Source organism: Sus scrofa, chromosome 1 (genome assembly GCF_000003025.6).
Source record: "Sus scrofa isolate TJ Tabasco breed Duroc chromosome 1, Sscrofa11.1, whole genome shotgun sequence".
In the NCBI taxonomy this organism is placed as follows: Eukaryota; Metazoa; Chordata; class Mammalia; order Artiodactyla; family Suidae; genus Sus; species Sus scrofa.
In genome coordinates this window covers 149,798,444-149,942,622 of record NC_010443.5, presented here as the reverse complement: position 1 = coordinate 149,942,622, position 144,179 = coordinate 149,798,444, and the positions used below count along the sequence as shown (strand labels likewise).

At 42.9% G+C, this 144,179-nt stretch overlaps 2 protein-coding genes across 6 annotated transcripts; one reads left to right on the top strand and one right to left on the bottom strand.

Annotated features, from left to right (window-relative positions):
• On the bottom strand, window positions 43,794-86,591 carry FBXO15 (F-box protein 15). 5 transcript variants are annotated; one of them, XM_005659828.3, is made up of 10 exons: window positions 85,955-86,591; window positions 79,573-79,683; window positions 75,886-75,990; window positions 71,361-71,603; window positions 70,606-70,815; window positions 68,840-68,966; window positions 67,592-67,674; window positions 66,490-66,632; window positions 48,128-48,252; window positions 43,794-44,312 (listed from the first exon to the last, which is right to left on the bottom strand). In XM_005659828.3, exons 1-10 carry the CDS (start codon window positions 86,080-86,082, stop codon window positions 44,298-44,300), a joined length of 1,290 nt encoding a protein of 429 aa, XP_005659885.1. In that variant the 5' UTR covers window positions 86,083-86,591; the 3' UTR covers window positions 43,794-44,297. The 5 variants fall into 5 exon arrangements, with proteins under 5 accessions (XP_005659885.1, XP_020954840.1, XP_020954846.1 ...); XM_021099181.1 differs by lacking the exon at window positions 43,794-44,312 and adding an exon at window positions 45,314-46,481; XM_021099187.1 differs by lacking the exons at window positions 43,794-44,312; window positions 85,955-86,591 and adding exons at window positions 45,314-46,481; window positions 85,609-85,931.
• TIMM21 (translocase of inner mitochondrial membrane 21) lies at window positions 86,720-97,434 on the top strand. Its single transcript, XM_003353442.5, has 6 exons — window positions 86,720-87,350; window positions 93,898-93,960; window positions 94,060-94,157; window positions 96,580-96,653; window positions 96,743-96,848; window positions 96,944-97,434. The coding sequence occupies exons 1-6, from the start codon at window positions 87,053-87,055 to the stop codon at window positions 97,034-97,036; spliced, it is 732 nt and encodes a 243-aa protein (XP_003353490.2). The 5' UTR covers window positions 86,720-87,052; the 3' UTR covers window positions 97,037-97,434.

Genomic DNA, 144,179 nt, shown 5'->3' with positions numbered 1-144,179 from the left:
TCAGTGAAAACTAAGGTATGTCTTGATGAAAGAGCGAAAGTACCTGAAAATACTGAAAGGAATCATCTTGATAATATTTTTTAATGTGCTTATTCAAAATTTTATCAGAGAAAACTAAACTTTCTGTTGCAAAAATATTATTTGAGGTTTTCCCATTGTGGTTCGTTACTAGTGGTAATGAGCCCAACTAGTATCCATGAGGATGTAAGTTGGATCCCTGGCCTTGCTCAGCAGGTTAAGGATCCAATGATGCTGTGGCTGTGGCAGAGGTGGCAGCTGCAGCTCAGACTGGACTCCTAGCCTGGGAACTTCCATATGCCACAGGTCTGGTCCCAAAAAGCAAAAAACAAAAATAAAAATTACTTGAAACTCTCATAAGAAGAAATTACAAACATAGGATAGGCACTTTAACAGAAATTAGTGGCATGGAAATCTGGACTTTATGAGAAAATTACTATGATAATTAATGAATTACGCTAAAGATAAAGAAAAGATTTGTCAACAAAAATGCCTCTCTAGGTCAGAAAATGATGTATGTCCATCCATGTGACCTGGCAAAACTGAACCTCCTGAAAGATGGGGGACACTACAGGAGCTTTGCTTATTATTTTTCCCATCTTTCCTAAGATTCTATTTCCTTGGTGAGTATACACAAGAATTCTTCCCATTCAAAATAAAAGCCCTTATTTTTTCAAAGTCTAAGATGAGATTCTACAGTGTATAACCAAAAAAATGCTTTTTTTCTTAAAGAAAGGGGGACCGTTTTATATATTTCAAGTAGTACAGACACCAGTGACCTGACTCTGACTTCGAAGTAGGTCAGTGGTGTCTCTGGAGGGTGCCAGGCTGCAGCACCTCCCACCGCCACCCCGCCCTGTCCTCCCACCTGGGGACATTGGCCACCACCATTCATAGGCTGGTCTCTCCCATCCCCGCTTCATTAGTAGCTCACAGTTCAAGCTAAATTCCTCCACAGAACAAGCATCCACAAAACACTATGAGAAGGCTATTTCTGCCCCGGCAGCTTAACAGGTTTGTCAAAGACACCCTAAGATACACAAAGATATTTCATATTTCTCAAAAATTTTCACCAAAAAGTTTCTCTTATTCACGGCCCCTTGGAACTCTGGTACTGGAGACAGGGGCTGAGTGATGAGGGCTGTTATCTTCCTTCAAATCTATTCCAAAACACGGACAGCACTTATGTTTGAGAATTTATGTTATGTACTTTTCCGATACTTCTCAGCTAATAACACTTAGATTTTTTAAAAATGCTGTACCCAGTATAAAAGCTCAAAATATAAAGCCTTTAAAACAGAGAATATCTTTATAACCTTGGGGTAGGCGAAAATTTCTTAGGAAACAAAAGGCACTAAGCATGAAAGAAAAAAATGATTGAGTAATATAATTAAATCTTAAAATTCTGCTCTTCAAAAGGGACCATGCCTTCTTAAGGAAATAAGAAGACAAGATTAAGAATGGAGGAAATGTCTGAAGGACTTATATCTGGAATATACAGAAAACTCCAACACCTCAATAATAAAAAGAGAACCAGGAGTTCCCACTGTGGTACAGCAGGTTAAGAATCCAAATGCAGCAGTTCGGGTCACTGCAGAGGTATGGGTTCAATTCCCTGCCCAACACAGTGGGTTAAAGGATCCAATGGAGATCGCAGCTGTGGCTCAGATTCAATCCCTGGCCCAGGAACTTCCATATGCCATGCAATCAGCTAAATAAATAAATAAGCAACTCAATTTTTCAAAATGGTAAAGACTTAAATAGATATCTTACCAAAATTAAAGATGCAAGATGGCTACATATGAATAGCTGCTCACTCATCATCAAGGAAACAAAAATTAAAACCAGAGTCAGATACCACTGCCAAGCACCACAATGACTAAAATTTAAAAATTGATGTTATCTAGTGCTGACAAGGCTGAGGAGCAACCCTTACTCCCATGTGGTGCTGATGGGAGTGGACAACAGTCCACTGCTTTGGGAAACGATGTCGCAGTTTCTTATGAAGTTAAACATACATTTACAGTATAGCTCCAACAATTCCATTTCTTGGTAATTAATTGAAAGTAAGGCATATGTCCACAAAAAAAGACGTGCATACAAATGTTCATAGTAGTTTTATTTATGATAAAAAAATAAATCTTCAAACTGAAAAACCCAAATGTCCATCAACATGTGAACTGATAAATTCTATCATCATACAGCGGCATACCACTCGGTCAAAAACAAAGGAATATATTACTGATACATGCAACAGAGATGAACTTTAGAGGCCTCGTGAAGCTAAGTCACACACTAGAGAGTACATACCATATGATTCAATTTATATGAAGCTCTAGAATTAGACAAACTAAGCTACTGTGATAAAAACCTAAAAAGCAGTGGGTGGGCTAGAAAGAAACATGAGGAAACTTCTGGGGTAATAGAAATATTTTATATGTTGATAGGGTTGTGTCAAAAATTCCTCAAACTTACACTTAAAAATCTGTGTATTTTATTATGTACAAATTATACTTTTACTGAAAATTTTAAAATTGCTATAGCATTTTTGTTTCCTGAAGGTTTGCTTAATGATTTTTAACTTGCCTACAACTTGACTTAAAATTTTAAAAATCACACAGAGAAAACATTTACAAGCCCCAAATAAAGAGACTTTTTTTTGCTATTTCTAAATTCCTTTCCCATCCTCCTAACTGCATTTTTTTGTTTGTTTTACCCGCTAGTCATAGAAGTAGGAAAATTTATTAATGTCAAGTTTATGGGGAGGCCAAGTCTATATTAATATGGTATATCAATTATTCATGGATCACATATTATATATGATGTGGCTATACAGACTTTCTTCTTATCAAATGATGTTGCTATTAATTCACTGTCAGTCATATATGTCATTTCAATAATAGTGCACATGGTTTCCTTTAATTTATATAAAGTTGTGAGTAGACAATGATGCATGCATAGCAAGTAAGCATGTAAAAAACCAGGTGTGCAAGAAAGGTGATAATACACATATTGACTAGTCCTTCTACCTTGGGGTAATTAGGCACAAGTGAAAATTTACTCTAATGCCTATTTACATCTTTCTCTTACACTTTCAGTTTCTAAGAATGCAGAGTCTACATCAATATTATCAACCATCCCTGACAACACACACCTCTCAATCGCTGCATAAAAGGCAAAGAGAAACTTGCTTCTCATACATGTTGGAGGACCCTGAATCTTGCCCTCATACATGGGCAGTATCCCTGTGACTTGTTAAATGTCAGGAGGTGCTAAATTGTATTATTTTTGTAAATTAGTATTAATGTGCTACATTAGTTCCATGCACTCAGGAGAGTGTATTATTCACTTAATGTGGATTATAAATGCGTTAAAATTTTATTAAGAATTTTTATGTCTTTGCATTCATATTGGGCCTAAGATGTTCCTTTGGTTCAAGTTGGTATTTTTCCAGATGTTTTAGGGTGCGAATTGAAAGAAAAGTGAATTTTACCAAACCCCCTCAGGCCACACATGTAATAAAGTGATGTTATCATTAATATCAAGAATTATCAAAATTTTGGTCCCTACTAACATAATTTCCTCCATCAAAGTCTTTCAATTTTTTCTGGGAGTCCTCAGGAAGTGCTCTTGCTTTCTAAAGAGCAAGTCTGAGTTCCTCACTGACACCTGCTTGCAGAAAAGCCCAAGGAGGATGATCCCCAGCCCCCACCCCACCCCACATCAGGAACACTGCTTCCAGCATGAGAACGCTGCCTCCCAGACCTTTCCCCCAGGACTTCCCACATTGCACGCTGTTCAGGTGCTCCTCAGAGAACTGGGGAGAATGGCCCTTCCCCATCCAGCTGGTGTCCTTTATCATGGCGCCAAGCCACGCCCCTCACAAAGCCTCCCGTTATGGCAACCCCTGCTTCCACAAGGGCCAGACCATGAACAAGACAAAGTGAGCAGGATTCTAGACCTGACACCCACACGTGGCTATAACCACTACAAAAGAGAGAGATTTATTCTTTGTAGAGACTCTGGCTCATGAGAGAGAACAGGAGTAGGATTTCTGAAGCTGGGCATTCCACCAAACTCCCCTGGTCCTTGGAATTCTATGCAAGAAGGTGAGATCAAAACATTTTGGTCACTGTGAGCTCTCGACCAAGAAGGGGGACAGGGATCCAGTTAAAGATCCTTTAAATGGGGATCAAAGTCAGAGAGTCAGAACCTCAGCCTTAGGCACAGTTTATGACCCCTTGGCCAGGGAAGCTGGTACACCCTCCCCCTTATACCCTCATCTAGAGGCTTGGCTGGGAGTCAGCTGGGTAGGTGAGATCTCTCACGCTCCTTGGCCCGACTGCCAACACCGTTCCTACGGAAGAAAAGGAATCTGGCATCATGGGTGTCACACCAGTTCATGACTTGCCAGCTGTCACCAAATGCCCAAGCATCATCAACTTGGGCGAATGTTAACATGCCCTTGAAGAGGGGACCCAGCCACAGAGGGTCATGCATAGAGCAAGAAGCTCTGTGTGCTCAGTGGGGGAGCTGTCTTTCCTGATGTGCCAGGCCTGAGCCGGGTCTCTCAGCTCCTCTGGCCCAGCTGAGCAGCACCGTGGAAACAGAGCCCTGAGTGCTGGCTTCTCAGCTCCAGGGTTTGCTGAGCTCAGCCATGGGTCCTGTAGCTCCATCTCCTCCTTGTCTTCCCAGCCTTGGGTGGCAGTGGCTTCCTGCCACAGCTAATTTCTGGGAAGCTTTAGTGACATCCCTATCCCCCAAGTAACAAATTCATCCATTAAGTCCCTGTGATGTAAAAACTTGAAATGGTATCTTGGTTAGAAAATACATTTCTTTCTTTTTCTTTCTCTCTCCCTCTCTCTCTCTCTCTCTCTTTTTTTTTTTTTCTTTGTGCCTTGCTCATGGCATATGGAAGTTCCTGGGTCAAGGATGAGCCCTATGCCACAGCAGTGACCAGAGCCACAGACAAGACAACAGCAGATCCCTAACCCACTGAGCCACCAGGGAACTCTGGAAAATACATTTATTGAAGTGGTTTCCTGGTTACAACCTTTTCCACTCCTCTTTGGTGAGGTAACAAATGACATGAGCAATTATCAGCTTTTCCAAAATATTTTAGGTGATTGCTTTAATTATAATTAAATATTTAACACCTACAACATGTGATTCTGGACTGGACTGTTTTCTCATAAACAGCATTATTGGGAAAACTGGTGAGACTTGAACAGAGCAGTAATAATATAGGTATTAACTTGCTGATGTTGATGACTGCACAATACAGGAAGTACTTCCTAGCGTATTCATGGGTGATGGCACATCAGGTTGGCAAATAATTCTCAAATACAGGAAAATAAAAAGGTCTTTGTACTGTATTTTTAACTTCATTTTAAGTTTAAGATTGTTCCAAATTTTTTAAATTAAAATAAAAAATGTAAAAAGAATAAACTGTATTGCTCCTCAAAACGTGCCAATTGTTTCTGAAACTTTTTTTTCTGGCTTTTATTATCTACCTTTTCTTCTCTGCCATTATCCCAGAATTGTTTGTGTCTCTTCCTACCAATTGTAAAGCTTTTTTGGGGGGTGGGGGAGGTTTTTTAGGGCCATACCTGCAGCACATGGAAGTTCCTAAGCTAGGAGTGGAATCAGAACTACAGTTGCCGGCTACAGCCACAGCAATGTGGGATCCTAGCTGTGTTTGCAACCTATACCATAGCTCACAGCAATGCCGGATCCCCAATCCACTGAGTGAGGCCAGGGATCGAACCTGCATCCTCACAGATACTAGTCAGATTCGTTTCCGCTGTACCGCAACAGGAACTCCTGTAAAGCATTTTTAAGTTATTCAATCCTTCTGGAAACTCAAGTAAAATTCTTGTCAATCTATAGCCCTCAGCCTAAGAACTCCTGAAGATCATTTTTCTTCCAGACAGAAAGGAGATTCCTATCAAAAAAGAGTTTCTTATTCTCAACACAAAACATTCTGCAGATAATTTGTGTCAAGGTTGCTGAAAAGTTATTTGAAATAGAAATTAGAAACTGTCTTTTTCTTACTCTGCCCTTTCGCTAACCCTTCCTTCATCTGGATGGCAGACATGCATACAATATTTCACTTGTCACTCAGGTTTACAGAAATCCAGAGACACACAGAAAGCAAGGTGTCTAATTGATCACACTGAAGATATATATCATAACATGTCCAGAGTGTCAGGTTTTACTCCATTCATGCTAAAATAAATGACTCTGTTTTATTTCCAGGCATCTAAAAATCATCGGCAATGAAGTTCTATTTACTCAAGCTGCATAAATTATCTAAAATAATTTTAAAAACTAAGGCAGGAAAGACCAGTAAACATACAGTTTTTCATTCCAGGTCCTGTTGTGTTATTCAAAGTGTGATATTCCTGCCTCTTGCTGACTATTGTAGATATGCCCGTGAAATACATCTCACACTTTTAATATTCCACCCAGGCAGATCACACACACACACAGCTCTCTGCCAGATAAAAATGAGACTGTTAGAAAAGCCTCTTAATTAGTGCATCACTCATGTAGCAGGATCAGGGCTGCTGAGCTAATGGCTGGTAAATACTTCCCTCTTGTTTCAGTACTTTCATCTCTCCTTGTTACCCCAGTGTGGTCAGGGACAACCTTTTTTATGGCCACAGAAGTCAATGGTTTTCCCTACACAGGCCTAAGATACACACCCACACACACACCCACACACACCACACACACACACACACACACACACACACACACAAGAAGAGGAATTAAAATACTTTCTCAGTATTGAACACACAAAAAAAAAACCCCAAATAGTAAGCAGTGTCCTTCTGAATATTAAGGTCTTAGAATTAAACTAGTGTTGTCAACTTTGGAAGAAAAATCGACTTATTCTATTTCATTTTCTGCACATTGTAAGAGAAAATATTCTGAATGCTGGGAAGTGGTTACCATTCTCAGATGACCAATGATGCAAAATTACCATTTCCTGCACTGAGTGTTTTGAACATAATTAATATTGTCTGTATGTGTACAAGGTGTATGGAATCCCTACTGTTCCATGCTAGGAACCGTGCTGGGTAGTGGCAAACAAAGACAGATAAAAAAGAATTCTGTCCTAATGACTTCATGAACAGCCTAACAGCCAAGGAGTCTAGGGGTCTGGGCAAACATGCTAAGAACTCTGATGGGTCCGGTGGGGGTGGGAAGCAAGAAGAATCAGCCCTTTGGATGATAAGTACCCGTGGGACCAGGTCTTACAGGAGTTTATTAGGCCAAATGGGAAGGACAAAGAGGGAAGAGCCTGCTGGGTCCGGCACACGGCTGCAGGTGCCTTTGGGAGCATCGGGTGCCTTTGGGAGCATCGGGTGGTTCTGAGTGGCTGAAGGCTGAGAGCGGGGCAGGCACTGGCGCCTGAGACTGTCAGAGAGAAAAAGCCACACCTTCCAGCCCCTCACTTGCCATGTTTAAAGAGCACTGACTTGGGTAGGTACAAAGCTCAGCACACTGCCCTAAATTAGCCACCAAGGGTCCATATAAACCCTGTAACTAGTCACCAAAGGTATGTCATCAATGCAACAATGGTCTGATCTGCTTTGGTCCAAACTGGTTTATTGTTATTCTGTAAGGAACTGACCAGTTTGATGTAATGTTGAAGACTAATCGGCAACTGGACTTAAGATTTAGTTCTTATTGGTTCCTGCGGTCAAAGACAGAGGGCAGAGAACTTAAACAGAAAGTTACCATCATGAAATTTCACTAATTTAGCGAATCTGGGGGAAGCATTTTAATACAGTTGATCCTTCAGCAATGCAGGGGATGGGGTGCCCACTCCCCTCAAGGTCAAAAACTGACTTTACAGCTGACCCTCCATATCCCTGGTTCTGCATCTGTTACCTCATCCAGCCACAGAGCACGCCCTACTGTGGTGGTATTTATTGAAAAAAATCAGGATAGAAGTGGACCTGTGTTGTTCAAGGCTCAACTGCATTGTGGATTATTAGAAGCCCTAAATATTTATTTTTTCATGGCCTCGGGTACATAAGCCAGTCTGGCAGAGTGACACAGAGGATACACTAAGTTATGGTGATGCCTACATGTGGATGTCTTGGGACCAACCCATGGTCCCATCTCTTCCCTCTTCCCTGCCAAGCTTCTCCAAGGACAATGCTGTGTGTGGCCCTGGTTCCCTTCCTGCCACTTAGTCCTCAGGTCAGCTCCCACTGTCCTGAAACTGCTCCAAGCTCACCTCTTAACTCCCACTAGGTCCTCATCCTGTCCACTAGACTGACAGCTCATATTTTAAAAAGACAGCCACAAAATGTCCCCCACCTTATGTTCTCTTCTTACAATATGACTTATGACCTTGTCACAGTCACATCAAGAGGTGGGGTCTATGTCCCCTCCCTGTGATCTGGGGACTGTGAAGACTTTCATCACTATCTTGACTATCAGTACAACAAAGTGGCACTATGTGACTTCTGGGGCAAGGTCACAGAGGGCAAAACAGTTAGCGCTCTCTCTCTCTGTCCCTCCTTCCCTTCCCAGGGCACTCACCATGAGGAAGTCCAGGCCACACCAAGAGGATGACATTGACAGATATGGTTACTACCCTCAGAGGGGTCACTGCTTAGTGAAAGAGTGAGGTCATTTCACTCAATAATGTCTTCATTGTAAACATGTATTGAGTAGGATGATACAAAGATGGCTGTCTGGTATGTGGGGCCACAACCCAAGAATTAAAGAAGAGAGGGGAGTTCCCCTTATGGCTCAGTGGGTTAAGGACCCGAAGTTGTCTCTATGAGGATATGGATTCCATCCCTGGCCTCGCTCAGTGGGTTAAGGATCCAGCACTGATGCAAGCTGAGGCATAGGTTTCAGATGCAGCTTGGATCTGGTGTTGCTGTGGCGGAAGCCAGCAGGTGCAGCTCCAATTCGACGCCTAGCCCAGGAATTCCCATATGCCATGGGTGCAGCAAAAAAAAAAAAAAAAAAAAAAAAAAAAAAAAAAAAAAAAAAAATACAGTGAGTTTGACAAGGTAAGGAATACAAATTTGGGAGAAGGTGAATTTGAGATACCCTTAATCACTTAATTGGAGACTGGCAATTGAAAATAGGGTTCAAGAAAGCACTCCAGGCTAAAGATGGTAGTACAGCCTTGTGGCGGTACAGCATGGTGGTGGTACAGCCTGGTGATGGTGCAGGCTAGTGGTGGTATATAGCATGACAGCAGTATGGCACGGGCCTTAAGCACCCATGGACTGGCATCAGATTGAGCTGAGTTCAAATCCAAGCTCCACCACCTCTTAGCTGTGTGATCTTGGGCAGCGCACTTACCATCTCCCAGCCTCAGTTTCCCCGTCTGTGAAATGGGGGTGAAAGTAGGATCTTCTGCAAAGAGATTCCATGAGGGTAAATACAACAGCACTATCATCTTGGAGGCATGTTGTTCACCATTATGTTCGGAATGACTCAAACTTACGTCTTAGCATTTGGAGAGGAAAAACAATTTGTCTCCCTTAAATTTGGGCATTCTTCCTACTGGCTAAAGATACTTAAATAACATGACCGGTGCCTTTTGGTGTTGCTGCTGGGAGACTGAGTTAAATCCAACAGTCAGCTGTGGTAACCACGTGCAGCACATTAGCACAGAGAGTCTTCAGCTTCCTCTGCTTTCCTTATCACTTTGATTTTCTATTCTAATGGGTTTCCTCAAATATCACTTTATATCAAATTGCCTCAAATCCATTTTTGGAATCAAATGTAATATAAATAGAAATAAATAAAATTCATGGCGGGAAAATAACTTGGTGATACAAAAATACAAAATGTTTCTGCAATGCCTATTTGAAATAATGCAAATTCCTTTCAGTTCCTTATTTTATAAGCAGTCTCTAGCTACACAGCACAAACATACATGACCCCACACCTTCTGATCTGTCCCGTACTTTTTGGCCCGGTGAGACCACCCCCCCTCCCCCCGCCCCACTCCTGGCGTGTTTCCTCCTTTCCTCCTCCCTCTGCCCAGTCTATACTTTTTCCATGGGGATGTCCTATTCTGTGGCTTCAAATACGATTTTCACAATGAGGAGCTCAAATCTGAATGGCCAAGCTTCCTTCCTGAGCTCTGGATTCACACATCCATCTGCATCCTTAATATTTCCACTCAGGACGATAACAACCATTCTAATTCAGCACAGCCAAAACTATGCGTCCCCACCTTAGCACCTTGCCCTCCCACAAGCTGATCACTCCTCTTTATCTCCTTGACCTCCTCCAAGCTGTCATCACCATTCCCCTGGGCGGCTGTGACAGCCTGGCTCCACATGCAGCCAGGGGACCGGGTTAAAATCACGGCACCTCTGGTTAGCACTCCCCCCACTGAGAGACTAATGTCAGAACTTCCAATGGTTCCTGCCACAAACACCGTAAAAGCTAACCCTCCTGCAGGAATTTTCCAGGTCCCACATAATGAGCTCGCCCCTCCATCCCTCTGCTGGTTCCTTTCTGTGTCTGGACTTTCTGGTTGGAAGGTTCACCTCTGGGTTCACTTCATGCCTCCTCTCAGCACTGGGATCTCCGCTCAAATGCTACCCACTTGGGTAGCCCCTCCCCTGACCACCCTAAACCTTCCCCAGTGAAGGTAAGACTTCACTAGACATCTGAGGACCCTTCCTGCTTTGGGGGGAAGTTGAGGGCAGGGGACCAAGCTGTTCCCTCTCCTTCCCCCATCCCCTGAGCTGGAACATTTGCCCATCACCTTAGTAGGGTCTGTGCTGAGGGGTCAGAGGTTGGCAGGGGCCACGTGGAGTTGAATGTCAACAGTGGTAGGAAGTTGGGAGACACGGTGGTAGGAAGTTGGGAGAGACGGCATGTTGCTTCTAGGACAGGGTCTTGACCTGCCTCTCACTCCTGACCATCCTCCAGCAGATTCTGTGAGCAGCCTGTCACTGCTGCTTCCAAAGATCCTTTTCTGTTTCAGCTGACCAATCTGCGTTGTTTATTCCTAAGAACTGGTTCATACATACTGTTATCTAGGATTATGTGATTTTTTTTTTTTTTTTTTTTTTTTGGCCACCCCCGCAGCATGTGCATGTTCCTGGGCCAGGGGAAGAATCTGAGCCATAGCTGCAACCTTTGCCACAGCTGTGGCAATGCTGGATTTTTAACCCACTGCGCTGGGCTGAGGATCAAATCTGAGCCACAGCAGAGACAACACCAGATCCTTAACCTGCTGTATCACAGCAGGAACTCTTATCTAGGACTATCTTATTTATGTATATTTTTATGTGTTTACTATCCCTCTTGCCATCTAAAAGGTAAACTTGTCCTCTCAACGGTATGATCCCAATACATGGCAGGGCCTCAAATCCTTGTCAGCTGCTTGGCTGAGATGAGTCCACAGCACTATGAACAGAAATATGCTGTATTCCATCTGCTCCCTTGTAGCCCTTAAGATACCAATATACAGGAGTTCCCATTGTGGCACAGTGGTTAACGAATCCGACTAGGAACCATGAGGTTGCGGGTTCGATCCCTGGCCTCACTCAGTGGGTTAAGGATCCGGCATTGCCGTGAGCTGTAGTGTGGGTCACAGACGTGGCTCCGATCCCGTGTTGCTGTGGCTCTGGCGAACGCCAGCACCTACAGCTCCGATTCGACCCCTAGCCTGGGAACTTCCATATGCCGCGGCAGCGGCCCAAGAAATGGCAAAAAATACAAAAAAAAAAAAAAGATACCAATATACATTTTAAAAAGGACAAATTTATATTTAAATTCTGGAGATAATAAGCTTTTAAAAAGTTTTTTAAATGATTTTGAGATGGTAAAGAAACTGATGCCAAGACCAAGAACCACAGACCTCTGATTCAGCCACTGGGATCCACACCAGAAGCAGCTAAAATGAACTGCAAATGTGGGAGCTGGGAAGTGATCTCCCATCTTTCAAGTCCAAGCCTTTGGCATTGGTGTCTGGGTGGTAATGCATTGCAGGGCCTCCAGGGAAGGCTCTGCTTGCTACATCCTTCCTTGGGGCAAGTACCAAATTCCATTTCAGCAAGACTCCAGTGTGCTTTTGTCTCTAGTCACCATCACTCCCTGAGAGGCGTCTGGGAAGGTCAGAACCAGGCTGACAGTGAGCACTCCATGCACCCAGTGATTGAAGGTTACCAGGCACCTTGGTTCTATAACCCTTCCTCCAGGCTCTTCCAGAACATTCCACATTGGTGCTCACCCAGAAGCTGTGGGTTTGGAACAACCCCCTTTCCTAAGGATGAAGTACACAGCCTCCAGGAGACAAATGGGAAATGAGAAAGACAGATAAACTACACTCAGGGCTACAGGACTTGGGACAACACTCAGCTCTTTTCCCAGAACCAGGAAGAACCAATTAATGCAGCACAAAGCCCTGGTCCATGTTAGTAAAAGCCACTCGAGAATATGAATGAAAGGACCAGAGCTTATTCAGCTCTCCCTACTTCCAGGCACTTCCTAACAGAAGTCACAGATTCCCTGGAAGGGATATGATGGATGCTACAGACCCTTGCTCCTGGAAAATTCGCAGTGACCACCTTGATGAATATGTCACAGGATATAAGTGCCTTCGTGATGCATCCAAGCAAGTTCTTAGGGTCCCTAGAATCCTCATACCCAGTTTAAAAAACTGAGCCCAGGTTTCACCAACATTAAAAGCATTTTAAGGAAGGAAAAGGGGAGGATGGTGGTAGAGAAAGATCAGTCTTAAGATTTGGGAAATGAAGGTGTGAGAACCAGAGCAGCCTGGGGTCAGGAAATGTCACCTCTGAGCCTCCATGTGCCCCACACATGCAGTGGGAGGGACCTCTCACTTTGTCGAACTCTGTCTTTTTTCATCTGTAAAACAACAGCAGTTGGAATGGCTGATTCCAAGATCCCTTCCAGCTCCCAAATCCAGTGACATGCTACAGTCCCAGCTGAAATTTTCCTCTCTGTCAAGCCATCATCACGTTGACAAAGTTCTCTAGGAACCAAAAAAAAAAAAAAAAAAAAAAAAAAAAAAAAAAGGCGCTAAAGTCTCCTATCCTTTTAGGAAAAAAAAAAATTCCAAAAATAAGGTGTTCCCTTAAATAGATATCTGCCAGTCTCAGTAGGGAGTTGTCACTTGAGAATACATGTAAAAGAATCAAGAAGCTTCATAAATATTCCCAGCTTGTGCCTCCCACCATCTCCATAAAGCTCTGCAAAGCTCTGGTTATGACAGCAAGCACCAGCAGGGTCTCCTTATGTAGAGGAGTAACAGCAGGGCCACCAATCGTCCTGCTTCAAATCAAGTGGTGTCATCAGCTTCAACAACAAATTCTAGCCTAAAAGCATTCCAACTTACCTTAGGAGATTCTTTTAAGTTGAAACTGACCTACTCATGTGATCAAATGAGAGGTGGTTTGGGCCACACCTACTCTCCAGGTCTGAGAAGCTCTGCGCTGAAGCCAGTGGCATGAACTTGGACCTGTGGAACAATTTGCCCAGAGGGGGATGGGGGATGACCTTAGACTTACTTTTCATGGAGGATAAAGCGGCAGAAATTTCCTCACCATAGAAAGGTCTGTGCTGATGGCTTTAGGCAGCAAGGCAGTTCATACAGGCTAAGTGTGTATATACTTCTTAAGAATCTCTCTTTTCATCTGGTACTTTTGAGGGAACAAAGGCTGAAACCCTTTGTCATAAGAGTAAAAAAAAAAAAATCACTGCCAAATATCTTTATGTCATGTGTTTCTTCTTTGCTGGTGGGTGTTACCATCAGACCAAAGGTCTAATGATTTTCTCTCCAAAAGGCTTCCAAGTCCAAGTTTGTGGCACCTGCCCTACCCAGATCTCATCTCAGTGAAGGGCTGACAATGAGGACAGACCTCTTCCCATCGCCTGTTCTATTCCTTAGGCAGAGTCCTGCGGAACTGACTGCTCACAGAAGAACCACTTGTTTCAGGGCTACTGAGGAGTTCCCATTAAAAGAAATGGACTAAGGTGGGCATCAAATTCTAGGATGAAAAGGGGAACTGTCACAAAAGGCAGACACAGTGGAGCTGGTGGGGAGGTGGAGGGCATCTGTCCTCTTGAGGAACTTTGCAGGGAAAACCATTTCTACTCAGGGCCAAGGTCAGGACACCTGGCCTGGGATGCTCTGCATCTCAACCCTATCCAGTCAGTACAAATCAAGCAGTGCCTTTCTGCCTGCTCCCTCCAGCCTCACTCAGTCCCTCCCTCCCTCCCAGGCCATGCAATGCAGCCAAGTGACGAAGTCTTTGGACAACATCAATTTGGTACCCATGGGGTCAGTACAGTGCTGAGCATGGGAGACCCAGAAACAAACTAGACTCAGTCCCTGCTGCATCCCAGAAGAAAAAGATGGATGATGAAGACGTAAACAAATGAGGAACAAGACTGTATCAGCCAACAGCTCAGCAGATAGAGGCACCTTTAGTGTCATGGGGGTGGAGGTGGACACCTCCAGACTGGGCGCCCAGGGGTGCCTCTCCAGAAACTGCTGTTTGTGCCAGGACCTGAGTGGCCACCAGGTTATGCAGCCATGTGGCCTGGACAGGAACCCCACGTGGGTTTGTCCATCTCTCACCTCTACCCCCCCAAAATGCAAACTGACAAACTGTGAGGTTGAGAAAGTGAGACCCCAAACGATGTCACACCCTCCTTGGTAAAAATGATGGTCATAGGTAATGTTAATACTGCCCCCTGAGCTGCACATGGCCCCTGAAATGGACCAGTTTTTGGACTGTAAACTGTACAGTCATCCTAAATACTGTGCCTCTTTCTGGACCTGTCTCTCCCTTCCACCCTCATTAACACCTGCCCTCCAGATAGGACCTCAGAAAGGGTTTGATTCCCCATCGTGGAGACTGAATAATTCTGCAGTGAACGCGGGATACTAGGATCTCTTTAGGATCCTGATTTCAGTTCTTGTGGGTAAATACCCAGAAGGGAGACTGCTGGATCATATGATAGTTCTAGTTTATTTTTTATAGGAAGCATGAATGCACTTATATGAGATTTAAAATAGTCAAATTCAGAGAACCAAAGAGCAGAACAGCAGTTGTCAGGAGCTGGTGGCGGGGGGGTGCCACGAGAGGGGGTGAAGACCAAGAGTTACTAATCAACAGCACAAAGTCTCAGTTAAGCAAGATGAGTAAGTTCTAGAAATTGGCTAAACCACACTGTACCTATGTCTACAATAATGCCTGCACACTTCAAATCTGTTAAGAGGGCAGATCACATGTTGTGTTCTTACCACACTAAAATAAAATTTAGGAGTTCCCGTGTAGCTCAGACAGTTGAGGATACAGTGTTATCACTGCTATATCTTAGGTCACTGCTATGGTGCAGATTTGATCCCTGGCCTGGGAACTTCCACATCCTGTGGGTGCAACCAAAAATAAAAAAATAAATGTTTTTTAAAAGGGGGCAGGGAGACTTAACTAATTTACACAAAGGTGACAGTACTGGTAAAGGCAAAGTGATTCAGCACTTTGATGCATTTGTATTCATATTAAGAAAGGGTTTCAAGCAGGGCCTGTAGTTTTCTGAGGCTCCTCAAAACACCCTATGATAAAATTACTCTTCTGCCAGAAGGCTGTCCCCAGCACAGACACCCATGCAACGACCATGATCCCTACTTACATCAAGACCCAGTCACAGTACTTTCAAAGGGAAATGAACCAAAGCCACTGGCAGACTGAACTTGTGTGTGTGTGTACACGCATATGCACACGTGCCAGGAGGCTGGTCGGCAGTATCCATCGACCACCCACTGGGATTCAAATGTCATCAGCACAACTGTTGACAAGTGGTCCGAATACAGAATCCACCCAAATTCGTGGTCAAAGAGCACAGTGAGATTCCACACAGTGCCTGGGTCCTGGGATGAAACATGTGTTCCTACAATGTAAAACATCTGACTAATTATCTTCTGTCTGAGAGAAATTATGAGGAAGCAAAATAAGGTAGAAGGCAGAGGGCTCAGACCTGGAGGTTGTTTATTCAGACTTCATACTAAGGATAATAAAAGACAGTAAATCCTAAACTAAACGGAGACAGCAGCAGGGAGCTGCTCGAAATTTATTCTATTCTAGATTAGTAATGATTAAATCATACCGTGATTTATCTTAAAATACAGTGATTTTCAGTACTGTATGTGTTCAAAACATTCAGTTTTCTTCTTCAGCCTAAAATAAAGAACACAATCCCTTCATTTTTTTCAACAATAGTTCTTAGATGTTTCCTCTCCACAGCTGAAAAAGAGCTTTCTCGGCTGAAATTCAACTTCTGCATCCATAAAGCAAGTTCATTTATCCTTTATTGCATATAACTATATTGCATGAAAATGTACATGACTTTGCAAAGTAGGAACTTTCCATGAATCTAATGAGAATTTAAAGAGCCATCTGCATAGATTAATTATTGAATGTAGAGCAAATCAGAGAAGTGGGTAGTACTCCACCTCCCAGGCTCCCCCCTTCACCCCTCCACTTCTCCTTGTTCCCAACATCTGTGGGTCATGTCATCCTTCAGGGAAGGCCTAGGAGGAGGAAAGCAGACAGCCTTGGTCCTGACACGCAGTCCTGGATGAGGCAGGACTGGGACGGGCTCTGAGACCAAGGGACAGGGTGTGAGCAGACAGCATGGCACTCCCATTGGCTCTCTCTTCCCCAGCCTTCCCCAAGGATTTGGTCTTCCTCATGATTCTACTGATGCAGAGAGCTTTTTTGCACCCAGCGCAGTTCCAAATGTAGGTTCTCAGTAAGTACAAGTGGAATCAAGTGCATTTCCATCTGACAAATAGGCAATAAAGAGCTGAGAATTTGCCAAAGGTCTTTGTGCTATAAATTAAAACACCGTGTACATGCTGAGGGAAGTTCATGTTGGTCTGTCCATATGAGACATGAGACCTGCGCTTACACCTGATGCCACATGCATGCATTTGGAACATTCAGCTCTCACACACGGGCCTTGGATGCTCCACTGCCTTCTACCTTTTCCAGAGCCACAGGGTCCCCCAGATCCCACCCTCCAAAGCTGTACATTCACTGACCCACCCCCTCTCCTCACCATTTCCTTTAGCCCTTAATGTGTGGCAATTGGGGCAATCACATTATATCAGAGCCCCCTGGAAATCTCCACAGTGTTTTTTGTATATTTAAGTTCAGATATGGCTAAAATTATATAGTTCTTATTTTAGAATGAGTTTAGTCATTCCCAACCAACCTTGGTGTCCTTTTTAAATAAAGTCCCAAAATAAAGAACCATCTCAGCACTGTTCACAGGTAGATGCCTGGACCCAGGGGGTCCCTACCTGCCCGTGATAGTAGAGACTCAGGCCCCAAAGCCAAAACAGCACGTACTGAAGGAGGTCATTCTCCTGGGTCTGCTACTCAGTACAGCTGCAGAGGGCAGCCCAGAGGCAGACCCCTGAGTAGGATGGTGCGGTAGGAAGTGTATTGTCTTAAACATTTCCCACGTCCTAAAGCACACAGCGAGGACAGGTAATATATAACAGACTAGAAAAGATTTTTCATGGAAAGTTGGATAACTATCTATCTGATATGGCTGCAGTACAATCCTTCTTAAAGACGGGAAGGCGACTAGATGATTTAATAAAAAAAAAAATAACTCCCCACAATAATACATATAAACCATTTCAAACAAAAGCATTCTGTTTTTTAAATGCCCTACAAATGAGAAGCTATATGCTTTTCTTATAAGCTTCTGTAGCATTTAACAACCCTTCCTGACTCAAATGTTACTAGTAACACAAGTGGTAACTGTAGTAGAAGTGCTACTTCTAATTTCCAAGTGTTTCTCAACTTTTTTGCAGGTCATAGGTCTTGGTTTGAAAGCCAAGGACACCCTCCTCAGTGTAGTGAACTGATGTATATATGTATTTTGATTAAATAAGTGCAAATAAATATTAAAAGCCTGATTATAAAATATAAAGAATAATTGTTATGCATTGAATAGTATCCTCTCTAAATTCCTATGTTGAAGTCTATCACCGAGGCCCTCAGGAGGTGACCTTGTGAGGAGAGAGGGTCTTTTTTGTGTGTGTGTGTGTGTCTTTTTGCCATTTCTTGGGCCACTCTCACGGCATCTGGAGGTTCCCAGGCTAGGAGTCTAACCGGAGCTGTAGCCATTGGCCTACACCAGAGCCACAGCAACGCGGGACCTGAGTCGCGTCTGCAACCTACACCAAGCTCACGGCAACGTCGTGAGCAACTTAACCCACTGAGCAACTTAACCCACTGAGCAAGGCCAGGGATCGAACCCACAACCTCATGGTTCCTAGTCGGATTTGTTAACCACTGCACCACAACAGGAACTCCTGAGAGAGGGTCTTTAAAGAGGTAAGCAAGTTAAAGTGAGGTCTGGAGTAGGGGTCCTAGCCCAATATGACTGGTGTCCTTACCAAAAAAAGGGGACTTGTACACAAATACAGTCAGAAGGAGGGCCAAGTACAGATGCACTGGCAGGAGACAGTCACCTACAAGCCACAGAGAAAGGCCTAGACCAGATGCCACCCTCATAGCCCTGAGAAGAAACCAACCCTACAAGAACCCTGATTTGGCATTCTGGCCTCCAGAACTAGAGACTATAAATCTCCATGTGGAAACTGCCTGGTCTACAGTATTTTGTTAGGGAGGCTCAGCAAACTGATATAATTTTGTGAGATGCTCCCATGTTGATATGTGTACCTGTAGTTCATTTCCACGGCTGTCTGAACACACTAGAATGTGTCCACTCTGTTGCTGGTGGATAATTTCCAAAGTTTTGCAGTGCTGAAGGAGGCTGCTATGAACATAGTAATGCATGCCTCCCAGTTTATGCACAGAGTTTCTCTAGAAAACCCAGGACTAGGGTTGCTGGGTCAACATGTTTGTGTTTCTTTTATGCAGATTGTTTAGAAAGTGGATGGAGCAATTTTTATACCCACTGCTAGTATATAAAGGATTCCCTCTGCTCCTCAATCTTGCCAAAACTTAGTAACATCAGTTTTTTGCTTTTACCTGGTGTCAACTGTATTTCAATAGATGGATAGAGAGAGAGTTTCATTGACTGATTTACATTTAATATTATTATCAACATTATTTATGACATATATTGATTTCCAACTCATAAAAAATCATATGACTCGATATTACTATCTTATCTCAAAAGCTGTCAGTTTGTGATATGAGCACAGTTCCAAATGAGAGAATTGGTTAGCAGCCTTCTCAACAATGTCCACTCTCAATGACTCCCCAAAATATTTATTTCCACGCAAAATTGTAAGCTCGGGGGGATCGCCACAATTACAAGAAGCAGACCTGAGTTGGAGCACTTGTTGAAAATAAGTGCTATGTTGATGTATTTCTAGGTCAATGAAGTAAGTGTTGATCCACATTCATGGCTATAATTTTTGGTTATTTTATAATTTGGTATAGTGAGGGTTTGGGGGGCTTTTGGTTTTTGTTTTTGATGATGACAAAGTAGAAATTCAGCATAAATTTGAAAGAGACAGAGAGTATACAAAAAAAAATTACATAAGCCAGAGAAAATGACCTTTAAAATTCTGGTGTATGCCGCAGTTGATAATCTCCAAAGGGCCATTATCAATCCTTTTTCACCCTGACATGCATTTCCTCCACTTACCCCTTGAATCTGGCTTTGTGATCCTTCTTGACCAATGGAATGGGCAGAGGCAATGCTGTGCCAGCATTAGGTCTAGTCTTTACAAGATCTGGTGGTTTCTGCCTTTTCTCAAGGGAGAAGCAGCCACCATGTAAAAACCCTAATCACCTCTGACCACCTTGATGTTGAGAAGCCTCAGCTGGCCATGTGGGAGAGGCCATGTGGAGAAGAGTGGAGCCACAGACCTGTGGGTGAAGGCTTCTGGGACCTAGCAGCCAAGTCCAACCCCAGTTGGGTACAGTCATGTGAGGGACCCACCCAACCACCAGTTAAGTCCACTCAAGCTACGGAATCATGAGAAATAAATGTTGTTGTTTTAGGCTACTGCATCTTTGCAGTCGATTGCTACTCAGCAATAGACAGCTAAGGCTTCACCCTCAGACATATTCCCCATATGCAAGACTGCAGGCCTTTGTGAGAGTCGAGAGCCATTTTGTACCCTGCTCATCTCACTAAGAAGCATTTTTCATTTTCTTCTTAGGGCTGTACCTGCATATGGAAGTTCCCACGCTAGGGGTTGAATCAGAGCCACAGCTGCAGGCCTACACCACAGCAACACCAGATCCGAGCTGCGTCTGTGGCCTACACCACAGCTTGAGGCAACGCCGGATCCTTAAGTCACTGAGCGAGGTCAGGGATCGAACCTGCATACTCAGGGACACTGTGTTGGGTTCTTAACCCACTGAGCCACAATGTGAACTCCACATTTTTCATTTTCATCAAATATCCCCATTCTTCTCTAATGAGACATTTTTAGTGGCAATACAGCATCTCCTCATGTGGTCACATCATGGTTCACCAGATTCTCGCATTACTGGGCAGAGAGGTGGCATCCACTGCATGACCATGGCTTCCTTCTGAGGTGAGCATTTCTACACACAAGTCTGTGTACAAACATTTCACCACATCCAGCGGACGACTTCCAGACATGTAATCAGCCTCCAAGGGTTAAACATTTTTGATAGTTCTGGTCAAATTACCTTGAACAAAAGGATACGGATTTGACCTCCACTCCTGGGATCTAACACCACCACGCATCTCTTTTATTACTCTTCCAACTTGGCAGATGAGAAAGGGCCCCTCCTTGTGTTTTTAATTTGCCTTTCATTAGCAGAAGGCTGGCCCTTTCTTCGTGAAGGCGACAAACGCCCCGTGTTCACCACACTCCGCTGCTCCAACCACGTGGTAATGCATACATAAGGTCCTCTCCCAGGCAAGGGCAAATGGACCACACCACGAGGAAAACGGCTTGATGGAGAGAGTGCTTTCAATACAAGGATGATAGGGATGATTTCAGAGCAGGGCCTAAAGAATCATAATCAATTTTTCTGACAGAAGCATTTCACAATCCATTGATTTAAAATCACATGGATGGATGAAGATGTTTCTAGAACATTTGTATCTGCCACTTATGTTTGTTACCTGTGTTTATAGGAAACTGTAAACCACTTCTTGGCAAACCATTAATTGGAAACATACATTTCAACCCAATTAAACTTCTGAAACAATTATTTTATAGTATAAAGTTTTAGTAACAGGAACTAATTCTCAAATTACTAAGATAACTGCACGATTTGAAAGCATCTACACGGCACCCAGCACACGATCATCGTTGGTTTCCGTTCTATTAGACTCTACAACTGGGTAAAGAGAACACAAAATTCTAAAGTTCCACAGTCATTCCAAAAAGTAAGTTGTTGTAAAATCTTCAAAAAGAACAAAGGGGCAGTTTTTGACTCCCATATAACTCGAAACAAGTTGAGAAAAAAAGGAGTAAGCACATTTTTGAAAGCATCAGATATGTTAGAAATGGGAGAAAACACTGTATCCTCTCTAGATCCTAGATTCCAATACAGTTTCTAATTATTCTAATAACTCTCTTTTATGGAGAGACCAAGTTATCATCAAATAAAATGATATCCTGTTAACATCTTATTAATAATAATTACATTCTTCAAAAATTGATGTATAAGACAGAATTCAATTGGTTCAGAAAGATACAACTTCACTGTATCATTTGCCTGGAAGTGTTCTGGCCACAGAATGTCCTTAATTACTGTAATTCTCTTCCTTGTTTGAGGCTGAAATTACACTGCTGATATCCCGTTAGCGACAAAGGCACTTTTAACAGACACAGAATTTTAGCTATGGCTTGTAAGTCTCCTTTGATTGGAAGTTTGTTGAATGCAGCTGCAATATTTCTGAGTTAAGCTATGCTCATATGTTCTCATTTTGGCTGGAACATTTCAGACTTTGTTGTTTTGATTGCAATATTGTCCACCAGGCCAGGCTTATGATTAATTCACGTTATTAAGATGACTAACACTCCTTTCAGATGGCAGTTGAAAACCCACAGCAAGAACAGCCTTGAAAGTGACCTGACTGCAGATGGAAGGAGGTGGAGGTTCCATGCTCGTTCCTTCTGCAATTGAGCAGCACTGAAGTGGGATGCATGCCATGTCCCACAGGCCACTGTGGTTTTCTCCAGGGCCCGAGGGGCTGGAGAAGAGTCATGTTTGCTGGTTTCCAAGGGAGCATGTGGCAAAGATCCGGACACAATCAGTCACTGATGAGATGAGCAAACTGGAGTCCCAGGTAGGAGGAAGCCGGAAGTGTGACTTTGGTAGAAACACCTGGGGTTCCTGCTCAACCCACCCTTCTTTAGAACCCCACCGGCGCCTGCAATAGGGGAGGCTCTTGGAGACACCCTGCACTGTGCCAGAGTGGCCACTGACCCAGGGGACTCACAGCATCACCTTTTAACCTTAAAGGTTTAAATTAAAAGTTTTAAAAAAATCCACCTGGACACAATTGTGCTGGGTACCAAGTCCTTAAATTTAACACAGAGCAGAGCCAGTAAACCACTTGTTTGCCAATGTTACAGGGTGGCGGCGGGGAGTGGGAAGAGCTAGGAAGCCCACAGGGAAACCAGTCAAGAGAAAACATCAAGCAGAAGCACCAAGAAAGGAACTTCTTGGGGGCAGGCTAGCACACTTGCCCAAGTTCTATAATCTGGGGCTGTGGGAATCCACTGTATTGTTATTTCATTTACCTCTAAGTGGGATAACAATAATGCCCCGAGTGCCACAGCCACAGGCCACCCCGCCCATCCTATCACCAGCCCGGGGTTCCACTGATGGGCAGGGGCAGTGGAAGCAAGCTTCTCCTGCTGAGGCTCTAAAGTGACAGGGTTTTGGCAGCTGAGGGTGTAACTGAGCTATGGCTGAATCACAAATCACTTTTTAAATCAAATGTTCTTTCACTACCTTAAAATATAATTCTTTCTTTGAGTTGCTTATCTGGATAATGCAGAAGTATAAAATTTGGAACCAGAAGTCGTGAGTTCAACTGCTGGCTTTACCGTTTCCTGTCTATATGCGATGGGAAATTACTTAATTGCCCTGAATTTCTATTTCCTCCTTTTAAAAAATAGAGATGAGCAAACCATTACATTTAGAATGGATAAGCAATGATGTCCTACTGCACAGCACAGGAAACTTGGGATAGAACATAATGGGGGATGATATGAGAAAAGAATGTGTGTGTATGTGTGTGTGTGTGTGTGTGTGTGTGTGTGTGTGTGTGTGTGTATATATATATATATATATGCATGCCTGGGTCACTTTGCTGTACATCAGATATTGACACAACACTGTAAATCAACTATACTTTAATTAAAAATTCAAAAATAAATAATTAAAAATAGAGATGAGAAGTTCTCACTGTGGCACAGTGGGTTAAGAATCTGGCATTGCTGCAGCAGTGACACAGGTCACAGCTAAGGCTTGGATTCTATCCCTGGCCTGGAAACTTCCATTGCCACTTGAATGTGGCAAAAAAAAAAAAAATAGATGATATTACTATCTATCAACTATTTCTAGTTACCTCCTTTCAAAGCCTTCTCTAATTGTTCAAGATGGAATTAGTTTGAGAGGAACTTGGTTTATTTCTCTATAACAACAATGGACATTGTGATGGCTAATTTTATGTGTCAACTGGCCTGGGACATGGGTACAAAGACCTTTGGACAAATGCGATTCTGCATGTGTTATGATGATGTTCCTGGATGTGACGGACATTTGAATCAGTACATTGAGTAAAGCAGATGCCCCCCACTTCCACCCAGTCACTGGAAGGCCTGTTTAAAACAAAAGACTGACCCTTCACAGACTGCTTTCAATCTGGAGTGTTGGTTTTTCCTCCGCCTTTGGACTTGAACTGAAACATCAGCTTTTCCTGGGTCTGAAGCCTGTGGATGGCAGATCTTGAAACTCCTCAGCCTCCATAATCATGTGAGCCAATCCCTATAATAAATCTCTTTTTATACATGTTCACATCCTATGGTTCTGTTTGTCTGGAGAACCCTGACTAATAGACATGATCTATTATCATTCTCTGTGCTTTCTGGTTTTCTCCATCGAAACTACAAGGGCAGGAATTGTCTCACAACTGTAAGCACACAGCACAGAGCAAGGACTCAATAAATGCTGAATGAATAATGGTGGCTTTTTTGCTTTCAGGTTGGCTTTTTGGCTGTTTGGGAGGTATGCATAAAAGAAAAGATGTGTAAGTACTAGGCAAATGGTGCAGCTCCTCACGAGACTTAGGTCTTTCTCCATATCATTCTCCAAACCCATTCTCCCAGGAGAAAATCAAATCAAACCGAGATTCACTTATTTCTAACCTTTCTCTGTATTTCATTAATCTTGACTCATTCAAATATAATTAGCGACTGCCTCCTGGATGTGTGGCACTGTTCTAGGCACGAGGACAAACAATGTATACAAAGTCCCTCAGCTTCTATACTAGTAAGGTGGGAGGCCTGGGGGGAGCAAAATTAAACAAATAAACACATAATAAAGATGGTCATCGGCCATGGTAAGAACAGGACCGAAACCATGTGGTCATCCTGGGCGCAGGGGCTATGTTTAGTGGCACCATCTTCCCTACTAGGAGAACTCTCTTTTGTGTTTTCCAGTGTCATCTTAGCTGAATCTCAGTTTCTCCCACCTCCTAAAGGAGCTTTAAGCAAACTCTGAACTCATTCAAATTAGTTTTCCTACAACAGAATTCTGATCACATCATTCTCTTGCTTAAAAAGGGTGTGTTGGTTTCCCTTTTCCTACAAAGTAATGACCAAATGACTTACTGGCTTTTCTCTGCAGTTTGGTTTAAAGCTGTCTGCACCCTTCCATCTTGTTAGTCTTTGGTTATGCTGCCACATTCTGTTTCATGAACACCCCAAACCTTAACTCTGTACCTTTGCTCACTCCACACCCCTGAGAAGTCCCTTCTAACTTCCTCTGACCTTCATATTCGGCCATCAACATGGAGTCCATCTTTTCAGATCCAGACAACTGATCTTTGGCACTCATTATCTTCCTGACAAGTATTAGTTACTGCCTTCCATAGGAGAAGAAAACACTTGATCCTCCAAGTCTCATAGCACTTGGTCCAAAAATCCCTTATGGTATTTTTATGACTTTGTCCGATATTATCATTTTTTAGGAACAACTCGTGTCTTCCATCTGGATTATTATTTCCTTGGAAGGACAAATTGTTTTATTCAACTTTGTTTTTCCCATGGTCCAGTACAAAATGTTATTCAATAAATGTTTGCTGAATGCATGAGTTTGGTGAATAAACAAACAGCCCAGCAAGGAAATATGAAGCAGCTCAAACTTTTTCATATTTTTCTACTTCAACTTCTGATGTTGTATTTATAATAAATCTTATATAGATACATTCATCACTCTTTGCAGAGTGTGGTAATAAGCAGTCACCACAGAAGTTCTGAAAGTAAGAATAATTTCTTTTTACCAAGAGTAAGAACTTTGGTGACAGTTCAGAAAATTTTGTGCTGGGTATAATTATGAACCATGCCCAACAAAAACAAAAAAAAAGTAATTTTCAAGTTCTCTTTTATAGAAAATTCTAAGTTTTTGATTCTGGTGATTCTACTCCACAATTATCATAATACTTCTTGGCGAGAAGATATTCAGAACTCTAAAAGTGGCATAAGGGTTTGAACATCCTGCTAGATGCTATGGAATGGAGCCCAGTGGATGGCCAGCATGGCAGTGAGGCTGCCTTTGGCCATTGGACCCAAGGGAGCAATCAGGTGACCGGAGCCCCCAAGAAACCCCAGGCAAGACCAAAAGAGCTGCTCAGCTCTCCACCTGTTGTCCCACAGAATCACAAGCAAGTAAAATCATAAAGGTACAAATATGAGATAATGTATGTGCTGTCTATAAATAAGGAATAAGAAATATGAGGAAATAATTAAAATAAATAGGTACCTAAAAATTAATTTAAAAACTTCTCTAAATACTTAAGGAGAAAATACTCAGTGAGGAGACTAGGCAACTTTTTCAATTTGATATTCTTGTTTTTTCTCGAAACATATATTTTCTTCTCATCGCCAAAGGTGCCCATGTGTTTTCTATTAAACACACAGCTATCCTTACTATTTGTCATAATGTTTTCTCTTTTCCCTCCTTAGCACAGCAGAGGTCTCCATATTTTCACTCTCTTGTCCCCTAAGATAAACAAGAAGTACTATACCGTCAATGAAGCAGACCACTCTAAACATCCCCACATAAACAGAAGTCATAGAACATATTTTAAGACATGTAGTCTCATGGAAATATGCATCCTAAAATTCTCAGGGTGCTCATCACAGAGCTCAGCTAAATTAGGCAATTGTGTGAGTTCACCCCATTGATGTAGCATCAGCCGCATGGTCCCTCAAGACTCAGGCACCAGAGGGAATCCCCCTCTCCCCGTGTTCCCCACAAGCACAGCAGACTGGCTGTCACATCCACGTCACATGGTACAGACAACACCTGCACATCCAGAGCTTCCAGGCAGCTTCTGTCATCATTACTGTGTATAATAAAAACATAATGCCTTGAGCTGCCCCTCTAATTTAACTGAAAAAGCCAAATCTGAGGTTTAAAAGCATGCTCATCCCTGTTCCATCACAGAAACATGTACACACACTCAGCTGAGCATGAAGCCATTGGCCCAACAGTGGAGGGTTGGCAGGTCACAGGAAGGCTTAGCTCCCCTGGGCATCCTTTCTGGCCTCAGAACCATTCAGAGTTCCTAAGTTCCACCTGAAAATGGAAAGGAATGAGGGAGAGCAGCCCTTCACATGTGGGGCAGGTGGGATCCTGGGAGGGCTCTGTGCTGGTCAGGCACTGTTCTACAGACTGGAGAAGCAGGTGATGGCACCCGGATCCCAACCTGGTAACTGACAAGATTAAGATCTGAATCTGATTTGCTGAGGCTCCCAGGAGCTTATGCCTCCCACTTCATACTTCATCCTAACTTCATGGTTTACAGAGTACAGCTTCTCTAAGAAAGGCATACTGTTATGGTGACTCCATTTCCACGTACCCACAGCCAAAATGCAAAGGTGAGGGCAAAGATGCTTTCCTTTGGGGTCTAAGGCTCCTGGGTTTGTCCCCTTGGTGGGACCTGGCCCCTTCCAGGCCACCTAGGGCCCAGCTCAGCTCTCCCTGCACCCAACCCAGCGAGGTCCTGCTGCCACTCTTCTTGCCACCCAGCACCATGCGGGCCTTGGCAGCAAAGCACAAATGATGGTGACTCCCATTGCTCCTGACAAAATATGCCATCAAAACATAAGGCCACAACCTTTCATGTATAAAACTTCTCCAGAGCTTCTGCTCACTGGAGGCACGACTGTTTATTCTTTCCAAGGGCTTTAGGGCCTTCTGATGCACGCACTGTGCAGACAATGGTCAGAACTAAAAGGACAAGTCAAAGGATAAAAGGAAACAAGATAATAAAGCTATATATGCAAAGTCTCAGTCTGTCTTTCACTATCCAAGGCATCTATTTGCTTTGCAAATATTAAATGGCAATCATCTCCTTGACCTACATTAAGTACAAGCGTTATAAAACAGGCCACTGTATGTTCAGAAGTAACCGCCACATAGGTGCCACCCACTATGTCAGGCCAAGGTAGAAAATAATGGATTTCCATTCATTCGTTCATTAGGTAAATTACATTTTCATTGGCATTTACTGTGTGCCAGGCACTGTGGCGCATCAGTGTTTTGGTTCCAGGGGTGAACAACCTTTCAGCCTCCCAGCTGCACCCAGAAACAGATGTGGTAAATGACTCTTGTGGCACAACACCCCAATTCTAGTATCAGCTTATGCTGCACTTACAGTAGGAATGGCTGGTGAATAAGCGAGGGAACATTGGGAGCTTAGGAACCTAAAAGCAGATATAAGGACAGATGTTTTCCAATATTTCCATCTCAATTTCCATCTTTCTACTGCAGGGTAGCATAGTCCTATTTTCAGACCTTGTTTCCAGATTCCGAAGTTGATGCAAATGACCTTGAAATGCATTTCTAACTAGAAAGCAAAGGGAAGTGAGCCACGGGGTGGCGCTCACAACAAGCCCACCGGATTTATCCATCACCTGAAATGACTCTGCAAATTGGTACCTAATAAAGATGGGCCCCAGGGTAATGAGGGCAATCATTGCCTTAATGAGACCTTGTAGTTCTTCCCAGTCAAATCTGGAAGTGACAGCAGAGCTCTGAGTATAAGAATTAAGGACTCAGCCATTCACCACTGGCCACTTTTTCACATCAGAGATTATGCCTTGTTTAGCTTCAGTTCTAAAGCTGGAATCATTTCTTCAAATCAAAGATTAGGGACGTGGTGGAGTCTAACGTGTGGTAATCTCACATACGAAGGTAAAGACAGCAAAGCAATATCGTCGTATTGTTGTCCTGATAATTTCTATTTTGAAATTCAGACTGCAGACACTTTCTCAACCCAGTTGTTACATTTGAGGTTTCCTTTATGTTCACAACATCCTTTGTTCAGACCTTCAGGTGTGAGGGGTTGGCGTGGAGGGGCTGGGGTAGCAGGGGCTGTATGAAGGTCAGATGAAGAGAAGTCCATCCACTTTTTGGTCATTCACAGTGTTCTTGAGAACGGCCAACTGATGCGGTAAATGAGATTACAGATGTATGTATGTTTATATATTGCAAAGTTTTCTAAAAAACTTAGAAACTTTAATAAACTAAACTTTAAACTTTATATACATTAAACTATAATCAGGAAATCTCTATTTAATATAAGTCTATGAAATACAGTATGTCCTTACTAAGGAACACTAGAGATCTTAAAATTTAACATAGATAGATGATGGATGATAGATAGATGAATAAAGATAGATAGATAGATAGAGATGGATGAATAGATGGACAGAGATATAATATATACTAATGATGGTTTTAACTTCTACATGGAGTATTTCAAGCATAGTCACCTGGTCCCTTCTTAATACTTCACCATATTGGCTTTATATCACTTTTTTTAAAAGTATTCTCAGCCCCTTAACCTTCTTCCATCTCTCGCTATCAAAATTTAACCACTCATCTGAATTGAAGTGTATCAATCTCATGCATGTTTTTAATGCCTTAATGCATTTTTTCTTTTTTTTTTTTTTTTCCTTTTTACCACAGCACTTGCATATGGAAGTTCCTAGGCGCACTTGCATATGGAAGTTCCTAGGCCAGGGGTCAAATCGGAGCTACAGCTGTAGCCTACACATCCTCACAGAGACTACATCAGGTTCTTGACCCACTGAGCCACAATGGGAAGTCCTTAAATGCATTTTCTGTACACATATGTTTCCATAAAAATGTATATGAGTTGGTTTTGAAGGTTTTTAAACTTTATAAAAATTATATCACACTGTCATGCTATGTCTTTTGAGATTTACTCATGTTCATGCATGTAGCTCTGGTTCATTCACTTTAATTGCTGTATCACAGTCAATTTTACGAACATACCACAATTTCTGTTCACTTTCCTGTTGAACATACAGGATTTTTTCCAGTTTCTTGCTATCACAAACAACAGTGTTATAAATATTATACATGTCTCTCCATGCACATGTGCACGAATCTCCCACTGACATACACTGAGAATGGAACTGCTAGACTGTAGAGTCTAGCAATATTTAAACTTACTAGAGATGCAAAGTTATTTTCCAAAGTGGCATCAATTTGTACCCTCACCAGCAGGACACATGACTTTGTAGCCTCTACATTATCACTAATACTTGGAATTGTCAGATCTTTTCATTTCTGCCAACTGAAGAGTATGAACAGTTTATCACCCGGGTTTAATCTGAACTTCTCTAATGATGTGGATAATTGTGTTTATGTTCAGTGTGGATCCATAGTTGCTTTCCTGTGACTTCTCTATGTCCTTTATCATTTTCCTATCAGGTTTCTGGCCTTTAGGTTATGCTTTGAAGGAGTTTTAATATATTAAATACACTTAAATATAATGATGTATTTATATTTAATAAATATTTTAATATATTTGTCAGCTGTGTTTTACAAATATCTCTAAACCTATGGTTTGTGTTTTTGTTTATGAACAGAATTCTTCTTTGCATACAGTCATTAATTCATGCATTTTTCCTTTCCGTAATTTTTCTATATGTTATAATTTTAAAAATATTTTTAATTGTTTAAGAATGAATTGGACAGCATTCTCTGTTTTCATATGCTCTAGAACTGTTGACAAGTGTTGGTATTATCTGGTCCTTGAATAAAAAGTTAAAAAGCAACTTTAAATTCTTTAAACTTAGTGTGTTTTTTAAAAAATACATACATACATAGGGTTTTTGTTAATTGAATTTTTAATGATTATATTTCATTCATGTGTTTTATTTCTTACTGAATCAATTTTTGCTATATTTTTCTAAAAACATATTAGTTTTGTTTTCCATTGAAATAGATTAGTTCATGATCTCATATTTTTAAGTTTCTGTCATATTGGTACTTTTGCCCATTTTTTCATTGCTATTATTCTTTGGAGGTGATTTTTATTTTCCTCTTTGTACTTTTAAAATTTTTTACAGAAAGCATGTATTAGTTTTCTAATCCATGACAATCTAAAAAGTCTGTTTCAATTCTGGGAGGAAAAAAGGCTTCTGGGAATTCTTTCATATGTGAAGAAGCACCTCACCACGCCAAAAATCTCACCCTAACGTGTCTAGCTAACAATCTAACATCTCACAAATCAGGTTTTTTAAAAATACACTTCTGTACATGAAAATGGATGTCACATGACAGCTTTAAAAAAAAAAAAAAGGCACATACAGGAATGACCATCAAAGGAAAGAGATTCACCTCGTGTTCACATCCTCCCCAGAGCAGCGCAGGGCTCTGAGCCCGAAGGAAGGGCACTGCACCCCACCCCACTATCTTGGTCCCAAGGACCAGTGTCCTCATTCATTGCTTCCATGACCAAAGACTGTTGGGATCATCTGGGTACAGCCATGGAATTTTGGACAACATATTTAAAAAGGAACCTTCCCCCAATGGAAAGAGAGTAAACCGAGCTATTTTCACCCAACCCTAATATTCTGAGAGAATATAGGAATGCAATATATTAGGTAAATTACTTCATTTGTTATCTGTCAATTACTTGACTTCATTCTTGTCATAGCCTCTCAGTGTTTATTCTAAGTCATAGTACCATGTGATCTCAATTTATCTTTATCTTGTATTTTAAGCTGTGGAGCAAAATAAGTGAAAACATCATCCTCAGGTCAGCACTTAACTACACTTTCTTTTTCACTCCACACAGGCAGGCTCTCCAGCTCACCATCTCTTCTCCCCTCTTCGTCATGGCCTGCAGAGCTGATACATGACAAGGGAATTCTGCAGGTGGCAGGTGTGTGGATTTATTATCTGTAAGGTTCCTGGATTAGTGAAAGAGGACATATCCAATGTCTATCCCCATTATAGACATTTTCCTGAGACTGGCTCTGGCTGAGGAATTTCACAAAAGCTACATTCCCCAATATGAGCTATGAACTTCTCTGGACACAGCTGTGAAACGTGCAGGGAGCAGAGACTTAGGCACAATTTCCAGAATTCATTTGCCTCTAAAAATAACTTGCCTCATTACATAAACAAAGCACAGCTTTTCTAATGGATATTAGCAGTTTAATTGATTGAGTCAGGTTGGGAAAAGACTGTGTAACTGCATTCACTTCAACAAATTCACTTGGCTTGGGCACTTGCTGACTGCCTACCATGTGATGGTGACATCCATGTATCTCAGTCATTTCTTTCCTGTGGCAAGTTCAGTGAAGCATAGGCTTCATCAGATCAACGTGTCCTCTCTGCCAGCTTTATCTGGCACGCTCTCCTGGTCCACATCCTCTTCTAAATGCCATCTTGGAGCTCATTCTGAAGGTGGACTGCAGAGTGAGAACCAGGAGCAACCCCCTCTACTCCCTCTTCACTGCCCAGATGGTTACAGCGAACACCGGCCCGGTGCGATCACAATGCTCTCAACTTCCCAAAATGGAAAACTTTCAGCTGCATCCTGCCTTCCTCATCCACACGGCTCACATCTTCCTTTCCAGTTCTCAGGGTTCAGTGCTGAGGAGGAGGGAGAGGATGACGTGCGGCATCAATGCCATCTGCAGCTGGTGTTAAATATATCGGATTTCCGATCCCAGGATGGGCAGCACTGACTTCCTTTCATATGGAACAACTTCTCTAAGACTCCAACTCAGGGAGTGGAGAACAGTTACGGGCCCAGTGTAATTCCTGGGGCGTTTCAATTTCCTCATTGAAAGCTGTCCGGGAAATTTCATTTGAGCTCTGAAAATTCAGGCATGTCTTCAAGTGAAATAGACATTGAAGGGTGAAAACAGGGACATTTCCGATGAATCATGGACAAATGTTATTAGTGACTGCAAAAGAGTAAGTGCTATAAAGAGACAGGTAATCATCGTACCCGCTCTGTACCCAGGAAATATTTGTTGTATGGAATTTAACAACTCAGGAAGGAGCCTGAATAAAGTAGCTCTCTCCATGCTGCCACAGCTGTGATTCCTCCTGCACTCCTCAGCCTTAGAGCCTGTCCTCCACCTGACTTTCTAGAACACATTATTAGCTCCCCTAGAGACCCTCCTCTCATTACCCTATGACATGTCATACATACACCGTGTCAGTGGGACAGCAAGAACACAGTTAGCTTCCTGAGGAAGAGTTCCTGGTGCCTTGATTTACAATTCAGGACTCTAGGAAATCTTTTCCCAGAAAATTATCCAGTTAATGTTTCCGGTGGAATGGGGCAGGAGCTGGCCCAGGGTCTGTTTGTGCATTAAGAGCTGCAGTAGGTGTTTGCCAGCTGCCAAATCTACACCCACCCACCCCACCCCCTGCAAATTTTATTCAAGGATCACCTCTGTCCTGTGGCACTGCGCTTGTGCCACAGCAGACTTTCATCACTCATCGGTTTCTTTGGAGAACTCCGCTCTGCTTATACAGGACACGTGGGTTCTCGCAGTGCACAAAGTGCATAAGCTTGGCCGCTCAGAGCACAGCACCCCTGTTCACAGCAGAATGATGGAGGGAACAGTGTTAGCCTCTTGGAACCACTAAGCTTCTGGAACATTCACTTCTGGCCTCCTCCTCCCAGCCAGGCAGTCTTCCCTGGTCTAGACCGGGCCCTCAGGTGGCAGGGATGCCTTGGCCCAGCTGCAGCATGGGCCCCCACCTTTGAGGCCACAGGTCCCTACAGAGTCCCTGGCTAGGCTGTGCATGTCCTGAAGGCAGGAAGGTCTGGGATACCCCCCTCCATGTACACAGGATAACAGTCGCAGAACTTAGGGAGGGTTCTGCGAATGAATGATTGAATGAATAAATACAGAGCTCTCAGATTTCCTCTGCTAGCGGCAGTTTCTCAGGAGGAAATGTACAGGTTGTGCCCAGTTGGCTTCAGGGCAGACAGAGAAGAAAAGTCTTCCTTCCCTGTCATTACAAAGGAGTCAGCTGTATAATGATACTCAGGCTGCAGAAGATGCGAGGTGGGGGTGCAGGCATCAGGGACATAAAGTGGGTGCTGAGCAGGAAGAGGAGGCCCAGCCAGTGGGCAGCAGGGACAGAGTCATCAGGGTACCCAGAGAATGGCAACCAATGGGAGGCCACATATTTATGATTAATTTTAAGGAACTGGCTCGGTTGTTTGTGGGGTGAGTAAGTCCAAAAGCCAAAGGCCAGACCTGCAGGCTGACCCTCCGGCAGGAACTGTGCTGCAGGATTGAGGCCAAAGACCTCCCTCTGCAGAAAACCATTTACACTGAAGTGATAATAAGATAATGAGGCAAATCTCCTCCACTTACAATCTACGATGCAGGTGTTAACTGCCAGCTACAAAACACCTTCACAGCAGCAGCAGTTAGTGTTCGATTAAACCACAAGTTCTGCAGCCCAGCCACCACGACACTAAGACCAGCATCACAGACCCAGGGTCAGACCTCACTGGGTGGGGACTTTCTGAGGACCAGCATCACATCCGACAGTCCCACTAAGACTGCAGTTTCCAGGACTCAAGTCCCAGCAAAGGCAGAAAACCTGAGGTTCCAGCATAGCATCTCCGTTCCAGGCAAACAGGCCAGAGGGGAACATCAAACAGATCTATTTTGATGCTTGCACTAGTCACTGAAGTCAATAAGTAGTTACTGAACAGCTACTAAAGCACAAATTGGGCACTGGGAAAATTCAGTGTGTAGGACAGAATCCCTAACCTGACAGTCATTGAAAGTTATTAGCAAAATTATTATGGAGTCTGCATTTGACAAATACTTATTAATACATTCTGTTCTGTATTAACCTGTCTAACACTTTAATCATTCAATTACATTAATCCCCCTCCATCAGGAAAAACAGTTGAAGAATTATACTGGGGGTATAACCTCCTTCCCCAGCATTTCTAGAGAAATCTGGAAAACATCTGGGCAGGGATGTCTACCACCAAATTTTATTAGGAAGCTAACCTGTCAGAAACTACAACACAGCACAGGGAGACAAGCATCTGTGCCACATTGGAGGGTGTGGCTCAGACAGGGGCAGTAAGGTCTGCCCCCACCCTCCCCAGCGTCCAATCACCAAGCTCAGGGGCCCAAGCAGTTCTGGAGTGTCCCTTGTGCCCACCTGCCAGTTCCATGCCTGTGCAGAGAAAGTGAAAAGGGGTGGGAAGAGGTGGAGTCTGGCCCAAAGGCCACATCCTCAGGCTGTGCCTGAAGCCACAAGCACTGGAAGGGACAACACTGGTTCCTAAGCTTAGAGCACAGTAATTGCCCTTTTGTAAAGCACTCCCTCTAGCATGGGCCCCTGGGAGCTGATGAGAGACACTTTTGCCCCAGGCCCTCCGGGATCCCAAGCTGAACTTTCAGGAGATCTGCAGGTGAACCATCAGCACAGCAGTCACAGGTAGGGCTGCAGGTGGACAGATGCAGAGGGGAGCAAGGCTAGAGCTGGAGGCCTCTCCTTCCCTATCACTGCTTTTAAAAAACTCTAAACCTTTAAGCCTAGAGTGGTGCCTGTGCTACTCGGAAGAGAGAGGAGGAGAGAGCCTCCGCACCTAGGGCAACTGTGAACCCCCACCCCCCAACATAACCCATCCCCCATCCCTCCCATGCACACAGTTTTCTATTGTCCTTCCCAGGCTCTTTCCAGCCTTTGCCTCCAGTCATCCCTGACTTCCATCAAAGTAATAGTGACAGAGCAGAATAATTGTCAGTTTGGAAATCCCACTAGGGGGTTAAAGACAGAAGGGGAATTTTGAGAGAGTTTGGGAGACCATTATAAGCTAGTGACCACTCAAGAAAAGAGTCCAGTAACCTAGCAACCACCTACACCACCCTGAAGGAAGACCAGGTGCATTTAAGTGTCAGATATACCCAAGCCACAAACCCTGAGAATTAGAACATAAGTCAATAGACATGGGGTCTGAATATTGTTACACAAAGTCAGGGAGTTAGTGGTTCTTGGAAAAGAACATTTCTGTATGTAGCCAAGACAGGAATATAAGGAGTTCCTATCGTGGCTCAGCAGAAACGAATCTGACTAGCATCCATGAGGTTGCAGGTTCGATCCCTGGCCTCACTCAGTGGGTTAAGGATCCAGCATTGCAGTGAGCTGTGGTATAGGTCACAGACATGGCTAGGATCCTACATTGCTGTGGCTGTGGCATAGGCCAGTGGCTATAGCTCCAACTGGACCCCAAGCCTGGGAATCTCCATGTCACAGGTGCAGCCCTAAAAAAAAAAAAAAAAAAAAAAAAAAAAAAAAGATAAAAGATAAAAAGACAGGAATATAGATGAAAGGGGGAAAAACTAGGTCAAAGGGGACAGTATACCAAAACCTGAAATGAATTAACATAGTATATGCTGTCTCCCTTTTGCGTATGATTTAAATAGCACAATGACAGTCCAGGTTGAACTATGTAGGGTCAAAAGAAGAACTGACAATGTGAGCCTTGATATCTACCCAAAACAAGGAAGAAGATCTTTTCTCCTGATTTTTCCTTGATTATAAAAAATCTTTCTTCTCAGGTGTCTGCCTTCCTTTGGTAGCCCACCTGTGTTTCTCACACATGTCCTACACTAATAAATTCACTCTCTGCCCCCATGCTGCCTCATGCTAAACTCTTCCTGCAACGAAACAAGAAAGCCTGAGCTTCAGTAAGTCCTAACACCAGGTGAGCTGTTTCCATTAAAAGACAGTGGGTTCAGAGTTCCTGCTGTGGCTCAGAGGGTTAAGAAACTGACTAGTATCCATGAGGATGCAGGTTCAATCCCTGGCCCTGCTCAGTGGGTTAAGTATCCAACATTGCTGTGGCTATGGTGTAGGCTGGCAACTGCAGCTGATTCGATCCCTAGCCTTGGAACTTCCAGAGACCACAAGTGTGGCCCTAAAAAGAAAAAGAGTGAGTTCGAATCCCCTCTTTGTCAGGGTTCATGGGTTTGAGTCCTAATCTGAATTTCGGCTGGATTCGAGGCCCACCCAAGAAGAAGTGTGGTTTTGAAAGGATGGCAGTTATTAAGTTAAATAAATGCTAGGGTCTCAGCATTTAAAAAGCAACAGCCACTTCCACTGAGGGGACACTGGTCGCTTTCGCCTCTCCTAGACAAACAGGATGAAAAATTAACCTCCTTGCTCACACCAGCCCTCACGCTGCACAGAGAGGCCCCTTGACCCACAGCGATCACATCTGAAATCCACTGCTTCCTTCCACGGGTAGGAACAGACTGAGGAAACTAAGGGAGGTTACGAAACCTGCCCAAGGTCACAGGACCATGGCATGTCAGAGCCAGGATGTGAACTCGCACAGGCCTGCATGGCCTGTACCTGCAGGCCAGGGCTTGACCAGTCTGCTCTGCGGCCCAACCATCCACAGACTGGTGGGGGGGCACGCCGCACACAGAAGTAGTGCTCCCTGTTGCCATTAGTTTTTCAACATAAATCACAGTGATTCAGACACATGGTTATACTTCCTAATTTAACAACACCCTTGAGGAATAAATGTGATGGTGACATAAATCCATGAGAGTGCGTCACGCTGCTCTCTGCCTCCAGAATGAAACTTTGAACCTCTTCCTAGTACCAGGGTGGAAAGTTTCACATTTGTGTCCCTCCATGAAACAAAGTTTTGCCATCTGGGGACTTTTTCCTACAGATGGCTTTGAGAAGCTCATTTAAAAATAGTTATAAACGTATCATAAGTATCTCCTCATGCAAGAAGAGCGTCCAGTTTACAACCAGGCATCTCACGGCCCTATTTTCACTGCACAGAGAGCAGGAAGTAAACAGAAACATCTGCATGGCCACTTCAGAAACAAAGCTCTCTTGGGTGACCATTCATTCTACCTGGGAAGAACAGAGAATGGGGCAAATCAGCAATTGAGTGGTGGGGCAGTGGCCAACAGAATCTTATTTTTTTTGTCATTTTTTTTTTGTTTTTTGTTTTTGTCTTTTTGTCTTTTGAGGGCCACACCTGGAGGCACATGAAGGTTCCCAGACCAGTGGTCGAATTGGAGCTACAGCTGCCAGCCTATGCTACAGCTACAGCAACGCCAGATCCAAGCCTCATCTGCGACCTACACCACAGCTCATGGTAACACCGGATCCCTAACCCACCAAGCGAGGCCAGGGATGGAACCCGCAACCTCATGGTTCCTAGTCGGATTTGCCTCTGCTGCTCCACGACAGCAACTCCCCCCAACAGAATCTTATTACAGAAATAAAGTACCTTGTTCTGGGAAAATGGGTGGATGGGGTTTATAAATCTGTATGAGATACTGCTTACTTACCATAACAACTGCAATTTTCTTGGGCCCTAATCAAAGGCAAGGAATCAGTAGGTATTAGAAAAACACAAGAACCGGGGCAACAGAGGACTATTCGGGTGTAGACTGTATGTAAAAAAAAGATCAAATAATTTTTATTTCAGCCTCCATAGTCTAGTTACATCAGAATTTAACAGTAGAGTTCACAACCATGACTCAATTTCAGATTTTTAAATATCTTATTATATTATACAGCAACATTAACAGAATTACAAGTAAAATGCACTCATAATCCCACGACTTCAACAAATCAAACTGCATTTGTCCATTTTTCTTTCTAGTCCCTGTTAAAGGAAAATATCTAATTTTTGCATAGCTTGAAGCACACTGCAGTAAAGAAGTACTTGACTTTTGGAATCAATACAGGGTGTTTTAACCCCACCATTTTGACCCTGAGAATGTTTATAGACTATTTATCAATAAAAAAAATTTTCCTTAGAATTTAGCAATATTAAATGCCATTAAACCAGCATAATCCTTTGATCAGCTTTCCAGAGCACACAAGTAAACTGTGCGTATTTTTTTCATCTTCATCAGGACCAATCCCTTTCTATGGGTATTTCACAGTACAGATTAACTTTTTTTTTTTTTCCGTCTCTATCAAATTCAACAAATTAACATTTTTTTGCCACTAAGCATTTTCTTACATCCTCATTATTTCTTTCAAGTCTAATGTTCTTATGTGAAGATTTGGGGTCTTATTTGGGGTTTACTATTTCCACCAAATCTAAGTTTTCCTAATAATGTATGCAATCAAAACATCACTGTAGCTAAAATGGTCGAGTCCAGCTATTTTCTCAGAGGGCTAATAATCTGTGACTGCCTGAGGTTTCCTCAGGAGTAATTTAGGTTACTTCTGGGGCTTCCTCAGGTGATGTTTGAGACCTGCCTTGGATTCCCTGTAAAAACAGCAAAGGCAGGACCAGCTGGGATCAGACTTACTCTGGGCATCTCCAGAGGGGAAACTATGGCCAGTAGGTCACATTTTTCTTTAATGCAGTTACTCAGAGGCAGGTGTTGGTACAACACATGGAGGAATCCTCAGCAAGAGCTATCAAAAGAGGGAGTGTGTTTCCTAGACAATGAGGGTCCTGTTTCTAAGAGTTAAAAAATGGTGCCTGAGTTGAGTGCCCATCAGGGATGCTGGCACATGGAAATACTGCCCATACTGTCTTTTTTAAATAGTGGTGAGAACACTTCATTTGAGATCTATCTTCTTAATAAATGTTTAAGTATATGATATAGTACTGTTAACTACCACAGAGCTCTCAGACTTAACTGCCCTGTGTAACTGGAAACTTACTCCTATTGAACAGCCACTCACCGCCTCCCCCCCGGCGTGGCCCCTGGCAGCCACCATTTTATTCTACTCTCTGCTTCCGTGAGCCTGACTAGTTTAGATTCCTCTTGCAACTGGAATCATCCAGTTTTGTCCTTGTGTGACTGGCTTATTTCAATTAGCATAACATCTTATAGGTTCACCCATAGAGGGCAGGATTTCCTTCCTTTTTAAGACTGGAACGTATTTTATTGTATGTATATACCATGTTTTCTTTAGCCATTCATCTGTTGATGGATATTTAGACTGTTTCCATATCTTGTCTGTTGTGAATATTGCTGCAATGAATGGGGGGGCACATTCTGATTTTAATTCCTTCGGATATACACCCAGAAGTGGGATTGTTGGATCACATGGTAGGTCTCTTAATTTTTTAGGAAACTTCATACTGTCTTCCACAGTGGCTGTACCAATTTACATTCCCACCAAGAGTACACAAGGGTTCTGGTTTCTCCACATCCTCAATGACACTAGGTCTTTTTGAGGATAGATGTCCTAATAGGTGTGAGCTGACATCTCACTGTGGCTCTGACTGCATTTTCCTGATGATTGGTGAGGTTGAGCACCTTTTCACACACCTGTGGGCCATCTGTATGCTTTCTTTGGAGAAACTTCTATCAGGTCTTCAGCCTGTTTTTAAAGCAAGTTGTCTGTCTATATGTTCTTGAGTTGTAGGATGCCCACACAGTCTGCCAGAAGCTTTTTTACTGCCTTTCACACTTAGGTCTATAGCCTAGCAGGAATGTTTCTGGGCGTGCTGTGAGCGAGCCCACTTTTCTCTGTCTTTTTTTTTTTTTTTTTTTTTTTTAATTCATGCTTTTTAGTGCCATTCCCAAGGCATAAGAAAGTTCCCAGGCTAGGGGTCAAATCAGAACTACAGCTGCCGGCCTACACCACAGCCACAGCAATGTGGGATCTGAGCTATATCTGTGACCTAAACCACAGGTCACAGCAACACCAGATCCTTAACCCACTGAGCGAGGCCAGGGATCAAACACACATCCTTATGATTACCAGTCAGATTTGTTTCTGCTGCACAACAATGGGAACTCGTGAGCCCACTTTTATTTCCTGCAGACAACTGCCTAGCTGTCACAGTGCCATTTGTTAAAGCTGCCCCCCTTCCTGCCCTGCTGCCTCCTTTACTGTCACATGTGTATCTGTGCCAGTCTGTGTCTCAGCTCTGTCTTCTGTTCCATTTGTCCGTTCTTCTCTTACACGAAAGGGCATGTTCATGTTTCCCAGCTACCGCACAAGCCTTTCTCATGGCAGAGCAGGTCTGCCTCCTTAGCTTCTTTAAAATGACTGAGTTACCCTCAGTCTTTATGCTGCTATACACCAATGTTTCACTGATTTAAGGCATAAGTCTTCTAAACAGTTGTATCCTTATTACGCAGAACTAGCTTCACTATACACATTTATTTACGCAATGCTAACTATCTACTTGATGTTTTCATGTATTAAATGTTTGCAATGGTCCTTCTCCCTCCCAGCACCACAGAACACATTGTGCACACAGGTGGCACCAGCTAGGGAGCCATCTCTGGGCATTTAACCTCTGAGCCTCAGATCCTTGTTGTATAATGTCATTATTGTACCACTGACCCCAGAGGGTTTTCTAAAAAGGTTACAAGCTTGCTGCACAGTTCTGGCACATGATAAGACTCCTTTTTTTTTTTTTTTGGCTTTTTGCCATTTCTTGGGCTGCTCCCACGGAATATGGAGGTTCCCAGGCTGGCCTACACCACAGCCACAGCAACACGGGATTCGAGCTGCGTCTGCAACCTACACCACAACTCACGGCAACGCCGGATCCTTAGTCCACTGAGTGAGGCCAGGGATCAAACCCACAACCTCATGGTTCCTAGTTGGATTCGTTAACCACTGAGTCACGACGGGAACTCCAAAGACTCCCATTTTTTAAAGGAACGCTATTATTATTAATCATGGTGAATTTCTCACTTTCTCCCAGGGCAGCATTAGTCAATGAGAGATCACAGGTGTTTCATCTCCAGTCCATGGGCACTTTTCTGGAGCAGACACATAAGAATGAATATATTTTTTTACACCCATTTCAACCATATGACACATTTGCCTTTGGTGCAGCTTCCGGCATTCACTGTATAACCCCCAAGAGGCTAGGAACTGAAGGGAGAGGGTTAACCAAAGCCAGCAGCCCAGGCTGAGCTGAGCCGGTTCAGGGACTCTAAAATCCGATGTTGCAAAAGCAAATCCCAACTTTTACACGTTTCTCAGAGCAGGCACTCAACCTTCTGCCATTTTCAGGTACAGAACATCATTTTATGTGCACATAAAGGATGGATGTGAACCTGAGGGCCTGCATGAGTAACCAGCTTCTCACATTCTGAGGGCTAGGCTGGTCGCTGTCTGCTGCTATCCTGTAAATCCATCCTAGGCCCTGGCCTGCCCACAATGGAGACACACCACTCAGCCTCCTGAAGGGTACCACTGCGTTCTCCCTGTTCCTTTGCACATCCTGTCCCTCTTCCCCATGTCTGGTCAACCGTGCTGCACTCAGTGAGCAGGGCTGTCAGCCCTACTGGCATCTGCAGCCCAGGATGTGGACCTGTCTAGTGGGAGCTCATAGAAAATCCTGGTGTTATTCTTTGAAACCGCAGGAGACCACAAAAGACATCCAGTGCTAAAGCTGGATGGGGTATACTACCCCACGTTCAAAACGTACTTGGTGTGCAGGATCATCACCTTTGCATGCAATTTTTTAAAGGCACATTTCTTTTCACTACAAACATTGGAAAAACATTTTGCACATAGTGATTTTCTTGTGTGAACACTTTCTGTAGCACTTATAATCATTAGACTGATAAGGAGATGTTAGTAAAAATGAGACAAATACTGAGTCTCATAAAAATCATTTTTGCAAAGGCTGGTCAGATCTGTGGTTTGACTTTAAATCAGACAAGATTTTACATGTAGAGTATACCTGAAATAAAAGTATATCCCTTTGATTGCATACTAGTGGTAGATACGTTTCTCTGTGTGTAACTCACACTTGCCTCCTTTGCCAACTGCATAATGAAGAGTTTGCACCTGCTCCTTTTCTTGAGTTGATTCAACTCAATAAGCTCTGCTTCTCCATCCTCTGTCTTTTAAGATACTCCAGCATTATAATTCCTCTTGCTGTGCAGACAAAATGGCTTCCTTTCTGACAGAGGAGTATTAGTAAATGCTTTTATTTCCCATTACATAATTTCAATACATTCAATATTGAGATGGCCAGCACACCCAAAGCGTTATATTATTTACATTGAGCATAATCTGTAAACACTGAATACAGTGTTAATATGTTAATCCCTGAGGATTCGCCCCTTCTGCCATGTCCATTCCCAAGGCAGGAATCTACGGGCCGAGGGGGAAGGTCTGCATGGCCCAGGTCGGGTGAGAAGGGGTGGGGGCCTGAAGCGTGAGGCACTGAGGCCCTGGCAGAGTGAAAAAGGTTTCTTTGGGGAAGAGAACCCAACCGCAGGGTGCCAGAGCTGGTAAGGGAGCAAGGGGGAGGGAAGGGAGACGGAGTTGAAATGCCACCTTTCCAGTTCCTCCACTGCGGACTCAGTGTCCTTTCCTCTGTAAGAGTACCTTGTGGCAAGACCATCTGAGACTATGTCAGAAGCTCATTTCTCATCATACTTTCACCCACAAATTGAGCACTCAGTGATGATTCTTGCTATGGTTTTGCCAAATGGTGATGATGAAAACTTTTTGAAAACTAAAACTTGATAACCCGAGAGACCTGTGTGCAGCACTGCTGATTGCAGCCTGAAGGCCAAATTCAGCCTGCCACCTGTTTTAGTAAATCAAGGTTTCCTAGAACACAGGTACCTTCACCTGTGTATTTATATCTGTAGCCGATTTCATGCTCAATGGCATAGCTGAGTAGATATGACACCGTATGTCCCACAATAGCCAAAACTGCCATTGGGCCCTTTACAGAAATTTTGCCAACCCCTGCCTTCCAGTAAAGTCTGAGTTTATGAAGTAGGTACAGACTGGATTTTTTTTTTTTTTTTGTATTTTTGCATTTTCTAGGGCCGCTTCCAGCAGCATATGGAGGTTCCCAGGCTAGGGGTCTAATCGGAGCTGTAGCTACCAGCCTATGCCAGAGCCACAGCAACTCGAGATCCGAGCTGCGTCTGCAACCTACACCACAGCTCACGGCCTCTGAACAAGGCCAGGGATCAAACCCACAACCTCATGGTTCCTAGTCGGATTTGTTAACCACTGCGCCACGACGGGAACTCCAGAAGTAGGTACAGAATGTTTTATATGGAACTAGAAAAGATATTCTTATATAAAGACCTGGTTCATCAAAATAAAAAAAAGAAAATAGAAGGTTGAAAAAGAAAATTGAGACACTATTACAGAAAGCAGAACAAAGGACTAAAAAGATAAGAGATTTCAAAGGATCAACCCAGAAAGGATGACAGTTGATTAATAAGCTAAAGAAAAATAGAACAGAGAAAACACTGACAGATTTTTTTTTTATTCCGTAGCTGAAGTACACAAATTCTTAGATTAAAATGATCCATAATGAATGATAAAGAACTGCTCCAAGGAACATCATCTTGAAATTTCAAAATACCAAGAGTAACTTCCAAAACCACAGGATAAATGCTCATGAAAAAATAAATGTCTTCGCAGTTCTAAGTGAAAACATTCTTCCTCCTTCAATTTGTACCCAATTAAACTATCAGATATTTTCAGAAACGCATGGATCCCAAATGCATCTCTCATTCACTTCTTGGAGAAGCAGGAGAGTGCGTGTCACTGAGGAAAGGATATACAGTTGACCCTGAACAAGAATGGCTCTGAACTGTGTGGGTCCACTCAAACTCAGATTTTTTTTTCAGTAGTAACTACTACTGCACTACATGATCTGAGGTTGGTTGAATCAGCAGATGTTGAGGAAACTCAGGTATGGAGGTTTAAGTTATACTCGGATCTTCAACTGTGCAGAAATCGACACAGGCATCATTCAAGGCTCAACTGTAAATCAAGAATGAAGAAAAATTCCATAAGACAAGATTCACAAAGGAAACTTCCCAGAATGACAGTTGTCCAGCATGGCTAGAGAGAACTTTAGATTAAAGCAAAGAGAGATAGAACTCTGAGCTGAGCAGGGGTGGGGGTGGGGGGGGAGTAGATTTTAGACATTATTTTGATATGTGTAAGCATTCACAGGGGAAAAAAAAACACTGAAAAATTGACCAACATATGAAAGATTGGACAGATCTTTAAAAAAAATTGTAGGTTCACTGAAAACCATGCAAGTGAAAAAAGAAAGCAATTACTAATCTAAGAATAAAAAGTTGTAAAAGGGAAAAGCATCACTGGGAACATCATAGTCATAATAATAAACCATAACAGCAGATCTTAAATTGCAGTATTTATCTGGTATGATGCAACGGTGGCTGATGTAAAAGAGCTATATTTTATCTATCATCAGTCAATATGTGCTAGAACTGGAGTTCCTGTCGTGACTCAGTGATGATGAACCTAACTAGTACTCATGAAGACATAGGTTCAATCCCTGGCCCCAGTCCAGGAAGTAGCACCTCCCTGTGCTCTCAACAAGTGACACAGATCTCAGGTGTCTCCCTGTCCAACAGCTGCAGCCAAGACCTAGGAGGGCAGAGAGTAACTATGGTTTCAGAGCAGGAATCCTTTTTACTCATGTTTTTTTGCTCAAGAACTTGGAGTTCCTGTTGTGGCTCAGGGGGTTAAGAAACCAATGTAGCCTCCATGAAGATGCGGGTTGCTCAGTGGGTTAAGGTTCAGGAGTTGCCACAAGCTGTTGTGTAGGTCACAGGTGCAGCTCAGATCCCACTTTGCTATGCCTGTGGCACAGGCCAGCAGCTGCAGCTCTCATTCAATCCCTGGCCCAGCAACTTCCATATGCCACAGGTATGGCCATTTAGAAAAAAAAGAACTTAATGTCTATCCCAAATCTTTTATTGCTATCCTCAAGCTTTTTTACACACACACACACACACACACACACACACACACACACACACACACACCCCTCAAGAGAAAAGTGACCAGATAATAAGAAGAAAAAGAAATATAGGGAGGGGATAATCACGCACACCCCACGGGAACACCACCACATTTAAAAATCACTTCTGAGAATAACTTTAAATGGACCAGAACACAACAAAAACCAATCAATACAATGTAAAGCAATTTTAAAACCAAATCCCTGAAAAAAACATGCTTAGGTGCATGTCACTTCCTCTGAACCCCAGGTGTCTTTAGGAGACTAAAGCATTTCTACAGAGGAGTATTTGTCCAGCCCCGACACCACTGATGGAGAGCTGGGTATCTTAACTTTATTTGCATCACACTTTGCTCTTCTAAGGAAGAGCAATTTCTTATGATTCCAGATGTGCACCTTTCCTTGTGAAACAGGTAATCTGTCTATCTTACTTTGTTTTATTGAACACTAGTGTGGCTGCTAAATGCCATGAATAAAGCACTTTCTAATTGCAATGAATGTTATGAAGTTCATAATTAAATATATTTCCTTATTTGGAATTCTAATCAATAAAGAAAAAAATCACACACACACACACACAGGCTTATCACATGATCAAATGCTTAAGTGGAATTTGTTTTTTCAATTGTTAGGTCAGGATAGAAGCAAATATCTTTTTTCTTTTATTTTATATGAATTTCTACTGTGATGTACTACTTTCATGTTTTTAAAATTTAACTTAATCTTCTAAACATTAACATCAGTCAGGAAACATGATTTCTAATGTGAAATAAGAGGACATCAAACAGACTACTGCTTTATTTTAACTTCCAACAAACACCACAAACAAAACTGGTTAGTCCAAAATAAACAAATAACAACAATAATTGGCCAGGTACAGCTAACGCTTAGTATTTCGTCCCAAACCAATGGTTTACTTTTGCTACGCGCAGGTAAAGCACCAGGCTGACAATAAGGTATTCTTCCGTCTCTTGGAGCCACAGCAGCTCCACGTGCACCTTGCCTTCCGAGTCGACGTAGTCCACATAGTATGTCTCCCCCAAGAAATTGGGGCCATCAGAGGGCCTGGACGAGGATTGAATGCAAACTGGGGAACTGAAACACCAGAAGGGTTTCCCATACTCATCCAAAAGAGTTACATCCATTATAGAGCAACTCTACAAAATAAACACAAGCACCTGTAAGTGTCAGGACAAAATGGCCAATTAGGCCTGGTCTGATAGATGCATAGATGAAGCCCCGGCAGGAAGGATGAACAAGAGGATGAAAGAGGAGGGATAAGAGGAAAGAGAACAAAATCACAGAAGAGAGAACAGCATGTGCAAAGCACAAGAAATTCCTCCATTGGGTGTGGGTGGGGGGGAGGGCAGGGAGGGAGTCAGGTCAGCTCTGTCCATCACTGAACCTCTGTGGTCCACATGCAGCAATCGGTACCAATAAATGCATGTTGCATAAATGACTTGAAACCCTGTTTTGCTGCAAACCTGCCTGTGTGAGTTGCATGTTTAGCGACCTGCATGATCACTGCCAGAGTGTACCCTCAAGCGCTGCCCTCAGTTCCCGTGAGTGAGCCCTGTGAGCAGCGCTGTAGGAAGTCTGCTGCTGCACTGGTTGTGGGAATGCTCTGAGGCCTGATCCTTCATGTAGCTCACCTGCCCCACATAAAGTTCCCTTGGGGACGTGTTTCTAATGGGCAGAGCTGGGGTAAAGTTTCATTTCCTTGTACAATTACAATGCTCCCCTTTCGCCCCTACATATCTGCTCTCAATTACTAAGAAACACAAAATGAATTATATTATTTGTAAATTATGCTGACCCTTTAAGTCTGCTGTGCTGATACTCCTTCTTGGTCGTAGAGGTCTACTGTGAGTACAGCATTTTAGTACATATTTTTGTAAGACCCATCTAAATCCAATTTAAAAAGTCAGGTCTGTGCTCTCAAGAACTTGAAAAATATTCTTCTGTATGGTGATAAATCTACCAAAGTTTAAACACCTGTTTACAGATAAACGGAATTAATAAAACATCTATTACACCAAACAGCAAGTGGCTTGACAGAGGCTTTGTAATGACAATGAAGTCCTTATCATGCTCAGTGACTGCACTGCTCTTGGCCTCGGCCATCACCCTACTCACACTGACAAGGTGTCCATGCTCATAGAGCAGAATAAAGCCAGGAGACTGGAGGCTCTGCGCATTCCCAGGAGACCCATCCTGTGAAAGTCTGCTCATCCCACAAAATACAGATGGAGAGTAACAGGAAACTTGGGATCCTTGGGCACAGGTACCACATTAAAACGAGCCTCTTCCCTGCCGATTCCCAGCCACCACATCATCTCTCCCCTCCATGAGCCTAGTTTTTCATAGAGGTATAAATTGATTTAACTGTCCAAGGAAATAATCTGTATCCTGGAAGTTATAACTGCAATAAACTTTAAATTGCTGTATGAGTAATTAAGAAACTTTTGAGTAAATGCTACTTGCCTGGTCCAACCTACAGCTCTACTCTTTCTCCACCAATCAAGTAACTAGAAGGGCTGGAGGGAATGAAGGGGTGCAGTCAACACTGCTGGGAAATGGGACTGCATGCCCCTCCCACTTAGTCCACCGTGCTCAGTGAAAAACAGGGCACTTAGGAAGCATCTGATCAATCAACTCCCTGTCACTGGCCAAGAGGACATGCAGAGTCTTCAGACACCAGAATAACACACGTAGACTTTCAAAGCGGCATCGTGTATTTACACCAACAGACATGTTTTTATACCAAAACCAGGTACTTTAGGAAAAGAAGACAATGAATTACCTTTATATAGCCATCAAAAATATTAGTTTTCCAAGAAAGGCCAACTTTTCCAATAAGAGGTAGGTGTTCTGTGCTATTTTTAAAACTTATCACAATGAGCTTCACATATTCATTTTCAATGTACCCTGGAAAGAGTTAAGATATTTAAAATTACTATATACATCTGATGCAGGACAACAAGTCAGGATTCCTCAGTCTGCTGCTCCACACAGGAAGCCTCATGTAGCTCAGCATGACATTTGGGGATGAGGGGAACACCTGCAGAGCTGACCCAGGTCTGCTGGCAGCCAGGGCAGCACAACACATATCTGAGCTACAGAGGCAGAGAACAAGTGTGTCTCAAAGGTGAGATGGGCAGATACCAGGAGTGAACCAGGACACCACCCTGTCACTGATGGAGAGGTCCCTACAAGGCAAGGGTTCTGCTGATTTGATTAAACAAACAGGAAGGAAAATGGAAAACCAGAGATACAGAACTTAAGACGCCAAAAACTGCACAGAAAGGGCATGAAACATGAGGGAGGAGAGACGTCCAAAACAAGGAAGGGTGAGAGCAGGTGAAACAGAGGAGGAAAGGCAGGAGCCCAGCACACAGCACCCTCGAAGGAACGTATAAACAAGCACACGCAGAGGTCCTGGAAGTCCTGGCACTGCTGACCAAGAGCTGAAACCAGAGCCCTGCCCTCCCAGCCCAGCTCTGAGCTGCTCCGGAGCAGCCCCACTACCTACAGCTGTCACAGCCCAGGTGCACGCATGCCCAGGGGCTGCTGGATGGCTGAGCCTCACACACCCACTTGAATGTGTCCTGTAAAGACAGCACCATACATAACAAAGTTGGAGGGCTTCCCATGCACAAGGATTCAGAGGAGACACCTGAACATGGTGAGATATGAGTCATGGATGGAGTAGATGCCCTCTGACCTTACACTGCTTATTTCACAGGACAAAATGAACAAAGCCAAGCTGCCTGGGAAGCCAGAGCCCCACCCTAGAAACTCTCCACAGCATCCTCACACAAGTGCAGCTGAAAGACCAGAAGGGGGACATGGGCTCTGAGCAGGCCCCCTAGGCAGTGCAGAGCCAGCTTGCAGCCTGCCAGCCCTTCTGGTCCAAGGACCCAGGTAGCCCAGACTCCCTCCTCCACTGCCCCTTCCCCAGGTGACACCAACCCCTCCCAGAAGCATCCCTACCCTCACCTCAAGAAGAGGCGCAGTAAAGACATCCTAAATGGGGCAGACATGGCCCTGCTCTGCCCTGAGTCACTGCCAGGCCACACGCAGAATGGAGAGGCCTCTGACTGCTGGATTGTCCTTAGGACTCCACAGAAAATGGACCCCAAGGCACCTCAGCCAAAAACAAATCAGCTCAATGGCATTTGTCTGAGTTAATAAATATGCAGTCTCTGCAGGGAGACTGGTGCTCTTCTGTTACCACCTGACATCCTCCCTCAGAACGACTACAACACTGTGGTATCTTAGAAGGTCAGAGCCCTTTCCACCGACCCTGTGTAACTGCTTCAATCTCTAAGATAGAAAAGCTTACGCTCTTCCTACATATAAGCAATCTGCATACAGAACACATGTGTGAGGGTAAGTGTAAATATAGGTCATCTTTTGAGTATTTATTGGACACCAAGCATGTGTTAAGCACTTTGTGTAAGCAGTTTTAAAAAAATACCTTAGAAAAGTGCTATTAATTACACAGTGATTCTCCGAGCTCACAGGTGAGAATGCTGTGGGCAGAAAGGTAAAGACTGCCTAGCCCAAGGCCACACTGCTGGTAAGCATTGAAAAGGTGACCCACACCGTGCTCTGTGTCTGGAGTCCACGTCACAAGAGGTTAAAACAGATACAAAGGAAGGGAAACAGGATCACCTACTGGTTTAAATTACTAGCTGAGAATAATAATGGAGATTTAGAGTCCCATGAAGTTTTGTTTTCATTTCACTGCCAATAGAGAAAAATCTATGAATGCATAGATAGTATGCACTGGGGACCGCAGAGCTCCCCAAACTGTTGCCGATTTCTCCATGCCCACTACCTCCCATCCTCAACCTTTCTCTGACTAGATCACCAGTGGCCTGGCTCCTTTGCTAAGATACACGCCTGCTCAGCTGGGTCAGAGTGAGCAGTAGAGGAGGGAGCAGAAGGAAAACCACTTCTGGCAGATGTAGGTCCCCATTCCTTGGAGCCGGCATGCACAGTGCCCTGGAGTCAACTATAGAGTACAACAGGAGAAGCTGCAGTGTGTCACACATACAAAAAAAACAGAACCTACTCTCCCAGACAGACCGTGAGCTAAAACCCCCTTAATAAATTCCTGGGCTGCCTAAGCCATTCAGAACAGATGGCTAGAGACTCTAACCTTAACCTACCAACACCTAAGACCATCCTCCAAACACAGAGAAATACAACTCGAGGCTCACTACCCTTGGCTTCCAGTGACATGCACTTACAAGAATGGACTTCAGAGTCATAAGGACCTCTTTCCAAACCCTACCCAGGCATTTACCAGTTGTGTGATCATGGTGAAGCTCCAAGCCAAGCAAAATGAGATACAAATAGAAAGTTGTGATTAATGGAACTAATAGTAAATAGTAACATTACAGGGTAAATTGTTATAAATGCCAAGCTAAGGTTGCTAAAGAACTTTAAATGTGTTATCTCAACAATAATACTACATCTAAAGAGCCAAGCCTACTGCCACAGAAAACAAAGGCATACCATGTTCATGCATGGTAAGACTCAACACTGCTAAGACATCCATTTACCTGAATTGATATATAGACTTAATACACTCCCAGTCATAATCCCAGAAAGAATTTTAATAACTTAAAAATACATAAATAGTAAGATGTGACAAGCTGATTCTAAAATTCATATGGAAATGCTAAGAACCTAAAATAGCCACACAATCTTGAAAAACAAAAAATAATTGACTTCAAGACTTTCTATACAGCTATAGCAATCAATACACTGTGGTATTACTATAAAGACACACAAATAGATCAAAAACATAGAACAGATGGGTCCAGAAACACACCAACACTTTTACAAGCAACTGATTTTTGACAATGACATCAAAATAATTCAATGAGAAAAGAAAGCCTTTCCACAAATGGTGTGAGAATGTGCTATTCATATGGAAAAATTAAATGAACCTCAATCCTCGCCTCATACTTCACACAAAAATTAATTAGGGATGGATTATAGATCTAAATATAAAAGCTAAAACCATAAAACCAGCTGGAAGAAAGAAAAGATCCATAATCTGGAGTAGGAAAAGTTTTTAAGACAGAAAAAAGAAAATACCATAAAATTTTAAAATAACAAATTTGATTTCATCAAAATGAGAAACTTCTGATCATTAAAAGATATTATTAAGAAAATGAATAAACAAGCCATGAACTGGGGGGGAAAGTATTTGCAAACCATATATCTGACAAAGGACGGTTATCCAGAATATATAAAGAACTCCTACGGTTAAAGAATAAAGAGACAAACTCTAATTTAAAAAAATATTAAAAGACACTTCAAAAAAAGATATGCAAATGGTAAAGGCATGTGAAAGAGTGCTGAGTGCTTAACATTACTGGCCATTAGGGGATGCAAATCAACACCACACACCAGATCACCTAAAATTTAAAAGACTATTAATAACATCATGGTTGCTTGGGATATGGAGCAACCAGAACATTTATACACAGATCATGGGAGTGTAAAATGGTAAAACCACTCTAAAAAAAAGAAATTTGGAAATTTCTAATACACAAAAATCTCTTGCACATGAAAAAAAATGGTTTGGCAACTTTTAATCCATAAACCTGCCCTAAGAGCCAACATTCCAGTGCTAGGTATTTAGCAACATGAAACTGTATGCCCATAAAAAGACTTCACAAGAATTCCAAAGCAGCTTTATTCATAACCAAAAACAGTAAACAACCAAGTTCCCTCTCTATTAACAGTAAAAGAGGTAAGCAAATTCTAATCTATTCACTCAATGTAATACAACTCATCAATAAACAGAAATGACTATCAACCTCACATCATTATAGATGCATATCAGAGACACTGCGCTGAAAGAAAGAATCTGGACACAAACCCACACTGTACAATCCCATTTATACAAAGTCCTAGAACAAGCAAAACTAATTTCTAGTGAGAAAAAATTTTTGCTAACGTATATGGGAGTTCTTGTACTATTTCTGTAATTTTTCCCAAGTTGGAAAGTATGTCAGAAAGTTAAAAAAAGAGCATCACTCAATAGAGTTAGTTGCAACCTTCCTCTGAAGACCCCTCTGCGTGTGTGCGCTGGCTCCTCCTTTCCTATCCAACCTGTAACCCTGGACATGCCCACCTGTGTCCTCAGATCATGCCTCTCATCCTCCTTGCCTCAGGGAGTTCACCAGTCACCTCTGTGGCTGACAAGATCCTTCTTTCCACAGCATCTCTTCCTTTCCTAAACCCTACACACTTGCACATTTAAATATACTGGATCTGTTTCCTAAAATAACCCACGGTCTTTGGAATAAAAGGTTGTATCTTCCGTGGCATGTTAATGGCACCACTGATAACATTTCTCATTTCTCAGCTATGACTAGAGATCATTTCTTGCATCATAAATAGAACACAGAAAAAAAGGGAAGTAAAGAAAGTGAGGAGGAGAGATTGGTGATTTGATTTTCCTAGGTCAAACAGAGATGAGGGAAGGGGGTTAAATTAGATTAAAACTGCCTGAGGTAAGGACAGCAGAGAACAGGTTAACTAAACAGATAAACCCAATGATGGAAAACTGAATGAGACAGAACCTTAGACCACCATCTGGAGACAACTAGTAACACAAATAAATGGCCATCAGGAAACAACACTCAGATGTCTGTGTAATTCCTAGATAAAAGAGGTAGGGAGACCTGTGTTATAAAAGCAAAAATATTTGCCACAAAGTATTAACAATTTATAGCTGCAGAGGCCTGAGGCTACAAAGTAATAATTAGTAACAAGATGGTACAATCATTAGCCTCTAATAATCAAATGGAATTGGCACTAATTTTTAAGGAGAGAAAACCTGTACTATCTCCCATTCCCTGTTAGGCATAAATCTCCCAATGGCATATACATGGTTTTTCTATTTTTCTTAATTATTTCCAAGATACCTCTGTTACTTCCCAAGCCCCTGATATACATAAGATGTAAATGGTTAAATACAGTCACAGACCGCAGACTAGTCATAGATCAGGTCCCTGAACATGACAATGATCAGTTCTGCTTCCACTTCCTTTTGCTACGTAGGCTGCAAAAGTGAAATAAATTGGAGCTATCCTGGTGGAAGGCTGGAAAATAGAACTTTCAAATCTTTTGAACAATTTGCATCATTTCAAGCCTGGACCCAAACAACTTCTATCTTGGTGGACATAATGTCATCAATAAAATCTCTTACAATCTTCTGAGAAGGAGGGTTTCTACTTCTTTAATATTAAGTAGGACTTCAACAGCTAACATTTTCTGGTAGTATCATTCCTGATATTGGTGACAAATAACTTGATTTTAAAGAGAATAAATTGGAATTCCCATTGTGGCTCAATGGTAACAAACCCGCCTAGTATCCATGAGGATGCGGGTTCAATCCCTGGCCCTGCTCAGTGGGCTAAGGATCCGGCATTGACATGAGCTGTAGTGTAGGTCACAGATGGGGCTCAGATCCCGCATTGCTGTGGCTGTGGTGTAGGCCAGCAGCTACAGCTCCAATTTTCCAATTTGACCCCTAGCCTGAGAACTTCCATAAGCTGTAGGTGTGGTCCCTAAAAAGACAAAAAAAAAAAAAAAAAGAGAAGAAGTATGTATTTAGACTCTTTAAAACTTCATTGTTCATCAATTCAATAGTGCTTGTAAATATCTTTTTCTATTGCTGCATTTAAAGGTTCAGGCCAGTATTTTCACAACACTTGGTTCAATTTTTCTGCCTTTGGACCAATTTTCTATCAGTCCAGTCCATCTGAGCATAAATTTTTTCTAGATTTCTCCTTCTAAAGACATTTAAAGGGAAAATATGTGGATATTAGTTTGTGGGTCTCCAACACCTGTTCTGCTTCCCCTGCTAAGAATATTCCAGTAACCAGGGACACACAGCCAGGTCTGTGCCCGGGCTTCAAGTGGGAGAAGCCAGCTCCATCATGGAATCCAATCCATCTGGCCACTGACTGAGTCAGGGATGGTGTCTAACCCCAGCAGAGCCAAGGAGATGCCAAGAGGCTCTTGGGTGGGTTGTGGGGGGAGCTTGGGAGGAAGAACTTTGGCCTTAGAGGTGGGATCTAGAGCCAGTCAGAGCTGCCCTGGGTGGAAGAAGCAAGAGTCGTCAGCATGGGAGAGAGAAGGAAGGATGGACAGGCTGCTGGATACAGCCAGCCCCAGCGACAGGCAATGAGCTCACCCAGCAAACTGCACTTGAAATAGGACCTCCCCCTAAATTTTCAACATGAGTCCTTTTTGCTAAGCCAGTTTTAGGTTAGGTATTCTAGGTATTAAATTAGGTTCTAGGTAGCTTTCAACCAAAAAATATTTTTTTTAATCTATACAGAAGTTCTTTTTCCTTTTAAAATAATTTTTGAATCAGAAAACATGAATACATTTGTAAATGGAAGAAGAGTTGATGGAAAACAGGTTTGTGATGTTGAAGAGCTAAGAGACCAATGGCTAAATAAAGGTCCCTGAACAGGTAGGAGCAGATATATTTAGCAATAGAAATTGGGAAATCTGTTGGAAAATAAGTGAGACGTCTCTTTCTCTGAAATAGGAAAAAAACAGGACACCAAAAAGACTGTGATACCATGAAAATGTGATGGCAGATGAGGAAGACTGGGAAGCACAAGCATTTTTCTTAGTATAACAGGTAGTAAACCCAGTGAGCAAGGAGCGTGACTAAGATTGTATTTAATCACTATCCCTGTAAACAAAAATATAAATAACTCATATCCTTCCTTCTAAATGATTAAAAGAACTCAAATCACCAGAGAGAAAGATCAAAATTTGAGGTCAAATCTCAAACAGAAGTGTCCACAAATGCAAAAGAGGAGGAAAGGTCCACATAAAGGATCTTAGACCCAGGGGTCCTCCTCGTGAGTCCTGCGTTACCAGCAGGGCTGGCTTCGGGGGCCATAACCTGTGTGGTCTGCAAAGGACTCCTCTTGTTTTAAGTGCTGCTGTCACCATTCTGAACTTGGTAATATACTAACCAGGAGCTCCACGGTTTCATTTTGCATTGGGCCACACAAATCACATCGCCCATCCCTGCTTCAGGGAAAGTACCATGGACCCTGCTGAGCTCTGACATACAGTGTATGGAGACTGCAGCCTCCCATTCTGTGAACAGTGATCTGTAATGTTGATTTGTCATAGTGGGTCACCAAATGGGCAAAACAGGAAAAATGTTCCAACAACCACTGGTGAAAATACTATAAAGAATTATCGGTTCTAATTTTTCTGGATAATCACCACATAGAAAGTACTGTACTGTTTCTAATGCCTTCCTGTTATAAATGCTTAGGGAGGATAATCTGACCTAGAAACATAGCAAGTAATTAGTTATCAAGGAACAGAGGGAAAAAGAAGTATCTATTTTTGGAATCACAAAAATAAAAATGGGATAACATGCTATATGTGAAAATTGTCTCAAACAAACAATAAAAATTTTTAAAGTTACAATTTCTTAAAGAGAGGTTATCTGGGCTTACCAGTTTCTGCTGCTGAAGAGCAGAACAACCCTATTTTTGTAGGATAAAAAGTTCCTAAGGCCCATAACTTCTTTCAAACCCCTCAATATTTTCTATTGTGGCCTTACAAAGTAAGGCACTGAATATTTATTATTTAATCAGTATTTTAATGAAAAGTATATTGCAGAATCTCTATAGGATATGGGAACAAATCTAGCAAATGGATAATGGAAACATAATCTGAAAGTATTTACTCACAATGGCAACACAAAATGAGAAAGGTGCAGGACCTATATAAAAAACATTTCTCCTAAGGACAGTGAAGAAAACTTAAATAAGTGGATAGTCCAAAACCCTGAACAAAAACGCATCAGTTCCTTCCAAATTAATGTACACATTGAATATAAATCTGATCAATATCCAAATAAGATATTTAAAATCTGGCCAAGTGATTATTGGATGTACCTAAAAGAATAAATGGATGGAGATAACTGAGAGATTTTTTTATAAAAGTTCATTAGTAAGAATGTCTACACTGGGGGAGGGACACATTTTCATAACAATATAGACAAGTAAAGCTTGAAATATCTTCCTACCTAGTGGGGATACAAGAGGAAGGGGCACAGATCCTCAGCAGAAAAAAAGGAATCCTAAGAGGCAAAGCACGGGAATCTGCAGGCTGTGTATGATTTTATATTAAATCAAAAGGAAACATGGGTTTAAAAGATGAAGAGAAATATTCACCTATGATCTAAAGGAAACATAGGTGAATATTCGCCTGATCTTGGAGAGTGCTTTCTATGTGTAAAAATTTTGGAAGAAACGACATGAAAAAAAGACAAATTACATACAGCTAAAAACTTCTGAGTGATCCAAAACAATATAAACCAAGTTAAAAGGCAAAAGACAAAATGGAGAAAATAACGTGCAACAAATATAACTCATATAAATCTTGCAAACATTTAGGAGTTCCCGTCATGGCACAGCAGAAACGAATCCGACTAGTGACCACGAGGTTGCGGCTTCGATTCCTAGTCTTGCTCAATGGGTCAGGAGTCCAGCATTGCTGTGGCTGTGGCGTAGGCTGGCAGCTACAGCTCTGATTCGAGCCCTAGCCTGGGAACCTCCATATGCCGCAGGTGTGGCCCTAAACAGCAAAAAAAAAAAAAAAAAAAAAAAAATCTTGCAAACATTTAAAACAACAGAATCAACCAAACATGAACAAATGAAAAATTAATTAGGAAATATAAAAACAAGACAACACAAGCAAAGTGTCCACCTCCTAGAAGCCTCCTTATTTCCTCACTTCAGTCCTTGAGGAGCCTTATGTGGTGGGTTCTCTTGTTACCACACCGTAGCACACCGGGGACAGATGTGTCTAAGGCTTAAGCCAATGAAGACGGCCCTTAAAAAGAGCCTAGCCGGTAGCTGCTATAACCACAAACCTCGACAGGCTTTTTTAAACAGTTCACCTAACATTCAACATATGCAAATGCAAAATGATTAGATGTCATTTTCACTTCTCAAATCATCATATATTTTTCAAAATAATGCCGAAGATAATAGTGCTATGGTCATGAAAATGGAGACCTAAATGCCCAACAGAAGAAGAATGAGTCAATAAATCATGATAAAGCCAAACCATGGGGTGTCATACAATTTCTCAAAATCTAATTTTTCAAAGACTATTTAGTGAGATGAAGAAAAAGCAGTCATTGTTCAAACAATGTGGTTCACAGATATAGATTTGAAAATGAACCAAAATATAAATAGTTGTCCTTGAATGATTTGTATTTGCTTCTTTACAAATTTCCATACATTCAGAATTTTCAAATACTATAATAAGAAAAAGACTTTGTTCTTAAAGGCATTTTTATAACAACTCAAATAAATGACAGAACCACATATTCTGTTATTTAAAAATTCTTTCCCTTTGCTTCAACATTTCTCTCTCAATATTGATAAAAAGACTACGACATGCTGTAGACCTTTTTCCTTCAGCTTCTCAAAATTGGTAATAATTAGCTTGATACAAAGATCAAAAAACACACATTCTTTCATACTTTGCACTGCTGATCATGCTCTTTTTGAAGCTCTACTGACACTTCAAAGACACACTGGACTACTTCCGGTCTGCTCTTCCGCAGGGCTGCACCCACCCTCATCCTGAGACATCTATTCTTAGAAAGGCCTGCTTACAAGGTGGCCCTTGGCTGGCGTCAAGGAATGGATGTTGGGAGTGTTCCCACCTCCGCATCCATCTCTGATAGGAGTGGGTCGGTCCCTCGCCTTAGCCATTAATACAACTGTGCCCTGAGTCCTGTAGGTCCTCCCAGGAGGTCACTAAACCTGGGTTGGGCTTGGGGACCCAAATCCAATGGTCCATTCACATTTGCAAAAGAACAGAAAACAATGTGCACAGGAAAATCCACACTCCAAGTTTTCACTCATAAATCATTTCTCTTATAAATCCAATTCAGGTAATAAAATATGTTTTCATCTAAATGTCCTTTTAGTTTAATTTTAGTGTCCATACACAAAGAAGAAGGTTACAAATGTGGACAGACTCAAGGATCATGAATTTTTCTTTGAAAAAAAGGAATTACTGTTCCCTTTAAGAACATTCTTAATGCAGTCATGACTTGTCAAAGTGGCAGAACATAAAAATACAAAGAGAGAAAATGTCCCGGGCCACTGGGGGAGGAATATGACAGAGGTCCAAGGAGAAGCAAGTAAAATAAAGCTTCAGAGAAAGAAGAAGGACATGGATCCTCTAGATTCATGGTCAGCAGTGCTGAGAGGGAGAAAGTCCTTCCCGGGACCATGTCTGACTGAGGGACAACAAGGCCCAGCATTCGGGCTCTGAGCTCTGCTCTAGGAAACTGAGGGCCAGGCGGAGCCATCAGCAGGAGCTGCTCTGACCAAAAGGCAGAGAAGGAGAACAGTACAGCAGGCCACAGTGTCACCAGCTGAGTTGAGCCACCAAAGATGAATGCAAAGCCCAGAGGCATCAGCTGCAGCCACAAAGGTCTACGGCAAGTAGGGAGCCTGCGGGCACTCAGCCCTCCAGGGTCATCTGGAGCACCAGCCTTGCCTCTGGGTCCCAAGGATCACACCCCAGCTCCAAGAACTAACTAGGGTCATCCAGTTTGATCTCAATAACATGTATTGTAATCCCCCCCAAAAAATTCAAAGCATCTTGCAGCAAACAACAAAGAGACATTAATAAAACAGAACAAAGAGACATTTTATTCTGAGAAAATTCTGTGACCAAGAGACAGAGAGCATCCAGTGGCCAGTACTCATTCCTAATGCTTCGCAGGGATTGATCTGTTCTGTCTGGATACAAACATAGCAGGAACCCTTTATTTGTATTCCCTGCCTATGAATTGACTGCTGATTGCATAGTCAGTTCTAGAGATCTTTTAAGCCAAACTTAGGCAAATTATTCTATACAATGCATTCTATACTAACACTCTAAAGAAATATATACATATCCCCTAAAGGATGAAGAAATGCTCAGATTTATAGACATATCATGGTATGATTAAAATAGCTAATTCCTACAAATCCAGTATTTATCTGACAAGAGGATCTGAAACTGTAGCAGGTGTATGCCGTGTCGACACACTGGGTATCGGCTGCTTCAGTGGCGCCTTGCTTTCTCAGTGACGGTGGCTTCATTGTGTGCTTAACATTCAGTAAGGCCAGTCATTCTCTTATTATTTTCAAATTTTAGTCAAGAGCTGGATGGTTGTCACACAGGGGTCTGCTTTATGATCATTTGTTTCATATCTTTATGCGTCATTTAAAAATACAAAAAAGTTGAATTACAAAAAGAAAAAGAAAAAAAGACAAGAAAAGCAAGGGAACAATACAGAATCAGCAGAAAGGGATGGAGGTGCTTTGAAGCACATAGGTGGCTTCAAAGTCACTGGTAAGAACCTATTTCTTAAACTGGGTGGTGCCTACATCGGTTTTTTAATTGTTGGTTTTTCAGTAGTCTAAAACACATATCATTCATAAAAAAGATACTATCTCACAATTAAAAATGTAAAACAAAAATTTTATCAGCCGTTTTATATGCATATGCATATTTCTAAATGGATTTTAGACTTGACTTTGCAAGTTCGGATTTTTTTTAACTAGAACTGCAAAGAATTTCTGGACTAAACTGGTACATCTGCAAAGTTATTAAAGATGGAATGCTGGGAAGTGGTCCTACAAAATGGCCAAATCGAGACTCTGTTCATCAATTACACCATATTTAATGTTGTGTCCTGTCCACTACAGGACCCTTACTCACAGAGTTTGGACCACTCTCCATTAGCCTGTCTAACCATCACCAATAGTTGCTTTACACCATTCCCAGCTCCTCCTGGCCCACCCTTCCTTGGATCCCTGAAGGAACCCCAGAGCCACCCACCCCAACCCTCCCGGACCAGGTGACCTGGCCTGGCAGGCTTCTCCTGCCTATTGTGGAGTGGCCACATACCTCCTGCATTCAGTAACTATTTGTTAATGAATGAACCAAATACACAAAGGGGCTGCCTCATCCCCTTTACTTCTACTTCCTGCCACTCCCTATAGGCCACCTCCCTAGAGTCAGGCCAGGATGCTCAAGCTCATGATTACAGTAGACAGAGCCCTCTCAATTCTAGGAACATGAGGATAAAATATTTTATCCTTGAAAGGGAGAAAGTGTTCTTAAAAAACAGAGGCACAGTGCTGTCATCCCCTACCACAACAACATAGCTGGAATTTACTAAATATACCACCAGGTACCACAAGAGAGTTTCTCAAAAATCATAGAGGACATTTGGTTTGTACTTTTCGAAAATGTGATGACTCTGATGGCAAGAGCGCCCTCTGCTGATGGCTAGTCACAGAACTGCACAGAGAGGAACCACAGAAGTCTTTTGTCAAGTCTTAGGGTGAAAATGTTTCTCACTGTGGAAACAGGTGAAAGGTGAATTATTCCATCACAGTTTTCCATTCTCCTTCATTTACCCTCTTGCATGTACTAATAATCATATAACCCTCTCAGGGCTGTGTCAGCATTAACAGAAAATTGGCTTCCATGGCACTTCAGCAAGCCAGCAGAGAAAGGCCCTACTGGCCAGCAGAGAAAGGCCCTACTGGCCAGCAGAGAAGGGCCCTTAAGATGCCAATACCTGGGAAAGACAGGGTCACACACATACCAGATACACCCCAGAAGCAGGTCACTGGAAAGTACTAGTGCACAGGAGACAGGAGCCCAGGGTTTAAGACCCTCAGCTCTGGAGCCAGACTCGGGAGCAGATGGAGCTTGAGACTGGCCTCCACAGTTGGCTTCAGCCACCCCACCAATGACACGGTAAGATCACAGGCTTGCTATGAAGATTCACATAAATACAAAACATGCAGCAAGAACCGATGACGAGGGGCCATAAACACTCTGTCACCATCATCCTCCTCATCATCAAGGGCACAGCCTAGGTGTGAGGAATGCATACAAAGTGTAATCAACATGATGCTGTATTTGCTGAGAATGAGGTGGGGGTTCTTCTTCTCAGAAGTTTGAGGCAGCCTACTCCCTCACTCAAGACAGACCTTGACCCAGCCCTGGAGAACAGACATGCTGTCAGGTAGGAAATGGTGGAAGTGGGAGTTCCTGTTGTGGTGAAACGGAGGCAAATCCAACTAGTATCCATGAGAATGTCAGTTCCATCCCTGGCCTCGCTCAATAGGTTAAGGATCTGGCGTTGTCATGAGCTGTGGTGTAGGCTACCGACGTGGCTCAGACCCTGCGTTGCTGTGGCTATGGCTGGCAGCTGTAGCTCTGATTCGACCCCTAGCCTGGGAACTTCCATATGCCACGAGTGTGGCCCTAAAAAGCAAAAAAAAAAAAAAAATAGAAAAGAAAAGAAAAGAAAGAAAGAAATGGGGGGAGTAAAGGGCACAGAGGACATAGTGCAAGAGAGCAAGTTCTCAGCCAACACCGGCCAGAGCACCTGAGTGTGTGCCTTTGGTGTAGACAGGGGCATGTTAGCAGTCCCCTCAACAGTGACACTGGGAAAAGGAATGAGATTTCATTCTCCACTTTTAAATAACAGAATAAAGGTAAATGGGTTGAAGTACAGAGAAAGTAATTGGGGCTCAATAAAAGGCAGAATCTTCATACCTTCCCAAAAGTGCATAAGCTGATTCTGGGCAGAGCAAATTCAGGCCTAGGAGAGGTCATTCTCCAGATTGCCTTTCAGTCCCTTTCTAATTCTGAGCGTCCAAAATTCTAAGCATAGCTAAAAGAGCACTAAAGAAAAACAAGAACGTGTGAAAATTAAACAACCTAAGCAGTCAACTCAGAAAGCTAGAAAAAGGTCAAAATAAACCTAAAGAAAACAGATGATTTCTAGGAAATCATATAAACTAAAATGAATCAATGAAAAGTAGAAAAGCTGACTTTAACTGGGTCAGAAACAGATTTTTAAAATTAAAAAATGAAAAATATAGTATTCGGTGACTTTAAATGGAAAGAGTAAAAACCAAATAACCTAAACTAGTAGCTTAAAAATAAGCATATATATGACAAGAGAAGCTGAGAGATTCTAGGATGTTAACAGAAAATGTAGTAATGAAATCCACTATATTAAAAGCGGGGAGTGTAAGTGTAAAGTGTAAAAGTGTAAAGTGTAAAGCGGGGAGTTCCCATCGTGGCTCAGTGGTTAACGAATCCGACTAGGAACCACGGGGTTGCGGGTTCAATCCCTGGCCTTGCTCAGTGGGTTAACGATCCGGGCGTTGCAGTGAGCTGTGGTGTAGGTCGCAGACGCGGCTCGAATCCCAAGTTGCTGTGGCTCTGGCGTAGGCTGGCGGCTCAGCTCCAACTAGACCCTTAGCCTGGGAACCTCCATGTGCCGTGGGAAGTGGCCCTAGAAAAGGCAAAAAGACAAAAAAAAAAAAAAAGTGTAAAGGAGAAAAAATATATCAATAGTTGCCCAAATGTATTTGATAACATTTAATAATCATTCCTGATTTTTAAAAAAAAACTTTCTTAATTTGTAAGAACACATAACAAAAATACCAAACAAACATACTTAGTGGAAACATATTTTATTAAATTAACTCCTCATTTAGTTGCAAATACCCTCAGAGAGGAATTTGCCAGTGTCTTTCAAAATTATACATGCATTTACACTTTGAGCTAGCCATCTTATTTCTAAGAAAGTATCCCAGAGATAAGCTAGCATAATATAAAGTGATGTAGGAACAAGGCAATTCACTATGTATTCATTATATCACTATCTGTAACAGCAAAGGCTGTAAACCATGGAAAAAAGACATTAATGAACTACCTACCTACAGATGTTTTCAAAAAAGAGAAAGATCTGTATTTCATTCTAAAAACTAATCTCCAGAATATATTATTAATTGGGGAAAATTAAGAAACTTAAAAGGGAGTGTAGTATGATTTTTTTAAGAAACTGGGAGAAGCGTGAATATATTGATGTGTAGAAACATTTAAAGAACAAACCTTAGAGAGAGAAAGAACAGAAGTGAAGCAAACATCTCTGAACCACATTGTTTTATAACCTCAACTCTGGACCATATAAATATGGTATGTAATATTTTAATGTAAAAATAGAACCAAAGCAACCCTGAAAAATAAAAAAATCAACTGAAACAAATTACTCTAATTGCATATCATAACCACACAGAGCAGAATTATTTTAGGTGACTCACTTTTTCTCTCTAACATGATATATCCTAAGCACATAAAGAACCACAAGGAAAATATTAACTAAAAGAACATTCAATAGGTTATTAGTAATAATATCAGTATTATTGTTTGAAATCATTATATACTTTGATATTGTTTCAGCATAAGAAATGCAAGTATATAACCAAAAAAAGTTCATTAAAAATGCTAAGATCTGTAATTTAAATGAATGAATGATTTATTTCTACACCTAATAAAAATCTATAAAGTTCAAGGCTCTGCCCACTGAAAAGGAATGAAAACCCAAGAGCAATGTCCATCCCCAAGACCCAGCTCATGGTCTCTAAACACCACAGTGTGAGAACTAAAAGGGACCACAGTTCCTAGGGAGAATGGCCAGCTCCAGGTCTGGGCAGGAAACAGCAAGGAGAGTTTGAGGTATCTTGCAGTGTTAGAACACAAACAAGTTAAAAAAAAAAAAGAAAAAAAAGAACACAAATAAATTACCAAAGATGACTAGAGTCAAGTTAAAAGAACAGGAGCAAATGACCAATGACAGGACAATCTGAACATCACAACAACAGTAATAAGAACAATGACTGCAAGTAGACTAAAATGTATAACTTATATTTTAGGTTTAAATTTTAATCCATGAAATCATATTAATACTCTCCTTCCAAAAAAAACCTTACGAGTTGTCTTTAAAGACTATTTCAGCATTAATCCCTATTCTGTGAATTAATAAAGAATCAAGCATGTACCATGCCTTTCCTATATCAATTATATTTTATGGCAACTAAATAGTTGATAAGAGAAAACTTCTTTACAAAAGAGTGCTAATTCTAGGTTTAGAAGGAATGGCAGAATGGCATTTTGCAATTTCTAATAAAATACTAGATAGAAGTATCCATCGTCTAATAAACATTTATGATAGAAGGAGCAGATTGAAAAATCACTGAACCCACTGATCAATCTTAACATAATTAATATTTAAACAAATTTCTTGAAAGATACAAAATACCAAATCTCACACAAGAAAAAATAGATAACCTAAATAGCCCTACACCTACGAAAGAAATTGAAACTGTAGTTTAAAATCTCCCCACATGGAGTTCCCGTCGTGGCTCAGTGATTAACGAATCCAACTAGGAACCATGAGGTTGCAGGTTCAATCCCTGGCCTTACTCAGTGGGTTAAGGATCCAATGTTGCCATGAGCTGTGGTGTAGGTCGCAGGCACGGCTCGAATCCCGCATTGCTGTGGCTCTGGCGTAGGACAGTGGCTACAGCTCTGATTAGACCCGTAGCCTGGGAACCTCCATATGCCGCAGTAGCAGCCCTAGAAAAGACAAAAAAAAATTAATTAATTAATTAATTAGTTAATTAAATAAAATCTCCCCACAAAGCAAGCTTCAGGCCTTGATGGCTTCACAGGTGAATTCCACTAACCACTTAAGAAAGAAATACTGCCAGTTCTATGAAGAATCCTCAAAAAAGTCAACAGTTAGGAATACTTCCCAATGCATTCTCTGAGATCAGCAGTGGCCTGAGACAAAAACCACATAAAGACATCACAAAACAGAATATATATCAGAAGAGAGGTAACAAAGATGACATTAAAAATCTCAATAAATGTGCAAAATTAGTATGAAGAAAATTCTGATACACTCCCAAAAGACACAAAAGTATTTGTTAACAAATTGACAGATATTCCACATTATTGGGTTAGGACAATTCAACAACAAAGTTGTCAATTCGCCGCATGTTAATATACACATTTAGCATATTCTTATAAAAGTGCGAATAAGCACAGAAAAACCTGTATCTTCTGAACCAAATGCAAAGAAGACTCAGAGAAGGAGGGAAGTGTATGTAAATGGCACAAAAACCAGCCTGAAGTAGATTCCCTGTGACCAAACAGGACAATGTTAGCTTCACAAAGAATAATGTCTGTAATTTATTATAAATTATTGAATTAAAAAAAACCCAAGAGTCCAAAGTGACACTACACAAGAAAGACAGAGAGGAGAGCACACCCTCAAAAATCATTCCCACCCTAGGAAGTAACTATTACATCAATTTCCTAATCTGAAAATTGGTGGCTAAAAGAGAAAGGATTAAAACATTCATTCTGCCATTATAAGAATTCACCCAGTTGATGAGGGAAAGATCTTTACAAAAGCTCAGCTAACCAAGGTGGACTTAATGACACAATTTCAAAATCACCATTTTCTAAACTCAAAAAAAACTGATTTAGGCAAGGAGTCTTAATGCATGTCAAATCCATTAGGTGAAAGAATTTGGGGGAACAATATATGTAGAAATGAAGTACATAATTTTGCCTATAAAATAGTCTTACAACAAATGTTAAACTTGAATCTATGCAAGTCTCTACATCAAATTTCAAGTTTATGGGATGCAGAGGAATGACACCAAGACAAAATAATCAGAGAAGCCAGAACTGCAAGCTGCATTCCTTCTTTCCCTCCTCTTGACTGAAGTCCCCTCCCTCCATCTACTCCAGTCTGTGTCTCAGCCTTGGTGAGAGTGATAAATGCTGGTGAGTTACAGACAGAGGGCTCATTTTCTTTCTTCTTATCCTGGATGGGCCCTACACTGGCCCTATTGGCAAATTTACCAAATTCCTTTGAGAAAGAGGAGAAGAAATCGGGGTGGAAGGTAGGGGGGATGTGGAGGGGCAAAGCGATAAGGAAAGTATCAGGAGAAGGCTGAATAGAGAATATTCCAAAAGTAGAGCAGGGGCAGTGGTGAGGAAGGAGACGGAGCCAGCATCTGAAGAGAAGAGATCTGGCTAAGGAACCTCCCCAGTCCTGGTGATTAGGGGTCTCGGTGGATGGAGGGCCAGTCTGAGGCGATTCTTAACTTAGATAGAAAAATGGGCCCCCTCGCCTCGTCAGCCTTTTCATTTCACAGTGAAACAAAACTCAATGAGTTTCACCTTTCTTGGTGAAGAGGTTGTCAAATGTACCACACAGGCAGAAAACTCCCCCGCTGTGCATATCGACATGGAGTTGGTAGCCATGCAGTCCATACTCTGGGCTATCATCCAAAAAGGGGGTATGAGGAGGCAGCTCGTAGGGGCTAAAAAAGCAAAACAAAACATACATGCGATCTGTCAACATCAGAGGTAAATCCTTGAACTGGAAATACTCTTTAAAAAAATAACTCTCATTCAAAGCACCAGCTCCCATCAACCTTCTATTGATTTCCAGTAACGTTCAATAATATAGGCTCACAAGAACGGCCCCGAGTTCATTTTACCACCTTCTATACAAACAGGGAAAGATGTGGGCTCCCAGGGCATCCGCCAGGCCACCAAGGCAGGACATGGCACTGAGGTGAGACCCTACCAGGGACAGCAGCTCTGCTCCCCATGGTCTTGGTGTCCAGAGGCCTGAACATTCAGCAGGAAAATGTCCCAAACAAACTTACACTCAGGAACCCAGCAAAAGACCCAAAGCCAGGATGACCAGGGTTTCATTCAGTAAGAAACATGTTACGACATAAGGTAACAAACTCAGAAGCATTCAGGAGCTTTTCAGGTTAAAAAATAAATTTAAAAAAGGCACGTGGGAGTCAGCCCCAGGGGAGGGGCGAGAGTTGCAGTGAAACAGAAAGCACAACCCCACCTGACAACCATCAAGTTCATTAATAGACACGCTGTACCCACCGAGTAAAAACACATCTGCAGGCCAGACCCAGTGGGCACAAGTCTGCCTGCCTCCCAGGCATGAAAATGCACATCAGTGCAAAGAACTTGAGGTATCTGGAGGCACTGGCATCCTGTAGCCAGGAAGCCACCCTGCCCTACAAATCACATTCCATGAAGTGCGGCATCTCTAACCCCAGCAAAAAAAGCAAAGAGCTACTTGTGGATAATCCAGTTATTTTAGCAACAGCTAAGTAATTATGCCTGTTGGCGTATGTGTGATGATTAAAAACAGAATGCTTTGCAGCTACTCTCAGGATATTAAGATGGTATTAACTACGAATCCTTTACACTGACTTTACAAAACAATACACCACATACAGATACATACACAGCAGCCGAGCCTAATGTGCTCCTCTCCACAAGGTGATGGAAATGAAGATTTGCCATAACAAAAGCCAGTTCTTCCTCCCTCTGAAAAGGTAATTTAAAAGAAGACAATTTTCAACTGAAATATTTTAATTTTTCACAAGGTCTCTGTGAAGAGCTCAGCACATTCATCTTACAGATACATGAGTTTTCTTACAACTCTAAGATTACCGCAGAGCAAGCGCATTATCACTGTCTAATAAGAATCATGTGTCATACCAACAGCAGGAGCACAAGGCACCCAAATATGTAGAGCATGTGGTACCAGGACTAACACCCTAGCACTTGTGAAACACCAAAGTGCTGTGCTCCATGCGATGACTGTGAAAAGACATACTGTTACTTCTAGGCTGTTTCAAACTCTTCCAAGATAAAGATGCCACTGGTAAGACCTTCACAAGGTCAGTCCCGAGGACCTGCTGGACCTACAAAGCCCACTCATATTGCAGGCTGGGCAACGGGACATGGGATCGCACAGGAGCCACACCCTTCCTCCCGGCACAGCTGCCCTGGCAGGTGTAGGTGACCCAGATGGTGAACTGATGCTGCCCTTTTCCAGTGGCTGACAGGACAATCAGGTCAACCAGGTCCTGGCATCTGCTCAGCCAACCCAAATGACCACTTCAAGAGCCCAGAGCAAGACAAGTGCTGCCTGGCCCCCAGCCACCTTGCACGGAGGCGTTGAGGGAACAAAGGCTGACCTGACAGCTACAGTGGGACAAGGGGAAAAAAGGCTGGGGAGGCTGTTGTGGAGACCTTGGTTCTACCCGGTCATCGTGTGCAGACACAAATCAACCAACCTCACAGCCACAGGTGCAGGCTTGAGAAGCTCAGGATACTGTCAGCTTCTCACTGAAGCTACTGGCCAGAAGATGGCCCCAGAGGAGAAGCCAGCGGACAAGAAGCCTCAGCGGGTGGGAAAGGAAACTCCTGACCACTGGGGCCTGGGGTCAAACACACAGGAAGATGCTCTGGCAGAGGAAGGACGAGAAAGCAGCAGAAGGCAGGCATGTGGACTGGCTGGCAAGAGAAAGGGGAAAGTCCCAGGCTATTAAAGGAGGCAGGTGACCTAACCACTCAGGTAGGAGCCAGCTGCACTATGGGCAGGGCAGAACAGCAGAGTACAGGGCCAGGTGGCTGGGGGCAGGAAGGTGGCAGGAGGGAGCCATCAGAGTCAGTGAGAGCCTAATGAGCTAAACCCTGTGCTTACCTGCCAGAGCCCCACCACGAGGCCAGGGTTCAGGCAGAAGATCCGGATGAGCCTGTCACAGCCAATCATGGTGGACTCAGTTAAATGACTCAGGTCATACTTTGCAATTAAAGAATGCCATCGAGGTCTTTGAACATCCATCAAAATAAAGGAGAGAGAAAAATGAGTTTTTGCATCTCTGTGTAGTCAATTCTCTTTTGTGTTTCTAAAAGAACTTTTAACCACATGCTAATCACATGGTGCTAATAAGGGCAAACAACCCATAGAAATAAAAGGCAAAATGGCTAAGTCCAAACTTCTCACCAATTATCTTATTCTTCCCTGCCCACCCCCATACTGTCAACTCTATGGCCCAGGCAGCAGTGAGCTGAAGAGGAAGAACCTCTTCTAGCCTCGCCCCCTCAAACCCTACACAACACTATGATCAGATCAGAAGTAGATTCTAAATACACAGCACTAGGTCAGGGAGGGAAACAATGAGCAAAGATGAAATCCCTTGAATGACACAAGAGTGGGTGGTCCAGAAGTGAGAATGAAGCCCACAGGTGGGGCTACGGCATATAAGGCAGTGAGAACAACGCCTGGGATGTGAACTGCAAAGTCAGAGTGGGCCGAGAGCACAAGGGAAGTGGCCAGAACAGTAAATCAATGCTGGAAGAGGAGGAGGAGGCAGCTACCACCTTCACAAGGGTTGTGCATTTTATGTCAGGAAGTCAGGATACTACACGCGCCACAGGTCAGCTTTTGGAAGAAAATTACCAGTGGTGAGAAAGTGAGCACAAGAGATTTCTTAGGAAAAGCAAAAGCCTTGTAATGAGTATGAACCCAAGGAAAAGCCACCTCATAAGAGAACATTAATAAGTACTCAGTGGGCATCAGCAAGAGGACACCCATGTATCTGATTTATGCATTTAACAATGAAATCTCTTGATCTTCACAGCAGCCATGCATTCTAAATGCTACACCATGACTGTCATCACCCAATTTTACAGATAAGGAAGGCATCAAGAGAGTAAGTCACCTGCACAAGACCACATATCCAGCAAGTTCAACAGAAAAGTATATTAAAAAATTAGTAATTATGACTTTATGATCTAATATTTAAATCATGATTACTGTATCATTTACTAAAGATGGAAAACATAATAGTTTTATATATCTTTGTGTTACAATGGTTAAAACTAAAATCCTCAAAAGGTCAGCCATCAATCACCCAGGAAATTGTTATGAGAATATCATTCCCTAAGCTATGGACAACCAGAAGAGGGAGCCAAGCTTAGGTTTAACCATCATTGTGATATACCCATTTTTTTTCCTATTCTAGAGTGATCCAGATTAAAGAGAGGCTTGAGGAAGCAATCAAATTAAAATACACCAGTGAGGAGTTCCCGTCGTGGCGCAGTGGTTAACGAATCTGACTAGGAACCATGAGGTTGCGGGTTCAGTCCCTGCCCTTGCTCAGTGGGTTAACGATCCAGCGTTGCCGTGAGCTGTGGTGTAGGTTGCAGACGCGGCTCGGATCCCGCGTTGCTGTGGCTCTGGCGTAGGCCAGTGGCTACATCTCCGATTGGACCCCTAGCCCGGGAACCTCCGTATGCTGTGGGAGCGGCCCAAGAAATAGAAAAAAAAAAAGAAAAAAAAGACAAACAAATAAAATAAAATAAAATAAAATACACCAGTGATATTTTTCAATGACAAAAGTACTACTAATTGGTATTTACATATAAGATGCTGTCACCTGAAAGTTCTGCTGAATCAGTACTTACCTGTTCTTGGTGGGGATTTTAGACCGGTCCATAAACACTGGTGTTACCCCACACAAATCTAAGGTTGACAGTGTGGCAAGACTCGGCCAGTTTTTGCCATACCACACAATCGTGACTGATGAATCGTTGATGGAAAGATCAACATGCTCCATAGTGTATTCTTTTCCACTTTTTTCTTTCACTATAATTACCCAACCTAAACCAGATATTCTGAAGAAAGAAAAGCAAGCAAAAATGTTTGCCTTGTGGCAAAACAAAACAAAAAAACCCCAAACCCACAGTCTATCACATGTCATCTCTAAAAGTACTGTGTTCCCTAAAAGCCAAAGTTCTGAGAACATAGCCGACATGGATTTTCAAGTCACTCACAGTTCTCTCCTAGGACCTTTCTCCTCACCTAACACACACTCGTGGGACAGCTGTGTGTCCCATGCTCTCTACAGAGACAAATAAAACAGAAGCGCTGCCCAGAGGAGGGTGCCTTGACGGTTTCTGCTGCACTAGAGCTGATTAGGCTGCTTCTGCTTTTCATAAACCTTTGGACCACATATAAAGCACAGGAAAATACTATGTATTTTGCAGATACACAAGAACACACACAGTATCAAACAGTCCGTCACAACATAAACTGCACATATGTCCTACATACACACTACTCTGGGCTTATTCCACCTTCTTTTTTAAAGCAACTGTACATTTAGCTGTGTAATAGTCTTCAGGGTGACCATATGCCCACCTCAGGAAGACAGGCATACCTGAGGGCCTCTTTGGTCTTAACCGGGAGGCCTGTGTAAGGGTTGACTGGTTTGAGAACTCGAGCTAGAGCTGCTTTTACAGATGCTATCTGTTTTGTAATATATTCTTTCTTCCAATATCCAGCTTCTTTATCCCCAACTGATAGTAAGTTCATAGACACGGCTGTCTTCTCTACTGAATTAACTTTCCAATTAGATCTTTTAGGTGAAAAGGCAGTTGAGTAGATTCTGATCCAAATAAAACTGGGGGGAAAGAGGATATATGTTAACTAAGAGACATTGCTGTGCACCTGTAATAGTAATATATTAAATGAGATAAATGGAAATTTTTGAATAGTCTAGTTCCAAGAACAAGTCAAGCTGAACATTTATAGTTGTTCATATATTAAGGTGAACTGTAGTTTGAGATAAGTGTTAGATTCACCAACACTAGAAACACATATTAACTGGAAAATCTTGTTTCCCAGGGTTGAGTTAAAATGAGCAATCTCATATTATCTGACATCATCCCAAATAAGAATCACCTTCTTACACCAATAATTGAATAGAAGATCTATTACAGAAAAAAGAAGTATACAACATGATTTCTTATCTTAAATATGTAGGTTATTTAAAAGATTTATACATACAGAGAGAAATATCAACAGTAACTGAACTGCATGTTATTTTTGTTTTCTGTATTTTAATTTTTTACCAATGAACAAGACTGCTTACACCAAAAAGGAAAAATGAAGACTATTAATAAAAAGTAACATGACAGTTAACATTTTTGAGTGTATATGTTAAGCACTGCTTCAGCACTCTGTGTGCATTAACTCATTCAACCCTCCCAGCAAACCTGTGAGGAAGCTACTACGATTGTCCCCACTGAACAGATGATGTGACTGAGCCCAGATGCAAAGTGACCTAGCCCAGGTGTGTGTTTGTAAGTCATGGAAGCAGCACTAAACCCATGCAGCCTTGGCCCCTGCCTCTCACTGCCTCTTCAACAGCACAAAGAAATGGGCTCAAGGAAAATAAACAACTGCATCCACACTCAGAGAGCCAATGGGCCACAACGCTGGAATTCCACTTCAGCTTCATCCCCAAGTCTGTGATCCTCCCACTCAGCACAAAGGGCCCAGGAAGGCATGGGAGAGAGTGGTGAGGGGGACTGGGCCCAGGGTCCCCCTCAGCCAACTTCTCCCCATTGGGAAGAGAAGTAGCATTTGTGAGGAAACTGAAGCAGGGTAGGTTAACATCAATGTCCTGATGTGAATGGCCAATTTTACGTAAATAAATGCAATTATTTGCTAACTTCTGTCTCTACATTTCTATTTAATGCAGAAAGGGGTGAGATGGCTAGTGGCCAAGAGAGAGCATGAGAAGGTGGCCCACTATAGGAGAGAGCGTGGAAGGAGGCTACCCCCTACAGAAGTGGGGGTGGGGGGCAGTGGGTACTGAGCATCAGGCCAGGTAGCCGCTGGAATGACCCTCTCAGGCTGGGCAGTATCTACAGCTTCTCAAACACAAGACTGGGGGAGGGTTGCCTCCAGGCATTCCTCAGATCTTCCAACAAATCCACAGGCAGTCATACCCCTACAGACATCCCTTTCTAGTACCAGTTTTCCAGGTCACTTCTCCCTTCACAAAAATCACTTCACACCAGGATTTTTACCTTATTTATGTTTCAGCTCAAAAATTTCTGGGCTTTCATACATGGCCTAATAGATGCAAAGTGATGATTAGTTGAGTATACGTAAGTCTTAGCTGTTTCATCAAGACCCCTTGAAGAGACACTTTTAAAAACTTCCTCTGCATAAAACCTTGCTCATGTTTTCTTCTAATTTATTTTACTCCTCATCTCACTCCACTTAAGTGTTCTTTTACTTCAGTAACATCTTCACTGAGTCCCATATCCCCACATCAGCACTACAGGAACTGCAGCTAATCATATTTTTTAGGCGCTTGAGTGAACAAAAACTGCAGAACCAACAGGGTCCCAGAGAAAGGCGGGGAATCTGCTGCCCCACACACCCTCTGGTACAATAACTACCCAACACTCATTTGATGAACCACTTTCACACATGTTACCTCAATTTACCATCAGTGGAGCCTCAAGAGGAAAAAATGTCGTATAGAATTAAAATGTTATATACATCTTGTTCCCCTTGATTATTTATAAAATACAAATGTCAAGTTTAAGATGCTTTGAACAGTCCCCAAACCCCCTTCCATTCATTTCTTGATCAAAAAATGCTCCACCTTGTTAAAAAGCTAAAGTGGGTTTAAGGACAAGAGAAATTTGTCCAAGGGATCATCAGTCAAGCAGAAAAACTTCAATCACATTGCTTAGGAAATGGGGCCAATTTAATGGTCTGATAAACAGTGTTTCCCAGAGGGCTGGGAAACAAAAAGCCCATGTGATGATCCAGATCCAGACGGACCCCTGCTTTCCCATCATCTCCACGTGGGACCGGTGCTCACACTGAGGGCTGCCCTGTACCAGGCAGGGAGGCATCCCCACTGACACAAGTGGGGCACAAGGGAGACCCCACCCCTATGACATGTCTCCTCATAAGTCAACAGTGTAACTGGCTACACTGTGTGCTCCTGCCCTCTCTTCAAAGCAAGCCTTAGAAAGTACCATTAGCTTTTCATCTATCATTTGCCTATCCAATTGTTAATACATCTGAGGTCAGACCAGTCTGAGGACTGCCTGGGAAATCAGACTATGACTCTCAAAAATACAATTCAACTTGTACAATTATGATTCATCCTCAAAAAATAAAATAAACATAAGAGTAACTTCATAAGAAGCTCAGTTTTTACAGGACAACATTCCAGAAAGTGGGAAAGACACATAATCAATAATAAAAGTCTGCCAAGAACAGGACCCAAACCTCAGCATAAGCCCAAACCTGCTGAGAGGCCCAGTGCCTAAACCATGTGGGCCTTGAAGTTAAGTGCACAGAGGGTTAGAAATTAAGAAATTTATCACTGATTATCTAAAGAGTCTGAGTTCTATGCTTGAATAAAGAATCTCCAAAAAGCTGCAGTTTGGGACATTTAGTTGGAAAATGCCTCACTGCACTTTGCCTTAGTGAATGTCTTCAACTCTTACTGAGGGTCATTAAGAAAGAGAACCCCCAAGTGCTCTGCATTACTTCCAGAACTATTTCATGAAAGGATGCTATGTGTGTAAACTGACACAGAAATGTATTCTCTAGTATAGAAAAAAAACCTTTTAAAATTAAGAACCATCCTGTCCAGAGAACAGTATATGGCCTTTCTTATTAGCATGACCTGGAAAAATGTTTAAAACACAGACTGCAGAGCAGAGAGTCAGAATCTGAAGAAATGTACACCAGGGATCCAAATGTCTTTTGTAAACCCTCCCACCCCCCAGCTGGTTCTGGTGCAGTCATTCTGGGGAACCACTGGACAGGTGCCTCTTGTTCGCTGTGTTCCAAGACCCACAACATCAAGCCCTGCCTCCGTCACTCTCGTTTCCTCACCTATTTAACCACTGGGAAAATCTGCATTCCCCCATCCTGACCTTTTCCCTGGTTGATATGGTGGAATCTCTGTAGAAGCAATACATGTCTGATCTTTTGATGCTGACCGGGAGAGGGACCTCAAAGTGAAGATGCCATAACACTTACCAGAAGTTAGCAGAATTCCATTGCCTTGTCACCAAGATAAAACTGAGGTGAAGGAGTTCCTGTTGTGGTTAACGAATCCGACTAGGAACCATGAGATTGCGGGTTCGATCCCTGGCCGCACTCAGTGGGTTAAGGATCCAGTGTTGCCAATAAGCTGTGGTGTAGGTCACAGACACGGCTAGGATCTTGAGTTGTTGTGGCTCTGGTGAAGGCCGGCAGCTACAGCTCCAATTAGACCCCTAGCCTGGGAACCTCCATATGCTGCACATGCAGCCCTAGAAAAGACAAAAAAAAAAACTGCAGACAAAGATCACAGCGATGGAACAGAAGAGGGGTCTCACTCCTCTTTCTGCAGATGCCCAGGCAAGCTCTGCTGGCTCCAGTCCCCAGAAGCAAAGGCCTATGAGTGCACTCTCTCACCTGGCCCACCCCCACACTTCCCAGCAAGCAAGGTTCATGGCTGGCAGGCCTGGGTTCTCCCCAAGCCTCCCTAATGGAGCCACATTCTTATCTTCTTTTAGGACCTGCTTCTGAGGCCAGGGCTAGGGTTAATCAGAGAAGGCCCCTCAGGGCCCCCGCAGACTGGGTGCCCTTAGGGAAGAGCAAGACCTCCTGGCCAACAGACCAAAAGCCACTTTCACCAACAGCTACACCAATAACAAGCGTGATCTTTTTCAGTTCATGTAGTATTTCTTTCTTCAAGTACATCAATACAAATCTTTGAAAATATCATACATTAGACATATTTCTACTCATGTCCAAACCTACTTTTGAAATTCTTTTGAATTTTTTAAAAAACGGTTAAAAAGCTCTTAACTAGTCTTTACAACTTTCATCAAGACACCATCAAATACAACAGAGAGGTTTGGTTTTCTCCTTACTTGTCATTGGCCAGATGATAAAAGCGCCTGTTCACACATCCCATGCACAGCAAGGTCACAGCATCCAAGTAGAACAAGATCTTCAGCAGGATTTCTGAAGGCAGACTGAGAGGGGAGAGGTCAGAGGGGTGCCCAGAAAACCACTGGCCTCAAGGCAGTAACACAAGATCACTGAGCACAGATTGGCAACAGCGCTGGAAATACTGTGGCAATAAACAAATGGTGATGCAGAGACAGAAGTTGAGACAATGATGTTGGAAAATGGTGCTGACAGATGTGCTGATGCAGGGTGGTCACAAAGCTTCAGTTTGTTTTAAAAAAAAATGCACTATCTGTGAAGCATAAAGTGAAGCACAAGGAAATAGGGTCTGTGTTAATAAGAAAAACTCACAATCCCCCTCCCATGCTAGAGACAGCAAAGTTGCAAAAAAAAAAAAAAAAAAAAAAAACACACTTTGTGACCTTTTAAATTATCCAGTGCATACAGTTTTTATATTTTGATTCAACTATTTCACAAAAAGTCATAGTCATTACTTTTTAAATCAGTGTTTTTAAACAAACATAATTGGGCTTAAATAAAACATTTCAGAAAGGTATCTAGTAACTGTAAGAATCACTTAATTGGGGAGTTCCCATCATGGCTCAGCAAAAACGACTCTGACTAGCATCCATGAGGATGCAGGTACAATCTCTGGCATTACTCAGTGAGTTAAGGATCCAGAGTTGCAGTGAGCTGTGGTATAGGTCAAAGACACAGCTCAGATCCAATTTGACCCCTAGCCTGGGAACCTCCATATGCTGTGATTGTGGCCCTAAAAGAAAAAAAAAAAAAAAAAGAATTATTTAATTGGACTAAAACCTCATTCAAGATGGGCATTAGCCAGGTTTTACTCTCCTACCCACAGACAAACATAGAAGGGATGGGGAGTTCCCGTCGTGGCGCAGTGGTTAACGAACCCGACTAGGAACCATGAGGTTGCGGGTTCGGTCCCTGCCCTTGCTCAGTGGGTTAACGATCTGGTGTTGCCGTGAGCTGTGGTGTAGGTTGCAGACGCGGCTCGGATCCCACGTTGCTGTGGCTCTGGTGTAGGCCGGTGGCTACAACTCCAATTCGACCCCTAGCCTGGGAACCTCCATATGCCGCGGGAGCGGCCCAAGAAATAGCTAAAAAGACAAAAAAAAAAAAAGGGGATGGGAGGGTCCTCTCCAGGTACTTCCAGCAAAAGAAGAAAACCTCCATTTCATGGTTAAAAGAGTTGATCTCAAAGATGTTCTTGTTATGATCTCATAACAGTTCTTCAAAGCTGGTACAATGTTCACACCCATACTGGGTTCCTTTCTATTGGATTCTAGAAAGGAACAGGTGGGGATGGGGTCAGTGGGGAGAGAAAGAGACAGAGGAAGGTGAGGGGTAGGACAATAAGAAAATCTGCTCAAGAAAGTGTCATCTGTGATGCTCATTCTCAGCTTGTGGCAACCCCAAAGACCCACTGCAGTCCTTCACAGCTGTCCTGCTCCCTGTTCCCTTGGGAAAGCCCACCCCTGCAAAGCTGCATCTGGACCCACGATCAGGTCCTCAGGCCCTTTCCTACCCAGGGGTTCAGCCCTTCCAGCCCTGCCTCCCCCTCCTGCTACTGCTCTTCCCCATCACCCACATCAGCCTCCAAAGACCCTCCCCAAATGCCACATCCTAAAATGATGCTCTCCTGACCCCATCTTCCCCCACAACTGCCAAGCTTCTGGGAAAGAACCAAAGAAAATTCCAAAGCCCTGTCCACAGCTGCTGCCTCCCCTACCTTGCCTTCCACCTTCTTTTTGTTTTTTACATTTCAGGGTAAAAAATAATCATCTAGCCCCCATTACTTTCCACTGGCCTGAAACAGCTTTGAGGCTGCCCCCCTCCACTGCCCTCAGCACCACCTATCCAGCAGCCATCCCTCTCCTGGTCACACAACACCCCTTCTCCTTTCTAGGACCTCTCTGGTCTTTCCTGGCTCCCCAGCTGGTTTTAAACATCCTAGGCCCTCTGCACTTGCTCCCAAGTCCCCTCCACTTTCACCTCTGCACTCTGCCCAAGATGTCCCATTGCCTCTCATAGCTGTGGACCTCACAGACCTGCCCCAAACCAGCCCACCATCCATCAGCATCCCACTCCTGTGTCCAGGAGTCTGCTGTCATGCTCCTGCTCCCAATCCCAGTGCTTTCCAGCCCAACAAGCAGCACCTCCATGTACACACCACTCAAGCCAATAGTTTGGGACATATGTCTGCTTCCACATCTAATTCACAAACAAGTCATGTCAGTTATGCCCAAATATATCTCAATTTTGCCAGTGTTTCCCCATCCCCCCATCTTTTAGAGAAGAGAGACAGGTGAACAAGGTAATTCTAGAAATCAAATGACATCACACCTCTGTGCTTAAAATCGTCACATTGTGAATAAGATCCAGACTCCTACCCACATCCTGGGAGGCCTGGGGCCGCCTCCCTTCATTCACCCACTGCCCGCTGCCTGGCACCGATGCTCCTCCTGCAAGGCAAGGCCTGCTCTCTGCCCACCTGGATTCCCCACTCTGGATGTACTTCTCCGAGCTTTCATCTCCATCTTCATTCTCAGCTTAAATGTCAGCTTCTCAGAGAAGTCCTTCCTGCCCACCCACCCCCACTGCGCCAGATTATGGAGCCCATGTGTTTTCTCAATAACACATATCCCAGCTTCTAATCCATTGCTTGTTTTAATCTATCTCCCATAAGACCGTAAGCCTCATGAGGACATAGACAAAGAGGGACCCTCTGTCTTCCCCCCGAGGCACAGCCCTGGTGCAGAGAAGGTCCTTGGATTCTGATGGATGGATCAGCTGAAGGAAACCTTGTTCCATCTCTCACATCAGATTATTTCATGACAGGTTCTATCCCAAGTTTACAGTTCAAAGCTTACACTGATGTTCTTAATTAAATCTTTCTTTTTTGGCTTTTTGTTTCTTTTTAAAAACACAATAAAAGTGCGCACACTCTCAGCTGAGCTAGTTATGATATGGTATTAAAAGCCCAAACCCTGAAATCAGGCAGCTTAGTATGAATCTGAATTTCCCAGTGGGTAGACCATGTGAGCCTCACTCCCTGCACTGTAAGATGCCCACAGCAGCACCAGCTCGCAGGCCTCTAAAGAATGCTTAGCACATAGCTAGTGCTCCAAAAATGTTAGGACAGTAAGAATTCGCAGGCCTTTCAGCATTAATTTCAAATAATAAATTTTTATTAAGTTTCTACAGATCCTGTTGCTGAAGGTCACAGCACGAATGTACCATGGCAAAATGGGTTCCCAAAATACTGAGAGCTGAGAGGTTCAGAAACATCCTGAGCTTTCAGAAGAACAGACTTTAATCTTCTTCCTCCTTTTTTAAGGGTCTTTATCAACTGGAAAGTGAATAATTTTGAAGAAGACTTTTCACAAAGGAAAATTAAATTAATTGTCACTTTTAGAAGTTTAACTTCATGAAACTAGTCTAACGATGACAGTGGTGACAGGCTGATGACTCACATCAAATTCTCTGTGTTGTACATTCTTCCCACACAATTCTATTCTTAGAGAACCTGAAAATAGCAACCTGGTATATCCAGCATTAAACTTTCTCTACTAACTCCCCCCAAGAGCCCTGGTGGGTGGCAGACTACGCCTGCCCCTTACCTGTCCAGAGACACAGAGCAGCCAGTGTGGAATTTCTCACAGCGCACATCCCGTTGGACACAGTGATTCTGAGCAGCACAGCCTGCAGCCAGTCTGACACCCAGGCCCATTCTGAAAGCAGATGTGGAAAATACAAATTACAATGAAAGGTAAACTGTCTGTTCCTGTTTACAAAACTCTAGACTGTTCCCTGGGACGCTCCATCTAAAGAAAGAGAGGGAGGGACGAAGAGAGGGAGGGAGGGAGGGACTATGAAACATTCAGTGTCCCATGTAAACCTGAAAACTGGCCTCACTCTGATGAAGTTTATTACAGGCTGTCACCCCATCAAAGGGATGCTTAAAACGTACTGAATGGATACAAAAAAGAAAAAGATAAGCTCTACCAATGGTCCAGTTCCAATAACACAACAGAAACCTAGTAAACATAACATCAGTAGAGGAAAAACAACTTCTGTGAACCAGAGCTGCTATCCCAATCCCAGACTGCTGATCTTTGAGGGAAAAGGCCGACTCCAGCTCTTCCTTTGGCTGTCACAGCCACAGGTGTGCCAAACACTCATCCTCAACTCTGTCTACATTCTAACATCTCCTGTTCAATGGAATAGGTCAATAGGTCTTAATTGGTCATCTTTTTTTATTTTAGTGGTAAATAATAAACATAAAATAATAGTGAATCTTACAATCAATGGCTTTTAATATTTGATGAAATAGAATATGATATTTTATGCAGTTAGTCCTTTTCAGGGGTTCCTAAAATATATTTACATTAAAATCAGTCCTCAAAACCAGCAGTACTCAACAGCAGCTTGGCAGGGGTCTGAAGTGCCCAGAAAGCTATGGAGCTCACAGCCTCTCACTTGCAGGCAGCTGCCCACAGAGAGCACTCCTGGTGCACATGTGACTTCTCTTGGTAAGATTTAGAATCTGATTCTTTACCCCCTCACTCCCCACCCTCTCCACACACACCAGTCATTGACCCACCTACGGGCCAGTGTGCTAAAATCTAGAGTGCAAACCATCCACATGTTAGTTCATCAGCTCTATGGCTCTAAGTATGTACTTTGTTCACCAAAATTTAACCACCCCTACACGTTTTTCCTACCAAGATGATTTCATGGGATTTTTCTTTTCAGAAACAAGCATAACGCCTGGCACGTGGTAAGACCACAATAAACAGTAGCTATCCTCTGCACACTGGCATCTCAACCGAGGAGAGGCTGAAAACAGTAAACCCTCCCAGTTCCTGCTGCTAGCCATGCCTCTCCAGTGAGCTTCAGCAAAAGGCACTCAAGGTGCTCTTCATCTTTTCTAACTTCCTAGCCAACGAGTAAGAGCAGAACCAGTGGTTTTCAATCTGTGCTCTGCAGAAAGTGCAGAAAGGGGGTGGAGGGTGGGGCCAGCGAGAGAGGCTAATTTGGAAAGCTTCACAATCTCCCTCTCCCCCTTTAATCAGAGAAGTCCACCTCTGCTTCTGCTGACAATTTTATTTAAGCGAAGATTCACACAATAGAAAAGCTTCAAGTCCACGGACCTGGCTCTAACACAGTAATCAGAGATAAAATACAATTTCCTAATTGTATTATTTTCCTAGAGCTGCCTTAACAAAGTATCTTAAACTAGTTGGCTTAGTACAAAAGAAACTTACTGTCTCACAGACCTTCGAGTCAAAAGCCCCAAAACCAGGTGTTGGGAAAGCCACACTTCCTCCCAAGGCTCTAGGGCAGACCTTCCTCACCTGTCCCCTCTGGGAGTTGCCCACAATCCTTGCTGTTAATTTGCAGCAGCTAAGCTAGCTCCAATCTCTGCTCTATCCTTACATGGCCATCTTCCTACTGATGATCGTCACATTCAGTTTAGGACACACCCTAATTCAGCATGACCTCATCTTAATTAATTACATCTGCAGAAACCCTATTTCCAACTAAAGTCACATCCTGAGGTTCTGAGTGGACATGAATTTTGGAGGAAAGAGAACCTCTTCCCAATTCAACACAATATACAGTTTTTTCAAGTATTTTAAAGTGATTTAAAAGCATTCTGTATTTTAAGTGGTTAACTACTCTTGTAAACTCTACATGACCTGTCTTACATATTCAAAGAGAATATCTTCAGGAGACAAAGGTTTCTGATACTTAAGTTTTAAGTAAACAGAATTTCTATTACTCTTCCATCAAATAATAGTATCTATTCAGAGTTCCCAGTCAGTGGCTTTTAGACTCCTACAAGTGTGAAGGGTCATGACAAGAAGACTGAGTCTGAATGACTGAGGAACGACTGAGGGACGTCTCTCACTGATACTATTTTTTAAACTTAATATTGCTGTGGTTGATCAAATATAAATTTGTTTATAGCAGCATTGGTAAACTGATAATAGCTTTTTGCCATTATGTATTTCCTTAATCAAAAGATGCCAAAAGAAAATCAAAATTACTCTAAGCCTTTCCAAGGGAATGGAAGAAAACATAAATTAATACAATATATCGACCAATTTCAATCTACCGCATTGGCAAAGACCAAATAAATGTAAGGACAGGGTAGCTCTGTTGCAAACAAACAAGTATTCTCCTTCACTGCTGAGAGCACAAATTGCTACAAACGGTATGGAAAGCCAAGTCCAGTATATATCAAGATCCTTAAAAGACACCTATGTTTTCTGTAGGCCAAGGATTCCACACTTTGAAATAAATTCCAAGGCAAGAAAATGAGCCCAAAGACTTCGCTCCAGAACCTCCATCACTCAAGTTCCTGCTGTGGTAGTGGGTTAAGGATCCGACATCGCCGCAGCTGTGGCATAGGTCACAACTCCTGCATAGATTCAGTCCTTGACATGGGAACTTCCTGTAAGCCAAGGGTGCAAGTGAACAAGAAAAAAAAAAAAAAAAGGCAGCTTGGGAGTACGGTAGTACAGTTTCACAGCACAATTCTTTAGGCTGGAGCTGTGATTCTCAAAGATCTCCACACCATTCTGGGTACCAGGCCCCCCAAATCTGGGAGAATAGCCTGCAGAAAGCTCAAAACTTCCTTAAATCCCTTATTTAATATTAAAAATTAATGCAAATGTTGCATTCTATTGTATTATGTGTCTTGCAAAAACACATCATAGGGAGTTCCCTGATGGTCTAGTGATTAGGATTCAGCTTTTTCACCACTGTGAACCAGGTTCAATCCCTGGTCTGAGAACTGAGATCCCACATCAAGCTGATGCACATGGCAGCCAAAAAAAAAAAGAGTATTCTATCACTCACCATTTATTTAATATTTTTCACCAAAGTTGTGACATTAATTTTCCATGTCAGGAAGGTGTCCCTCTGCATCCCCTGCCCACTGGCTCCTATCTATTTGAGAAGTACAGCCTATTTGTCACTGTTTTGTTTCCCCATAATTAAAATAGGTCTCTGGAGTCCCTCATTTCCAGAACAGAAGACTGAGGCTCTAAGGAGGTGACCAACAGCGACTTTGTTAAGGTCCCAGCTGGAGGCCAAGAGACCCAGGACCCTCCCTTCCTGATTGTCCTTCCAGAGCTCTTTCTACTTTGTTATTATACATATTATCAGAATGGATTTTCAGAGCACATCTCTATTTCTCCAAAAAATAAACTAACTGCTCACTTTAAAGGGCCACACAATTAACAATCAGTAAGTTCCATACACGTCCTCACATAGATCCATATATCTACAAAGTACAGTACATATTTGGCTGATATAATCAGTAAGATGACATTTAGTTTAAAATGGCGTTGGTTGCCCTGTGGTTCTATGAGCTAAGGATTCAGTGCTGTCACTGCTGTGGCTCTATCTACAACTGTGGTATAGGTTTTTCACCTGACCCAGAAATTTCTGCACGCCACAGGTATGCCAAAAAATAAATACATAAATAAATAAAACTGCTTTTTTTTTTCAAGTGACAAACTTTACCTTATCACTTCGAATAAGTTCAGAATTTTAAAAACCAACTTCCTAGGCCTGATTTTTAATATCTGATAAATCAAAGAAATTAGACCAAAAATTAATCCATCTTGGGAGTTTCCGTCATGGCTCAGTGGTTAAAGAATCTGACTAAGAACCTTGAGGTTGCGGGTTCGATTCCTGGCCTTGCTCAGTGGGTCAGGGATCCGGCGTTGCCATGAGCTGTGGTGTAGGTCGCAGACGCGGCTCGGATCCCGGCCTTGCTGTGGCTGTGGCATAGGCCGGTGGCTACAGCTCCGATTGGACCCCTAGCCTGGGAACCTCCATATGCCGTGGGAGCAACCCAAGAAATAGCAAAAAAGACAAAAAAAAAATTAATCCATCTTGATATGATTTCTGCTATATTTCTTACAATTTAAGATATTTATTCATATTCACATTTTATGTTAAAAAGATTTACACATATCACATATTTTGTGTGATTCCTTGTTAAAATCTAATTTTTCTTCATTGAGACATTAAAAATAACCACCTACTTTGACTATAATCAATCATTCTTAGGAGCTGACTTTTCTTTACCAAAAGAACTTATATATCACTAAATCACAGCTTGACATGCAGACTCCCATGCCAGGCATAATTACAGGCACTCTAATTACACCATTTCAACAAAAAGTTCACTCAACTTACAAAGTAATAGAAGATTCATCATATAACAATCATTCTGCTTCCCACTAACAGCATTATATATAAAAACTAATTTTAGTAGCAGTGGCAAATTGATTTAAAGTTCAAGCTTCCTATTTTAAATTCCAGTCTCTCTCTCCTACATAATAGAAATTTTGCAGGCATTGTCACCATTTTGTCATAAGGCTTGTGATTTGTCTAACATTATAGCTGTTGTTAAGAATTGACTATTACTGTGTTACTAAGGGACAGGACTGCTTCTGAAACCTGAGTAAGTGGGGTAACAGGTCCTAGGATGAATGTAAGACATAGTTCTGGAGATTCCGGTGGAATATATAACTTAAGTAGTTGAGCTGATAAGTAACAGAATACTTTTTTATGCTTAAACATAGATATTTGGTTTATTAGAAGGCATAATATGTGTGACTTTTTGTGTCCACAAATTGAGAAGACTTACAACCAAAAAGGCAGTGCTCAAGAATGAAAACGGTAAACTCTGGTCATGGCACAGAGGAAATGAATCTGACTAGTATCCATGAGGACACAGGCTTGATACCTGGCCTTGCTCAGCGGGTTAAGGATCTGGTGTTGCTGTGAGTTGAGGTGTAGGTCACAGACCCAGCTCGGATCCAGCGTTGCTGTGGCTGTGGTGTAGGCCATCAGCTACAGTTTCAATTAAACCCCCAGCCTGGGCACTTCCATATGCCCCAGGTGCAGCCCTAAAAAGACAAAAAAAAAAAAAAGAATGCAAACGGTCTTTAGCATTAACCCTCCACCTGCTAATCTAACTGGAATGATGGGTGCAGAGCTAAGAACAGCTCACGATAAAAGAGGGATTTAATACGGTATCACAATAGTATTCAGATGCTTTTGACAAACTGGGTCTCTCACTTTGTGAAGTAAGCCATTAACCTTGGAGTTAAGCTGCCAAGTTCCTTTTGGAAAGCAACTGCTTCCTCCTGTCCCCTGTTCCTTCCTCATCTCACCCTTCAAAGCTGCCTTTTCTCATTGTAGAAGAGGGGCACTCTTCAATTCCAGGGTACTCCGTAAGAAATGGAGCAGAGATGAGCCCCCCAGACACCAGAACTTGATACCATACGCCCCGCCCTAGCGCCTGGGCAGGAAAACGGCAGAAAAGGACTAGGGGCTGAGCACTAACGGGTGTCTGTCTAGAAAGCAACCCTCCTAGGTTTGCTTTGGAAAGCAGACTGGCCTTGAGGTCGGAAGTGCAGCTCCCAGACCAACCTGCCTAACAAAGAGTTATCTGGTTAGGGGTTGAGCCTTCCATTCACAAACCGCGCTCAGGAGAAAAAACATTTTTAAGAGTATATTCTACTTCTCTAGGATATAAAGTCAAGAAAAAGACAAAATGTGATTCCTGGTGCCAGAATAAGGAAGCAACTTCGGGAACACGTTCCGTAGAGGGGGCCGCTCGCACCTACCTCCGCAGGTGGAGCGCATCAACGCTGCGCCTCTCCCGAGGGCTGCTCGGGGTCTCGGGCTTACACGCCCCAGCTTCGGGCAGGGCCCATTAACTTAATGAACTGAGGGGAAAATATTCCCGAGAAGCTCCACTACTTGAATTTATTTGGGGTAGCCCCAAGCTCCCAAGCTTTAGAAACTTTTTCCCGCCGGCCTTCCAGACATTTCTCGCGCTAAAAGCAGCGGGGCAGAACCAATGAAAATCAAAGGAAAGGGAGGCGGGGGAGTAAGAAACTTCCCTTACGGGGGACTCCCTGGGCTCACACCCCCGCCGGCAGTACCCTGCCCGCGGCCCCCGAGAGTCACCTGAACCCCGCGCTCCTGGCGGCTTCTCCCGCGCTCCCGGGGGCCCAGAAGTCGCCGCCAATCCGCGGGCGCCGAGCCAGGAGGCCGAGCCAGTACTGCTGCAGGAGCCGGCCGCGTCCAGTCGCCATGGAGACCCAGCTGGAGCACCAGCAGCGCCCTCCTCCTTCCTACCGTCGCACCGCCCAGGGTCACGCCCACTCGACGCCAGCGCACGCCCCGACGTGCGTACGCAACGGAGGGGCGGGGTCAAGAACCACACCGCCTTTCCACTCGGAGTGGTTCTAGGAACGTATGGGGCCCGGTTTCTAGCAACTGCTGGAAGTCCTGACGCCTAGCAAGTGTATCGCCTGGACTTTACGGCGGCTACGCCCTTGCCCCTCCCCCTTGCTGACTCTGGCACTTTGCGGCTGCTTCCTGTCTGATTTCCTTGGAGAAACAAATACAAAGGCTGTGACACTTGGCCTTAAGGAAAGGCATAGCCACAGTCACACCGAGAACTTCCCAGTTTACATAGCCCTCTTTAGAGGGTTGTAAGAACTTGCAGTTTCTAATTGCTAACTTGACCTTCCTAGGTGCGTTTTGTGCTACGCAGAGCAGGGAGCCCCGCCCACCGTCCCAACATGGTCTCGCCTTTCTGTCGCGCCCAGTACGTGCGGTGTGTGCGCAGGCGGCCACGCAGAGGAGCTTGGGAGGCAGCCTTGGACTGTGGGAGATGTAGGCCTAAGGCCACTGCCCTTGCAGCAACTCTGTGAGGGGTGCTGCCCTCAAACTACAATTCCCAGGATTCTTAGGGGCTTCCTAGGTTACTTTGCAAAGGCCTGGCGGGGACAATGTGAATGTCAGCATAGAAAGTAATGAAAGCACATTAATTCAAGTAAAAAGAGGGCCGGAGAGAAGGGAAAGTGGACGTCAGCTCCTTTACGGAGACTTTTTGTCTTGATTTATGCTCCTTGTTTTTTTTTTTTTGCCGGACACGCAGTGCAGAACTACCGATGTGAATGCGGACTTAAGTCCGCCTCTGGCCGGGTGTGGAGTTGGTAGTGAAGATTTGCTCATCTTAGCTGGCATCTTCCCTCAGCGGAGCGGCTTTCTGTGAACATGATTTGTACCTTACTACGAGCTGTACGGTGCACGGGAAAGCTGCACAGCTTCTCGGGGAAGCAGTTGTTTTTGCCACACTTTGTACTTAACAAAGCTTGCTTGAAGACTGTGCCCAGTTTGAGGTGGGCTCTGCAAGAGCAGAAGACGGTACGACCTAGGTGTATTTGGGGAGTCACCCAGAAGACCATCTGGACGCAAGGACAGAGCACGCAGAGAGCGAAAGAGGACAGCGACAAACAAGTGTCTGTGCACAGAAGTCAGGGCGGGGATACTGCCGTCTCAACGTCACAGAAAGGTAAAAAGGAATTCCCTGTAACTATCAGTCTTTCAGCCAACGTGACGAGAGCTGCTACTGCCCTTCTACACAAGTTCAGTGCTGAGCATAAACAGCTTACACAAATTAAAAGGTAGAACCATTACACAGTTAAGAATTAGAGCATATGAGCCTACAGGTCTTTTCACAAATTCGAACTGAAATATGAAAGTTGATTTTGATAAAACTTAGTTGAATTGTGTCTGTAAATTTTTTCTCAACTTTTACTTGTGGAAAGAACTATGTAAAACTTAACCGTTGTTTAATACTTTACAATAGATAAGTACATTTCCCAGATGTTATTTCATCTCATTTGAGTCTCACATTTACTCTTTCAGACGTTAGTATTCATTAGTATGTACGAAGCATATTTGCCCAATTTCACACAATTCAAAATTGAATGTGAGTCTTCCTTATCCTCAGTTTTCTAATATCCAGGCCAGTGCTTTTTAAAACAACCACCCCTGTGTCTTTAGTCTTTGATAACACTGTCTCTGCCATTCTCTCTTAGATGTGATACTGTTTTTGATTTACTATCTTGGTCAGTGGGAGGCAGTTTCAGAGGCTTCCATTGGATTTTTCCCATTATAGTAGCTCTTAACCCACCTCCAAAGGAAGTAAAGAAGGGCCTGTTGTTGCCAATTACCACGCATATCCATTCCATTTCTACATTGGAAATCAGGGAAATGACTATCAGAGAAGGCGGTGGACCCAGCTATGAACCTCTTCCAGGCCAGGCTCTTTATCACATTGCCACCATAATGACTCTTTAGGGTTGATGTCAGCTCAGACTCTGTCTGGCAGACCTTGAAATGTTTGGGTAGTCCCCTTTCCCAGCATGCAGTTAATGGCATAGGTCTCTGATGAAGGGCCAGGGGAATCATATATAGTTACTCAGGTGCCCCCTGATAGAGGTTGGCCTCCCTTGGGTAAATGGATTCCAGGTCTGAAGACTGACTCAGGTCGAGAAACCAAGCCATTCATTGTGATGGTTGCTTCCCCCTGGCTTCACTACCATAGCTGCCCCCATGGCTTTCAGGACAGCTTGTTCTGTGACAATGTGAACGGTGGTTTCCAGACCCTTCTACATGACAGTCAGCTGGTGGGTTTCTGCCTCTGTCCTCTCTTGCAGACCCACTCTCTGTGACTTTTGATCATTTCCTACACAGTTTTCCATGGCAGTTCTGTTATTTTTGCTTCACTTAAGGTAGACCATGCTCTCTCCATCTTTCTAAGAGCGAGCCTAGCTGTGCATCTGCTCCCAGCCCGCTTGTCAGACTTTAGTTTCTAATCTGAGGAGCGTGCTCCCTTATTGATCAAGTCTCACTTTTCCCGTTCTGTATTCTTTGCCCCTTCATGATGCCCTTCATTCTGTGTCTCCTGGCTCTGCTGGTGGAGCCTCCAGCCTGTTTAGGAGTGGCTCATGTCCTCCTTCCCCTAGTTATGTTGCAGCCTGCCTAGAGCATAGGTCTTGCTAGATGGAAGCCCCAACCAGGTCTTCAAAGAAGAGGAAGAGCTAGCCTTTCCCTGGGAGGTGAGAGCTGCTGCTTCACACTGGAGGGTTCAGGAGAATCTGCAGATTCAAGATTTGAGATGCATCAGCCTCGATACACCACTGCCAAGCTTCAGGTTCCTTCCCAAGTCATGACCCTGGCCTCGGTGTGGGAAAGCTGGTGGGATTGAAAGTCCAGCCTCTCTGCTACTCTTTAGCCTGGGCCTTGCCCTCAGTGTTTTCTGCTCTCTGGGTGCAACGAATGAGTCTCTGGTTTTGCTCTCAAGGAGGCCTCTGCCTTTTACACTTGACCTTCATTAGTGATCAGTTACCTTTGTCTTCTTTCTTCAGTGTATTGGTGGCCCTCAACTACAGCCATCCAATCTGAGCCCTTCCAATTGCTTATTTCTCCTAAATTCCCAAAATATGACACCCACTAGGGCATTCCCTCCCACCAGTTTCCCAGGTCATCTGTGAGAGGCGAGACAGTTGTGCTATCACTGCTTGCCACCAGGGGTGGAGTCCTCAAGGCCAGCCGGCAGCCAGTGATGCAGCTCCAAAATCCCAATTTGGAGCACCTTCCCAGGACCACTCCTGCAGGCCCCACCGTAGGGCGAGTTCCAAGGAAGCCAACTCTGTACAGTTCGTCAGCGGGAGGTTTGAGGGCGTGTTTTCAGAATGCCTCTGTGAGGGCGAGGGAGGCAGGACTGGGCAGAAGGAGAAGCTGAAGCACAGGGTGTTTGCCTCAGCTGTTTCTGCAGGAGCTCAGGAACTGGGCTGGCCCTTGAAGTCCTCATCTCCAGGGGTGGGGGGCATCCACACCAGCCAAGCACTGGATATGGGCAGCGCCAGGGCTTTGGTGAGCAGGCTCTCTTCAGGTGCAGGAATTCCGTCAGCCAGCCAGCAGCCCGAGGGACTCCCCATGCTGGGGGAATGAGAGCCTCGGTCCTGAGAGGAGCATGTGGGTGCTCACCATAGCACCCCTAATTGCAGAGACAGATGGCACAAGGGTTTTGTATGAAAGTGTAGAGTCTGAAAGGGTCAAGGAGAGGAAGTAGGCAAAGAGCAGCTTCCACTGAAGACAACTATGAAATAACACTTAAGCTTTAAAAATGTGTGGATGGTGGGCTTTACATAGAATATATACAGTAGACATTTGTGGTTGAATTAATGGGGAAGAGGCCTCCCGGAAAGTCTAAGTGAGGCAGCAGTGACTGTGCTGGGAGGGCAGCCTCGCCATGACATGAGCCTTGCTCAGTGACTGTGTGGATCAGGCCCATGAACTACACATATTTTGGCAGATGCAATCTTTTTGTTATTTGAATCGCATCTTTTTAGTTAGGAATCCATACTGAAAGCTGGAAGGATTGCACTGTGCTAAAGAGTACTCTTAAATAAGTGTTATTTCAGAGTTCCCTTCATGGCTCAGTGGTTAACAAACCCAACTAGGAACCATGAGGATGCGAGTTCAATCCCTGGCCTCACTCAGTGGATTAAGGATCCAGCGTTGCCATGAGCACTGGTGTAGGATGCAGACCTGGCTTAGATCCCAAGTTGCTGTGGCTATGGCCCAAAGCTGTAGCTCCAATCCGACCCCTAGCCTGAGAACTTCCATATGCTGCTAGTGTGGCCCTAAAAAGAAAAAAAAAAAAAAGTGTTATTTCATAAAAGAAGTAGTAGCTTACTTTACAAAAGGGGAAAGTGAAGCAAACAATGGCTTCTGTTAATATTTTGTTTTTCTGAAAAAAAAAAAGTTCATGTTCTAGAAATCATAAGTTCTTAATGTGGTGAGTAAATCAGTCTGTAAATATAGGAAGCCATTCGTTTTTTTCAGCACCAGTTGGAAACTATGGTTGTACCTGTAATGTCTGAGCTCTTTGCATGTGTATAGATAGGTATATCCATATATGTTGAGAAACATACATATATGCTCTGTCCCGTGGTATTATCTTGATTGAATTTATTTAGCTCTCAGAACTTCCATTTAATCCATATGCACATCTTTTATTAGCTTTGAGAAAAAAGTGCAGTATCTGTGCAAGTTCTTCATTTTCCCAAATCTGTCTGGATGGGCAAACTCCTGTTCTGAATTCAATTCTGTTTCGTTGTTTCACAGCCACCAGGTCACTGACAATTGACCCCAGGGTTGAGGCCCACTTTGATCCCTTTGACTGCAGCTGACAAAGCCAACACTTTTTTTTTTTTAATATAGTGATTTTTATTTTTTTCCATTATATCTGGTTTATAGTGTTCTGTCAATTTTCCACTGTACAGCATGGTGATGCAGTTACATATACATGTATACATTCTTTTTTCTCCCATTATCATGCTCCATCATAAGTGACCAGACATAGTTCCCAGTGTTACACAGCAGGATCTCATTGCTAATCCATTCCAAAGCCAATAGTCTGCATCTATTAACCCCAACCTCCCAACCCATCCCATCCCCACCATTTGGCAACCACAAGTCTGTTCTCCAAGTCCATGATTTTCTTTTCTGTGGAAAGGTTCATTTGTGCCGTATATTAGGTTCCAGATATAAGTGATATCATATGGTATTTGTCTTTCTCTTTCTGACTTACTTCGCTCAGTATGAGAGTCTCTAGTTCCATCCATGTTGCTTCAAATGGCATTATTTCATTCTTTTTTATGGCTGAGTAGTATTCCATTGTGTATATATACCACATCTTCCTAATCCAATCATCTGTCAAACATTTGGAGTATTTCCATGTCTTGGCTATTGTGAATAGTGCTGCAATGAACATACAGGTGCACATGTCTTTTTTAAGGAGAGTTGTCCGGATATATGCCCAAGAGTGGGATTGCTGGGTCATATGGTAGTTCTATGTATAGTTTTATAAGGTTTCTCCATAGTGGTTGTGCCAGCTTACATTCCCACCAACAGTGCAGGAGTTCTCCACACCCGCTCCAGTGTTTGTTATTTGTGGACTTAATGATGGCCATTCTGACTGGTGTGAGGTGGTATCTCATGGTAGTTTTGATTTGCATTTCTCTAATAATCAGGGATGTTGAGCATTTTTTCATGTGCTTGTTGGCCATCTGTATATCTTCCTTGAAGAAATATCTATTCAGGTCTTTTGCCCATTTTTCCATTGGGTGGTTGGCTTTTTTGCTGTTGAGTTGTATACATAGTTTGTGTATTTGAGAGATAAAGCCCTTGTCAGTTGCATCATTTGAAAATATTTTCTCCCATTCTGTAAGTTGTCTTTTTGGTTTCCTTTGCTGTGCAAAAGCTTGTCAGTTTGATTAGGTCCCATTGGTTTATTTTTGCTTTTATTTCTGTTGCTTTGGGACCTGAGAAAGCATTTGTAAGGTTGATGTCAGAGAATGTTTTGCCTATGTTCTCTTCCAGGAGTTTGATGGTGTCTTGTCTTATATTTAAGCCTTTCAGCCATTTTGAGTTTATTTTCATGCATGGTGTGAGGGTGTGTTCTAGTTTCATTGATTTGCATGCAGCTGTCCAGGTTTCCCAGAAATACTTGCTAAAAAGACTGTCTTTTTCCCATGTTATGTTCTTGCCTCCTTTGTCAAAGATTAATTGATCATAGGTGTCTGGGTTTATTTCTGGGTTCTCTTTTCTTTTCCATTGGTCTGTCTGTATATCTGTTTTGGTACCAGTAGCACACTGTTTTGATGAGTGTGGCTTTGTAATATTGCTTGAATTTTGGGAGAGTTATGCCTCCTGCTTGGTTTTTGTTTCTCAGGATTGCTGTGGCAATTCTGCGCCTTTTGTCGTTCCATATAAATTTTTGGATTGTTTGTCCTAGTTCTGTGAAAAATGTCATGGGTAATTTGATAGGGATTGCATTGAATCTGTAGATCGCTTTGGGAAGTATGGCCATTTTTACAATATTAATTCTTCCAACCCAGGGGCATGGAATATCTTTCCATTTCTTTGCATCTTCTTTAATTTACTTGATTAATGTTTTACAGTTCTCAGCATTTAAGTCTTTCATCTCCTTGGTCAGGTGTATTCCCAGATATTTGATTTTTGGGGTGCAATTTTAAAAGGTATTTTATTTTTGTATTCCTTTTCTACTATTTTATTGTTAGTATACAAAAGTGTGACTGATTTCTGAATGTTAATCTTATATCTTGCTATTTTGCTGAATTTGTTGATCAGTTCAAGTAGTTTTGGGGTTGAGTTCTTAGGGTTTTCTATGTATAGTATCATGTCATCTGCATACAGTGACAGTTTTATCTCTTCTCTTCCTATTTGGATGCCTTTTATTTCTTTCGTCTGATTGCTGTGGCTAGGACTTCCAATACTGTGTTGAATAAGAGTGGTGAGAGTGGGCATCCTTGTCTTGTTTCAGATTTTAGTGGGAAGGCTTTCAGCTTTTCTCCAGTGAGTATTGTATTTGCTATGGGTTTGTCATAAATGGTTTTTATTATGTTAAGGTATGTTCCCTCTATACTCACTTTGGTAAGAGTTTTGATCATGAATGGATGTTGGACTTTGTCAAATGCTTTTTTTGCATCTATTGAGATAGGTGGCGGACTGACTCCAGAGATGGTCGTGGCCCACTACCACTAGGGGTCCCTGAAGAGGCACCACCTGCGGTTCCACTCATCTCAGAGGAGGGCATTGCAATCGAACACTAGTTGTTGTTGCTCTCACTCCCCTGGGAACTAACGCACCCTGCTGCTGCTATTGCCAACACGTCTCATAATCTGTGAACAGCAGACTGTGTCCATGGTGCCTACTCTGGGGCAAGTGTTTCCACTCTGAGCAGCACAGATTTCCTAGCTTCAGACAATAAGGAGGCATTAAAATCAAAATACTACCTAAAGTGTGCATTCTTAAGCCCTGATCCCAGATTTCTGCTGCAGGTCATTTAAAAGGAGTCTTTAGGTGGTTCTGATTCACAGAGAGCTCTGACAGCAACTGCTTCAGAACAGGTGCAGACCCCATCATGGGTCCAGAGCCCACTCACCTGCTGGAGATCCTGAAGCCAGGAGCATCCCTGCTCATATCCGGCGTGTGTGTAATCAGTTGTGTTTTCTCATTTGCAGTAAAAGAAGCTGGAAGAGACTTGACCTATCTAGTAGTGGTACTTGTTGGAATCACCATTACAGGTTGAAAACACAGCAAGTATAAAACCCCTGAAATATCTTTTTCACTTTCTGTTTGTCTCGCTCTTGCTTTGTTTAATCTTCTTTCTCTGTGATTTTCAGGTGGCTTGTTCTACACGATCTTCAGAGAACTTTTTTCCTCATCTAGTCCTAATAAGATATATGGAAAAGCCCTAGAAAAATGCAGATCACATCCTGAGGTTAGTCCTCAAGATTGAGTTACACAGACTCGGTAACAGGAAGGGAAATCTTGGGAGATGGGGACGAGCAGAAATCACGTACTGGTTCTGAAACTAGTGAAATTTATATAATAAAAAATCATAATACTTGGATTGTGATTATATTATTAGCTCCCAGTTCTGTGCTTGAAATGCTTTAATTATGAGCAGCATGCATGATCTGTGCGAGGCTGTTTCCATCCTAGTTGTACAAGACCTATTTGACTTGCTGTCACAGATAATAAAAGCTTAGGATATACCAGAGTACTAAATTCATGCAATAAGTTTCTAGCCTTTTTGTCTTTTTTTTTTTTTAGGGCCATACCTGCAGCATATGGAGTCCAATTGGAGCTTTAGCTGCCATCCTACACCACAGCTAACGGCAACGCCAGATCCTTAACCCACTGAGTGAAGCCAGGGATCGAACCCGCAACCTCATGGTTCCTAGTTGGGATTCGTTTGTGCTGAGCCACGACAGGAACTCCCAATAAGTTTCTAGTCTTTTCAAAAATCTGATTCTTGACTTCGTGATCATAATAGTAATTATTGATGCTTATTGAGCGCATATCGTGTGCCAGGCACTCTGCTCAGTATTTGAGCCAGTCATCTTTATTCAGCCTTACTAGAACCCCTTGTGTTGGGTGTAATTATCCTATTTGCAGAAGGAAACTGACATTTAAAGAGATTAAATAACTAAGATCACTGAGCCAGTGAGAGGGAGAGCCAGAACCTGAATCCAATTCTGTCTGATTCAAAAATTAGGTTCTTAAGCATAGCCTGCCTAAACTGCTGCCCGGGAGGAAGTAGACATGGAAAAGCCACCCCAGTTCTTTGAAGGATCCTCCACATGGAGCTTTACCTGAGGCTTTCCAGCCACAGGTAGAAAGCCAACGTGGCCTCTGCAGTGCTGTGTCTCCCTCCCTGGGTGGAGAGCCTCAGCATTGAAAAACATTACTCACTGAAGTCTGAATTCTTGTCCTTTGAAAGGAAATAGCAGATAAAAATCATAAATATCAGGGCTATTTCTCACTCTGACCAAGGAGTGATGTCAACAGATGTGCAGTCCCTGGGGAGGGAGGGTTTCAAAGCCACAAATGCTCTTGCCTAGAAGTCGAGCACTGGGTTTCCCTGGGGCACCACCTCTGAGCATTCAGGGCAGAAATCTCGGGAGCCAGCAGCCTCTGGCATCCCTCTTGTTGACTGAACCCTGGGCACTCTGAGAACCAGGGAGGAGGAAGCAGGACGGAGATGCCATTCTGAGTATGTTGAAACTCAGCAGAGAATAAAGGAGGTTCCCATTATAGTTATTGGAGTCCTAATTATACCTGACAGCAAATGCTTTACAGACTACAAAAATAAATATGAGGAGAGCATAATTAAATGTTAGGATGCATTTCTAAAAGAACATGAAGAGTAGCTGTGTTATTCACAGACTTAGCTTCTCATGGATCTTCAGCATTTTGAACAAAAGAACTTCACAGAATAAACACAGAGTGGGGTATTGAGGTCATAATTTGCTGCCTAAAAGAGCTCTACAAAAAATAAACTTTAACAATTCTATTTTGTTAACATTATTAGGGGCCTGTTCTTTGCTGGGCACTGTGCCTGGTTGAAAGATGGGAAATACTAATATTCTGATACTGACATGTTTAGTCTTTTGAATCATTTGAACAAATTGTTCAGATACACAGTTCTTATATATGCTCATCTTACATATTATTCCTTACTTATGGATGAAATTTTTGATACTAAAGATGCCCAATAGACAAAGTAAAAATTTCCAGAATTGAAAAAATGCTTGTTTTAGTTTGATGTCAAGTATCTATTTTTTGAAAAGATTCTAAAGTATTTGCATTTTAAATTCAATAAAATTACATTTCCACCTCATTGTGAGTTTTCCCATTAGGCATAATTGATTCATGCCTCTTGACCTAGAACATTTTAAATAGTTTACTTGTTTCTATTTGGGTGTTTAGTGATTTTAAAAATCATTTTTTACCTCATAGCTTTTAGTATTAGACCCCCATGTGACAAATTTCGCTAAAAATGTTGGGACATACAAGTATTTGAACACTTTGTTTCATGGTGTTTGTTGTAAAAGGCAAGTGGAAAGAGCTCCCTTCAGCCTATGCTGCTCTGAAACTACCAGTAACACCATAAAGTGACCTATTTCAGTCTCTCTTCATGAAATGTTTGTTAATCATGGGATGATTTTTGCATAACTTTTCCCCCAGCTTTCTTATCATTGGAGGTGTCATTTCGAAAGAGTCCCAAACTTATTTTTTTCTAAGATAAATCTTTCTAAGATAAAAATTTATCTTTTTCTAAGATAAATACTTGGTTTGTCAGGAAAAACTGCCCTTGGAAGCGATAACACTGACTGAGACTTGTCCTCACTCTGCAGGTCATCAGTGTCTTTGGCGAGCCGGTCAAAGGCTATGGGGAGACAACGAGACGTGGTCGACGGCAGCACGTCAGGTACTGCACTCGGCTTGGACTCTGAAAGTTCAGGGGTGACTTTTTTAAGTAAGAGGAATTTAGACGCATGTTTTGCACTTTCTTGACAGTTTTATTGAATACGTAAAAGATGGGCTGAAGCACATGCGTGTGAAGTTCTACATCCAGGGCTCTGAGCCTGGGAAGCAAGGAACTGTGCACCTTGAAGTGAAAGAGGTGAGGGACTAGGTGCAGGAATAGGCGGGCCACACAGGGACTTATGTAAAGCACCAGGAGCTAAGCCACACCTTGTATTTTTTTTTTTTTTCCAGAATCCAGAAAGTGGCGAATATGAATTTCGATATATATTTGTAGAACTGGAACCCTATTCTAGAACTATTGTCATTGAAGATAATCGATCCTAAGACAACTAAAAGAGCAAGCAAGTCTGTGTTTCCTGATGGACGTGGAAAGGTGCAGGCTCTGATGTTCACAGCCCTCGTCTGAGTCTATTTTAAATAAAACAAGAAAGAGTCTAGCTTATAAAAATGAAGGCAACTGGGTAGTTGTTGCATTTAAACAAACTGAATTAGAGGTTTTCTTGTAGAGTAAAAAATCATGAAATAGAGCATACTTTACGTTATCTCATTGACTTACTGATCACGGGCAGTGTTTCTGCTCTACTTAACATCTTTTATGATAAATTTTTGGTATTAAAAACTTTGCACCATGTAAATAAGAAAATAGAGTTCAGCATTTTATGATTTTTTTTATGTTATGTAACTATAAAATCTGTGAAATAAAATTAAAGCTAACAAAAAGATGTCAAAAGCAGCTTCCTTCCATATATTTTGGACATGAACATTTGAAAATATTTGAGAACTCTGGGGAACCAAGTGATAAAAATACTCTTCAAAATCATAGACAGGTGTGCCCCTTGCATGGATTTAGTAATCTGGTTTGTCTCGTATTTCCCCCTCGGTGAACTGGGTCATTGTACATGCTAGGACAGGGGCACACTCTAAAGCCAGGTGGACCTGGGCTCTCAGCAGATGTGTGGGCCTCTGCAGATACCTTAACCTCGTCAGACCTGCCTGCATGAGCACCCAGAACAAACTACTGGATATGTAAGAGCAAAAACCTGGCAAGTTGGGGCAGAAGAGTGATTTTTAAAATACTGGGATATTCCGTTTCAGTTATGGTCTTAAAAGTTGTATCTCTGCAAAATTTTTACATTGAAATCCTAACCCCTAAGGTGATGGTATTAGGAGGTGGGAGGTGATGGGTCATGAGGGTGGAGCCCTCATGAATGGGATTAGTGTCCTATAAAAGAGACCCTGAGAGCTCCCTCCCTCCTTACTGATGTGAGGACATGGCAGGAAGTCTGCAGCCTGGAAGACGACCTGAGTGTGTCCTCAGCCTAGTCCTGGCCTTAGATTTTATCTCCCTTATTACCCTGAATCCTCAAGTCTCCCCAAACATTCTGCATTAGTATACAGATATGTGAAAACCCTGTTTTCTGTTCTTCTACACTGTAACCAAAATTAGATCAAATTTTAAAGTTTTGGGCTACACATTTTTTCTCCCTACATGCATTCCCCTGCCCCCGGTCCCACCCTCACCCACTCCCTGCCCCTTGTGTGCTGGTTGTTCCCAGCTACTTTCAGTCAGGAAGGTAGAATCGGCTCTCTGCCCCTTTCTCTCCCCAAGTAACCTTCCCTCCTCACTGCATAGGAGCCGCTTTCCAAACTCTGGTCTGATTGCACCCTGATCCCACTCTCATCCCTCAAGAGAGTCCCAACTGACCTGAAAGTGCCAAATCCCATCAACAAAGCCATGAATGTAGTCAGGTCCCAGGGTTCTGCCATAGTCCCCCCCACCCCCACCCCATCCCCACATCCACCCTCCCCTAACCTGTCCAGCCACCCTGGACCTGCTCAGACTCCATGGGATCACTCCTTCAGACCCTTACATTCCAAAGTCCCCCTGGGAGACTTTTTAAGACTGTTATGTGTGTTTTACTACTGACGTTCTCAGGTTCTCAGAATTTTCTTAATGCTTAATTGAGCCACTCGCATTCCTTCTTACCAAAGTAGTTATGGTAGCTATGGTTTTCTTGGGTAGGATTTCTCCTCCCCTCAGTGGCATTTTCAAAAGCCTTTACAGAATCCCATACAATTCCACATGGAAATTGTGGTCACGAGGCATTGTTTTTGTCCCAGAATTATTGGCAATGCATTGACAGCACACAAAAAGACTGCAAAATCTCCCACAGCACACACACAAACACACACCCCGTGCCATGTATTCACACAGCCACAAGCACTTCTTATCAGACATGATCTCATTGGGTCCTCACAGCCATGTAGGGCCAACAAGGGCCTCTAGTCTTACTGACAGGAAACATGGGGCTTTATTATTCCTTAGGAACCAGAAACAAGATTTCTCACCCATGCATTCAAACTTTTAGCATCTTTTAACACCTTCTGGGTCCACCTGATGTGGAACAAGAGCGAGGAGTTGCTACCCACCCTGGGATTGGAACCAACCTCTTCTGGTTCCCATTTGTGCCTCCCAGACCCTCATCATACTACATAGGACATACATACAACATGCCAACAAAGCAGGAGGTAGTGACAGCAGAGGGAGAACCACTACAGAAGTGCTCAACATGAAGGTCACGGGGCTGGTAAACACCAGACCAACCACATGAGAGAAGTAAGGACAAAGCCTCCACCAACATGAAATCCCAGGCTGAATCACGCTCTACCCACTGAAATCCACGTGGCCAAGTCCTTGGCTGAACCCCATAACCCAGGATGAACTCACAACATGGACATATCCTTTGGGGCCCGGCCATTCAGAAGCAACCAAGTGTGTCTGCTAGAGCACATGGCTCAAGCTCATCTACTTTGTGTGACTTTGGAACCAGGGATCTGAAGTAGGCTTGTCTGACTCACATCCTGGGTACTCAGCCTGACGTTGCCTTTCCCATTTCTTTACCTCTTGGCAATTCAGTTTCCTCATCTCTCAAATGAGGACCCTCCTAAGGTTTTTATAAGGATTCCATGAGGTGGTACAGGAGGCATTTCCCTCAACAACTGGTACCCGGTTCTTTGTAGCTCTTGGCAGAGAAGGTATCATTTTCATTTTTTTTCACCTCCAGTACTTAAAGTACTTAGAAGATAGTAGGTTCTCAAAAGTCCCATACATCTAAAACCTTGGCAACACAATTCTCAGAAGGTGACCTAACAAGCTGCTGAATTCCTAGTATGGCAGCTCTAAGAAATAGATGACTGCATAAATTATGGGGCAGTCTTGTCAAATCCAAAAGCATTCCTGCCTTAGCAAAATAGCAACCGAAACAACATAAATCTAATGCCTCTAGAAGGCTGATATTCTTTCAGGAACAGCATTGGGAAAGGGAAAACACACACTGCTCTTCAGAATATATGTATTCTTAATATATGTATGTGTATGTATGCATGCACATGGCAAAAGATGGTTCATGAAACAACCAGCTTGTAAGACTACCTCATAATATGATAAAACAAAAATGCAAAGGAAAGTAATATTTTGATCAAATAGTAGAACCACAGTAAATGCTGTGATTCATGTCTATTGATTTGATCCTATTTTGTGCACTTTTAGAAAGTAATGTTTTAATGGTAGAACTTTCTTTGACCACAGCGAAAATAGCGTAACTGTTTACCTTAAACCTCCAACATAGGCAGCTCAGAATAACCATTTGCGTTAGATACACTGGATATTCTACAGGTATTCACGGAGCGTGCAGGGCGGCATCCTAGCCCCACCTGGCTTCTCACCTCGAGGCTTAGGATGACACCAGCAGTCTGTGATTTACACACAACCTGTAAGAAGGGTGCTCCCCAGATTCCTGACACCAGACCACTTGTTGGGGCACTGCCCTCTCCACCAATAGTCCGTTTCCAGGCTCCACATCCACCCTAGAAAGAGATCAGTCAGTGCTTCTCTGTTTACAGTTATCACACTAAAATCTTTGGCAGATTATAAGATGCCTCTCCTCTTTTTCATGAAGTTTATGGTGAACTTTTGCCAAAAACAGTTAATAGCAATGCAAATACCTCAAGTGTTTCATATGTATCAATCTCATTGATTGCTTTACGATCAGAGGAATTTTTAAAATGATGATAAAAGGCAGTATGCCAAAAATGAAAACTTAGTTGAAAAGGTCAAATTCTTGGGCTAGAGAATCTGAGCAACTGGTATCAATCAGGGCATGTATTACTCACATGAATGAGATTTGATTGTGTTGGAGCGTCAGATCATGGGGAACGGGCAGCCCAACAATGAATGACTGCTGTCAATAATGACACTAGTCCAAGGCGAGCCTCATTTATGAGAACTCATTTTTCACATCCACTTACTGTTGCTGCCATGTGAGAACGTGGAAATGGGAATGTTCATTTATTTAAGCAAAATTGTCAGCACTGTTTCAGAGAGAAGAAAATGCTATAAAACAAATGCATGCTGAGTTGGGCACATGGCTTTCTGCCTGCAGAGGAGACCCTAAAGGATTATGTATTGATTTCTCAAGGAATTAAACAGGCACAGATGATGAAAACCGGCGACATTTTTCCAGGAAGCCACTGGCTGCTGTGTGTGATAGGCTGCCAGTAAATGCTGCCAATTTTATTTAGGAACAATTCAGATAAAAACCATAAACCCATTAAGCTAAATGTCACAGTCATTGATATCAATTTGTATTTAACCTATAGTTATATGAAATGGACATAATACATAAAAATAATATATCATTTCAAATAGCTCCAAATAACATAGTTGGATTGTAATAGGTTCATTATTTTTCATGTCAAGGAGTTATAAAAATGTTCATTTTTGTCTTTATTAAACATGATGGCATCATTGTGGTATTAATAATGACTTATTGTATTTCTAATTTATGTAACCAGAGCATGCCATTGCATGTGCTAAGACCGTGTGGAAGCTTCTCATCAGTGATGCCACCTGGCAACTACCTTATGGGTGAACTCACTTTATGCTATAACAATGGGGGATGTGAGTGCTGGCTTGGTTGCTTCTGTTCTTTGGAGTGTTCTTGATTGGGCTCCTGTGGTTGCAGCCTGAGAACGTTTATTAAGTGGGCTGCTGCAAAGGGCCCCTGCAAACTTCTACAGTCTGGACTAGAGATTTGGGATTCCAGGGAAGGGAGTACATGAAGCCACACATTTCAGTACGCAGGTGATGTCACGTAGAAGTTCATGCCCCAGGGAAACAGTGGGATGCAATTTTTAAGTCTCTTTTCAAGCCCATCAAGCCTCAGTTTCCCCCACATTTCCTGCTCAGTGTGTCCCCTTTTCTCCATCACTGTCTCTGACTCTCCATCTCTCTTCTCTACAGCCTCCCTCCTCCATTTCCTCATTTTCTCTGTATTTGCTCCTTAACAGACTGGAATAAAGACTTACAAGCAGTTCCCCTCATGGCTCAGTGGAAATGAACCCAACTAGTATCCATGAGGATGGGGGATCAATCCCTAGCCTCGCTCAGTGGGTTAAGGATCCACTGTTGCCATGAGCTGTGGTGTAGGTTGCAGATGCAGCTTGGATCCCTTGTTACTGTTGCTGTGGCGTAGGCCCACAGCTGTAGCTCCAGTTTGACCCTTAGCCTAGAAACCTCCATGTGCCACACGTGCAGACATAAAAAGCAAAAAACAAAAAAAGCAAAAAACACTAGCAAATGTTTCTGCCCCTTCTTCCTGATCTAAATTGGGCAAGACAGAGCATGTGGGTCTCACTAGATCAGGAGAGGTGAGGCTGTCTTACCAACAAGAAGCATAGAACTAGAAATGCATCATTTCACCAAGTCATTTAAGTGACACTGAAAACCCTGCCAATCTCACTATCACTAGGACCCCATCTTACTCTCAAATTTGATCCTCAAAATTTTGTTTACTTATTTTCAGTAAATGGGTGCTGGGACTCAATCTACTTTCAAAAAAAAAAAAAAGCCGTATAATTTTACAATCAAGCATTTGGGCTCAGGACTCACAGTCTTTGCTGACTTAAAGTCCCAACTTTGCCTACCACTGTGACAGGTAATTTACCTCCCTGTAAAATGGGGTAATAATAGTACCTATCTCATGACTTCTGATAATTATATGTAAAGTGCTTAGGAGATAAAGTACTTAGGAAAAAAACATATGAAGAAGCATGCAAGAAGCGCATAAAGAATAATTTAACATTCTACTGAGGAAGAAGAAAAAGTCTGGAATAAAGGAAAAGGTATACACTATTTGAGGGAAAATATTAATTCCTTAGTGTAGCTCATCTCACTGTGCCTACACATACTAAATACTCAGGTGAAAGAAACATTGAGAACAAGAGACCTCACGTGACAAATCCCCATAGTCCCAACAACTTCTATAGCAAGCTCCAGCCCATAGAAATAAAAATATAAACAAAGTATTGAAAAATAATGCAGATGGAGTTCCCGTCATGGCGCAGTGGTTAACGAATCCAACTAGGAACCATGAGGTTGCGGGTTCGGTCCTTGCCCTTGCTCAGTGGGTTAACGATCTGGCGTTGCCGTGAGCTGTGGTGTAGGTTGCAGACGTGGCTCGGATCCAGTGTTGCTGTGGCTCTGGCGTAGGCCGGTGGCTGCAGCTCTGATTCGACCCCTGGCCTGGGAACCTCCATATGCCGTGGGAGCGGCCCAAGAAATAGTAACAACAACAACAAAAGACAAAAAGACAAAAAAAATAAATAAAATAAAAAAATAAAGAAAAATAATGCAGATGGATGGCAAACAAGCATATGAAAAGATGCTTCACATCACATGTCATCAGAAAAATTCAAAACAATGAGACACCACCTCACACTTATTAGAATGGACAAAATCCAGAACACTGACAACACCAAATGCTGACGAGGATGTGGAACTTAAGGAACGCTCATTTATTGCTGGTGGAAATGCAAAATGGTGCAGCCACTTTGGAAGGCAGTTTGACAGTTTCTTACAAAACAAAAATACTCTTTCCATTTAACCCAGCCATCATGCTTGGTATCTACCCAAAGGAGTTAAACATTTATGCCCACACAAAAACTTGTCCACAGATGTTTATAGCAGATTTACTCATAATTGCCAAAACTTGGAAGCAACCAAGATGTCCTTTAGTAGGTGAAAGGGTAAGGCAACTGTGGTCCATTCAGACAATGGATTATTAATCACTACTAAAATGAAATGAGCTGTCAAGCCATGAAAAGACATGGAGGAACTTTAGACACATATGTCTAAGTGAAAGAAGACAATCTGAAAAGACTCCATGCTTTATAATTGCACTATATGACATTCTGGAAAAGGCAAAACTGTGGAGACAGTGAGAAGATGAGTGGTTGCCGGGGTGGAGGGGGAGAGTGGCAAGGCCGGCCAGCACAAGGGATGCTTAGGGCAGTGCAATGATTCCATGGGCTTCTACAATGAATACGTGTCCTTGCACAACTGTCTAAACCCACAGAATAAACACCAAAAGAACACATGTCTACTACAGTCTTTGGGAGATAATTATGTGTCACTGTAGAGCTACCAGTTGTGATAAATGTACCATCTGATGGGGGTGGTGACAATAATGGGGGGGCTGTGCATGGGAAGGAAGGGATTTGTGGGACCTCTCTGTACCTTCCCCTCGACTTTACTGTGAACCCAAAATTGCTCTAAAAAAGTAAAGAGTTAATGTTTAAAATAAAGCAGAAGGAGTTCCTGCTGTGTGGCTCAGTGGTTAACGAATCTGACTAGGAACCACGGGTTCAATCACTGGCCTTGCTCAGTGGGTTAAGGATCTGGTGTTGCCATGAGCTGTGGTGTAGGTCACAGACGTGGCTCGGATCCCCAGCTGCTGTGATGTAGGCTGGCGGCTACCACTCTGATTGAATCCCTAGCCTGGGAACCTCCATATGCCGCGGGAGCGGCCCAAGAAATGGCAAAATGACAAAAAAATAAAAAATAAATAAATAAATAAAATAAAGCAGAAAAATGTCACAAGTAGAGAAGTCAAGTTCTGAGGAACAAAAGAAGGAGCATCTATTAGGGGGTGGGACTGGGCTTCACATTGTTTCCAGGAGCCAGGCCTGGGGAAGCATGAAGAGGCCAGCAGTGCTCAGCCATCAGAGGCTGGACCATAAGGTCCCTGGAGGGAAGTAGTTAAAGCGGGGAAGGTACATCTGCATGTGCCCCCCACAGCCTGGCCAACCTGAGCGTCAGGTCTGCGTGAAAGAGGCCCAGCCCTCAAAGCTCTGTCTTACCTGCCACCTCCTCTCCTCCAGCTCCCTTTCCTCCTCTGGCTGCAGGCCCTCCTGGTTTCCCTGAACTCTCTCTGGTTCTGTCTCTGCTGCTCCTCCCTTCTCTTCTCATGGCCCAGCTCTATGGCTCTGAGGTCTGTCTTCCAGGGACCACCCACCCCTATCGTCCTGCCCCACCTCCAGACCTGCTGTCCTGCTTCCTTGGCCTCCAGGAAGCCTCCCACTTGAACCATAACCACCTTGGGATGGAGACTGGATATGAGGAGAAGGGGCTGTTGTCGGGAAAACGTTCGCTCCTCTGCTGAGGAGACTGTATTTCTTGCTCCAAGGGAGGGGCAGCATCGAAAGATTTTAGGAAAGAAAGTGATTTATGCTGAAGATATTCTGGCAGCAAAGTGAAGACTGGATGAAGGAGGCAGGATGTCATGAAGAGGGAGACTTGCTCAGAGACTGCAGTAGTCATGAGAGGTAGTGGAAGCCTGACGGAGGGATGGTGGAAACAGGGAAGGGGAGGCAGAAAGAGACCAGGCAGACACTAGAAAGGAGAATTTACAAGGAATGGAAACGTACACAGGAGAGACGGAGACCAGAAACCCCAGGTCCAGCTGCAGGCAGGGCCCCGCCCCTCAGGGGCTCCAAAGGGAAACCGCAGTTGCCTCTCTCCACCTCGGCTGGTTCTGACTTTCCCTGGGCTTGGCTGCATCACTCCAGGTGCTGTCTCCCTCATCACATGGCCTCTCTTTGTCTCTCCCCTTCTCATCCTTCAAAAAGACACTTGTCATTGGAAGTAGAGCTCAGAATGGTCTCATCCCAAGATGCTTAATTCCACTTGGAGGATCTTCCCAACAAGGCCACAATCACAGGGTCCAGCTATTTGAAGAGGGACATATTTTTGGGGGAGGGGCAGCATTTACTCCATGACAGGGTCATTTAAATGGATTCATATCCAACTAATAAGGATGCATTGGTAACAACCAGCCAAGGGAATGCCCATTATTGCTCTAACTGCCCATGGTGACCTGGCTACTCTCAGAGTTTCCCGTTTGTGTCAGGGTCTCTCTGATGAGGGACAATGCTGCACAGGGCTGTACTCACACAGCCTTTACTCCAGAACTCAAATGTCACATCTCAGTTGCCCCGCAGCCACACTTCTCAGGGGTCCACTCCCATCTGCTAACACGACATCTGCGGTCATTTAATAGAAACTGGCACACAGATGGTAACTCAGTTTGGGAAGAACGATTAACCTGCCACAGAGGTAAATTATTTGACTATACCTGGTGAGAGCGAAGAAGGTCGCCTTGAATGCAGCTTCTGTGGCCCAGGGCCCTCAAGCCGAGTCTGCCCTGTGCTGTAGGCAGTGGGAGAGCCAAGTGTCAAAAAGTAAAAAAAGAATAGGCTCTAAGCAACAAAGTGCCACAAAAATCTTGACTTTAATAGAGCTGTCTCTTTCTCCCCCTGAAAACCATAAAACCACAGATGATGTTACTCCACAGTCACGGGGCTCTGTAATGTACTGGATCAAGCATTAGGAGCTTTGGTTAGAAATAAACATAGGAGTTTCTAGGGTAGAGTTCGGTCACAGTAACCCATCTGCTCAAGATTAAAACTGCAGTGAATTTCTTGAGTTCAAAAACATAATTCAGGTCTTTGTTCCCTTCATGCCTTTTACAAATGTAACCATGAAGTCCTGGTGGCATGGTTGCCAGACAGAAATCCCACATGGGATTCTCCTGCTCACCTGCAATGGACTTTAGAAATCCCTTTGGCTCTTTATGAGAATTGTGACTTTACTGAGGTAGTATTCAAAGAAACCAATAATTACATTATAATTTGGAGGAACTCAGACTTCAGATTTGAGCATATTTGCAAAACAAGAAACAAGATAGAATTGTTTAATGTGCTTAAAGGGTTTGGCTTAATTAGATTCTGTCTTTTGGTGAAAATCATTTACATAGCAAAAAAAGAACTAAATCCTTAGCTCTAAAGCATTTCTAATATGCCATTCAAATATCTTGTTTGAAATTACTTGGAGTAGAACTATTTAGAGAAGTGTTCAAACTATTTTGTGTGTGTTTTAAAACCTTGTCATTGAGTTGAACTATGTTTTAAACTTATGGTCTGAATTTATCATGGAAAAGGAGAAATGGGTTCCTTGTGCTATAAACTCCTTCCAAGTCCACTGCAATCTGCACAGAACATTTTCTTTTATCTTTTTGTCTTTTTGCCATTTCTTGGGCCGCTCCCACGGCATATGGAGGTTCCAAGGCTATGGGTCCAATCGGAGCTGTAGCTGCCAGCCTACGCCAGAGCCACAGCAACGCGGGATCCGAGCCGCATCTGCAACCTACACCACAGCTCACGGCAACGCCGGATCGTTAACACACTGAGCAAGGGCAGGGATCGAACCTGCAACCTCATGGTTCCTAGTCGGATTCGTTAACCACTGCGCCACGACGGGAACTCCAGAACATTTTCTTTTATCATCATGATTATCATCTCCCAACTGCCCTTATTCATTGCTGTGACTTTTTGTGCAGGAGTCTGGTTCTGTTCTGCCCTGAGATTGCTTTCACCTGTCAGGGTAGCAGCTACCCAGTCTCTGAAACATGAGGAGTTGGGGGTCGGGCTCCAACCTCACACTCCCACCCTGTGGGCTAGACCAGGAGGCTGAGCCGGCTGGCTGGCAGGAGAAAGATGCTCCTCCAGAGGCATTGGGCTGCGGGAACATTGTGGAAATGAATTATCAGACAACCTACATTTCTACTCTTTAGAAAAGATGTCTGAGAAATCTTGACAGTACCATAAACATCAAAATCGTGTTAAACTATGATCTGAAAATCAGTAAATGTTTTATGGCCAAGAAGCTGTGGGCACAGCTTTAGAGCTTTCATAGACCAGAAAGGGAATCCTTGTTCTGCCACTGCCGCGCCTGAGTGACATGGATAATCTTAGCTTCCCTAAGTGTCACTCTATCTGCAGGTGACATAGAGACCAAGGAGCATAAGGGTCAGAGGTGAATACACATGTCCAACTGAGTATGAGGCTTGGAATATAGGAAGCTTGTAAATATGATATGCAATTACTGCTTCAGCTGCTTGCCTTTGTTCAAAAATAACTATTCACAGTGACCCAAACCAGAAGTTTTGGAATCAATGCCACTTTTTTTTTTTTTTTTTTTTTTTTTTTGCCTTTTTGCCTTTTTGCTATTTCTTGGGCCGCTCCCGTGGCATATGGAGATTCCCAGGCTAGGGGTCTAACCGGAGCCATAGCCACCAGCCTACACCAGAGCCACAGCAATGCGTGATCCGAGCCGCGTCTGCAACCTGCACCACAGCTCACGGCAACACCGGATCGTCAACCCACTGAGCAAGGGCAGGGATCGAACCCACAACCTCATGGTTCCTAGTCGGATTCGTTAACCACCGCACCATGACGGGAACTCCAATGCCACATTTTTTTCTATACAGTGGAAGTATGTGACCACAATAATTCAATTTTATCTTTTCAGGGACAGTCTAACACATACAACTGAAGTATGCAGTGTCAAGGTGCCAAAAAAACAATGTAGAAATAAGAAATTGGGAAAAATCTCAACACCACCACAATGGTATTTAGAGAAAAAAAATTTTTTAATGTGCCTTTCATCTCCCTCCACTTTATCAAATGCCATTTTAAAAAATATTCTTGTTTTCTTATTATTTTCCCTCTACAAATGACCTTCCCTGTAGTTAGTGATAGTCATTGGTCCTGGTTTTTAAATACTTGTAGAGTAGCAAAAACTTTAGTTATTTTTATAGGAGCTGCGAACAATACAATAATTTATGATAACACATTATTTATTTATTTATTTTCCTTTTCTAGGGCCACCCCCGCAGCATATGGAGGTTCCCAGGCTAGGGGTTGAATCGGAGCTGTAGCCGCCGGCCTACGCCAGAGCCATAGCCATGCGGGATCTGAACCATGTCTGTAACCTACACCACAGCTCACGGCAACACCGGATCCTCAACCCACTGAGGAAGGCCAGGGATCGAACCTGCAACCTCATGGTTCCTAGTCAGATTCGTTAACCACTGAGCCATGACAGGAACTCCCGATAACACATTATTTAGCAACTCTAGGCTAACTCATAATTTACCCAAAGGGAATATACCTTAAAAGGAAAGTCTCCACCATAATTTCCTTCCCCAATCAGCCAAGTTGGTAGGCATGTTGCTTCTCTTTCATTGCCATAAATTCTCAAATTGCAAGATCATAGATGATCCTAAGATTTTTAGCCTAAGAATAAAGATGCCTCTGACACAGTGGAGGAGCTGGGAGGTAGCCCTGGCTGGCAGCGGACTAAAGGACAGAGTAAAAATGAGTTCATACTGGACATGATGGATTTCAGTAGCAGGCATGTGGATACAGAACAGGCAGCTGAGCCTACTGGATTTTGCACAGTTCAGGACTGGAGACGAGAATGGTACCCATGCTTGTGCCTCCTCCAAGTGTCCAGTGAGCCATGAGAGCGAGAGTGAACATCAGCATCTCACTCGGAGTGGGATTGTGGGTAAGAACAGTGGCCTGATGGAGATGTGTCAGAGCTGACCTTGGATGTCCGGAATCAAAGACAAGCCCCACGCTGAGCCTGTATCAAGTTAAAGATTGTCCCCAAAACTCACGTTCACCTGGAACCTCAGAATGTGACCTTAATTGGAAATTGGCTCTGAGAAGATGTAATTAAGGTAAGGACTGAGATGTGATCATACCGGGTTAGGGTAGGCCCCACACCCAGTGAGAGCATCCTTCTAAGAGACGAGACAGGCACCAGAGGAAGGCAGGCCATTGAAGATGGAGGTCGAGATTGGGGGACCACTATAAGTCAAGGACACTGCTGGAGACAAGAGCTGCAAACAGGAAAGGGGAAAAACTAAGAATGATCCTTGTGTTGTTTGATCAGAGATGGAGGTGCAGGGAGAACCCACAACTGCTAATGCACGTGGACAGATGTAGAAATGAAAATGGATTCAACACATATATGTACTATGTACTGTGGCTTGTAGGTGTATGAGTTTGCAAGTGCTGCCATAACAAAGCACCACAGATTAAGTGACTAAACAACAAACCTACTTTCCCAAAATCCTAGAACAAGAAGTCAAGGTATTGGCAGAGTTGGTCATTCTGAGGCCTCTCTCATTGGCTTGTAGATGGCTATCTTCCCCCTGTCCTTTCTGGTCATCTTTGCGTTTGTCTGTGTCCCAATTTCTACCTATAAGGTCACCATATTGGATTAGGGCTCACCCATACAAACTTGTTTCAACTTAATCACCTCTTTCATGATCCTATCTCCAAATACAGTCATGTTCTAAGCTCCTGGAGGTTAGGAATTCAACATGTGAATTTTGAGGAGACTCGATCCAGCACATACAAGTAGGAGAATATCCTTGTCTGTAGGAAATATGCAAGGAAGGATTTAGTAACAATGTACATCATGTCAACAGCTTATTCTCCCATGGTGTAAGAAAAAAGGAGTTCTTTGTTATCGCACTTATTTGCAACTTTTCTGTATGTTGGAGACTGTTTCCAAATAAATTGTTAAAAATAAATAGAGAGGAGGATTTGAAATGTTGTTAATAGCTAGGTGAGTCTACCAGGATGAATTAAATGTTGCTCTTGCACTTTGAAATCTCAGCTCTGAATTTACTCAAGTTCTTTCTTCCTATCCTTTCCCAAGATAAATGTTCTGCCAAGCAAAGCATTCTTCAGATAACCCATTATCAACTGTTGGCATGAATTCTTAATACACTGAAAAAAAATGATCCTGGAAAGTATAAACTATTTATGGCCTGCTGTCTGTTCTGCCTCACTTGAGGAAATTCTCATCTGTACACAAATGTTCTTCAGCTTTAGGGAACAGATGGTGGAGAGAAATAAAAAGACTGAAAAATTAAAAGGTAGAAACGGAGCACGATGCACAGCAGAAAGAAGCCATGGCCCCACGGGGTGCAAGTGTCTTTACGCTCATGAGATAAAGAACTTGAACCAGTAGTGTAGTTTTGGCCCATCAGATTCTGTCCATTACTCTTCTGAATTTTATATGTATCTTCCCTCTGTCCCCTAAAGATATCTCATTCCATGGGAGAAAAGCCCAACTGCATAGGACCATTCCATGGGGCCATAGAGCAGGGATGTTACACCAAGGCATGATTAGTCCCCACTGCTCTGCAGGACAGGTGGCCTTAATGAAGGGCCACACATGCTCCTCCTGTCATAAGTAGACCCTCTGCCATAACACTCCTTTTCTCACACCGCTTTGTTCTACTAGGACTTGCTGATGGCCCCCACACCTACACCTACTCACTCCTTTCTTCTTCTTGTTTTTGTTGTTTTTTGTTTTTTGTTTTTTTTTTTTTTTTTTTTTTTGGTCTTTTTTAGGGTCGCACCCATGGCATATGGAGGTTCCCAGGCTAGAGGTCCAATCAGAGCTGTAGCTGCCAGCCTACACCACAGCCACAGCAATGCAGGAGAGACAAGTGTATCCACAGAGAATACAGAACAAATATTTCATTGATTCATCTTCCTCAAGTGGCTTTTTAAAAATGATAGTTTCAGAATTCTCTTCTGGCACAGCAGGATAAGGATCCAGCAATGTCACTGCAGTGGCTGAAGTCACTGCTGTAACAAGGGTTCAATTCCTGCCTTGGAAAATTCCACATGCCACAGGTGCTGCCAAAAAACAAATATGATAGTTTCTATTCCAACAATCAAGGCTACAGAGAATATCTCAAAATCAGAGAAGAGGAGTTCCCATTGTGGCTCAGTGGTTAACGAAACTGACCAGCAGCCATGAGGATGCAGGTTTGACCCCTGGCCTTGCTCAGTGGGTTAAGGATCTGGCGTTGCAGTGAGCTGTGGTATGGGTTGCAGACTCAGCTTGGATCCTGCGTTGATTCAGCCCCTAGCCTGGGAACCTCTCTATGCCATGGGTGTAGCCCTGAAAAGCAAAAAGCAAATAAATAAATAAATAAATAAATAAATAATAAAAAAATCAGAGAAGAGGCTAAGCACCAAAATCTAAAAGAAGTGGCAGAAATAATTCATAATAAGAGACATTATCAATAAGGAAATGAAGACCTTTCTAGTGAGACCCAAATCCTCTTCATCTATTCCACAAACTTTGAATGTCTACACTGCACAGGTTTTAGACTGAGTCCCAGGAACAAAAAGGTGAGAAAGAATTCACCTTGTCCTGGAGGAAATCACACATATGAGTGGGAAGGACACTGGCCATCACCAGAGTGTAAAACATGGCCTGGGGGCATGGAGATGTCAGCCTACGGGTGCTGATAACTAAACTGAGAACAAAAGAATGAGTAGGAGTGATGCAGGGAGGAGAGGAAGAGGGCATTTTAGACAGGGATGCAACCCATGCCTTGGCCCGGGGGAGGGGAGTTTGGTGCAAGCCGCTGGGTGCAGGCCTCAGCGTCACACTCAGGGCCACCGTTCCCATCCTAGACACCTGCATTATGTTAAAATGTTTTATATTCTCACTATAATTTTAACCCCAAAATGGGCATTTTTTACATTTATAACCACTTCCAACAACCACTTTCTTGTTCTAAGAAAGAGTAATGTGTTATGACAACTTTCTGATGATGGAAATAAACTATTATTCTAATGGGATAGATATATCATAATTTATATATTTATTATATATTACACATTATATTGTATAATATATAATACAATATAATCATATAATTATAAAATTATATAATTCTATTGTATTATATAATATGTAATAAATATATAAATTATGATATATGATATATAGCATATAGTCTATAATGACTATATTAAATATCTATGATGTATAAGAGGATACTATATATATAAAATGTAAATTCTGCTTCATTTTACTAAGAAGGACTACATTTGATCACAGTAATTGATTCAAGCTAATATCCTGAGTAGCAAACATTGTAAAACTTACGAAGAACCTCCCACTGGGGTGAGATGGATGAAGGGTATACTGCCTCATGCTGCACTTCTCAGGAGTATTTACCTGCATGGTTGCTGAGAAGCCACTTTGAGTCTTCTGTCTGTCACTTTCACTGTGACAAATCACGATGCAATAACATTTCCATTTGCCATAATAACCCACAAGGCTGGAGTTCCCGTCGTGGTGCAGTGGTTAACGAATCCGACTAGGAACCATGAGGTTGTGGGTTCGATCCCTGCCCTTGCTCAGTGGGTTAAGGATCCGGCGTTGCCGTGAGCTGTGGTGTAGGTTGCAGACGCGGCTCGGATCCCACATTGCTGTGGCTCTGGCGTAGGCTGGTGGCTGCATCTCCGATTCGACCCCTAGCCTGGGAACCTCCATATGCCACGGTAGCGGCCCAAGAAATAGCCAAAAAAATAAAAAATAAAAAAAAATAACCCACAAGGCAAGGATTATATGTAAATAAGTTACATACATTACATAATAATGTACTAAATTCATCAAGGGGATCATTAAATGCTATTAAAATTTAGAAGCATGTTGTTATAATGTCATCATTTCTAAGATAAAATATTTCCCAGGTATCAGAAAATAAAACTTAGAATCAGAAAAGACTGAAAGCTACTAGAGAAGAAACAGAAAAAATGTTATCATTGAATATTTGGAGATAATAAATGAAATGTTAGGGAAAACACGTCACATAGTTAACAAAGGTTGAAGCTGAATTTACTACCGCCATCTGCTTCCTTCTCCACTATAACTGACAAATTTCACAAAATGCTGGAAAAGTGAAAAGAGACAAAAATACATTCAGATAATTATTATATCCCAGGGACTCTGAGTTCCTAATTATTTTGATTAATTTTGTAAACCTCCAATTGGGCTCAGCAATTTGATTTATATAATTTACATAGAATGACTTTATATATTTTAATTTATTGTTGATAAAAAGTAATATTCCAAATTAAACTCTAATTGTTCTGGAGTTCCCCTTGTGGCTCCGTGGTTAGCAAATCTGACTAACATCCATGAGTACGCAGGTTGGATCCCTGGCTTCACTCAGTGGGTTAAGGATCTGGCATTGCTGTGAGCTGTGGTGTAGGTGACAGATGCAGCTCAGATACTGCGTTGCCTTGGCTGTGGTGTAGGCCGGCAGCTACAGCTCCAATTCGACCCATGGCCTGGGAGCCCCATATGCCGAGGGTGTGGCCCTAAAAAGCAAAAAATAAAATAAAATAAAATAAAATAAAATAAAAAAGAAGGGTCTCTTCTACTAATTCTTGCTGGGCTGGAGGTAGTCAGGGGCTGAAACCCAGGGAGCTGGGGGCTATGTAACTGGGCAAACTGAGCTACTCCAGTGGCTGTTATGGACTTCTAAGTATGCATTGACTACTGTAATTTAGCTTTTAACAGGCATATAAAATAAACTAAAGGATTTATTTTCTTTAGCTTTTCACACACATACAAAAATCTTAACACATGGGGATAGCAAAAGAAAAAGCAACAGCTGTTTATTGAGTGCATATCATATATCCACATCAGCATGGTATTCTATGCCAATTTTGTATGTAATAAAAAAGGAAAAATGCAAGAGAATAGCATTTTAAAAGCTTTTAATTTTTCAGCAACTTTGACTCTCCTGCTGCCCTGGTAGACATGTAAAGGATATATAGGGGTCTAGAGCAAGGCCCCTGAAAATGGGCACAGGAAATGAGTGAGAACAGAGCAGAGCAAACTGCACCGAAGTACAGAGGCTGCAGAAAGATGCCTGGTGTTAGGGAGTTCCCATTGTGTTTCAGCAGGTTATGAACCCAACTAGTATCCATGAGGACTCGGGTTCAAGCCCTAGCCTCACTCAGTGGGTTAAGGATCCAGCATTGCCAAGAGCTGCAGTGTTGACTGGCAGCTGCACCTCATTCGACCTCTACCCCCTGGAACTCGAAGGTGCAGCCCTGAAAACAAAAAAGAAGCAAGCAAGCAAGCAAGCAAGCTGCTTGGTGTCAGGAAAGGCTGTGCTCACCACCCTGCTCCCTCAGCTGCCCATCCCACAGTCTCTCCTCATTCTTTCTGTGGAAATGCAAATACACGTGTGGTCTCGCTCTCTCTTTACTATTCCCATTGTGTGGCTCTTTTTCTCCCTCTCGACTGTTGCTGGGGATTGATCCCCATAAGTACACAAGTGCAATCTCATTCTGTAGTAACAACCCTGGATCCTTAATTCACTGAGCCACCAGGGAATTCCTGGGGAGCTTTTAAAGAATATTCACACTCACTGTCTCCTCCCACAGTTGACAACTGCCAATCTAAAATCAGAATTAGTTTTAGAGGATTAAAAAAATGGCCAGAGAAAATAATGTTCTTCGGAGTATAATAAAGAAGGAAGTCCTTAAGTGGTCTTTCTGTGGCTTTTCCATCTCTGTGTCTAAAGGGACAGCAGAGAGCGTGTAGCAGCTGTAGGGCAGTGGGGAGGCTGTTGGGGAGTGTGACCTGGTAGCTAGTTCCCATGGACAAGATGGAACATAGCCTGTGACCTCAGATAACTGTCAACTTGATCCCAGGGATGGCCTTCTCAAACCTGAAATACATCTGCCAACAGTATCAGAACCTGCTTCCTCTTCTATGTACAGAGGGATAAAGAACATCTCTTTCTCCAACCACCAAATCTTCATTCTCTGCACCCGTATAGACCACACACCCCCTTGAATCTCTATGGCCAGAGTAAAGCAATGGACTGAATGGTTTAAGGAAAAAGTCTAGTTGATGCCTGAACCATCACTGTAAACAGTGCCCACAACTAGAGCTGGGTTTGGGTCTACATGAACTCACACAGCATGGTTACTGAGTTGTGGGGGTGTGAAATTAATCCTGAGGGGCAACCACAATTTGCCACTTTCCCATCCAATTATTTTTCCACTGAATATCAGAACTGCATGTGGCATGTGGGGTCTACAGTCTTCCATCCTGCCTTCGTGGGCAACAGTCAGCAAGAATGGGAACCACACAAAGATTGATATGGTATTTGCACTGTGTTGGTGTCCCCCCCAAATTCCTGTCCAGTTGGAACCTCAGCATGTGATCTTATTTGTAAATAGATCTTTGCAGTTATAATTAGTTAAGTCATCCAGAGGTCATACTGAATGATTCATGTCCTTATAGAGACAGAGGAGGACACAAAGGCACAGAGAGAAATGATCATGTGAAGATGGAGGCAGGGTTGAAAGTTAATTAGGTGCCAGCTGAGGAACACCAAGGTACACCTGGAACCACCAGAACCTGCAGGAGGCAAGGAAGGATCCTTCCCAGAGCCCCCAGTGGCAGCATGGCCCTAACACCCTAGCTTCAGACCTCCTGCCTCCAGAACTGAGAGGAGAACCTGCTGTTTTAAGCCACCATGTCTGTGGTCATTTGTAGTGGTTGCCCTAGAAACTAACACAGTATTTATCATAGGAATAGTTTATCAATTAGGATTGTGTTCAGGTGCAAGTAATAACTCTAAAAACGTGGCTTAAACAAGGTTATTTTTCATATGTAAGGAGTTTATAGGTCAACAAGCAGGAATAACCCCAGTGTTTCTAGCTGCCTTTGTGGACCCAAGGTCCTTCAGTCTGTCTGCTCCATCTTCTTAACCATGAGACACATGATGGCCCCAGGCAGAGGGGAAGCAGAAGAGCCTTGTCCTTAAAAAGCCTCTTTTTATTTGGAAAGAGGTGCCTTTAGCAGCGGCTTCTGCCTGTATCTCCTTAAACCAGAACTGGGTCACATGTTCACTCTGTTTGCACAAGGATCTAGGAAACTGAATATTTTAATAGAGGCCCCAAGGGCATCATTAACCGCGTCATAGAAAGCTCCCCTTGGTTGGGTGAAATTTCACTCAGGTCAAAGCAGGAAACCCTATGTTGGAAATTGAGTTGGTTGGAATATTGGGCAGCTAACAAATCTTATAACTGAGTGTGGTTCCAGATTCTCTTTGGCTGCTAGGAAGCTTAGGGCTAAATCTGAGACTCATTTAATCATTTTCAGAGGATCAATTAGTACTCGTTTCTGTGTGCTAATGTTACCTGCTTGCTTTTAATAATTCCCTTTTGGCTAGACTATATTCAATGACTTATGTTGACCTTTGGTAGTATATGTATTTTTATAAACGGACTCAAGTCCTTCATCAAATGATACAAAGGGGAGAAACAGATAGGCAAAGCTAAGGCTAACAGAATTTGGGGATAGAAATAATGAGTCCCATTTTGGCTGTATTAAGTTTCGAAATAACTATGGGGTATCTAGGTGGAAATATTGAATAAAGAATATAGACTGGCTGAATATTTGGAAAATGCTTTCTTCCAAAAAGATTTGGAAAAGACGTATAAATATTGATGCCATAGGAGTGGCTAAGACTATTAATGGAACTGGTAGAATGAAAAGAGAAAAAAAAATTTTTTTTTTTAAAAAAGGACAAAGTGCTATAAATAGTTAGCATGAGATACTTGATGACTTGGGGCTTCTCTCTGGATTCAAGAAATACCTGCTTGCACTGCCCGAGGGTAAGTAGGTTTCTGTCCAAAGTAGATAGTCTGGCACTACCTGTCTCACAGCTATAACTATTTGGCTCTTATTTTATCAGTGTCCTTTAACTCTTACAGTCGTTCTCACTCCCCACCTCAAAACAGACAGGAGGAAATCAATATCAAGTTATTTAGCATCACTGTACAAGCCCTTTAAGAGTGACTAATTGAAATACAGTCCAATCAAGCAAAAAGGTAAAACCGTGTCCATAAGATAAGCCATATTCCATCTGCATCTGGAACAGCCCTCCTAACAATCCTGGGACTTGGACAATCATTCCATTTATGGTGACCTACTGGTAAACTTTGAAATTATACGTAGGTGGTTTTTAAAAAGAAATATATGTCTGATTGCTGCTCTCACATTGCTCCCCTTTGTGTGTGCACATGTGCATACGTGTGTGTGTGTGTGTGTGCATGTGTGTGTTTGTGTTTCCATCTTGTTCACTGAGAACTCTGGCAGACAACATTGATGCCTGCCCACAAACCCCACACTCACCAGTGTGGTGTCATCGCCTTGTATTACCTGCCAGCACCTGTAGATGTTGGCAAACCATGACAACACCCCAACCTCCACCATTCGGAAAGGATTCATTTTCTATGGTTGCCATAACAAATTTCCACAAACCTAATGACTTAAAACAGCACAGATCTATTATCTGACATTCTGTGGGTCATCAGTCCAACATGGTTCTTACCTGGTGAACATCAGGTGTCAGCAGGGCCATGATCCTTCCTGTGGGCTCTAGGGAGAAGCTGTTCTCTTGCTCATTTGATTGTAGGCAAATTCAATTCCTTGAGGTTGTAGGACGAAAGTCACTCTTTTTTACTGCTTGTCATTGGGAGCCATTCCCAGCTTAGTCTAGGGGCCTCTCCCATCCCATGACTGACTCCTGGTCCCCATCCTCCGTCTTCAAATTCAGCATTAATGGAGTGGGCCTCATCCCTCTCTCACCCCAATCTCTCCTCTGTCCCACCCAGCCTGCAAGGATTCTTCACGCTTAAGTTCCCACCTGATGAGCTTCGCCCAATGTCATGCGGCTAGTAAGTAGCAGCATCTGGTGAAACCCAGGTGTCTCAGCTTCAGAGGTGGGCCCTCAGCCACTCGAAGACATTGCTTCTTAACAAAAGCCAGCAATGAGAAAGCAGTGCCTAGCCGAGCCGCACTGGAGGCTGACAGGGAAAGAAAAATCAGTTCTACTGTCCCTGTCTTTACCTAACACATTGACATTTTATTTGTCATGGGTATTTTGCATTAATTTTGAGTTTCAAAATATTTCATTAAAATGTTATCTTGATTACTGCGTTTGTGGCACACATATCCCCAAAAGTGTGTGCTGTAGGTAAGGGCCTCCCCCTCCTCACCTCCTCCCTGGGCCCTAAGGGAAAGGAACACACTGCTGATTGCCCTTTGTGAACACAAGTACACTGACAGCTTTCCCAGATCCAGAATGATTAACCGCTTAAAAAGAGCAATTTCACATAATGGAAATTGGGAAATGGAAACAAAGCTGTCCGTCTATAATATTCTGAAACATACAGCGCAATGACTGTTACCCTTATCTTTCCAGTCGGCCCAGCGCAGACGTGAGAAAAGCAGGTAGAGAAGACAGGACTCACTTCCCTCTGTATTGGGCTGTGTTTAACTTTCAGGAAGTGGCACCAATATGCTCAGAATTCTATTTGCTCAAAAGAGGTTACTCTAGCTTTTGCTTCCCAGGCACCTAAGACTTTAGGGTCTTTGTTTCTTAGTTTTTTAAACAGAGGGAGGGTAACAGGGAGTCCCATAAAAGGCCAAGCTCCTGTTGAAGTAGATCACACCTTTGCTGCTGGAAAATTTTGGCTTCCTGGGTTCTGTTCTGCCCCACTTCTCTCTGATCAGTCATCTTAAGGGAGGTTTCCTGAGACCAGAACGGATGCTTTGACCCTTTGCGGCCACCAGAGGGCCACGGACACCCGCTAAAATGAATTTCAGTTCATGAAATTCAGTAAATTGGTACTTAACCCTATAAAGGCATTCTGTTAAGGCAATTGTTTCTTTACATAGTCTTTTAAAGATTTGGTCTCTTTAGTATTCATTCTATATATAGTATTCATTTCAATCGCAAGATCCCCTAGGAAATCCAATTAAATTTAAAGTACAAAGTTATTCACACAGCTTCCATGAATTCAGCAGATATTTAAACGCTGCAGCGTGTATTCTGTAAAAGTCTGTGCTGGACATTGAGGCCACTAAGCTGAGCAAGAGTTAATCCTTGTCTTCAAGAATAGATGAGGAGTTCCCGTCGTGGTGCAGTGGTTAACGAATCCGACTAGGAACCATGAGGTTGTGGGTTCGATCCCTGCCCTTGCTCAGTGGGTTGACGATCCGGCGTTGCCGTGAGCTGTGGTGTAGGTTGCAGACGCGGCTCGGATCCCACGTTGCTGTGGCTCTGGCATAGGCCGGTGGCTACATCTCCCATTCGACCCCTAGCCTGGGAACCTCCATAGCCGCTGGAGCAGCCCAAGAAATAGCAAAAAGACAAAAAAAAAAAAAAGAATAGATGAGGAGTTCCCATCGTGGCACAGCGGAAACGAATCCTACTAGGAACCATGAGGTTGCGGGTTCGATCCCTGGCTTTGCTCCGGGGGTTAAGGATCCGGCATTGCCTACACCTCCAGTGTAGGTCACAGATGCGTCTCCGATATGGCGTGGCTGTGGCTGTGGTGTAGGCCGGCAGCTGTAGCTCCAATTGGACCCCTAGCCTGGGAACCTCTATATGCCCCAGTGTGGCCCTAAGAAGCCAAAAAAAGAAAAGAAAAGAAAAGGAAAGAAAGAGAGAGAGAGAGAGAGAAAGAAGAGATGACTTAGAATAGTAAGAAAGAAAGAAAGAAAGAAAGAAAAGAAAGAAAGAAAGAAAGAAAGAAGAAAGAAATAGATGACTTAGAATAGTAAAAAATTCACAGTGGGAGTGTGAACTATGACCCGATATAAAACAGCAGGCCATTTCTTGTTCGGAGTGAGGCAACCTGTACACTATTGTTGTGTTTATTACTTGAGAGTTAGGGGTGATTTTCTTGTGTTTATTGCTTGAGAGTTAGGGATTCCAAAATCACCCCCACACTCTCTCAAGAGATTTGTTCACCATTGGAATTTATTACAGAAAACAAACAAATGAAAAACCAGGGTCATCCCAAGACCTGACCGCACTAGAGAGCTAAAGGAACCTATCAAACACTGTAAGAAACTTCACTTTGTGAAACCCTTTAAAAGTTATTTTTAATTTTAGAAAAGGCAAAAACAAAATATATTTTCTCCAAAAGCCATGCCATGTAGTCTGACGGGGACCCTCCCTCTGCTCCTGCTTTAAGAAGCCAGAGGGATCCGGTCAGGCTGGTGTCATGGTATGTGTCCTGTGTGGTGAAGGAGACATGTCTTCTCTTCTCTTTGGCACAACAAGGAGGTGACAGAATCATTAAATGAAATGTTTGCTAGTCCAAAAGTCAGGATGCTGCCCTTCGTCCCCCTGCCCTGGGCCCCAAGCCAGCTCAGATCAGAGAGCAGACATGGGACTTCTGAGCCCAGAGGCCTTGGTTCAGCCGCTCTGACCTGGGAGCTCCCAGGACAGTAAACCCAGGGCAGAGTCACCTGGGTGCAGAGACCCATCTGGAAAACCACATCTGACCGATTGTGGCTCAATTGGTCAGAGCAGTGGGGGTACCTCCCCCAACTCCCAATCCTGGGCCAATGAGGGTTTGTAGGCAGAGGGAGAGAAGAGCAGTGGAAACACTGACAAAGCCATACAGGGGACACACAGCTGGGGTGAGAGACACACAGCTGGGGCAGGGGTCCTCCAGAACTGGTGGTTCAGGCTCCTGGAGAGATCTTCCTGGGGTAGCAGTTGCGGCTAAGTCTCCAGGCAGGAAGCACGTGACCAGAATAGGAGGTATTTGCGGACACTAAGCACAAGAGGGACCTAAGGTGAGAAAGGACAGGACACACTGACTGAGGGCACCCCAAAGGAAGGCCAGCGTGAGGACACAGTCCAGCTCTGTGAGCCACCTCTGGGCCTGGGGAGCAGGGCCTGGGGATACGTTCACTTAGATAAGCAGGCAGCTCCAGAGCTCAGATAGCAGTGGTGCACAAGCTGCAGACACAAAGGGCCACCTCCCCCACCCCACCCTGAACTCAGCGCAGCTGTGGGGCCCAGAGGCCTGGGGGTTGGGCTGTGGCCTGGGGGTTGGGCTGTGGCCCAGGTGGCTCAGCTGAGGGAGCTGACCTGGCCACAGTGACTGGCTCGGCCTGGCAGGAAGTGGATGCTAGAGACCTGCAAACACCACTGTAGGTGCTTAGATGGAGCCGGAGAGTCTACCCGAGTGGAGAGTGTGGACAGAAGGGAGGCCCAGGTGCCATATGTTGTGTGTGGGTGGGCAGGAAAGGGTCTCTCTGGCCATGACACAGAGGATGAGCTGAAACTGGAAGCTCCTTAAAGGTGAGATCCACATGTTGTCATTTTTGTGTCCCTTGTACACAGCTGCATAAAGGGGAAACGTGAGGCCGCCCTTCCAGCTGGGTCAGGAGGAGGCAGTGGACACAGCAGCAAAGGTCCAGGAGAATGGCAGGGGCTCGGCTGGGGCCATCGTGGAGATTTGCCACCAAGAGAGGATGAGTTCGAGGAGTACAATCAACAGGATCTGGTTTCTGAATGGCCAGGAGGGTTGAGGTGGAAATGTCAGCAGACCTTTGAACTCAGATAACACGCAGGTTGCCAAAGAGGAGTCTGGAGAACATCAAAGGCGAGGGGTTGGGAAAAGGCAATGTGAAGTAATACAAAGTCTGAGAATAATAAATGTAAGTGCACATCCAATGTGGGTCCTAACAGTTATAGATAATAACTGCAATCAGGGCACACTTCCCACACTTAGGGACTTGAGCTGATGAATGCACAGGAATGACCAGCAAGTGACACATAAACTATGCTTCTGGCATACTTGAGGGCACTTGAAAGCATTCTAGCCATGGCTTCAGTGTTTAGAAACACAGTTGAAATTGTATTTATATCACTAGCCTGTTCTGTTGACACAGAGAAACTTCTCCTGAAGAAAGCTCAGCTTAGCTCGCCCACGTGAACAAGTTCATGAAGCCTGAGGATGACTGTCTAACATTTGATGGGCATGTTAATGAAGAAAATGCTCAGGGCTGCCAGAGGGTAAAACCTCAGTGATGGAGCTAGAGGTCCAAGAGATAAGAGAGAGATTTTTAGATGCTGCATTCCAAGGTTAAACATAGTATCCTTCTGCCTCTAAAAATGGGCTCTTTGTTCCTGGGATTATGTTTTCTTTAGTTTTGAATTTCATCTATTTCTTCTGCAGTTTGGTGCTTATCTAGTCCAAAGGAAAGGCTTGTAATCTGTAAATATTACAATTAGAAAGTACAGAGTAGAAATGGAAAAGCCTTATGCCAATGTGGGGGACCTTTCAGAAGCATTTGTGTCAGTGAGGCAAAGAACTTACTGAACTGGCAAGAGGACCAGAGCTTTCACTTGCCAAGTGTTTCCATAGTCCCCTCCACAACAGACACAGAGCTAATGCACACACACTGATTTGAGAGCTATGGGCCCACTGACCACTGTCCTCTCTAAAATCCCAACACCCTAGGAAGGTGGGATGCCTCATGGCTGTGCTGGTCTGGCCTTTCTTAAGATGTTCCCCCCAGCTGTCTGAGGGGAGGTTTTCATTGCCTGCGGAGAGGAGCAGAAGCAGAAACGAGATGGCAAGCTAGATGGGCTATCAGAGAACCCAGAGAGCTATAGAAACTCTAAAAACTCATTTGTAATTATTTTACCTTGGATGATGAGGAAAAGCAGGCAGATGTCACCTTGGATGTTGGGAAGCTTCCTGCAGAAGGAGCCTCACGGTGGTTGAAAGTGTGCTTGTTAACAGAGATTGGAATAAGTTCCTCAGTCTCTTGGTGGCTCTGTTTCCTCATCTGTAAACCAGGGATGTTTGCAGCCTCCTCTTCAAAACTTTCCCAGGAAGAAAGCAACGAGGGAGCAGAACTCAGAACATTCTGGGCTCCGCAAGTATCAACCAACAATCATTATTATTATTCTTCCTGGAAAGCAAAGTAAGAGTCGTACAGTCATGCGTGGTGTGCAACAGTCAGCATAGTGAGGTAAGAAAGCCTGTCTCACTATAATCATCTTATTTCACAACAATCATGCACTGTGCTAACAGCACTCAGGCTCTCTCACTCCCTCAACCAGTCTTGAAGGAGATAAGCCCCTGCGATGAGAGGAAGAGATGGGAGAGAAGCAGATTCTTCCCTACAGGTCAAGAGCAGAGGGGCTCCATAAAAATGGTTCAGATTCTCAGCTAACAGGGTGAAGCTCTGCCAGCCGCCTTCTGCTCTTGGTCCAGTAGAAAGCAAGATGCTTACAGGTCTTCCCTGGGGCCTGGAGAGGGGCTGGGACAGAAAGTGCCACTTCTTTCTTTGTTCGCAAAACTCAAATAAGTAGGTTTCCTGATTTTCTCTCAAGTGTTTAATGTAAGGAGCGCTCAATTTAGCCAAAATCCATGAGAAAAAAAAATTTTTTAAATCCATGGGGAAGGAAAAGTTGAAATTCAGTGTTTATAAATTACTCAGATTCCTGCCAAGTGGAATAGAAAAGGGAAGGGAAGCTGATCAAATCATTTATAGCAACACTGCCAATATATATACATACATATATATCCCTTCTTATCCAGTGTTGTCACTGCTGTGGCTCGGCTCACTGCTATGGCAAGGGTTAGGGTTAGGGTTAGGGTTAGGGTTAGGTTAGGGTTAGGGGTAGGTTAGGGTTAGGTCCAGGAACTTCTGCACACCGTGGGTGGGCCCCCCCACCCCCAAAAAATCTTGTTTGGAAGAAAACCTCTACCTCAGGCCATCTTTCCTGGGAGAAGTGCAGGGTCCGGGTATCTATGCATCTTCACTAGGATATTTGTTAAGTCAAGTACCTTGCCTCCTTTCCCTTCCTCACCTGATTTACTAAAATCACCATCACAGAATAAAAGGCTCTTGGCCTATAATTTTCCTTTCTTCTTTTGTGGTATCTTTGTTTGGATTTGGTATTAGGGTGATTGTGGCCTCATAGAATGAGTTTGGGAGGGTTCCTCCTCTGCATATTTTTTGGAGTAGTTTCAGAGGATAGGTGTTAACATGTCTCTAAATGTTTGATAGAATTCACCTGTGAAGCCATCTGGTCCTGGATTTTTGTTGGGAGTTTTTTAATCACAGTTTCAATCTCAGCCATGTGATCTGTCCAGTCATCTTTTCTAATTCCTCCTGATTTAGTCTTGGAAGATTGTATCTTTCTAGAATGTGTCCATTTCTTCTAGGTTGTCCATTTTATTGGCATAGATTGCTTGTACTAGTCTCTTACGATCCTTTGTATTTCTGTGATGTCCACTGTAACTTCTGTCCCCGGGAGCACTCAGCCGGCCCTATGAGGGTTCCCAGGGCCTGCAGGGTGCAGCTGGGCACCACCCACCTGTCTTCCTGCATGGGGGAGGGGGTGTCTCTCCCTGACCCAGGCTGTGTTAGCACCTTCCCTTATAACCGAATACTGTGGGATCCTCCCGGAGTTTGTTGTGGAGGAGCTTCTGTGTGTGTGCTGCAGGCAGGGGCAGACTGCAGCGGTACAGGAGGCTGGTGGAGCCACTAGGTGGGCAACCCCTCCTGGCATGAAGGGCACTGGCTCTACCTGGATGGAATCCTGCCTCTGCCTCTTACAAACTAAAACCCAAGAAAAGGAATTAACTGCCCCACATATTGGCTCATTCATCTATAAAATGATGGTCACTGTTGGGGGTTAATTGTCCCCCAAAAGGATATGTGAATGTGGCCTTATTTGGAAACAGTCTTTGCAGATGTGGTTAATATGTAAGTTAATAGAGGTCACACTGGCTCAGGGTGGGCCCTACCTCCTGTGACTGGTGTCCTTCTGACAAGAGGAGAGGACAAACAGACACAGGGAAGAGAAAGACACAGATTGGAGTCATGTGTCCACAAGCCAAGGACACCCCGGCTTGTCACAAGAAGAGGCAGGAAGCCTCCCCCACAAAGGGAGCCAGGCCCACTAATGCCCTGATTTGGGACCTCTGGCCCATGGACTGTGAAGGACTGGCTGTCTTGGGTACTTCATCCTAGCAGTGTTGTTACTTCATGTCACCGAGCTGGTCATGAGGATCAAATGCAGTGATAGAAGTAAAAGCAAAGTGTTAGGTATCCTCCCTTTTCTTCCCTCTTCCCCAGGGGCTGGGAGTATGAATACCTTTAGGAAGGGCTTTGATAAACTTGCTGTCACCTGAGAACTCAAGGTAAGAGTTACTGGGTGTTAGCTAATCTGATTTAAAATGCACAAACTACACAAAACTGTGGGCTCCTTCTCCCTGAGTCTCACCTTGCAGGAGAGATTTGAGGGCTGAGCTGTGACTAGATGCTTCCATTGGCCCAAGTCCCAGCCAGCTTGGCCTGGGAAGTTTGTAAAGAAGCCACTGAGCTGGTTGTCCTGCCCTGTGATGGCAGAGGGACCGGGGGCTGGTCCCCTCCCAGCATCCAGTGACAGGTCTGTAAAACAAGGGATACCAGCCAGATGATCTCCAAGTCCTCTTCAGCTCTGGCTTCTATGGCAGCAGGAATCCAAGATTTGGGGTCCAGGAACCCCAAAAGACTAGCCCCTGAGCTGGTGGTACCTCACAAGTTGTGCTGTTCCAACAAGAACATCTCAAAAATGTTCAAGAGTTGTCTCTGTTCTTTGCCAGGTTTTGAGAGAAAGTATCCAACTTATATTAAAATGCAAACACATCCAAATATAAAAGGTACTATTGGGAGCAAATTAATGTATCAGGGCAAAATGGTAATTTGCTACAACTGAGCAGTTAGATAACTTATAATGGTGAAAGTCTCCCCCAGAGAAAAATTCTCTCATGAACAAAAGTCATGACTATACAGACACTGAAATTCAGGCAGCAGGCAAATCCCTAAACACTGCGCCTTAGCTTTGTGGATCTCACGCACTGATGAGGGGAAAGAGTCCTTACGTGGAATTTTTATTAAGAAATAGAGAATACATCCAAATAAGTTGGAGTTTTAGATTTTTCTTTTTTTTTTTTCTTTTTTTTTGACGGGTGCCCCGTGGCATATGGAAGTTCCCAGGCTAGGGGTCAAATTGGAGCTACAGCTGCTGGCCCTACACCACAGCCAAAGCAACGCAGGATCTGAGCCATGTATATGATCTACACCACAGCTCATGGAAGTGCTGGATCCTTAACCCACTGAGCAAGGCCAGGGAGCGAACCCAGATCCTCATGGATATCAGTCAGATTCATTTCTGCTGTATGACAATGGGAATTCCTCAACTTATCTTAAAATGTAATTTAATAGTTGAATTTAAAAAAAAAAACATGTTTTCACAAATGATAGGATTTTTTTCTTTCTCATGCCTGTATAATATTATATGTACACACACACACACACACACACACACACCACATTTTCTTTATCCATTCATCCAATGACAAACACTTAGGTTGTTTCCATATCATGGCTGTTCTGAATAATACAGCAATGAGCATGGAGTGCAGATAACTCTTCCATATTCTGTTTCCATTCCCTTTTGGGTATAAACCCAGAAGTGGAACGTCCCGATGATACAGCAGTTCTATTTTTTAAGTTTTTGAGGAAACTACATACTGTTTTCCATAGTGACGGCACCAATTTACAACCCATCAACAGTGTACCAGGACTCCCTTTTCCTCACACCCTCTTTTTTTTTTTTTTTTGTCTTTTTGTCTTTTAGAGCCACACCCAAGGCATATGGAGGTTCCCAGGCTAGGGGTCTAATCAGAGCTGTTGCTGCCAGCCTAGGCTGGAGCCACAGCAATGGCAGATCTGAGCCACGTCTGCAACCTACACCACAGCTCACAGCAACACCAGATCCTTAACCTACTGAGCGAGGCCAGGGATCGAACCGCAACCTCATGGTTCCTAGTCAGATTCATTTCCACTACACCATCGTGGGAACTGCTCCTTACACTCTCATTGACACTCCTCTCTCTTTTCTTTGATGGTAGCTATCCTTCTAGGTGTGAGGTGATGTCTCATTGTGGTTTTGATTTGCATTTCCCTGATGGCTAGTGATGTTCCTTTTCATGTACCTGTTGGTGACAACATGAATGGATTTTGAGGACATTATACTAAGGGAAGTCAGGGAAAGGCTAATACTACATGGTGTCACATATCTGTGGAATTTTTTTTAGGTCAAACTCATAGAAATAGCAGAAAAGTGGTTCAGGGGCTGAGGGTTGAGGGAAATAGGGAGAGGCTGGTAAAAGGGTACATTTTTAGGCATAAGACGAATAGCGTCTGAGGGTCAGAGGGCCAACATGCTGACTACAGTAGACAACATTGTGCTATATAATCAACATTTGCTAAGAACTTAGAACTTAATTGTTCTTACAGACACAAGATAAACACATGAGGTGGTGGTTACGTATATATATGATATACAACATATATGTATGTATATGTATATCAAATCACCCAATGTACCCTTTAAATATCTTACAATTTTATATTTTCATTTAGACCACTATGAAGCTGGGATTTTTTAAACTTACGTTTTAAAAATGTGTGTAAATTAAGAAGGATGCTGTTACACTAAGAAATGTGCTTGGGAGGGTTACAAGCTGCACAGACTCTAGAAAAAAGAACCCTGGGAAGTGGGACGTGGTCAGCTTGTGTGCTGCAGACCTGAGAACCAGGGTTATCAGAAGACCTGCCACAGGACAAGCATCCCCTCTGTTGCCCAGATCCCTTCTCTTCTGCATCTGCTCACCTTCCATGTGCTACCAGGTTTCTCAGGTCAGACACAGGACACATGCCTGTCTGGATGCTGTTCAGGAGTAAAACTGACACCATGTGGAATGATTCCATCTTGCGCAGGCCAAGCTTATAAGCATCAGATGTCAGACACTAGCTCAAGCAAGTTTAGGCCTGGGAGAAACTGAATAGTGCCTGGAGTCCAGGCTTGAACAGCCAGATGTTAGGGAGGTCGCAGATGTGGTGGGGCCTCAGGGTTACATGGGCCTGGCTCGGCAGCACCAGAAACCTTCTCTCTGCACTCTGGCTGGGTTTGCTCTCAGAACACCTACCTCCTTCCTTCCTTCTCTGCCCAGAATCAGCCAGAATGCCCAGCCTCCCCACCCAGTCCACAGCCTCCAAACTCAGGGACCAGCTCTCCTAGAAGCCCTGGGAGACAGCCATCCCAGGAACACTACCTCTGGTCTCAGTGGGAGCCCATCGACTCCGCCAGAGCCACATGGTTGGAACCAGAATCGCAGGGAGAAGGGGAACCATCCCCCAAGTAAATGGCAAGTTGGGGGTGAGGATGGGAAAGAGGGGGCATGGTCCTCACCTTGCAATGTACAGACATCCATCACATGGGTATCCAAACGTGACCAGGAAGTAAGCTGATCTGGGGTGTTTATTTTCTTTGAGACAACTTTCTGAGGTCAGACATAGAAAACTCAGTTTTTTATACCTTTTTCATTAGGAGAACTCTAGGTTGAAACCAGCTATTCAGAAACATCTCTCCTTCAATAGCCATTCAAGGCACACCTAGCATATTTCAGGGCTTACAACTGGGTGCTGAGGATCCATTGATCAGAAGACCTGGTCCTTCTTGAGAGCCGTCTTACACTGCCACTGAGTGACCTGGCCCTTTAGAACCTCAGTTTCTTCATCAGAACAACTGAGATAATTAACATCCACATTCCCCACTGTAACAAGGAGACATATACATAGCATAGTACTTACCACTCTCTAAGACATCCATGATCAGTTATGTTCTATTAACTGTTTGATGGTAAACATGTATTACTCTAATTTATTTTCATTTTGGAAATCCAAATATGGCAAGTATTATTTACCTTCAGTTTTCCACAATGTTAAATTTATAATGATAATAATTGTAATAAATTCAAATTACAGATGAGACACAATGAAGGAGTTTCAGTTATCCAATTAAATTAGTTAACAATTCATCAAAAATATAATATCACAGTTATTATGAATAATTAGAGGCCTACAGAATTAACAGCAGGACAAGAAGAATTAAGTCCTTGAAAATGAAGTTAAAGAAAGAAGAGCTTTAAAATAAAATTATAAATATTTTCAGGTTTTTTAATGTGAATAACGTCACTCAAGTATAAGAAATTCTCTATGAGATGCAATGAAGTAGACCTTGATCTTATCAATGTTATTTTTTAGATGAAACTTAATAAGAGGTCATTCATTGGTCACAGTCTTTAGGTTTTAAGAGCACTTTTGAACTTCTGGAGACTAAAAGCTGCCATGCTTAGGTGGCCTGGGAATGAGTCACTCACTTTTTCTCTAAGCCGTGAGATTAGTAAAAATCTTGTCTTTCATTGGCTATGACTGAGCACCCAGGAATCCCTTCCAGAAAAATTTATTGTATAACAGTGATTGGGATGGGAGCAGGAGAAAAAGCACAGTAGCAGTTCACACAGACATTGACACCAGGGGATTATCAGCAGGAGTCAAATTGTGGGACATTTAGTTTTTCCTTTCCAAAGAGCAGATGTTTTAAGATCTTGAGGATTGTCAACCAAAAATAAATTGGTATGGAAGCATGAGGAAGGGCACCTATCAGAAAAACTATACCCTTTGTGTGATATGGGAATATTACTTCTAAGTCCATGATACATAATCAAAAGAGGGCAGCATGTCAATCAAATGGCAGAAATTAAAAAGCCTGGAAAAGACAAGGCCCATCAGTTTGGTTCAGTAAACAGTGAACAGTGAAACAGTCCCTATTCATGTCTGCTCAGTTCCACTGAGTGCCAGAAGCAAAAGCAGAGTAAGAAAATGAGTGCCCACATTTGATAATAAAAATGTTGAGTGTTTAATAATCATTTTACTAAGGTTCTTGTAAACATCGGTAAGGTGATATAATCTTACTATGCTGCAAGCACTCAGAATTAAAGATCTTCATAGGAGAGACACAGTGAAGTAACAGAATTACCAAATGTTTAATTTGAACCGGCATCTGCTGTGTAATTCATGTTTCTTCTGAAAATGCAGTTATATGTCAAAATAACCAGACATAGCTCTGTAAGACATGATATATAAAAGAAATCCTGTTTTTAGATGTGCATATATAATAACAGTCTCATTATTTCAGTCTTGGCCAGTATTCCAGATTTAGAATATTTTCCGCTCTCAGAATAGAGCATGTATTGATATGCGAGCTACATCTCAATAAAGCTGTTAAAAAAATACATCATGTACTGTATTTAAAATATACACACCAACAAAAATTGCAGATAAAGCATGTATACCTTCAAGGAATGTTCTCTAAATGATGGTTCATTGTTTAGATTTCATCAATCTGAACATGCTAAAATTCTGACACAGAACTCATGCCAAGATAAACATCACCTTACTACCAAAACCCTGATAAGAGCTAACATTTATCGAACACTTGTTAAATACCACGCAATGCTCCAAACACTACTGGAACTAACTCATTGACTTCTCACAATGACTGTAAGATGGAGGCTCCATCACTTTTTCTTGAAAAAGTGATTTTTTTTCTGTGAAAGAGGAAACTCAGACACAAAGCGTTTATAAAATCACCGATGGTCACCCCACTGGTAAGGGACAAAGCCTGCGTCTGAACTCAGGCCGCATGGCTCCAAGTGTAAACACTTAAATCAGGTCTGGGCTAATACAGCCCAAGGACCATGCCGAGCACCCACTGTTACCCAGCCAGAGCCCACCTGGAGTCGAGGCCTCTCAGTGGCCCTCTGGCCATATCCCCACAACAAGTGTGCTTTTCCAAAGCTCCACAAAAGATACCACAGGAAGGCACTGAATTGAAAGTCACTATAAGGGCCCCTGGAATAAAGCAACTGTTTAAAAAAAAAAAAAAAATTAGGTTCAGCCCAGAGGGCAGCTAGGACACCTCCCAACACCACCATTGCCAACATCCTACGGTCCAGGAACTCCACGCACTTCCTTCCAGGGTTGACTCGGGTCACAGTCCCCTCTAGGAGTGAATGTGGACCAGGCCCTCCCAGGCAGTGTGGGGCAAGGCAAGGCTTTGCAACTGGCAAGTGACCAGGTGCTGAGCTGGCTCCACCAGAGGCTGGCCAAGCCCTCGGGCTGCCAGCTGGATCATCCATGCCAAACGCTCCCCTTGGACCATGAGCCTGCAGGATGGAAGTGGGGCTGCTCCCTTTCTTTCCTGGACCCTAGGAGGGAATTCTGGATGTTTCTCTGTGCATTCAGGCCTCCCTACAGGCTGGAGAGACCCACATGATCTTGCTGGGTGTATTATGGTTCATGATACAAAAGCTATTCAGAAATGGGCTGAAAACATCCTAGAGATGTTACTCAGGTGTCCCCGCAAGATACACCAATGTTTAGCAGGTAGAGGCATCCCTAAGGCCTAAGCCTACCTCTAAATCGTTATGTAAACACATGAATCAGTAAAAGTGCCTGCCTTCTCCTCCACTTCTGCTTTAAACACCTGCTGCTGCTAATTACTAATTAACCTAATTACTGCTTTCTTTTTTGCATTCACATATTTTCAAGCTAAGATTTCTTCACAGTTTACCTAATGTCAACCCTTCCCCCCAGGTGATCAAAACATGGCATTATTGCACCTTCAAACCTTCTCAGTTGCCAAAAAGGTAGATAAAGCTGAAAATACTGCTTCATTAAAGTTACAAAGGAGCAATGAAAAAACTTTATAAAACTGGAGTTTCAAAAAACATTAAATGCTTTTGTAATCTTAGTCTTCCAAACAGAAACCACTGCACTGATAATTCAGGAGCTGCATGTACTACAAGGACAGCAAAAAACCAACTCAGGACAGCAGAACTTAATAAGAAGCATGTCTTTTGCCACTTCAACAGACTGTGTTTAAAATGTACATACCCACATACCCCAAAAAGCAAAGGCCCTCTTCTGAATTTACTTCTGATCTGAAAGTTTAATTTAGTAAAGCTCTATTCTCTTTATTAAGAATAATGCATGAGTAAATGAATATTTAACTTATGAGTACTCTTTGGCCATTAAATTGATCTCTAGTATCTTAACCAAGCAGTGGGCAAAATGAAAAAGAAGACAAATTTCAAAAAGTATTATGGTTCTTGCTGCAAAACCTATTCAAGAAATAATTTTTAAAAACCATAACTAACTTGGATTGATTTTCATTTGATTAAATTTGGGATAAAATACAGGATGCCCTGCTTAATTGGGACTGCTCCTCACACTGGCCACCAGATGGACAGGAGGCTGCAAGGGCATGGAGGTGCGTGCATGGGAGCCTTGTCCCAGGAATGGAGAATGTGATAAGATGAAATATTTTTAAATATTCAAAAGCTGAGTTTCTACATCAAGAAGTGATTATATCTCACAGACCACATTCATTCTATTGTCCTTTATGATCTTTTCAGAAATATGCATTCAAAGCCAGTCTTTACTCGGAGTTCCCATTGTGGCGCAGTGGTTAACGAATCCGACTAGGAACATTGAGGTTTCAGGTTTGATCCCTGGCCTTGCTCAGTGGGTTAAGGATCTGGCATTGTCGTGAGCTGTGGTGTAGATTGCAGATGCAGCTCGGATCCCATGTTGCTGTGGCTCTGGCGTAGGCCGGCGGCTACAGCTCTGATTCGACCCCTAGCCTGGAAACCTCCACATGCCGCGAGAGCAGACCTAGAAAAGGCCAAAAAGACAAAAACAAACAAAAAAAGCCAGTCTTTACTAATAAGGAGGGATAGGTATCAAAGATTTATCTAGAACAATTTTTTTTTTTTTTTTTTTTTTTTTTTTTGCTTTTTAGGGCCACACCTGCAGCATATAGAAGTTTCCAGGCTAGGGGTCAAATCGGAGCTGCAGCTCCTGGCCTACACCACAGCCACAACAACTTGGAATCTGAGCTGCATCTGCAACCTACACCAGAGCTCACAACAATACCAGATCCTTAACCCACTGAGCAAAGCCAGGGATTGAACCCATATCCTCCTGGATACCACTTGAGTTCGTTACTGCTGAGCCAAAACGGGAACTCCATAAAACAATTTGCTTTCTTCTTTTCTCTCAATCTGATTTATTTAAATCATATTATGTGTCCAAACCAAAACATTTGGAGTTCTGACATATATGACAATGGGAGCATTGAATGATTCCTGTCCAGCTTTCAATTTTACTGGACTTGAGATGGTCTGGTCTATAGGATGTCTCTGGCATTGGGGTCTGAAGACCTGGGTTTGACCTTCCTTGCACATTTAATTAGCTCTGTGGTCTTTTCTTTCTCAATTGTAGAATGAAGTTGTAATACCATTGCACTGGCCAGGATGGGTTCAGGAGGACAGCAGCCTAGTAAGGATGGATGACTGAGGGTATCAATGCAGGTGGATGTACTAAGCAGGTAATGGAACTCCAGCCACACAGGGGTCAGGAAGGCAAAACAGAGCACGCAAGGTAAGGGATGGAAGGACAAAGGATAGGGCGGTAGAGTGACTGCAGGCCTTGCCAGCAGAATTAGGGCCACAGTGACGGACAGAGCAAGGTCAGTACACCCTGCTTCTCTCCTCCCACTGAGCTAAGTCTGATCAGCAGCCTCGGGATCTGAGAAAAGAGTAAGTGTTCTTGTAATGCAGAGCAGCAGGAGGACAGGTGATGGAAGTGACAGCAAATGGGCAAGGACCAGCCCCATTACTTGTTTAATGCCTTAGAGCCAATTCTCTCTGCCACCCACATGTAACTCACAGCACATTGTGAGGAAGCCATCCTTCATACAAATGAAGATGTCCCCATCCCCTGCAAGGGAAGGAGACATAAAGACCTCCCTCAGCAGGTCCACAGAAGACCCTTGTGGTCTAGGGACTGACTGATTAACCATGCAGTTAAGAACCCATCCAATCACAGGAAACATTAAGATAAAACCACAAAGTATGTGGGAAAGGCAACTGTCTGAGCCAGAGTTAATGCAGTCAATCCTTTGTCCCAGGTCCATGTTTGTAAATTGGTCTACTCACTACAAGTTTTTCGTGGCCCCCAAATCAGTGCCCACAGAGCACCCATGGTCCTTCATGGATGGAAGCAGAACGTGACTTCTCAGCTGAAGTAGGAAAGGGGACGCTCTGCCCTCTTGTTCCAGTTCTCACATTGGAAACACGAGTCTTTTTTTTTTTTTTTTTTTTTTTTTTTTTTGGTCTTTTTTCTTTTTAGGGCCGCACCTTCAGCATGTGGAGGTTCCCAGGCTAGGGGTCCAATCAGAGCTGTAGCCATTGGCCTATGCCACAGCCACAGCAACACTGGATCCTTAACCCACTGAGCAAGGTCAGGGATCAAACCCTCAACTTCATGGTTCCTAGTTGGATTCATTTCCGCTGTGCCATGACAGGAACTCCATCACATGTCCTTTTTTCTGCTCTCATCAGTGCCATGTTTTGTGCATACAGGGGCTTTTTAAAATGATTTTTATTTTTTCCATTATAGTTGATTTACCATGTTTTGTCAATTTCCACGATACAGCAAAGTGACTCAGGAATACAAATATATAGATTGTTTTTCTCACATTATCCTCCAGCATGTTCCACAAGTGACTAGACATAGTTCCCTGTGCTATACAGTAAGATCTCATTGCTTATCCACTCCAAATGCAATAGTTTCCATCTATATAACTCCAGACTCCCAAACCATCCCACCCCCTTCCCCTTGGCAACCACAAATCTGTTCTCCAAGTTCATGAGTTTCTTTTCTGTGGAAAGGTTCATTTGTGCTATATATTAGATTCCAAATATAAGTGATAACATATGGTACTTGGATTTCTCTTTCTGACTTATTTCACTCAGTATGAGAGTCTCCAGTTCCATCCATGTTGCTGCAAATGGCATTATTTTGTTCTTTTTTATGGTGGAGTAGTATTCCATTTTGTACATATACCACATCTTCCTAATCCATTCATTTGTCGATGGACATTTAGGTTGTTTCCATACCTTGGCTATTGTGAATACTGCTGCAGTGAACATACGGGTGCATGTATCTTTTTTAATGAAAGTTTTATCCAGATATATGCCCAAAAGTGGGATTTCTGGGTCATATGGTAGATGTACATACAGTTTTCTAAGGTGCCTCCATATTGTTTTCCATAGTGGTTGTACCAATTTACATTCCTGCCAACAGTGAAGAAGGGTTCCCTTTTCTCTATACCCTCTCCAGCATTTGTTACTTACTGACTTGTTAATGATGGCCATTCTGACAGGTGTGAGATGGTACTTCATTGTAGTTTTGATTTGCATTTCTCTAATAATTAGTAATATTGAGCATTTTTTTTTATGTGCTTGTTGGCTATCTGTATATCTTCTTTGGAGAAATGTCTATTCAGGCCTTTGCCCATTTGTCAATTGGGTTGTTGGCTTTTTTGCTGTTGAGTTGTATAAGTAGTTTGTATACTTTAGAGATTAAGCCCTTGTCAGTTGCATCATTTGAAATTATTTTCTCCCATTCCATAGATTGTCTCTCTTTTTTTTTTTTTTATGGTTTCCTTTGCTGTGCAAAACTTGTCAGTTTGATTAGGTCCCATTGGTTTATTTTTGCTTTTATTTCTGTTGCTTTGGGAGAATGACCTAAGAAAACATTTGTAAGGTTAATGTCAGAGAATGTTTTGCCTATGTTCTCGTCTAGGAATTTGATAGTATCTTGTCTTACATTTAAGTCTTTAACCCATTTTGAGTTTATTTTTGTGCACGGTGTGACGGTATGTTCCCATTTCATCGATTTACATGAGGCTGTCCGGTTTTCCCAGCATCACTTGCTGAAAAGACTATATTTTCCCCATTTTATATTCTTGCCTTCTTTATCAAAAATTAATTGACTGTAGGTGTCTGGGTTTATTTCTGGGTCCATTGATCTGTATGACTCTTTTGGTACCAGCAGCACACTGTCTTGATTGCTATAGCTTTGTAATATTGCCTGAAGTCTGGAAGAGTTATACCTCCTGCTTGGTTTTTGTTCCTCAGGATTGCTTTGGCAATTTTGGTTCTTTTGTGGTTCCATATAAATATTTGGACTGTTCATTGTAGTTCTGTGAAAAATGTCATGGGTAATTTGATAGGGATTATATTGAATCTGTAGATTGTTTTGCACAGTATGGCCATTTTTACAATATTAATTCTTCCAAATCAGGAGCATGGATTTCTTTGAATTCTCTTTAATTTCCTTGATGAATGTTTTATAGTTCTCAGCATATAAGACTTTCATCTCTTTGGTCAGGTTTATTCCCAGGTTTTAATTTTTTTAGTGCAATTTTAAAAGGTATTTTATTTTTATATTCCTGTTCTAATATTTCACTGTTAGTATACAGAAATGCAACAGATTTCTGAATGTTAATCTTATATCCTGCTACTTTGCTGAATTCATTGATCAGTTCAAGTAGTTTTTGTTTGGAGTGCTTAGGATTTTCTATATATAGGATTGTGTCATGTGCATATAGTGACAATTTTACCTCTTCTCTTCCTATTTGGATGACTTTTATTTCTTTTGTTTGTCTGATTGCTGTGGCTAGGACTTCCAATACTATGTTGAATAAAAATGGTAAAAGTGGGCATCCTTGTCTTGTTCCAGATTTTAGTGGGCAGGCTTTCAGCTTTTCTCCATTGAGTATTATATTTGCTGTGGGTTTGTCATAAATGGCTTTTATTATGTTAAGGTATGTTCCCTCTCTACCCACTTTGGTAAGAGTTTTGATCATGTATGGATGTTGGACTTTGTGAAATGCTTTTTCTGCATCTACTGAGATGATCATGTGGTTTTCGACTTTTGTTAATGTGGTGTACGTACGAGGTTGATTGATTTGCAAGTGTTGAACCACCCTTGTGAATCTGGGATGAATCCCACTTTGGTTGTGGTATATGATCTTTTTTGTATGTTGTTGGATTTGGTTGGCTAAAATTTTGTTGAGAATTTTTGTGCCTATATTCATCAAATTATTGGCCTATAATTTTATTTTTTGTTGGTATCATTGTCTGGTTTTGGTATTAGGGTGATGGTCTTTGGGTATGTCTTTGGAAGTGTTCCTTCTTCTTCAACCTTTTGGAAAAGTTTAAGAAGGATGGGTATAAGTTCTTTGTATGTATGGTAGAATTCATCTGTGAAGCCATCTGGTCCTGGACTTTGTAGGGAGTATTTTTATTACACATTCAATTTCATTTCTATTGATGGGTCTGTTCAATTGATCCATTTCTTCTTGATTCAGTTTTGGTAGGCTGTAAGTCTCTAGAAAGTTGTTCATTTCTTCTAGGTTGTCAAATTTGTTGGCATATATTTGTTCATAGTATTCTCTTCCAGTTTTTTGTATTTCTACAGTATCCATTGAGATTTCTCCTTTTTTCATTTCTTATTTTGTTTATTTGGGTTTTTTCCCTCCTCTTCTTGGTGAGTCTGGCCAGAGAGTTGTCACTTTTGTTTACCCTTTCAAAGAATCAGCTCTTGCTTTTCTTGATTTTTTCTACTGTTTTTTGAGTCTCTATTTTATTGATTTCCTCTCTGATCTTTATGATTTCCTTCCTCTGCCGACTTAAGGTTTTTTTGTTCTTCTTTTTCTAATTCATTTAGGTGGTGGGTTAAGTTCTCAATTCGAGATTTTTCTTGTTTTTTGAAGAAGGCCTTTATCACTATGAACTTCCTTCTAAGCACTGCTTTTGTGGCATCCCATAGATTTTAAGTAGTTGTGTCTTCATTATCATTTGTCTCAAGGTATTTTTTAAATTTCCTTTTTGATCTCCTCGTTGACCTCTTGGTTTTTTAGTAGCATGTTGTTTAATTTCTCATTTCTTTTCCTGTGGTTGATTTCTAGTTTCATGCCATTGTGGTCAGAGAAGATACTTGAAATAATTTCTTTCTTTTTTTTTTTTTTTTGTCTTTTTTTTTTTGCCTTTTCTAGGGCCGCTCCCATGGCATATGGAGGTTCCCAGGCTAGGGGTCTAATCCAAGCCGTACCTGCCAGCCTATGCCACAGCCACAGCAACGCAGGATCTGAACCGCATCTGCGACCTACACGACAGCTCACAGCAACGCTGGATCCTTAACCCACTGAGCAAGGCCAGGGATCGAATCCACAATCTCATGATTCCTAGTCAGATTTGTTAACCACTGAGTCATGACGGGAACTCCTGAAATAATTTCTATACTCAAATTTGTTGAGCTTAGTTTTGTGCCCCAGTATGTGGTCAATCCTTGAGAATGTTCCATATGCACTTGAAAATAATGTATATTCTGATTTTTTTTGGATTGTCCTGAAAATGTCAATTAAGTAACTTTTCTATTGTGTCATTTAAGATTTCTGTTGCTTTACTGATTTTCTGTCTAAAGGATCTGTCCATTGATGTGAATGGGGTGTTAAAGTCTCTTACTATTATTGCATTCCCATCAATTCCTCCTTTTATGTGTGTTAGTATTTGTTGTATGTATCTGGGTACTCCTATATTAGGGGCATATATATTGACAATTGTAATATCCTCTTCTTAAACGAATCTTTTTATCATTAAATAGTGTCCTTCTTTGTCCTTCTATATGGCCTTCATTTTGTCTGATATGAGTATTTCAACTCCTGCCTTCCTGTCTTTTCCATTGGCATAAATTATCTATTCCAATCCCCTCATTTTCCATTTATATGTGTCCTTTGCTCTAAGGTGAATCTCTTGTAGACAGCATATTGTAGGCTCTTGCTTTTTTATCCAATCTGCCACTTATGTCTTTTGATTGCAGCATTCAGTCCATTGCCATTTAAGGTAATTATTGATAAATATGTATTTATTGCCATTTTAAACCTTGTTTTCCCATTGATTCTATGTTCTTTCTTTGTTTCTTTCTTTGGTTGGATGATTTCCATTTATTTTATGCTTGAGTACTTTTCTTTTTAGTTTTTGTGAATGTAATGTTTGGTTTTGTTTTGTGGCTGCCCTGTTTTTCGAATAATGTTAACCCCTTTCTCTATCTGCTTGCTTTAGCCTGATAATCATATAGGCTCAAACACATTATTCAAAAAAATAGTCTAGATTTCCATACTTTCCTTCCCTATATTCTATGATTTTGAAATCCTTTTTTAACATTTTCATGTTTTGTTCTTTAGCTATTCCTTGTGTTTATTGTCACTTTTACAATAGGGTTTTTTTTTTTTTTCTTTTAGATCTGTTTACTGACTTACTTAAGTCATTGCTTTCCAATTTTGATTTCCTCCATCCTATTTCTTCTTAATTCTTATTTATTTAGAGAGGCTCTTTTAGTATTTCTTTTAGAATAGGTTTAGTATTGCCGTACTCTTTTAGTTTTTGTTTCTTAAAGAAATTCTTTATTTCTCCTTTTATTTTAAATGATATTCTTGCTGGCTAGAGTATTCTAGGCTGCAAATTTTTCCCTTTTATAACTTTGAATATATCTTGGCACTCTTTTCTGACTGTAGTGTTTCTGTAGAGAAATCAGCTGAAAGCCTTATGGTGATTCCCTTATAATTAACACTTTGTTTTTCTCTTGCTGCCTTTAGAATCCTCTCTTTAACTTTTGCCATTTTTATTATAATATGTCTTGGTGTGGGCCTGTTTGGATTCAACTTGTTTGGGATCCTCTGTGCTTCCTGTATCTTGATATCAGTTTCCTTTAGATTTGGAAAGTTTTTGGATATAATTTCTTCAAATATATTTTCAATCCCCTTTTGTTTTTCTTCTCTTTCTGGAATACCTATTATGCTTAGATTGGCCCACTTTATATTATCCCATAGATCTCTTATATTGCTTTCATGTTCTTTCATGTTCTGTTTGCTGTCCTGATTGGGTGATTTCTATTATTCTATTTTCCAAGTCACTAAGTAATTCCTCTGCATTATTCATTCTGCTCTTTAGTGCCTTTAACTCAGATCATGTCTCTGCAAATGAATTTTCTAATTTTTCTTGGTTCTTCCTTATGTTTTCTAGTTCCTTTCTAAAGTAATGTTCAGTACTGTTTATATCCACTCTTAATTCCTTCATATTCACACTTAATTCTTTTAGTATTTTCACTGTCTCCCTTTTGAACTTAATGTCTGCTAGCCTGCAGAGGTCTGTTTCATTGTTTGCTGCTTCAGTTGAATTCTCCTGTTCTTTTAACTGAGAATGGCTCCTGAGCTTCTCCATTTTGCTTATATTTTTCTTTTTCTGTGAGTTTATGGAAACCAACTACTGTAGTCTTGGAGGACTATTTCTATTCAAGAGCACCCCTTTGTACTTTGTGAGGGGTTACTATTTATTTTTGGCATGGGAGTTTGGATATTTGCTGTCTCTTTCTTAGGTGTGAGAAGGTTGTTATTCCCAGGGTGCTGAATGTGCTTTCAGGGAGAAGGAGACAATAGGTAGGGCTAGTAGTCAGTACCTGGTTGCTGGGTTCTTGACAGTAGCAAGGACCTGCAGGAAGGTGGTGCAGGCTACTCCTAGTTGCAGGGCCCTGGGAAGTGGTAATGAGTCTCAGGCAGATTTAGGCAGTGCCCAGAGCATTTGTCAGTGGCAGTGACAGGGTGTTCGAGCTCCCAGGAGAGTGAGAGCAACAACAGGTGGTGTTTGGTCACAATGCCCTCTTTGTGGTGCCCTCTGAGGTGATTGGGGCTGCAAGTGGTGCCTGTTTATGGACTCCTAGTGGTGGCAGGCCACTCCCACCTCTGGAGGCAGAGATAATTATGGTGGTTGGCCCCTGTTTCTGTAGACCATGCAAGAAGCACCTGGTCCTGCTTAGCCCATGCGGGAGGTGCTGTACAGGCTGCTTCTAGTTGCAGGGTCCTGGGAAGTGACAGTGATCAAGAATGTGTTGGCACTGCCTGGAGTGTTTGGCATTGGCAGCAGCAGGCAGGTGTTTTCCCAGGGGAGTGGGAGCATCAACATGTGGTGCTCAGTTGCAGTGCCCTCTTTTTTGCCAACCTCTGAGGTGACTGGGGCCACAGATGGAGCCTGTTCACAGACCCCTAGTGGTGGTGGGCCATGCCCCCATCTGGTTTCTGAGATGACTGCTCTGGTTTGTTCCCACCACCTGTAGTTCATACAAGAGGTGCCATGTCATGCTTAGCCCCCCAATGCCCTTAACCCACGCAAGAGGTGCTCAGCCACCCATAGCCCATACAAGAGGCACCCAGTCTCCTCCCGTGGCCCAGGCTGGCCTCTCACCACCCATAGCCTACATCAGAGGTGCCCCACCCTCTGAGAGCCTGCACATGCACAGGGAAAGAGATTTCTTTTGTGGCCCATCCTTCCTCCTCTCACCTTCCTCTACAATGGAGCCTTGCTTCTCCAGTGGGCCCAGACCTCCTCCTGGATTCACTCTGCTGTGGCATTCTGCTCCCCAACCTGTGAACATTGCTCCCTAGCCTCTCAGGCTGTCTCCACACAGCCAACCCTCATCATCCTCCCAAAACTGACCTCCAGAGACTGAGTCTCAGTGCCCAACCCCCACATGAGTCTTTCATGCTGTGGTGTCTGGGGCAGTGGTGCAGATGATCTGTGCAACCCTCACTCTGCTTTGCCCTTCTTAGTCCAGTTTCTGTGCTTTTTCTTGGCAACTTTGAGGTCCCTCCATCTTGGCTGATCTCCCCATCAGTTAGGTGGCTTCCCAGGGTGTGGGTTGCTTTTCTCTTTCACAGCTCCCGCTCAGGAGTGCTAGTCCCGTCTTTATTCCTTTTCTCCCTCTCCCTCTCTTTCTCTCTTCTTTCATTCTACCCAGTTATGTGGAGGGTTTATTGTCCTTTTGGGAGGTTTAAGTTCTTCTGCCAGTGTTGAATAGATGTTCTGTGCAAATCGTTCTACCTGTAGATGTGGTTTTTTGATGTGTTTGTGGCGGAAGGTGAGTGCAATGTCTTACTCCTCTGCAATCTTGATCCTTTGTCCATTTAGGAGCTTTTTGTTGGTGTTTTTCAACTTGAAATGGCCCCCAAGTGTAGTGCTGATGTGCTGTCTGATGGTCATGAGCGCAGGAAGGATGTGATGTGCCAAAGGAGAAAGTACATGTATTACATGAGCTTGTTCAGGCCTGAGTTACGGCACTGTTGGCCATGCAGTCAATGTTATTGCATCAACAGTATCTAGCGAATGTGCTATTTTTGAACAGAAACCCACAGAAAACAAAGCTGTGTACTGATAGGCTGAAGCAGATGCTATATGCTTCCCAGAGGGGCAGTGATTCAGCTTCACTGACTCAGTGCTGGCAGTAACTTTACAGACTGTAACTACTGTCAAGGAATAGAATCAACTGTACGTAGCACTTTCTTCTCCTACTATCCATTCCACTTCCCCTTGCCTTTGGCCAGTGTCTTCACCAGTCAAGGTTCTTTCCCTGGAGGTGTGAACTAAACCATCCCACCTGAGGGAGGTAAGCCCCTTGTGTTCCTGTCTATGTTTGTTGGGTTGCTGTTTTTCTTCACTGACCTCTGCTACAGGACATCCCTTTGATTCCCTGGACCCAGTCATACTCCTCCCTGTCCTTGCTGGGTTATAAAAACCTAAGTTTCCCCTTGGAAATAGGATTAAGAAACCCAACTTTGAAAGTCTCCCCACCTTGGCCTGTGGGCTCAGTGGCACAAGGAATTCAAGACAGTCAGGTGGTGATCAAGGTGACTTCCAATTTCATGGAACCATGGCTGTGTCTTCTCTGCAGCAGAGATCCTTTGAGGAGCATTTACATGGAACGTTCAAAGCATTCTCTCATCCTGTGCCCTTGCAAGAGCCTCATCCATGTACTCTTTCCCAAATCTCCAAATCACCCATCCTCTGATCTGCTCTCTTAAAATCAGTGATACCACATAGCCTTGAGCCACTGCCCATGAATTAGAGGAGATCCATACCTCTGGGTATTTCTCTCCCATGCAAAGTGGAAAATCAGAACAACTTCCCCTGGGCATTCTGCTCACTAGGAGGAATTCCTTTTACCTTTGATGCTCAGGGCCTTCCCTGAGTGTGGCTGTAATGGAATAGCTGTCCCTCCTGAGCTCAATGAATGTCAGCCCACATACACTAAAAGGTAGTCAGTCATCCAACCAAGAAATGGGCCACCTGCAGCTACTGCAGCTACTACGGCTAGCACATTAAATCCCGGGTCCTAGAGAACTGCACCTATACAAATAAATTTGCTGGGTCCCATCCAAAGTTATGTTCTGTCCTCTAGGTAACACCCTTAGAATCTATTCCCACACAAATTTCCTAGAGTTAGAAATCAGCAAACTTGTTTGTTGCAGAAGTTGTCTGCTCAGGAAGCAAAATTTGAAATTCTTCTCCCTGCCCCACCCTACCAGAGGATGCTGGGACCACTGTGGTCATAGGTCTGGAGGCAAAGGCAGGTGGTGAGAATGGACTTCAGTACACAGTCCTTACAGAGGAAAGCCTACTTTCCTCAGACAGGGAAAAATCTAGCAAGACAGGGTGGAGGAATTGGGGGTAGGGCTCTTCAAGGTACTTAGCAAAGTCCACTAAGTGTCCTTCCCAAATCCCTAGGTCCCACCTCTTCCCTCCAATGTCACAAATTTAATATAAGAGATTTAGTACATTTGTTGTTTCTGCAGCCCACACAATTAGATAGTGGGCCTGATCCTCAGCCATGCCTGCCTTGTGGCTGCAAGAAATGAATGATTGCTTAAGGCTAACCTCTGGATGTAATAGTGCCTAATTCAAG

What these genes read in the sequence shown, in the direction of transcription:
- FBXO15 (XM_021099181.1), bottom strand. Translation starts at nt 86,082, where the DNA reads ATGGCGACTGGACGCGGCCGGCTCCTGCAGCAGTACTGGCTCGGCCTC. An exon ending in AAGACCAAAGAGGCCCTCAG is followed by an intron (nt 70,816 to 71,360) that starts GTATGCCTGTCT and finishes TTCTTTCTTCAG; the next exon opens with AATATCTGGTTTAGGTTGGG. An exon ending in ACATTAGGCTCGGCTGCTGT is followed by an intron (nt 66,633 to 67,591) that starts GTATGTATCTGT and finishes TTGCTTTTTTAG; the next exon opens with CCCCTACGAGCTGCCTCCTC.
- TIMM21 (XM_003353442.5), top strand. Translation starts at nt 87,053, where the DNA reads ATGATTTGTACCTTACTACGAGCTGTACGGTGCACGGGAAAGCTGCAC. An exon ending in AATGCAGATCACATCCTGAG is followed by an intron (nt 94,158 to 96,579) that starts GTTAGTCCTCAA and finishes CTCACTCTGCAG; the next exon opens with GTCATCAGTGTCTTTGGCGA. An exon ending in GGTCGACGGCAGCACGTCAG is followed by an intron (nt 96,654 to 96,742) that starts GTACTGCACTCG and finishes CTTTCTTGACAG; the next exon opens with TTTTATTGAATACGTAAAAG.